We start from the raw sequence: 144,179 nt of genomic DNA, 5'->3' as shown, positions 1-144,179 counted from the left end.
TCTCACTCTCATTACACTCACACTCACTCTCTCACTCTCATTACACACACTCTCTCACTTTCATTACACTCACTCACTCTCATTACACACACTCACACTCTCTCATTACACACACTCACACTCACTCTCATTACACTCACACTCACTCTCTCACTCTCATTACACACACTCTCTCACTTTCATTACACTCACTCACTCTCATTACACACACTCACACTCTCTCACACACTCACACTCACTCTCATTACACACACTCACACTCACTCTCTCACTCTCATTACACACACTCTCACTTTCATTACACACACTCACACTCACTCACTCTCTCACACACTCACACTCACTCTCATTACACACACTCACACTCTCTCACTCTCACACACTCACAATCACTCTCTCACTCTCATTACACACTCTCACACAATCACTCTCACACTCACTCACTCTCATTACACACACTCACACACTTTCACACACTCACACTCACTTTCATTACACACACTCACACTCTCTCACACACTCACAATCACTCTCACACTCTCATTACTCACACTCACTCTCACTCTCATTACACACACTCACACTCTCTCACTCTCACACACTCACAATCACTCTCATTACACACACTCACACTCTCACTCACACACTCACTCTCACTCTCATTACACACACTCACTCTCTCACACACTCACAATCACTCACTCTCATTACACACACTCACACTCACTCTCTCACTCTCATTACACTCACACTCACTCTCACTCTCATTACACACACTCTCTCACACTCACACTCACTCTCACACTCTTTCACTCTCATTACACACACTCACACACACTCTCACACTCTCATTACACACACACTCACACTCACATTACACACACACTCTCATTACACACACTCACTCACTCTCATTACACACACACTCACTCTCACACACACTCACTCTCATTCAAACAATTACACACACTCACTCTCATGACACACATACTCACACTCTCAATTACTCACACTCACTCTCATTCAAACAATTACACGTTCACACTCTCACTCTCATTCAAATAATTACACACACACTCACTCTCTCACACACAAACTCACTCTCTCACACACACACACATTCACACACACTCACACATACATACACACTCTCTCACACACACTCAGACACACACATGGACAACAGTTTCTTCATGGGAGATCAGCCATTAGTAAGTCCAGTCAGGTGCCTGTGGAGTTTGCCCAGATGGAGCTGTGAACCTTCAGTGATGTGTGTCCCATGTTCTCCCGAGCTCAGCGGGGCTACACATGCCCTAAACATGATGAGGACCATATGATACACAGGAGAGGAACAGCAATGTCTCACACTTGAGTTATTCAGTCTCTTTTTAGGTCACTATGCTCAGATCTACTAAGAGCAACATCTGCATTGTTCGTACACAGTTCTCAAAAGTAAAAAGTATTTATTTTTGCATCACTTGGTTCCATCTTGAAGGATGAGTTGTGAGAAACCCTCTCTGCTTGTGTGGGAAAAGAGTGCATTTCAAATTCAAAACTGCCTTATTCATGATGATCTATAGCTCTGAATGATGTTGGTTGTTATATTTACATTTCCATGCCGGTGAAAATGAATGGATAATTACCCACATCATCAATCAATCGACTGGAAGGTCCCTGTATGAAATTAAAACATGTTCCCTGATACAAAATACAGGTTTCCCTTTCCATCTGCCAAGTGCAGTTTTATTTGAATCATTCGGCCAACTGCAGGGCTACCGTAATCAGGTAAACACATTCACACTGGGAGTCAGAGAAGTTAATCAAAGTTAAATCCAATTGGCCGAGTATATCTCCGTCTGTTAGTGTGTTGTGTGAAAGCGGCACACTATTGTGTATCTCAGAGTTTATATGTAGTTCAGACAATTTGAATTATAGGTTGAAAGCTATTTGAAAGCTGGGGTCTGTAGCCTGCAGGCCTCTGCTGTGTGTATCATATGGATATTGTGATATGTCCCCTAGTGTTTGTTACTCGAACTCATCTGAATTCTGACTGGACACGATGGAGTCCAGTTGTCTGTGGAGCGGAGTTCCTATCCCTTGTCCTAACCGGTTTTCTACTGTGTCTTCTGGCTGGTTTCCACTCCAGCCTCAGGGGTTGTCAGCTCCTCACCGGACCGATCTTCACTTATCAGAGAGTGAAGAACAGCTGAAAAACCCACATAAAGTGTCTCAGTATGGTGTTGGGCACCACAAGCCCCAGAACAGCTTCAATGCTCTTGGCACAGATTCTACGAGTCTCTGGGCTCTGCTGGAGGGATGAACACCATTCTTCCAAAAGATATTCCCTCATTTGGGGTTTTGATGATGGTGGTGGAGAGCGCTGTCTAACACGTCGGTCCACAGTCTCCCATAGGTGTTCAATTGGGTTGAGATCTGGTGACTGCGAAGTCCATAGAATATGAGTCACATCATTTTCATACTCATCACACCATTCACTGACCCTCGTGCCCTGTGGATGGGGCATTGTCATCCTGGATGAGACCACTCCCGCCTGGATAGAAATGTGTCACCATAGAATAAAGCTGATCACAATGATTTGCAGTGACCCTTTAGGGTCCTCTAAAGGGACAAGTGGACCCAAACCATGCCAGGAAAATGCCCCCCAGAGCATAATAGAGCCTCCGGACCCCCTCACTGTAGGGGTCCAGATGTCAGGCATGTCATGTTCTCTTGGTGTCCCACACATGCACTCGCCCACTTGTGGAGAATATGGTGAAGGATGACTCATCTGACCAGATCACTTTTCACTATGGTTTTGTGCTGTGAATACTTACGTGCTTTTTTTGTTTTTTATTTTTAATACATTTGCAAAGATTTCAAATAAACTTCTTTCACGTTGTCATTATGGGCTATTGTTTGTAGAATTTTGAGGAAAATAATTAATTTAATCCATTTTGGAATAAGGCTGTAACATAACAAAATGTGGAGAAAGTGAAGCGCTGTGAATACTTTCCGGATGCACTGTAAGCAAAGATATAGAAAGAATAAAGGATATTGAAACAAATTGCTGCATTTCTGATTCATTCTTGTTACATATACTTTAGTACAGTCAATACAGTAAAAAGGTGTTATTCTATAATGAAATACTGATTTATGTGAAAAATCATTAAAACTTCAAAGATAAAAGTCATTTATGTAATGCTCCCTGTTGTTAGTGTTTTTTAGGTCAGGGTGTTATGAGTGACAATGTATGCTTTCTGAGTGAGAATTGTTGCCAGTGTTATGGTCAAACAAGCTTATTTTGAGACATGTATGAAGTGTTTTGTTGGTTTCAGTGAGTTTGGATCTGAGATTAACTGTTTGGCCAAGATGCATGTTGGTAATGCAGACTGTATGAAGAGTTTTGAAAAAGTGGCTTCAGTATTGACTGATGCTTCTTAGCAATTGAAAAAAACCCTGTAATTGCTTAATTGTATCATGCAGTACACCTGTTTGGAGGCATCTGTATCTGCATGTTCCTCCGCTCATTTATTCAGGTTTTTCCTTTAATTTGTCATCTGTCTGTAATGACTAATGTAAAGTAAGACATCCACATGACACTGAGCAGTTTTAGGTTTTTCTTTTGGTGTGGTGGAGTTGGGGATGGAGGGAAGAGGAGGTCAGTCACAGAGACAAGGAAAGATTAGAAAAATCCAGGAATACCATCAACGAGTAGCCGCTCTAGAACTGTTCATTCAGCTGTTATTTCTTGGCATGAGAGAGATGATCACGTGTCACATACAGACTGTTAACTGCGAATGTATCGTGACAATACTGTGCCGGTCCTGCTTGGCAGAGGTACGTGGCATCAGGCACCGGCGTTAGATGCAGAGATGGTCACACAGGGCTGCACTCTGGTGTTGGTTGCTAGATTATTTACACTGGCTTGTCGGCTGGTTTACTGTCCATGGACTGAGCTGAGTTCTGAGTACTTTGTCAAGTGATTTAAAAACGTTCTACTACAGTAAATTGTGATGCCATGTGGGGTTTGACACAGTGTCTGGGGCCCTCAGGTGGGGTTTAGGAAACTATAGGCACGTGTGGGGGAGAAACAAGTGCTTTATTTTCCACAGAGTAAATGTTATTCTTTCCTAGGGAACCTGAACTCTGCAAGGTCCACAGGAGAGAGCGACAGGACGGCCGTTCCAGCCCGGGATCACAACACCAGGCATGTTGGTTGACAACAAAGACACACAGCTCTTTGAATAACAAGGGGAATGTAATGATGTAATTAAGAGAGGCAGTTTGAATTGAACTACCATGATCATGCCAGCCCCCCCCACACCCTTAATTATCGAGAGCTGTGTTTACAGGGCAACAAATGTCACTTTCCGTACTGCAGCAGGGTCTGTGGCAGCTCCTCTGAAAGTGGCCTCAACGTCGTTCATTAAAGCATACTTGAGAAGCTCCTCACCACCGGGGACACTTTCCACTCAGCTTCTGCAGCAGCGAACGTCAGGGGGACCTGGACTGATTTTCCTCTTGCAGCCGCAACTGCAGAATCTGTCATCGAAAATGGCTCTGCTTTGAATATGCATGGTTTCTGCTCTGATTGCGCTGTTATCACCTTTGTCTGTACGGATGAATTCATTGTCAGGAAATAATATAAAAAGGAGAGATCTGTGGTTTTGGCCTCAGAGTACTTTGGAGATTCCTTGCAGCCTGATTCCCTACAAGTTTCCCTTCATTGTCATTGTCCTACAGCCCGATGTTTGCTTCTGAATTTGGGTCCCTAGCAAAGCCGTGTACATCACTAAGACCAGGCCTTGCTCTGTCTCAATGGTGTGCTCTCTTCTTCAATATCTGTGGGAGTCAGGAGGTGCTGCTTGGCCATGGGATAAGGGATGATGGTTCTGGGCACCACACTTCACACTTCAGAGTCATTCCAGACTTATTCTAGGTCTGAAGGGAATGTCCTACTGAGAGACTGAGGAACTGAACCTTTTCACCCTGGAACAGAGGAGACTACGTGGGGACTTGATTCAAGTCTTCAAAATCATGAAAGGGATCGACCACATCAAACCAGAGGAGCTTTTCCAGATCAGCAGGGACACACGCACCCGGGGACACAAATGGAAATTGGGCTTCAAGGCATTCAAGACAGAAAACAGGAGACACTTCTTCACACAGAGAGGCGTCACAATCTGAACAAACTCCCCAGCGATGTGGCTGAAGAGACAATTTGGGAACATTCAAAAACAAGCTGGATAGGAACCTTGATCACTTAGTTATTAATGGACACCAAACGAGCACGATGGGGCGAATGGCCTCCTTTCGATTGGACATTTTCCTATGTTCTTAAGAAATCAGAGTCTGTGTGTCTGAGGGGTGTACAGGCAATCGGATGTTGTCATGTCTATAGGGTGGACAGATTTCATCCTTACAGCTGTTCTTTCTCAGACACAAGAGTGCCAGAGTGAAAATGAGAGTAAACACAAATTTTACTCCTCTGCATAGTTCAGTATGATGAGATCTGCAGAAATGTGTCAATTGGCCAATTTAAGGTGTGGATCCATTTAAAGTCCCATTCTTACCAACGCTGAGTACAACATCACTGGGAATCCGACCTCTCTTCGATGTGCTCTATTCTGTGTCGGATAAGACAAGGTTTCTCAAGGACAAGGATGGTTTGGGATGTTGTTTGTAATCTTAACAATAACTAATAAATTGCATAACATGCCATGCAACAATATCAACACTGCCTTGTATAAGTGTGGAGTGGTGAAAATAAGCTCAAATAAAAAATAACTAAATGATTACTGTTTGTCATAATCTCAACAGATACTAATTACAGATCAGGACGTAATTCTGGGTTTCGTATCCAAGCTGGGGACCAGGACGTGTTCAGATGAGTCTTGACCAACACAGGCCATGCCTCGGTGGAACTCACTTTGCCATTTCAAGTTTAATTGCAAGCCAGTCTGATCACAATCATTCAGAATACATTCATTTTGCACCTAAATGGGGCCCTGAATACAAATCAAACTCATTCCTTATCTTGCATTGCTACTCATGATTGTAGCATGACAATTTCATGTTGTTTTAATCTTTAATATATATACTTCGGAGCCGGACGTGTAGTCATGTCTCGTGGGCAATGACAGGTCCCTCTGTGCTAAAAAGGAAAGAGAAACACTATAATCCAATGGCTGTAATTGGTGGTTGCATGTTGGACAGGGCTGTAAGGCTGAGGAATAAGAGCAGACGTGTCTTGTTTATTCAGTGGCATCACCCAGGGAGCGCGGCTTTAAACATTGTGTTTAAAAAAGGGAAAAATAAATACATCTCACTGCGGTTTGAAACGCTCCTTTGAAGACGAGAAACAGCTGCAGGAGTCGGTTAATCAGCCCCCTGTGTGTGTGTGTGAGAGTGTGTTTGTGTGTGAAGAAATTAGGGAAACTGACTCACCTGGTGACAGACCAGCAGACAGAGAGAGGGGGAGCGAGACAGAGAGTGAGAGAAAGATCATAATTTCACCTCACCACATATTCAGGATGCAGTGCTACTGAATATATGTACCTCTATAGTGAACTATGTGAAAGGTTAAATATATATTTTATGATATAGAAAGGAAGTAAACAGATCTCTTACTACATGAAAAACTAGAGGTCAGTTCCACACGGTCTGTTATCGTCTGTCTGGCCGTGTGGGGGGGACAGGGCAGAAAGTGCTTCCTGAGACGACGCTGCTCCCAAACACAAACACACAGGTTCTCCTGGAGGCAGTGAAGCAGAGAAAGGTGTCTGGGGAGGGTCCGCCGTGCTACCAACTCAGACCATCACGCAGTGAAGCGTAACGCCTCCTCTCAGCCACTAGGGGGTGGCGCTTGACCACTCGGTGTAACTGTGAGAGACAGGGCTGGGGGGTGAATGGGAGACAGTGGAGACAGACTGCATTGCTGGATGGGACGCCCAAGGGGCTCGTCAGGAGCAGCTGCTACAGGGAGGCAGGGGACCCCAAGCAAATGGGGGGTTTATAATGCAAAGGACACATCGCCAGAGTCCCGGGGGTGAGATATCTACAACATTCAGCTTGATACCGCTGTGGAAGTCAGGTCTCTCTCTCACAAACTTGTGATCTCTGTATTTGCCTATTCCTCTTCCTCTGTCTCTATCAGTCTAACCCTCAAATGCTCCCTCTCTCTCATTCCCTCAATTCTATTCAAGGATGCTTTAATGGCAAGATGACTACATGACAAATGTTGCCAAAGCAGACATAGAGAGACAATGACACACAGAGAATAACCTAGGGCTCACCCCTCTCTTTCTCTCTCTCTCTATATTGTGTGTGTGTGTAAACTGACTTCTCATTCATCTTTGAAGTACAAGCTTTAGCTTTAGTGAGGACGATCGGTTCCCCTGGATTGGATCATGAACAGTGTCGAACAGAAGCCCAAACCAGCAGGCCGTGTTGGAAGACTTCCTCTTGTCTGAGGTCTGGACTTTGGTGGACCTTCATTGTAATTCACATCACATGCGGGTGGGGGGGGTGCAGATGGTGTTGGGTGGTAATTACGAAGACTTCATTCCACAGAGAATCTTCAAATGCAACTCTTTGGATATACATGGAGCCGCCCGTTTATTAGGTACACCTTCCCTTTCCCTGAAATAGATGGCAGTCAGTGAGGGCAGCATGTGTTCAGACTGTGCCGGTGGGCAGGTACCTGGGCACTGTGTGTGTGTGTGCGATGCAAAGGGAGAAGGGACAAGACAAACGATTTAAGCAAATTGGATAGTGGCACCAGATGAGCCCGTATTCCACCACCCAACAACATCATGCCAACGGTCCTGTGGTGGGAAATGGGACGGTCCAGGAGAGAGGCTGGGCCAGAGGCTGACACGACTCTAACACAGACAGCAAGACACAAAATAGAAACTCCATCTGCTGCTGGATGTTTTCAGCAGGACGGTGCCTCGCGACACAAGGCTAGGTTGGTCCAGTCACCACATCTCAATCCCACTGAGCGTCTGTGGGATGAGATGGTGAGAGATTCGAGATCCACCACCAGCCAACTGGACACAACTGTGGGGAGCACTGGACTGGACCTGGGCCGGCAGCCCTGTGGATTGCTTTCCACACCTTGTAGAGTCCATGATCTGATGGAGCGAAGCGGTTCTGAAGAATTGAGGGGGTGTATCGAATAAAATGGTAAAACTAAAAAGATAAAGTATTTTGCACCACAGCAACACTCCCTGTCTCCAGCAGAGGGCACTGGAGAGCTTGAATGGCCCTGAGGCGGGAGGTCTAGCCCGTCCACACCAGCGATCGCTTCCCTGCCGAGGACTCTGGGAGAACACTTTAATGAGGGCCGAGGCATGGAGGACACGCAGACTGTGTGACGCTTATCCTGATGTGAAGGAAAAAGAAACAAAGTAAATGAGACATCTTAATAAGCGAGTGTAACACATGTTCACTTGTAGTAGTATTATTAAGCACCCTGCTGTCACAGTCTGTCCCCCCGCCGGCATCAGCTTCGTCACTGGAACACCCCCAGACTGTACGACGTGCCTCAGAGGGGCGGCCGAGGGGAGGGGGGGTCTGCAGCTCTGACATGCAGGGGCGCGGGGGAGCCGTGGGGCCTGGTGTGGGTGACACGGGTGGCGCTCGGGGCTCGAGGACAGCGGGGACGTGGAGTCGAGACTTGTGGAAGCCGGGAGATGTATCCTCAACTGAACGAGGGGAACCTGCCCTCAGCTACCCACACACACACCCCCCCCCCACTGGGTCTGGGCAGCTGATTCCACAATCACTGAGGGACACAGACCATCAATGAGGAGAAACCCTGAGAAAAGCAGTTCACACAAGGATGCCCCTACACATGGGGTGCCAGACTCTGAGATGGGCTTATTTAAATTTGTATAGTCAATACCTTTACAATTTGTTGAGGACTCTAAACACTGAACATTTGGGAGAGAAGTCTGGAGAGAAGGGTTCAATTAATCCCATTAATTGTTTAATTAGACCAATTAAGGAACAAAGAGATGGGCTGGAACAAAACCCCCCAGGACTGGAGAGGACAGAGATGGGGAAGAACAGACTGTCTTTCATGCCAAGAAGAAAGGAAAGAATAAAAAACAGCATTTAAAAGGTAGGGTGCTTTTATTAAGTCATGGGACCTTTTATTAAAAGTAAAAAGAAAGAGAAAGAAAGGAGTATTTGAAAGGTGCGCTCGTCTTTTTTAAGTCATCTGACCTTTATTATTTTTGGAAACTCAACAGACAGGAACCGCCGGTTCCTCCGACGCAGACGTGACGCGTTGCCCAGTGTGCGTCTGCGAGGGAGCGCAGGCATCGCCGGCTGGAGACGAGAGCGAGGCGGCAAAACAACTCTGCTAAAGTAACTATAACTCAGATAGACCTGTATTCGTATGTATATCTATTTATATTTATATATATATGTACTTATATATATTTAAGCGTGCATGGAATCCGAAACTCTGGATGAAAATAAGACTACAGATCGTCCTCACACTGGGACTCGTACGCGGCTCTCCGCCCGGCTCTCCTGAAGCGTGTCGTCTGTACAGCTATTTACATGGGAGTGGCAGGAGCACGGACACGGCAACGTCATGCTGTCATTCAAAACATACACGGCTGGGGGGTTGCGACCTCCTTGATCACACAGCCCCCACAAGGCCAGACAACCCGCCCGCTTTACACACGCAGAGGGGAGAGGGAAGGGAACAGAGGGACCCCGGCGTGAGGAGACCGGGGGGTTGGGCACAGCGACGGGCATCACAAGTATATCGACCAGTAGATGACGTTGAAGAAGAGGAAGGAGAAGGGGAAGAGAGCCCGGGCGTACAGGTCGATGCGCTTGGCCTGGGACGGGATGACGGGCTTGGGCGGCGGCGGCTTCTTGTTGTTCTTGGCCGCCGCCTTGAGCGCGCTGCTCACCTCGATGGGCTTGCCGTAGCAGTCGTAGTTGGACAGCTCGAAGTCGCGTGGCAGGGAGCCCACGATGCTGAAGTCGTTGGAGCGCAGGTCGGACTTGGAGGTGCACACCTTCTTGCACCGCGTCTCGGCCACCTGCGGAGGGCGGGACAGGTGCGGAACAGGAGGGGGACAGAGCAGAACAAGCGGTCAGACACATGCACAAACACTGCGGCTGGCATCACACGGATACAGAGTGTGGCCGGTGCAGTCGTTCAGTCTTCAAACACTTTTCCTATCACCATCAAACCAGATTTCCATTTTCTACATTTTTGGGGATTATAAATCGATTATAATTAGGGGTGTAGCTGTTTTAATCGATTGACGCGAGCGCTGGAATACGGAGAGGGAGAATTCAGAGACTGTGCATAAGGAGGCAGCTGTGCATTCACTGTTAATATAAAACCGTTACTGCTGATGTCCTGGCTGGCAGAGCTAAAATAATCATTCAGTTATTGTCAAAAAATGTTACTCATTTGGAGACAAGAGTGTGAAGAGAAATATATCGGAAACGCTACCCGAATCGTGACATTATTATTGAAAGGCAAATCGAATAGAAAATGTGTGGAATCGTCACACCAGCAGTGGCACCCGAGAGCTTTTTGATTTTGTTTTTTTACACAGAAATGGCATCCTGGGGTTAGCAGCTTGGCCTACCGGCGAGCTTCTCGCTTGTGACCATTTTTCCCATTTCTATTGTATCGTATCACACACTGTATTAATTCACTCGTGGGAAATGGAGAGTTCGTGCTGCGCGACGCTCTCTCAGTTACAGCCCTTTGCCAATTCCTGTTTCACTGCCATCTCGGTGGACCTGGAATGTTCTGGAACAGTGGGCTCAAACAAGACTCTTTCATTTCCCCTTCCTCCAGAGCCACTCCTTCTCATCCCTGGCCCCTAAATGGTGGAACGACCTTCCCAGCGAAGTCAAAACAGCAGAGTCCTTGACCTCATTCCGGTGCTTACTCAAGACGCATCTTTACAGACTCTACTTGTAATTTAGTCATTTACTCTTGTGTAAAATAGCACTTTACAACCTTTATCATAATACTTGCCTTGTGTTATTAGTACTCGTATTGTTTGATTTCCCCTATGCTCCCTTTCCCTTTAGTATAAATACATGTTAATTTGGATTAATAAGTTGTTGTTTTTTTACTTTATGTGAATGAAAAGACATAAATTGGCTTGTTTTCTCAATGGAAAGAGGTAAAATTCAAAATATCACTGTCCTGGTCAGAAAAGCAAAGTTTGTAGGGAATAATAGCCATTTTCTATATTTTTGAGGCATAAGCAATTAGGAAATAACACTTACTACCCAGGAACAAAAAAAGTGTTACATAGTGTAATAAATCCTTAAACAAACTGGTTCTGTATCAGGAAAAAGTCTTGTCATGAAAACTCGTACATATTTGTGTCTCGGTTAGTAATCCGCTCCATCTCTCCCCCTGTTTTCTGTGGGAACAGTCCTTTGCGATACGACCTCATTCTAACAGCCCCTACAGTGTGGGGTTTACTTTGGGCAGCCATGATCATGAACAGCACCTTAAAACGGCACCTTAGTGGCACCATACGACAAGACAGGCCAACCCAAGACCTCTGGACTGTTTAAAAACACAGCATCTAACATACAAACCACACACACACGGCAGTCTGAACCCCTCACACCTGCGGGACGGAGCACACCTGCAGAGTGCTGACGTGCACCGGGGTCCCCCCCGTGCCGTTCACCGTGTTCTTCTTGGCCGGGGTCTTGCCCTCAGCCTGCTCCTTGCTCGCCATCTTGGCCTTCTCCGCCTCGATTCTCTTGGGGCTGTTGAGCATCACCTGCACCACGGCGTACTCCACCAGCGAGGCGAAGCCGAACAGCAGGCAGGCGATCAGCCAGATGTCGATGGCTTTGACGTAGGACACCTTGGGCAGCTCGGAGGCCAGGGACGTGCACTCGGAGGACAAACTCAGCACGGAGAAGATTCCTGGAGCAGCAGAGACAGAACTTAATACACGTGTGTCTATATGTACACACACACACACACACACGTTAATGTATTTTACTGTTAAGGATAATGGAGATGGTTACTAATAAAACAGGAGTTTATGGAGATCTCTGTTTCAGCTGTGCAAACTTACAGAAAAACACCCACACAGTCCAACATTCACCCACGCAGTCCAACACGGTCCAACACGGTCCAACACTCACTCAAACTCACCCACGCGGTCCCACACTCACCCACACGGTCCAACACTCACTCAAACTCACCCACGCGGTCCCACACTCACCCACATGGTCCAACACTCACTCAAACTCACCCACGCGGTCCCACACTCACCCACACGGTCCAACACTCACTCAAACTCACCCACGCGGTCCCACACTCACTCACATGGACCCACACGGTCCCACACGGTCCCACACTCACTCAAATTTACCCACATGATCACACACTCACTCACATGGTCTCATACGGTCCCACATTCACTCACATGATCCCACACTCACCCACGCGGTCCCACACTCATGCAAATGGTCCCACACTCACCCACATGGTCCCACACTCACTCACACACACGCACATGGTCCCACATGGTCCCACACTCACTCACATGGTTTCACACGGTCCCACACTCACCCACACAGGGTCACTCACCCACACTCACTCAAACTTACCCACATGATCACACACTCACTCACATGGTCTCATACGGTCCCACATTCACTCACATGATCCCACACTCACTCACACTCATGCAAATGGTCTCACACTCATGCAAATGGTCCCACACTCACCCACATGGTCCCACACTCACTCACACTCACGCACATGGTCCCACACGGTCCCACACTCACTCACATGGTTTCACACGGTCCCACACTCACATACACAGGGTCACACTCACTCACATGATCCCACACTCACCCACCCAGTCCCACACTCACTCAAACTCACCCACACGGCCCCACACTCACTCACACGGTCCCACACTCACTCAAACTTACCCACATGGGGTCACACGGTCCCACACTCACTCACATGGTCCCACACGATCCAACACGGTCCAACACTCACTCAAACTCACCCACGCGGTCCCACGTGGTCCCACACTCACTCACGCGGTCCCAAACTCACTCAAACTTACCCACATGGGGTCACACGTTCCCACACAGTCCCACACTCACCCACGCGGTCCCACACTCACCCACGAGGTCCCACACTCACCCACGAGGTCCCACACGGTGCCACACTCACTGACATGGTCTCACACGGTCCCACACTCACCCACACGGGTTCACAAAGCTCCACACTCACTCAAACTTACCCACATGGTCTCACGCAGCCCCACACTCACCCACACTCACCCACACACGAGGTCTCACACACGTGGACCCACACGGACAAAAAAGAGAGTCCCTGTGACTTGAGAGAGGGTGTGACTGACCTGAAAGCCAAACAACACAGCTCTGATGTCATGATATCCTCCCACCAGAGGACCGGTGACGTTGCGATGGGGCAGCAGGAGGTAGGACGGACATGTGAAGAGGTGAGGGGTGCTGGGGGGCGGGACAGCGATGGGGGGTGAGAATGGAGACACACACGCATCGCGGATGGCAGGGGATCCCTCCGTGTCCAGGCACGGCCGGGGCCCGAGGTTTCGGAGGGCTACCTAGGGGCACGCGGGCGGCGCTGGCGTCGGGGTTGATCCAGAAGGAGAGCCAGGACAGGACCACGATCAGCAGCGTGGGGGCGTAGACTCCCATCATGTAGAAGCCCACCTGCCGGCGCAGTGTGAAGATCACCTCCACGCAGGTGTAGTAGCCTGCAAGGAGACCAGGCAGCAAACACAAAGAACAGAGCAATTAACCGCGAGGAACTAGAACAACACAAATGTGCGAACACAGGACCGGCAGGGTGTGCTGCGTCTCAGAGCGCTGTAAACCCACGACGTCGGCCTGGCATCAATACTGCACTGTAACGCCTGTTACATTCCTCATGATCAGATTTAACTGACAGCTGCACTTCACTTGCACTCCTAGTGGCTGCTGAGCTGCGCCGGCCTCAGGACAGCAAGCGTTACAGTGGGATTGTGTGTGGCGCTGCTGGACTGCTGTTGTAATGTTCGCAAGGGTCTTTGTGACCCCATTGTTCCTCATCAATGTGACCCTAATGGAGGGGTGACCCCGGGGTCAGGACAGCAGGGGGATGAAATACAGAGGAGCCTGTTGTTCGATCCACGCAGGACAGGAAGCCGGTCTGTCCTGCTCTGGTTGCGTCCCTCTCAGAGACAGGGGTGTCTTTCAAAGCGTCCGGACACACGGGTAACATCCCCTCAACCCGAACCCCTGCCGCATGCGATCTCACCAGAGCCACCGTGCTCTTCTCACGCTCGGGAACAGATCGGCCCACTGTGGACGTCTCCTTCTCTCCGAGACAGAGTGCTTGAAAGGAGGGGAGAGGAGGGGCGATGTGAATGGGGAAACGTGCCGAGAAGAGAAGGCACAGTAATTGGCCGCGTGACAATGGGTGTCGGCGCTGCTGGAGTAATAGTGATGCAGTCTGATGTAATTTTCTTCGGCTGTCATCTGCCTGGATTATCGTTTAACTGTAATTTACTTTGTTCATTCTTCCTTTCTCACTCGCTCTCATTCTCTCTCTTCCTGCCCCCTCTGCGGCTCCTCCACACCGAGCCCCCAGCGAGGGACATACCGCTCAGCGATTCCTTCAACCCTTTCCCTTCGAGTCTGTCCTCCATGCTCCTCGTCTCCGGCACAGTGCCGATACTCGTGCCGAGCGATGGAGCTGGGCCATGCCCTCGATGGCAGCCGCTCGGGTCGCGTCACAGTCCGTGTAGCCATGGGGGCTGGCTGCGCAGGAGCAGTGCATCCTAACCTGGACAGCACCGAGCGCCTCCATTTCCAGCGCTTTGCATCCGAGTGAGAGAAATGGGCGGAGCTGCCCCTTTTTTTGCAGCCTCACTATTTGCCCACCGTTGTAATACCGATTTATGCCATAACCCCGTCCCTGTGTCCCTGACTGGGGACGAGGCCAGGGTCAATGGAGGACGTGGTTGTCTCTTAGTTACTGTTCCCCCCTGTGAAGCTGCTGTCAAACACAATCAAGAGATAAACGTGATCAACTCCACGTGGCACCAAAAAACGAAACGGCTTTACATGAACTCAGACTTGGGGGACACTGGGGGGGTTTTACTGCACAGGAGCTCAGTCCCTGAGCACCAAGGCATTTCCAGCATCGCCCCGTTCCTCAGCTCGCAGCGTTGGCACCGAGCCGCCAGAGAACAGGAACCAACACAACCCGATACGGGCGTGGCGTGAAGCGGGCTGAACTGGGTCGTCAAAGCCTGACATCATTAAACCTGACTGAGCACTGCGTTTGAAATTAAAACAAATATATACACTGACCTTGTAATGTATTATATACAGGCTACACACACACACAAAGAACAGCAAAACACCAGTAACACTGGAACAGTGAGAAGCAGGAATGTCCTCCTCGCCTCGCTGCTCGAGCTCAACGCACTCATCCCCTTCTGTAACTCCATGTGAAAGAGTTACAAAGTGAACAGATGGAGGCTAAATATACTGATGCAACTCTGCAGACTCAGCCTCCGCAGACCCACAAGGGCCAGGGCCACAGTGCCAGCTCAGTGAGGCCCCATCAACAGCAACTCAGAACTCAAAACTCATTTACGCAGGTTTAATATGATTGTCTGCCACACGAGTCAGTCTAATGCAGCGATCATGTCCTCAGTGTGTGTGCATGAAAGAAAAGAAGAGAACCTACCTGTCCCTTTGTAGTACTTTGTGCAGTTTCCATATTCAATGTCCTCTTGTTTAATATCGAACTGGGGCAGCGCGATCTCCTCCATCTGGACCGGGTCTCCCGACTGCCAGATGAACCTCAGGTCATCGGTGGTGTAGCCAACTACAGGAACACACACACAGACACACACAGTCAGAGTGACCGCGAGACGAACTATGTACTTGTCTATCAGTCACCCTGCTGACTACAGCCGAGGCCCAGGATGCGAAGCCGGTTCGCCTCTTCATACTCACAGCTTTCCAGCTGCATCTTGCAGCGCTGCGTATCCATGGGAAACAGAGTCAGGTCCAGGGGGCAGGAGAGCGTGACGGACAACCTGAACGTGGACAGAGAGACGACAGCAAAATCACACCAGCACGACCGGCCGTCTCTGCAGCTGTAACTTCACCACAGATGAAGTCACGCCTGAGCCGGCCGGCAAAAACACGGGTCACGGTTTTAAATGTCCTTATTTTTCAAACCTTCACGTCATAAAATACATATTTGCCCCTCGGCTGCTTCCTATGGCGTGAGAAAGACAGAGCTACAAAACTGCACTGGAGCAAAATTAAGAGCCATTCGTGTTAATCTGCTGCTTTCCCTAATTGTTGCCTGTCAGTCCTTCTGGTATTAGACAATACTTTCTGCGGTTTCAGACACAGACACAGACACACCGAGAGAGACAGACACAGACACACACGCGCAGACATAGACAGGCCCTCACCTCATGCTGAGGAGCACATCCCCATTGCGGTAGATGAACAGCAGGATGTTCTCCTGTGTCACGTCGTGGAAGTTGGCATTCTTCTCGTTGGCGAAGAACAGGTCGGGCTTCCACAGACACTTGAACATCTTGGGGTCGACGGTGAGGGCGTCGGACTTGAAGTCGGTGGGCAGCCGCAGCCGGGGGTCGTTCCAGCGCTGCCGCAGGAAAATGTTGACCCGGTAGTCCTGCGGGAGAGGAGGGGAGCAAACTGACTTACTGAGGGAGGAGAGAGCGGCTGTGCCACACAAGCTGCCCACGGGAGGTGGCCACGGCGAGAGGACAACAGGACAGACAGAATCAGTAACTGACATGCACCCAAAGACAGAAGCTTCGAGTGTGTGGGTCTGGGGATTGTACTGAAGATAGACATTATCATCAAGAAACATTGTTTAAAAACATAAAGGGATTCCCAACATGTCAAACCCTGGAGGCCGATCAGTAACGGCCGTCACAGGATTGTAAGTGTTTCTGCATTTCCCAGATGCAGAATGAGAATGGCGATCTCACACAGACCTGTTCTTCTGAAACGCAAGCTACACAAGCGCCTTTGTGTGGAGTCGCTCTGCACGGCTTTTAACACTAGAAGCGCAGAGCCGGTCAATTTGACCGATTTGGTTGTTAAAATTTGAATGACTCTGTGTTCCTAAATACACTGCACATACCCGTTCGTGACTTTTCCTAAATATATGTATTAAACATGACTACTGCGTTTTAGCTGCATAAACGCAAAAATAAACAAGTTATAAACACATTTACCTAAAATAGCCAAAATCGGGTTATTTTGACCGGTCATTATAATAGATAATAAATCAAATATAACGCATAATCCTGCCTGCCCTTTACAATACAGTCAGTCTGGTGCTCCAGTGGCGATCTCTACCTGTCTACAGTCTTACATGTGCGTGAGAAACACACACATTGTACAGCATTACAGGTGTTTTCTTACAACTGTAGTCTGATTTAACCGATAAAGTGATTACCCGCAAATACACATGGATTGGAAACAGAAATTGAAGAGAGCTGGTTTTGGACATGCCGTGTATATGAACATGACCGATTCAGGGGCATCAGTGATACTGTGAATGACAGATCATTCGTGGTTTGGTTCCAGTGCTGTGAAAACATTGCGAGTGAAACGCAGGTCCACATGGCACCGAGTGCTTTTACTCCACTGATCAATACGCGATGCTACTGCAGTACAGAGAGCAATAGCGCAGCACATCCACCAACATAATGATTCACGGACATTATCAGCGGAGGAGCATTTATTGCGATGCTATATATTCGTGGAGTAAAAGTGTCACCTGGCGAGGCTGTCAAAATGCAGTGTGAGGGACGAGCTCCTGCAGGGAAAGTGCAGAAACGTGTCCTGTGTGGACTGTCCCGAGCTGTCAGGTATGCAGAATAAATATATAGTGAATAGTCTATTGAAATACAAAGCTACAGTGAATAAAAGCAGTTGTAACAAAGTTTACACGATGTTGATTTACTTTAGTGCACAATTATGTTTTGATAAATGCAATAGTTATTTTTGAACTATAAAATATTGTTTTTGAGCATTATTCCAATATTTGTTTACACTTGTTTCATTCTCTTATTGTATGCCGGTTTTGAGCTTTTTGCTTATTGTAGGCGATATAGATATTCATGTTTTGACTGCAGTGTGTGTGTTTAGAAAAAAGTGTGTTGTTATTAATAGCAATAATATTAATGTTTTATGATCATATTTCAGTTTAAATACATTTGTGCTATGTAAATGTTGGATTTAGTTTTATACGATGGTTTGCCTTTGATTGTCGTATCACAGCTGTTAAAGAGCTGTCGGTTACAATGACCGGCTTTGGCGCTTGTAGGTAGTTCAAAATGTCGGCGCTTCTAGTGTTAAAGGAGGGGACGAATGTAATTAAAACTCTGCTGACGCTCTACTTGCTCGGCAGCGATGAGATTAAATTGGCGTAACGACACAATCCCCTTATGTCACAATTAGTAAACATATCATTGGCAACAGAAACCACAAGCCTGATGCTCATATCATAACATGTTGCTTTCTGCTTCGTTTCTAGTTTTAATTTCTGTATTATACTGTGGTTTTAACCTTCCTTCACATGTCTAAAACTGCCTGCCACGCACGCACACAAATAAGGACCATTTTGATTTCAACAACATTAGAAACCCATGAATCTCCTCCTGTGCGAATAGTCAGCTGCAGAGAATATGTAATAAGTACAAGTGGGGTGAGGGTTTGCATTGTCACTCAGATGCAGGGATGCATAGATACCCCAGTGTTGTCACAATACATTGTTTGGTTGATGCAAAAATCCTCAAACAAGCCTCCCTCCACCCCCCGGGTCAGGGGCGCTGAGGGGCGTCTAAACAGTCACTGTGCTCTCCGTGTCTCACACCTTCACCTGCACATTCAGGCTGTGCGCCAACACTGGATTAAGGATCCATGCAGAGTCCTCTACGGCATGATCATTATTCTTTACCAGTCCCACTCTGCGTTTGTGACCAGCAGGCCGGACGGGCACGTTGTGCATGATAGAGGAGCTCTGACTACAGCTTCCTGATATTGGAAACAAGCCACAACGATATCAGAATTAATCTTTGGTCAGCTGTTATATATCGTTTCATTTTTCTTAAAATATCACAAAACGTAAGCACAGGAAGGGGTTTTGTGCCCCACAGACACAACACACACATCCTGCACATACCAGAAACAGAGAAACCACCTGATGCCATGGTGTTCCGGGCAATATTCGATATTCACACACAGCTTTCAGACATCGTAGACACAGGGAGAATTAGTAATAACACCCTCAACGCATCTCAATATGCTGCGAGGGTCTCCGAGGGTCCGTGGTCTACAAGCGGACCTGCGATACGACAGTCAACCGAGTCTCCTGCGCGTTGTCGGAGCTGCCAAATTGACTTCATTCTTCTCTCAGAGGTTCATTATTATTATTATCATCTCAGACTGGAGACGCACAGACCCACACAGCCTGGAGAGACGCTGTTAACACACTTCACCGTCTAATTAGAGCAACTTGGGCTGGAACAAGAGGAGGCTGCAGACCCCCCAGGAACTGAGATTGCCCCCCTCCCCCACCTGCGGTCATCCAGCCTTAATTAGTCAGTGCTGGATGGGAGGTACAGACTTGAATACTTTCAGTTACTAATCACTCAGCACTTTTGTTCACTTTCCTTCCATTGAACATCACGTCCTGCTGCAGGTCATGACAGAGAGGCGACGGGGCGAGAACGAGGAGATGGAGAATGATGTCAACAGTTTTCAGACAGTCAGCCCCCTGCGTTTTATTTTTTGGAGGATCTTTAGGAAGGAGCTCTGCGAGATCTTTACGAAGATCAGCTACACACCGAAACTGATCCGTCTCTGGTTTAATAAAACCTCTTCTGGAGCTCACAGGCAGGCTTGTGGGCTCTCGTCCACCCATTTCACTCCTGACTTCTTTCGTTTCCCGTCGTGCGCATCGTTTCCTCCCGGTGCCGGAGCCAGCTGCACAGGAAGCCCTGGCTCTGGGGGGACGGACGGTGAACCGCGCGGTGACGGCACAGCGGCACGCTCCACCTCCCATCAGCAGAGAGGCTGTGAGCCGCACTTGAGAGCCAGCTCAGCTTTACGCTCCCGTACACAGGAGCGGGACGACGCGCTGCACCGAACACCGAGTTTCAGCTCTGCTCAAGATGAAGCACAAAGTTCATACCCCTGTGCACTGTGTCTAGAAGAAGGGCGCATCCCTGAGGTGCCTGGGATAGAAGTGAACTAATAGATATAATCGTGAGGTAAAAATAATCCCCAGCTGTCGATTACAAACGACCTGCTTTATTCTGCTTCATTCCTTCAGTGTCCTAGACTCAACTTATAGGACATAGATGTATGTTTGTAACAACTGGACCACAATGCATTCACTACAAGGAAATATGTCACCAAGAAATTCTGGGCCCTGAGTGGCTTGTTTCATGGGAAAGAGGTGCTTTATTCTCATTATTTTGCAGCTCTTGTTGTTGCTGCTTAAAATATGACATAATTGTGACCAGTTTAAATGAAAGGGTCCCCCATTAATCCACCTCTTGAGTGTCAATGGGCTCCAGCTCATTCCTGTACCGCGGGGGAGAGATGGTAAGAGCACGGCCGAGACGCAGTTCCTGTCACGCACAATATCCTCCTGATGACTTCCTGACGCAAAATCCCCTCGGCATGATGAACAGTACTTCTAACACAGAGAGAACATGCACAGGGATTCTGAGAACACGAGGGGGATTCGGAGAACAATACCAGTCAGATCGGGAGAGCCTGGTTTTATCCAGCACGTCAACTACTTCATTGACTCGATGGTTGGGCTTAATCAGTCACGTGCTGAAAGAGACCGGCCAACCCCACTGGAAGACGGCTCTCCAAGGACGAGGGTTGGCCACAGCACCAAAGACACACGCACACGCATGCTTACACAGCTACACCTGGCCAGATTGATAAGAAAAACACTTGCTCTTACCATAGTGGTTTCCTGAATCGAGCCGAAGCTGTTGATGAAAATGTTGACCTTGTCGTCCACCGGGATTCCTGGAAAAGGTCAGAACAGTCACCCACGTCAGGAACTCACGGCCATACATGTAGTCTCTCCACTGCCAACGCAAACTGCACTGGACTGGGGCAGTGCAACTGGAAGACACTGGTAAATAAACTTTGCACACACAAACTATATGAGCGTATACTGTGGAGAGCTGTCCATATGGGTTTAAGCAGTCTCTCGCTCCAGCCCTTATAAATTCACACGAAGGGTTTTAATCAGAACTCAACGGTTAAGCAGAGCTATTCTTTACAGCCTCCCACTGAATTACTTTTTAATGATGCCATAAATAACTGAGGAACGCCAAGGCCACAGGTATCATGTGTACAGATTCCCACACGGCCCACGGAGAACACGTTGTGTGTTCGTGCATCGCTCTCGGGGGCCTTGCTCTGGCAGGCTGGAAATCTGGAGAGTGGGCTTTCACAGACACACACACATTTTATTTTCCAGTGCGCTGATAACATAATGAAAGGAAACACAAAACAGATTAAATGCGAAACTGACCTTTGAAATTGGGCCGGATTCTGGGATCATAACTGACCAGCAACCTGTTCAAGATGTTGCTGGTGGAGTTCACAGGCACCCTGGCTAGATCTTCAGGGGACAGCTGTCTGAAAGATTAACACACACACCTCCAGATCATCATCATGATTATTTATTAGCAGACGCCTTAATGAGGCTGAGCCGGGAAATCAGAAAGGAGAGAGTCTCCGGTTTCCATTCCCACGTTGAAAGCGTCCCTCACATTTCTAGACCCTGGGAAAAGGTTATCTCTTAAGAGGACCTCGAGTGGTTTAGGATTTCCTAGCAGGCCAAGAGCAGCCAATCCTAGTGTGTTAATTAAACGGCCACAATGCGTGTCTGCCGGTCACAGTAACACTTGGCACAACAGCGAGCGAAAGTGTTCCACATGGGTGGCAGGGAAGAAACAACGCTCCCACCTCCCGGGTCCCGACAGGAAAAGCTTTCCCTTAAAAGTCCTGCCAGAGACTGAGAAGAAACACCTTGCTCTTATCAACCCCTCCAGCTCCGCCAGGCTCTTTGATGGCTCAAAGGCCAGCTGTATAAAGTCTCCGTCTCGCTGATCAAAGCCCTTCCCTTATACCTTTCAATGGATTTACCGGCCAGTAAACTTTTGAACAGCCTGACAACCTGAGAACATTAACTCTGGCCAGGAACCAGTATTCTTATTCCAGGACTGAGTTTGAAGGGAATGTCCTACTGAGAGACTGAGGGACTTGAACCTTTTCACCCTGGAACAGAGGAGACTACATGGGGACTTGATTCAAGTCTTCAAAATCATGAAAGGCATTGACCACATCAAACCAGAGGAGCTTTTCCAGATCAGCAGGGACACACGCACCCGGGACACAGATGGAAATTGGGCTTCAAGGCATTCAAGACAGAAAACAGGAGACACTTCTTCACACAGAGAGGCGTCACAATCTGAACAAACTCCCCAGCGATGTGGCTGAAGAGACAATTTGGGAACATTCAAAAACAGACTGGATAGGATCCTTGATCACTTAGTTATTAATGGACACCAAATGAGTGGGATGGGGCGAATGGGCTCCTCTTGATTGGACACTTTCTTATGTTCTCCTGGCTTGGCCTAGTCCGATATTAACACAAACAGAAACCTCGGATTCACAACTTGCATGAAGTCGTTTCGAAGCTCACAGATCGGCATGACAGCTGATGTCATGAGCTCAGCGTCTTATTCAGCAACTCGCCGCCTGTTACACTGACAACGCTTGTATCCCAGAAGACACTGAGACATCAAAACAGCCAAATACAGACATCGACAGACTATATAACCCAAAAGACCTACGATGGGCAGAGATGTTGCTTGCGTTTCCCTTTTCCCTTCTTGGACGACTTCTCTTTTGCCGAGCCGTCTTCCACCCACAGGGCGAGGAGCAGGAGCAGGACGGCGAACGCCAGCAGCCTCATCTTGGAGCAGGCCAGGCTGTGAGGCGGCTGCAACGACACGGGGAGACAGTGTTACACCAGGAACCGCTCTCTCCAAAGAGTCAGAGCAGCCATCTGAATTTAAGATAATTTATGGGGAGAGGGGGCTTTAGCAAACCATTGTGAGTGTGTGTGACAGTAACTAATAAACACGAGTGTGCCAGCCCCTCACTCACCAGTAAACACCTCGACAACTGTGGAAAATCCGGGCCAAATCACATGACAAACGACACAGCGCACCAGGGACCAATCCCAGGCTTTGGTTCATCACTGCAGCTCTTACAAATAAAGGTTTCCTATATTTTAATAATAATAATATTTACAGCACTTTTCTCACAAATGATCCCCATCAGAGGTTTTATATGGATCCTTTTCCCGGTGATTAAACTGCACAGGTGAATCACCCGACATCGCAGGTGCAGAGAGACAGGAGACCCACCCTGAACGCACGGGCCGATGACAGCAGGGGCGTCCTGATCAGTGCGTCCTGCCCTGTGGGACCCGACCACGAAGCATTGTAAATTTCTCACTCTGTTCCTCTGGGCAGCGCCTGCAGTGGCAAAGCAGAACCACCACCTTGGGAAGCAGCTCAGATTTCACACGGGGGAGAGGCCAGCGTGAGTAACTCAAACGACACTAAATAAGTGTTTCAGTCCTGGCCAGGGCAGAGCTCTTTAGTCTCTCTGTTTGAATATTCCCTTTCAGAGAGAGTAGAGAGAGCGAGATTGAAAGGCATTGATCGTTTCTGAAGGCAAAGACATTGAAAAGATCTACGTAGGCCTAATTTTCTTTAAAAGACACCTTTTGTCATCATTTTCTGCATCTGTGGTGTGTGGTTTGCACTCCACATTGATCTTTATTTATTTATTTATTTATTTATTTATTTACGATGTCATTACCTTCACGTGAACCTCCTCCACACACACCACACAGGGTCCTCAGCCTCGACCCCGCTAACAATGAGAAGCGCTTCTAAAGCCCCGTGCAGCCCAATAAACCAGGGACACACTCGGCCACAAGCATGGCTGTGAAGAAGCCACAAATGAGCCAGTGAGGAGTCTACGTGGACTCCTCACTTTCTCCATCCAAACAATGTGGGGAAGCAATAAAAAAGGCCAACACAATGCTAGGGTATATTGTCAAAAGTGTAGAATTAAGAACAAGGGCAGTGATGTTCAGACTGTACAATGCACTAGTTAGAGCTCATCTGGATACTGTGGACAGTTCTGGGCTCCACACTTCAAGAAAGATATCGCTGCTCTAGAGGCAGTTCAGAGGAGAGCAACCAGACTTATTCCAGGTCTGAAGGGAAAGTCCTACTGAGAGACTGAGGACCTGAACCTTTTCACCCTGGAACAGAAGAGACTACGTGGGGACTTGATCCAAGTCTTCAAAATCATGAAAGGCATCGACCACATCAAACCAGAGGAGCTTTTCCAGATCAGCAGGGACACACGCACCCGGGGACACAAATGGAAATTGGGCTTCAAGGCATTCAAGACAGAAAACAGGAGACACTTCTTCACACAGAGAGGCGTCACAATCTGAACAAACTCCCAGCGATGTGGCTGAAGAGACAATTTGGTATCATTCAAAAACAGACTGGATAGGATCCTTGATCACTTAGTTATTAATGGACACCAAACGAGCACGACGGGGCGGATGGCCTCCTCTCGACTGGACACTTTCTTATGTTCTAAAACAGCCTCTACAGCCACACAATGTCTCTGGTTGTATTGCTGGAATATGTAACACTGTGTCAGATGGTGGAATTTGGTTGTAGCTTCCCTCTTTCATTATGAATTCATTAAAACTCACAGGTGTCACCTTCACATTTACTGGCAGTGTGTGTATGCGTGTGCGCGTGTGAGGGATAGAGAGAATATATAGACTGTGAAACAAATACAAAGCTGCAAGAAGGAACACAACAAGCCAAAATAATAAGACGACCTCAGCTGAGAGCTAGGCTTGACTTCACATTCGCTGCATATGGTTTATTAACTCTGCCTTCAGACTTAGGGCCTCTAACGAGCACAGGAACCCTGTCAACACCGATCAGCACCCAGTCACATACCCACAATGCCACCGTTACCCCCTGCAACCACAGTGGCAGCACAGCGCACAATCACAATGCACACAGATCTGGACATGCCATGGCCCTGCATTCAGATGAACTGGGCTGGTGCTCTGGTATAGACTGCAGCCTCTGTGTCCTTGCACGGTTCGCAAAAGCTGGCAAAACAAAACCGTAAATTAAAGCAGCCATCTGCGCCTTGACAGCTGACAACGTCACCGACACACGTCACCAGCGACCCCCCACGGGTGGCACTTCCACCAGCGCGCACCTCGGCGTGTTTCTACTCGTGTGTGTTGGTGCAACAATGAGTACGGGCTCCTCACACAGACATAGAGCTATCACCGGCATTGCACAGATGTCCTGCTCAATCAACTGAACAGTCTGGGATCTCGTTTATTACGCACACGAATAGAGGGAATGGGGAGATAGGAAGATGGATGCATAGAGATGTTTATTTGAATGCATTAGTATTATCAATACAAATGGGGCTGGGGAAGGATGCATCGGTAGCATCGTCCATCATGCAGCGATTAGGGGACACAGGGGATGGGGGATGCAGACAACAAACCGTGCAAAGAAACAAGCACACACACACACACACACACGCACACACACACACACACACACACACACACACACACACACACACACACACACACCAGTGGGCGTGCTGCTCCGCTCACCAGGCACCGTGTCTTCCTGGCACCCAGGCAGATGGACAGTGAACGCCGCAGTACCGCTCAGGGGACACACCGCAGCGAGCCGGGCATCATCCGCGGCGCCGTGTCTGTCTCGGAGCTCCTAAGCGCGCTGTGTGCGGATCTGTCGCTGCATCCTCCGCCGTCAGCACCGTCGACACACAGGCAGCCCCGCAGCCGCACCGAGCCGCCGCAGGATGCGCAAGATGGCGTCTGAGAGCACCTGGCGCATGCGCAGTGGCTCCCGAGCAGCGAGATTGATGACAGCCTGCGCAGCGCAGCTCGCCTGATGGTTATATAAGACGGGCTGTGTGTCCTCTAGTGTTACAGCCCCCCGCTATAGCTTCCAGTTTCAACTGCACAGGGACGAGGAAATGCATGCATGTTGTGGTGTTTGTGTGTTAAGCTTGGTGTGAAATGCACATGCAATTATAGTTAATAAATGTGCAGGCAAGCTATGCTTTGTATGAATAGTGACTTGCCATTCCTGTGGCTTAGAGAGATCTTCTCATCCAGCCCTTACTGAATGTGTTGCAGGTTACATTTACATAATCCCAGCTGTTGTTTTTTTATATTATTTTTAGATATTAAAATATTATTTTCTGGTATTTATATGAAACAGCTTTTCTAGCCACATCAACAAACCGTGGAATGGTGTCTTGTTGTCAATAATGCAGTGAAATTAGACCCCAGGGTATTTTATCACACAAAACATTACATTTGTGCTCTAATGTGAAAGGAGATGTTATTTCTCAGTTGTTTACTTGTATAAATCACAGGAATTATATGATAATCTTTCACGCTTGGCTTCAGATCTAAATATGTGCATCTTGTATTGCTGCTGGTTTGTTCTCTCCACAGGCTGTATCTGTGCCTTTGCTTTTTGACACAATACTCACACCTGAACAACATACTGTCCCAGTACAGAGACAGAAGTGTTCAGGACTAAAGTGTCTATCTCTCATCCTTTCTTTAGTTAATCAGTTTTATACTCTGGTCAGTATATTGATGTGTACAGTGTCTGTTTTCTTTTTGTAAATAAATTATTCTCATGAGCTTGATATTGAATGAAGGTCCATGTTTTAATCACAGTGTCCTTGTTAAAAGGTTCCACACGTTTATTAAACTGTGAGTGTAAATTGCACTTCACTTGCTCTTTGTTTTCTCTTTCTTGCTGCCAGATGCGAGTTGGCGTTTGGTTTATTCATGCAGAGCCTGATAGTCTTTCTGCCAGCGTCCTTTGCCAGAATGTATTATTGTTGTTGTTGTTATTATTACTGCTGGCCGTGCCTTTGGAGCTCCATGTGAAATATGAATTATTTTGAAACTTGCACGGCCGCCATGTAGCATATCAATGAGACCTTGAGAATGTGAAGCGCGGATGAAACAACAGACAGAACCCACAGCGGTGCTGCTCGGCCGACACACACACAGCCGGTGGACGGCAGCCAGGCCTCCCAAGAGCCGGTTGCCCACAGATACAGGGATTTATCACTTATAGTCTTTAAAGTCTTTCGTGAAACTCAATATACGAGCAGCATGGGGTGACCCATGAGCTTTCACCACTGTAAAGCAAAACCCCAGAGACAGAAGCACTCCAGCACTTACCAGTCAGTCAGTCAATCAGTGTGTCCGTCGGTCAGTCAGTGTGTCAGTTAGACAGCGTGTCAGTCTCAGGATTTCCAGGGTTGTCCGTGCAGTCTGATCAGATGGGGGGTGCTGGAAGGTGATGTGAGACAGAATACGTACAGAACGCTGTTGCAGAGACGTGTCAGTTAAGAGTTTACCCAGCCTGTCTCAACTTGGTTCAATGGGCTGGATTACAGTTCTCACTCTGAATCAGTCTGTCCAGCCAATGCCTGAGAACATATCATAGTTACATGAGAAGAGTTGAGTGAACAGTATTTACAGTTTTTCTCAATCGCTTTGGCACAATCGTCGAATGACTATCACACTTTGTCAAACAGTGTGTGAAACACTCCACACCGTTAGGTCATTTGCTCACATGACTGTAGTCATTCCTCATTGCTTTCACACTAAATACTGATCAAAATAGTTTACCTTCAATTTCTGTAGAATGATATTACTCTCACATGCAATACATGTGTTCATTGTGTAAATCATTACATGCTAAATAGAACAACCGGCAGTCACAATTATTTGTCAAACATAAATTAGATAAAGAGCAGTTATGTGGTATTGTTGTAAGAGTTGACAGATGGATTGGCTTAGGCTAGATCCATCCAATTGCATATGCTGTCAAATTTAGCTTACAGATGCAACTCATAACCTCTCAGCTCTCAAACACAGTTATACTACCAGGGCAAGACTGAATTGTACAATATGGAATATGCAACAGGCAGGAGACAGACGGGGGCAGGAGGAAGGGCATTAGGGTGTGTGGTGAGGGGGAGAGGGGTACGGAGGACGAGGGACAGACAGTCTCTCTTATGCTGCCAACTTATGTTTTAGTCTGGGACAGCGTAGGTTGTCTCATGACCCATGAGACTGATGAACTTGCAGCATCTTTTCTTTTTTCTTTTCCATATGCTGTAGTTCCTAGTTTACATCATTGTGCTGTCATATATCTCTGTTCTGTGCTGTACAAGCTTGTTTATGTTCTGTTTGCTGTAAAGGGAGCTACATACAGTATTGAGAAATGTATAAATAAATGTTTTGTTGAAATTACAGTGTCTGCCATTAATTTGTGACAGCAGTATTATTCAGTTTGCTACATGGACAATGTTAGTAATTTGACTATTTTATAGTGTGCTACTATCACACTATGGAGTACACATGTACTCATGTACATATGTCTTGGCATTTTGACTGTCTTGGTTTGAGCAATGATAAAGGAATATTTTGATTTGGTGACAAAGATGTATTCATTGATGGATTTATTTACATTTGAAACACGAGCAAATTGTTTTGATTGAGGTATTGCCTTCTGCAGGTGAGAGAGAGTGCTGTGCTGGATGTACCACTTGACGTGAGGATTGTGCTTAGAGCTTTGAGAATGTTAAGTTTGTTTCAGAAAATGGGCCAGATCGATTGAGAAAAACTGTAATACACTAAATGAATGACAGAACAACAATCTTTCTTTTTGGAGAGGGTGTTGTGTGTGCAGGGGTCCTAAATCTCTCTAAGTCTCCCTGACTTCAGATGAGATGAGAACTCTTGTGACCTCTCGCAGATTGGCTTTATCCGTGTGTTCTATTGTGAGATTGGCGTGCACTGCCCCTCGGGGACCCAGCAGCATGAGGCTGTGGTGTCACTGTTGCACTGGAGCTGAACACCCCCAGATCCTTCGACAGTTCTCTGGACAATTGCAGTGACTGTCTCGCCTTCGGCTTTGGTGATCGTGTCCCGTGCACGGGCCTGTTGCCGTGTGTTGTTTCTTTCCGTGTTTGCGTCGCCTCTCTCTCTGCAGAACAAACTAAAGAACAAGGCGCTGCGTGACGCTACAAGTGCTGCCCTTATCGAGTTTCAGTTGCTCTGCGATGTGATACAACCCCCCCCACCCCGTGCTTCCCACAAGTACACGGCCCGTGTCTATTTATGTGTCATCCTGAGGTCCTGTTTTGCAAGCAGAGACATCGGCCTCTATACGCAAGGACCTTTTTTCTCTGTAGACTCTGAATCTCCGCAGAAACCGTCTGACTGAACAGTGACTGTGAAGCAGTTCTAAAAGAAGCTGCACACAATTTGATTAATTGCATTTAAACCTCACTCAGAGATCCGTTCCTCTTATGCAGGCGTCTGTAACAGTGAATTTGTGTCCAGTCCTCGAGTCTCCTCACTTGACTGGTAAAGCGAATGCAATCCGTGGGCAAATGTGTTACGTAAGATTATTACAACGCAGCCGACACACATCGGTGGGATCCGTTACACTCGGCCCGACTTCTATAATCTCCTAGTCTGTGGGCCGACCCTCTTGGATATCATGGCTGCTTTAGGAGTTGTGTTTTTCAGCAGTCGGAGCAAAGTGTTAGACACAACAGTGCGCCTTTTGTTGTGCTTTGAGCTGTAATCTCCAAACATTGAGTAACTCACACGCTTATCAGCGCAGAGACGGAGATAATATTTGCTTCTCAAACACAGAATTTGAACCCAAAATGGACACTCAATCAGCGTGGAAAATAAAGCTGGTAGTCTCACTTCAGCAGCCCTTGCTAGTCTTCTCCATCAACGCACAAAGCAGAGGGTGAAACAGGACAATGGCACTATTAGACCATTGTGTCCCCACTACAAACAGTCTTTTGGGTTTTAATTATTTGCCATTAATGCACTTAGAACCAGAAAAATATTTCAAAATGAACTTCAGTTAAAGCTTTATCAGCATTTTTTAATAAGCGTTTCTATGTAACAGTTAAGTGACGTGTGCCAAACAGTCATTAAGACTCTGAATGGGGGAAAACAGTCATTTCCACTGAGATAATGAAGCCCTTATTTTTCCCCTTGCAGAATAATAATGACACGTTTAAGATGCCTCATTTAAATCCCTCGTGCAAGTGTTAAAATCCAAACTGCCGACTGAGCTGAGTGTCTTTCAACAGCATTTTACACTCGCCAGGGATCAGATGGTACAGACAATAACTAACACATAAAAAACAGGATCGGTAATAACCTTGATTTTATACTCACAGCCTGGTCACCTGACCTTGATAACTCCCCCGTTACTCATTTGCTCTCAGGGCTGAGGAATTCACTGCGATGCAAAATGCTCTCCTGGCGTCCTCCTCCCTCTGACACACTGTGTCATACATGTATGAGTGTTATTGATCACTGATGCATAAGACGCAGACGAAATATTCCAGTACCAAAGTGTTGGCCAATCCGCCCTTAACTGGTTGTGATAGTTTGCTAGAATGTATCCCAGTTGTGTTGTCCTTACATAAGCTTTTGTGTTACATTATATAATATTGTCCGTCCTGTAGGGCTTTGGTTAACCCTGTAGGCTGCCTTGGATGAAAGTGTCAGCCTGATGAACTCTAGAAAAGGAAACTGACAGAAAGGAAGACAGAAAGAAACAAAGAAATTGGCCAAACTCTTTAAATATGTTTGTGTATTTTTGAACTCTGTATTGCGCTTATATTTTGTAAGTCACCCTGCATAAGGGCGTCTGCCAATAAATAAATAATAATAATAATAATAATAATAATGTATTTTTTTATATTAAATGAGAATGTTTCAATGTAAATTTAATGTGTATCAGGACGGGTGCAGTTGCTCTGGCCTGTAACTTCAAAGGGGTGAATTTCTCCGCAGACACAATAGGAGCAGGTCAAAGCACAGAGCACTCCTTTCACTGCCCAGGAACAGCTGCAGCTCAATAAATAATTCAGCGCCGGCTCGGCTGCACCCCCAGCACAGAGAAACACACAGGCTCGTTTCTAATGTATTCTACGCTCGTTCAGGGCTTTTACATGCACAATCTCCGCAGCACGATATATATACTGGATGAACAGACAACAACTAACATTATTGCTGATGGATGCAAGGCTCAGACCATCTTGACTGGAGACGTGGATGATCTTCGCAGATGCTTCTGAAGTCCCTTGTGCACAAACAGTTCCTCACAGTTCCCGTGTAACGCCTGTGCAAAAGCTTTTTATTGTTCACATTCCACAGATCTGACTCCTGACAGCTCATATCAATCCACTGCTGGATGAAGGACTTCCAGGGATGTTTCCACTTTTCAATCTATATCTTCCTTTGTCCATCTTCGCTGTGTCCTTCTCACAATGTGGCCCATCGCCATTGTACTGCCATTCTATCTCTTCTTGTTACACAGAGCATCCATCTTTCCAGGCTTCCTCTCAATTGTGGCTTTAATTTAATTGATGGATTTAATTTAACTTTAATTTGTCAAAGCTGTTGAACATGACTTTGGTTTTACTCAGGGTCATTTTCAATCCAGTTTCCTTGCTTCCTGGTCTTCAGGTCTTGAGATGTTTTTGCAAAGACTACACAGTCATCGGCAAACTGTAAGTTGTTCAAACAAGCTCTATTGAACTTGATTCCTTTTCTTCCCAGTATAAAGTCGTGGACACTTCTTTCAGAGCTGCTGTGAAGAGTTTGGGAGAGACTGTTTCTCCTCGACGTTCTCCTTCACAGGTCTGGATCTTGTTGCGTGGCGATGTGACATTGTTGCAGGTATATTGAATAAGAGTCAGACAGGTTTCCTCAAGGTTTCGATGTCTTACAGCCCTGATGACTGAGTTTGTATATTAAATCAAACGCTTTCTCCCAGTCAACGAAGCCCCGCACAGAGGAAGCTCCTATTCTCTGCATCTTTCCAAAACCTCTCTGACAACCTGTATGTGAGCCATCATGTTAAATCCACTTCTGATATAGATATGTATATAAATGCATTTCTGTATCCTACTCTCTGTAGTCCATTGTAAAAGAAATCAATAGAACAATTGAAAGACAGGACATGAGGGGCCAGCGACTTGCTGCTTTCCAAAGACGCTGTCATTACCCGTCTGGCAGGCTGACAGTACGCTCTTTGTCAGCCTCACAATGGCTGAATCAGGGAAACATGTCCTCCAGAGCGCTGTCAGAGAGGACGTGGAATTAGCCCATTTTGTGAAAACGTCAGCAGCCTGAATACATCACTCCAGTCACATCATCTCTAATACCTGAACGCCCGGACAGAAATGGACAGCACCTGGAAGAGCCTGAAGAGCAGCCTCTATGGATTTCCTGTTCTGAGCATGTTGCTTGTGGATATTTTACAAGTATTATGATATATAGTATATGTGTCCTGATCTCTTTAACTGGCCGTATCCAGAAGCCCCGGCGGCTCTGTTCCCTGGCCTGCTGTTCAGCACACTCCACCGCACCGCCTCAGAGCAGCGCCGCCCGAGGAGAGACGAGGGGCAACACGGGACACGTGTGCAGCTACACAGCTACACAAGAGCATGAGCATCTCACCTACATCAGCATAACAGCCCCAGCACCAGCACACCTGCAGCAGTGGTCATTGCTATTGTGTTTATTTATAATAATTATAAGAAGACAATGACAAAGAAGAGACTGAGGAACTGAACCTTTTCACCCTGGAACAGAGGAGACTACGTGGGGACTTGATCCAAGTCTTCAAAATCATGAAAGGCATCGACCACATCAAACCAGAGGAGCTTTTCCAGTCCAGCAGGGACAGACGCACCCGGGACACAAATGGAAACTGGGCTTCAAGGCATTCAAGACAGAAAACAGGAGACACTTCTTCACACAGAGAGGCGTCACAATCTGAACAAACTCCCCAGCGATGTGGCTGAAGAGACAATTTGGGAACATTAAAAAACAGACTGGATAGGATCCTTGATCACTTAGTTATTAATGGACACCAAACGAGCACGATGGGGCGAATGGGCTCCTCTTGATTGGACACTGTCTTATGTTTCTGTTATTTTTGTTATTATTAACAATAATAAAAAGAAGAAGATGATGATTGCAAATTGTTGAGGTGTCTGAATACCCAGAGAAGTGCAACGCAGTGGGTTCGTTGTTGGTTTGCCGATGTTTGATCCCAACACCGATGGAGAGTCTGTCAGGGCTGGTGTCCCACAGCACACACACTGGAGTCCAACCAGAGCCCAGAGCAATGTCCCAGGTCTGAGTCTGGGATGAACACGAGGATGACAACAAGTCAACAAGGCAGACAATGTTGCCCTTTTTAAATGATGAGCCGTATGCACACTGAGAAGAGAGGGGGCAATAATGCAGCGGCACGTCTCAGTGTAGCTGCAGAAGACTCCCTAATTATGCATCTCTCACAATGTTTCAAAAATGTAATCCTCTGACTGCCTGCATAATCCACACCTCAGACACATGAACCACAGACCCACATCACAGCTTAGAAAATGCCAAAGCACTCAAAGCAGGAGAACATTAACCCTATGCTGATCGCACCAACAACCTGTGTTGCACTTACAAAACATAACCACCAGGTGGCTCCAGGCGCTAAGTAAAAAACTGTTAAAAACTACAACATTGGTAAATTAGTTTATGAAAAGAAATGCTGGTGGAGTCCTGCTAGCTAACACGAGTATGTCTAGGATACATGGTGCTGTTATAGAAACACTCAATTCATTTTATTGTATTGAAACGGGAAGTCTGTGGCCTCATATCGTTTTTACACGTACTGGGAGATTCACAAAACAAATTATCAAATTTTTCTTCAAATACAGGCACATGTATTACGTTTTAAGAATGTAAAATCACCACTGGGTGTCACATCATCAAGTCCTACAGCGGCCCGTGGTGTTTTCTGGTTTGCTGCATGTACTAATGCACTGGGTTAATTAATAAACCAATTCACTGACTCATTAATTAATAACTGAAATGAGTTGATTTGCGAGACCACCGGGGAAAGCTCAGTGAGAAACACAAAGAAAAGACCATTTCAGATTGTGTGCGTTGTGAGCCCGCAGCAGGCCTCTCCGGCTCGAGAGAACTTCATTCACACAAGATCTAGCTCAGCAGACAGGGGGACACCCGAGAACATGACGTGGGTTTCTAAACCTACACACAGAGCAGGGGCTGGGGGGGCAGAAGGAAGAAAGACAAGAAACTGGCACTCAGTCCATATTATTTTAGGATGAATAACTCTCTCAGGATGCTGGTGCCTTGTTACTCTAATTTGCAGCTAATTGCTCTGTTTGTGTTTCATTAAGCTGGAGAAGTGGCCGTGCAGTTTGAACAGGGGTCTGGTGTCGGTTTCAGCTCAGTGATAATCCCATGAACTGCACTGACAGCCCTCTGTGTGACAGATCAGTGTTTATTAATTTGTTGTACATTTCAAACTATCTGGTGATGTATGTCTGTAGTATATAATAAGTCTATGTTTATTCAAGATACATTTTTTGTCTATCAGCAATATCTCTTCAGAGTGTGTTGGGCAAATATTCAGCCCTAGACAGAAGACTGTACAGAGAGCAGTTGACTGAGCCGAGTTAAACCCAGGGGTGTGTTGAGTAAACATATGGCCACAGACACTACACACACACACACACACACATGCTATCGGATACTGAAGGTTGGGGGGTTGAGAGAGAGGAGTCTAAAGCAATTCGGGCCCTGTGAGCTCCAAGAACTGTATTTCCTGTTGCGTCTCAATGACAATGACAATGACTGCCTTGTGATTTGCCGTTGGACGCGCAGGGGTCGGTTCTGTAAGAGGCCACCGCTGGTCCAGAAACCGTCCCGCTCGGGTCACTTGTGGCTCTCTACACAAGGAGGGGGGGAGGGGACAGCTACAGTGTGCTTGATTCTCTGAGCTGTGAGAGAACGTGTCACCCAGGCCGTCTGTGTTCAAAAAAGGCCCTGTTGTGCAAAATGCAGGCTTATAATCACTGCAAGACACTACAGTGCAGTCTGAAATCAATCAATCAATCAATCATTATTGTGTATACTGCACTTCAGGGTGACCACAGGGAACTTAAAAGACCTTTACCCAAAGTTTGTTAAGCGTGTTCTTTTAAATGGCAGATACTGTTTTGAAAACACACACACACACACACACACACACACACACACACAGACATACACACACAGACATACACTCTTAGAACAAATGTGTTAATTTAACACATTCTGTGTCTGTTCAAGGACAACATTTGTGTTACAATTGACCAAGTTACAACACAATATTGTGTCTTTTTAACACACTAATGTGTTTTTCCCACACAGAAAGTATTGCGTTGTAATCTGGTTAAGTTGTGTTGTCCTTGAACAAACACAGAATGTGTTACCATGCGTGTATATACCATATTTAAAGGGATCGCTTTAGGTTCGGCTTGTGCATATGTGTCATACGCATTTTTAAACACTATAAGTCATATGATGAAAATAACGAAATAAATAATTAAATGCAATACGTTAAACATTTAATTACAAAAGTTACGGAGGCCGGTGTTGCGCAGCGCGGCGCTCTGCTCGGTCCCGGTGCAGATGTCCAGTTTGCGCGATTCGGGGGCAGTGCTCTCACAACGCCTGTCCCGGGCTGAGCAGTTGTGTTTCTGCAGTGGGAGCAGGCGGGGCGGCGAGGCAATGGTTAAATACTTTCCCGGGGGAGTTTCCTGCTTTGGGAAGAAAGTTTTTTCCTCCTCTTATGTATAGCACCTGTTGTGTCGCCAGTTGGCAGTCTGCTGTCTCAAGACCCGGAGCCGGCCGCCTCGCAAACATCTGCTCTGTGCGGGACAGGGCTCTCAGCAGCAGCGAGCCTCTTCACATCCGAAACAGCATCAGCCGCACACATCTTCACCTTGCGCCGGGGCAGCAGCGCGGCGGGACCGTCCGACTTGTGGCTCAGCCTCGGACTGTTACACGGCTGACTGAGAAAGACCAGGAAAGCACCCGCAAACACCGGGGAAGTAAAGGAACCAGAAGACACATTCACAGAATTGCTATTATTTTGGGAGACATAGCTTTTCGGTCTGATCCAAACGTGGCACGCTTTGGTTTGGGTGGAAACGGATTACAGCCCCAGTGGGGGGGACGTGCTCCTGCAGGTGAAGAGCAGCGCACAGAGAAGCGCTCCTGAAGTGCCGGAGTTGCGCCGAGTTTGCGCAAAGCGGACAGGTGCGCCCGTGTCCCGCACACACGCGTCTCTGCGGGAGGACTCTCTCCTGGGTGCGAACGCAACTCGCCTGTTTCTCTGCACACTTGATTTTGATGTAGAGACACAGGCGTTTGATGGGACTATGCGGATACCATCCTGCGATTATCTGCCACAAATGTCTCCAGGTCAGGACCAGAGCCTCCTCGCAGCTGCAGGGCGTGCATGGTGAACTCAAACTCCCCCGAAGCGCATAAGCCAGTGCGGCGGACTCCACGTCCAAATGATCCTCCGGTCATCACTCTTCTTCCTTCTCATAGCGTCGGTCCAGCGGCATGGCACGGAGGCTCAGCCCGTCCTCGGCAACAAGTTTCAGGGCAGCGGTGTGAAGGAGCTCAACGGTAAGGACAGCCTGCCTCTGTGCGCGGTGTCTGGGGGTTATCTTGGGTTGGTGGCGGTGTGGGCAGTAGTCGGGCACATTAGCTCGTAGTGTGTTTGTAAACTTGGTTGGGGGGGACACGGTGCTCTCTCTCCGGAGCCCATGCCCGGCACACTGTGCAGTCCTGCGGGAAGCGGACGTGGGAGCAGCTTTGAAGTGTGTTTGGGAAACCTCTCCAATGCCCCGTCCCTGGGGAGCAGGTTGCCGTTTAAGCCTGAATGGTTTCTTTCATGGGGCAGGACGGCTCCAGGGTGTGCGATTTGCTTACCCTCTGAACCCTGCCCAATTTACACTGTTTATGCCCCTCACTCAGCCCGGCTGCGGCTCAGGGGCCGCTTGGATTAAAACCACGTTTCGGTGAATTTATGATTTAACAGCCCAATCGGATATGGGGTTAATATTTCACCCACCATTTCCCCTTCCAACGCTTTGAACTCCTGGCACAAGAAAATAGTAGCTTATTAGTGTTTTTATAGCGTATTTTTTCCACAGGGTCTTAATTCATGACTTCTAATTGCTGTATTTTTCGATGCTAAAAAAAAAAAAAAAAACGAAATGGGGAAAAAAGTTTGGCCCATCTGTTGATGCGCTCCTTGTGGCTGGATTAATTTAGCTTATTTAAAGAAAGTTTCATTTTTGATACGGAGAGTTAAGGTATGCCTTCATGCCCAACACGAGGGGCATCCATGAACATATTCCTGGTGGATTTATTGCCGGGAGTGTATATTTTACCAGCAACAATGGCACAATATGGTAATTCACTTCAAAAACAAACAAGGCCATAGTTTGTTACTTTAAAAGCTTCCAATACTAATAATTCTACTTCTACAAATATAATAATAAAATAAAATAAAATCAGTGGGGATGAGCCAGCATCGGATAAATGAACAATTTTTTGTGATTTTCACAATTGATGTGTAAAGTTGAATTGTTGTCCCAGGTCTATAATATGCATTATTGATGGATCTTTTAGCCCCGGGTTGAAATCGCTGCCGGCGGGTATTTTAGCTGCGCTTTCACCCAGAGTGACCCCGAGCGACGGGGCCGTCTGACGTCACACGGCGGCTCTGCGTCACACCCGCGTCCTACTAATTACAGAAACAAATGTATCTTTCCACTCAGCGCGGCCTCGGAGGAGCTGCCCGCACCTGCTGCCTGCACGGCCTGCCGATCAAAGGCTGCAGGGTGTGATCAGGGCGATGAAAAGACGCAAGAAAACAGCCAGAGTAGAATGGAAGTGTGACCTTTGACACGGGCACGCAGGGTCGCTTTGCAGTGGCCTGAAATCAGATGCCAGAGGTGCCGGGTGCTCATGCGTGGCGGCTGCATAAGTAAGGGCCTCCGGGTCGAGGAGTGCAGGCAGGACCACGTGACGACTCTATCAATGCGACCCCCCCACAAGCACTGCCATATACAACACCAGCAAACTCACCATCACTGGCAGCATGTCTCCTCTCTCCACCAGGAATAAACAAATCTGAAGACTAAGGGACTTGGCTGTGTCTGTAGGACGGGGTGCATTTTTACATTTACAACAACCATCCCGGTCCTAATTGCCTACAAAGCGTTTTTATTCCTTGTTACATATTTCCCTCCCCATCAAGAGTGAATTGCATCAGCCCATCTTTCCTTGTTCAAGAAGAAAAAAATGCTGAAAATATTTAGATCCACTTAATAGAAACAATATATATCTGGTACATGCATGACACGTGATAGATAGTAAATAATACCCACGAATTCAGATCAATGTTTTGATCTATACAAGATCTTCATCCTGGTACTTCTGGAGCAGATATATGTTTGTGGTATAATTTTATATCTGGTAACTTTATTTTTATCCAGCAGCTTATGAGTTTGGGATGTGGGTATGGGTTCTAATTTTTCAGCACATGCTCAGAATAACAGTTCAATTACAGATCTTAAATTGATCTCTCTATATATTTAAACACTGCAGTTGTTGTGTTTGCTGTGTGCATCCAGTGGCGTGCATGCTTGGGCCGAGGCGTGCTGAGAGACACGCATGAAGGTAAACGACACAGTGCCCCAAAATAAACCGTGCTTCTCCTGTTGTAACAGAGAGGCTCAGAGAGCAGCGGAGCGCGTCTGTGATTGAGACCCATTACTCACACACAACTCCCCTCCTCTCGCCGAGCCCACCCACCAGAGCACACTTACACAACGAGCTGCAGGCCCGTATTAGACACACATTGTGTCTTTGTGTTTCCCCTGCCTGTTCTCTCAGCACGCACTACTCACTGCCAGCAACGACCGTAGACAACCTGTGCCCGTCCCCTGTGCTCGTCCCCTGTGCCGTACCCAATGCCCACAGACATTGTTTCAAGGCATCTAGACGATGGCATTTTGTTTGATTGTACCGTAGTCTTACAGTGTGTCAAATTCCAATAGCGCTGGCAGGATGGCCAGCGCACTCTGTGTGCCGTGATCCCAACCAGGAACTGTCCTGGCTGTTTGACCATTTCTGTAACTAGCAAAACAATCCAATGGATTGTGTCACTGTTTTGTGTGTGTGTGTTACAAGTGTTAGAAAGTGTTTTAGTGTAAATATTCCATATTTTTCTTTCTTCTCCACTTCATTGATACCAGTTCAGTTCAATTCACACACACACACACACACACACCCACGCACTCTCTCTCACACACTCACACACGAATTTAAAGCAGCCTATGTTTGGGGCGGAAAATGGAGCCCCCTGGGAAAAACCCATGCAGCCCCGGGGAGAGCAGGCCCACTCCACACAGGGCGGCAGTCGAACCTGCATCCCCGGAGCTGTGAGGAAGCAGATTCAGAACCCCGCTCCGGATCCGCTCTCTCTCTGTCCTCACTCACATCACCGCGGTGTTTCATTGCGTGAGAGAGACCCTCAGGATCCCACAGAGGGGTCTCTGAAGACCACCAGTCCGCGTACAGGAAACTCCTCTCAGGCAGACTTGTCATTTATGGAAGTAAATGTGGGGTTTAGGGTTATGAGTTTGCATGAGAAATAACAGCTGCTCAGCACACAGATCCAATAGCTGTTTTTGTTTCTCTGGTCGAATCGTTTACACTGAAATATTAGACATATATAGAACTGGTTGTGATTATTTTCATAAACAGGACTGTGTGTCTTCTAACAACACAGACCGAATCCTCACACACACAGAGTGTCGAGCGCAGAGTGTCTGTTGAAATATTTATTCTTGTCATTATTTATGTACTTGTGCGCCAGCCGGCTCTGTTCGGAGTCGTCTGCCCTCGGTTGCGGTCTGCTTCCTGTCGCTTCCCTCGCATGTTTCTATGACGCGTGAGTGTGGATGTGCAGACAGTTCACAAAAGGCAGCAGTGCAACCAGCTTGTCAACGAGGAATGTGTTCACGGGAGCAACTGAGGTTAAATGGCAGTAAAATGGTATATTGTGTTTTGTAACGGATAATACGTTTTTCACATTAGCGGGGGCCTTGCGTGTCGGTTTCCTTTCTTTGCGAGACAGGTGAGAGATCTCGCTGTCACTCTGAGGGCCGAGGTAGTGAGAAAACCTCCCCCAGCCGGGGGGACGGACAGAAAGAGTTAAAAACGGGGCTCTGAGAAACCTTATACACTTGCACAGTTTAATTTGCTCGAAAGGGAGAGTTTTCTGGCATAAACAGGCAGGCTGATAGTATCTCATGGCAGTATTAAATTTAAACATTTCAGCTTCAGCAGACAAAAATAAACTGGTTCGAAGGAACATTAAATATTTGTGTCTTCCTAGATGAACAATAAAGGAAGTGTAATCTCTCCACTGCGTTCCCGTTCTGCAGAGTGTCTTCTGGGGTCCGGGTGTGTTGGTGGGCTGGGGTTTGTGTGCCAATGAGTTTTTTTCCCCCGTTGGACTCGCCGTCCTGATTGACGCTACCTTTGCGCTGACGCTGTGTGTCTATATCGGGAGCAGACCACCGGGTCAGCCTTGCTGGCAGCTGGAAGACTAATGATCTCCCTGGCTTTACTTCTTTCCAAATATTAGGGTTTGTGAATCTCGCACAAAGGCCCATGGCAGCGACTTGCGAAGGGTTGTGTTTTAATGAGTGGCCATGGTGGTCTGCAGGCACCTTGACAAACCCAAATACTGCTTCATGTTACACTAATTTAATACATCACGGTCATTAGGTGTGACGGGGTCTTTCTGTGCCCGGCTGCCGGTGCGGGGCGTGTGGATACGCCTTGATCGTTTGTACGCCGGGAGTCGATAACGATGTCAACTCGTTATGCTAACAGAGCCATCTCGTGTTACAGAGAAAGAGAGAGGGGATGCAGAAGACCCCGGTCCCAAATGCCATTCCTAAGGTTTAAGTTTCCATCTCTATGTCTCTGTCCAGAGCCGGCGCCAGTAGTCAGAGGGGCAAATGTGAAATGCCCCCAGCCTGGTTGTTACCTCCAGCAAACGGCAGGAATTGTGCCTGGCTATGGGCCCGTCGCAGACCCCTGAAATCCCTGGCTCTGGCACTGTGTCTATCTTCCCAACTATCTGTCTGTCTATCTCTCTCTCTCTATCTGTCTATCTATCTATCAATGTTTGTATGTAAATCTTATCTAAAGGGAGCATCTTTTGGCCACAGATGAGTTCACAACGCACAGCCGTGAGCTTTGTGTAAACTACCTCCATGGTTGGTTGGCTGATACAATCCGTGTGTGAAAGTGGGGATTCCCGGGAGAATATAAACAAAGGCTTTCAGACAACTGCTATCCTAACAAGCTCTCCCTGCGGGTGTTTTCTCTGCACCGAACCCGGAGAAATACAAATTGGAATGCTTTGATATCTATACCATTCAGCGCTTGCGAGGGATCGGGAGTTTTAACAAAGGGGATTTTGTGTTTTTCTGACAGAGCTGTTTATTAAGTGACTGATTGCGTTCGTACACAGTTTAACCCGGGGAAAGCGGCTCGTTGAACTAACAAAGCAAGAAGTTAATAAAGTCTTTATTGTAAACTTTAGTATATTGTGGCCAAACCACAGTAAAGGAAAGCTTGACATTGTGGTGAAGCACAGGCCAGTATAGTGAAGATGAATTGTATAGCTGATAAAATCAGGGGAAAAAAACACATTTATTGTGCAAATTGTACGGTAACTTTTCATAAGAGAGCCACAAGATGTAGTCAGCAGCCGTGTCCCACCTGGGATTTGAATCCAGGAGCCTCTGGTCACAAGTTCACTCTGTTGCCCCCCTAAGGTTATGGTCCCAAAACCGCAAGGAGATGTGTACTCGCCCCGGCGCTGATTCTGGCCCGGAACAGGCCCACTGTCCCATCTTCTGCTCGGTCACTTTGTGTGCAAAGCCTTGCAGATCAGGGATGCTAAATCCCACCTGCGATTGCTCCTCTTCCTTCCCACACAGGGCTCAGTGCTCGACAGTGAGATGCTGTGAAATCACAGGTTGCTGTTGATGAGCCGCTCTTAATTCGCTGGCTGTTGAATGAAAAGGCACGGCCCTGTTTTTACTCCTGGTAGCAGCTACTGTGCAGTTGAAGGTCCTAGGCATTAAAACATCAGTTACCCCATCATGTTTTACTGCATTTATCGCCGCTGCAGGGCGTTCCACGCATTCTGCACGTCAGTTTTATAGACATTGCTGTAAGGCCTTGGCTTCAGAAAAGGATTATCTTTGTAGAGGCTTTGAAGTACTATTAAAACTAATGTGTTAGTCATTCTCGCAAATGATGCATTTGTTTTATATACCTTCAGGGCGCGGGAATACAGTGGCCTACTTATCTCCGTGAATATAATACGCATTGATACGCAGCGTCATTAAAGGATGTAGCGCGTCTCTGGGAAGTTGAAGTAAAATAAACCCTGTGAAACTTCATAAATCACGCTGACACGGATCTTGTGCTTCTGTCACTGCATTAATCATGTGGCCGGCAGCGCACTCCGGCTCTCCTCCAGGACAGTGAGGTGCCATCTGTGAGCGCCACAGCGCAACTCAATAATTTAAGGAGTTTGGAATTGCAAAGTCTCGGCTCTCAGCTCCGCAATTTAATTTCAGTGTCTCAGAAATTACTCCTCATATTAATATGGTATAATGCAACAGTTGAGCCACCTCGAGTATTTTCGGTGTAATGTTCTTCCTTCTGGAAAAAGAAAAGATGAAAACAAGTTTTAATGATAAAAGAAACTGGCTACAGATGTTTGTTTTTGCAGGAGGCTTTGTTAGGGCATTAGCTGCCTTATTCTTCACTCCCCATGTTTAAATTGTGAACCGTACGACTGGGAGAGAGATTCGAACACAGCTATCCTCAGCCACATGGTGTCATGTTGAGTAGCACAGAAAGCACGTTCTGGTTTTACTGCAGTGAGGGTGACGCGCCGCAGCCTGGATCAGCTCGGTGTTACTCCGTGTACCTGCTATCGGACACGCTGGAAACGCCTCTGTTTGAGTAGCGATTTAGTCGATCTGAGGAAGAAAAGTGACCAAACGGTAGACAGGTTTCAGAGACGCACACATCTCCATCCACAGGCTACAGTAAGGAAATCGTCACCAAAGTTTTCTTTCTTTTTCTCCAAGTCACAGATCGCGTCCACTGCGATGGCAACCACAGTCTGCCTCTTTTGTACAGACAACCTGCTCTGAGCTGAACTGAAGACGGCAGCTCGTTGATTGCGTTGCTTTGTCCGAGGGAAGACCGATGCGATGCGACTTGCAGGGGCTGGACAGTGTGAAGCACAGGTTTCAGGACTAATAGCAGTAGGCGTTCGTCCAGTAGCCAGTGTGGTTGCAGGGGACAGATGGCCTCAGTGGCAGAACGATACCATCGCTGTCAGATTGTGGAGCCTGTCTCTGATCACACCGATCACTGCACTGCAGGGAGGGCAAGGAGAAAACAGTCAAAAACATGAGTAAGGGGTTTTTAAGTTTTTGCTGTCCTTCTCTTGTCTTACAGTTTGCCTGTCTGCTGTTCTGCTCTGAACCATCCAGAAACTAAAATTGACGCAAAACTCACACGTACACACACAATCTCACACACACGCAGTGACGGGCACAGCCTTGTTGGGGGGCAGTGGCTGAAATGAAAGAAGGGGTACTTCGGTCCAAGTTGCGAATTGCGGTTCATTGTGAATCATGACTGACTACAGTTTTGAACAATTAATCATTTTATATATAAATATAAATATATAAATATATATATAAAATTAAAAATGATTTTGTAGCCGCATTCTCACTTATTAGGAATTTAGACAGGAGGCCATGTTTATGTTTTTCATAATCTCTCAGAGGAAAATAAGAAGCTCTCAGGCCTGCAGCAAGAAGCTGACATTTATCAACGGAGATGTAACTGGAGACTTTGTGTCCACGATCACATCACCCATTTTTACAAACTTTGCAGTGGTACGCATTCATGCTTTCGTGTGTGTTTTTTCTTGCCTTGCTTGTGGTTATTGTGTTTGTGGCTCTGGAGGCTTGGAAAACCCCATCAAGACTTGGCAGCGAAACAGACATGTTGGCAGCTCGATCCCTTCAAGAGTAACTGGAGTTAAAACCGTGTAGGCGAGAGCCTGCAGGTTTGAGTTCACTGTATAGTCCGATGAACTTCCCAATTGACCCCGAGCGCATGGGCACAATACAGGTGTTGTCCTGCCTATAGTGAGGTTTGAGGGAGTGAATGGCAGGAGTGTCCGAGCCGTGTCTCAGAGCAGATTAGGACAGAAACAGCGTGCCGATCCTGAGACCCAGGTGCTGGGATATAATGGCAGATCAGGGTTCATTTAGCGCTTGTAGGCATGGCTATAGCTGGAGCAATCAAGTATTTCTTTCTCTCTTGTTTTTCTTTTGCAGCAATCTCTACAGCGAGGGTTTTTATTCTGATACAAGTGCTCTGGTAACTCTGAGAGGCGACACCTCATGGAAGGGATTTTATTTCTCTGTTCAGCCCAGAATGGATGGCCGTTTCCCCTCCTCGAGAGTAAAGGCTGCTCACGCTCACCGCAGTGCACTTGCATCGCAATCTCTCCTGGGCGTTTCTCCATCATGAGATATCTTACCGGTGCTTTGCCCTTGATTGTGTATACTGGTTTACTATACTCTATGACTATATGTGCTATACTTTATCTGTGCTTTTCAAAGCTGCTGCAGTTTAACCGTGGCACCCAACACTCGGCATGAATAATGGGGCACTCTCCTGTTTACAGGGTCTCTCGGCACCAGTTAAGCACGTACTTCCAGGACTCTGCTCTCTGAACCGCCGTACCTGAGCAGGTCGTACTGTGACACTGATTGGATAAGCAGGCACTGATCCACACAGCGGCCCGGCACAGACCCGCGCATTGACACAAGCATCGCTGCCTCTGTCGGCTCCACGTCTCCCCCGCCATGCGGTTCTGGCAGTGGCTCAGACTGACGAGTTGAGCTCCATCTCTGTCCCTACAAGCTGCAGCACACCTGCATTCCTCCACATTTCATCAGCCGCTTGACAACTAAATCTCTCAAAAGCTTCCTATTGCGGCTTAATATATATATGTGTGTGTGTGTGTGTGTGTGTGTGTGTACATATGTATGTGTATATTTATGAGCTTCCCTTGACAGGCACTCTTATGTCAGACCGCACTGCACACAAGGCTCGGAGACTCGCGTCGGCGTGTTGCCACTGACGGACAGACAGGCGTCCCGGCGTGTAACTGCAGGTAACAATGTGAACTCATACGTGCTGCCCTTTTCGGGAATGTGGGCCTTTTGTGTCAGTCTGAAGAAAGGAATAAAGCAAGCAGGCCAGATAGAAGAAACCCCCCTCTCCTCCCCCCCAACTCAATTAGAGACACGTCTCCTCAAACGGGGGGAGTGTGTGTGGAGTGGCACAGCTTTGGAAACATCGCTCATAACTCCCTGGCTCAGATTATAAGTACATAAGAACATAAGACAGTGTCCAAACGAGAGGAAGCCATTCACCCATTTGTGTTTTTGCTGTTTTTTACAGCTGGAGGGGTTAGGGTTATAAATTCTTATGATGTTATGAATGAACAAGAATTGACGGTGAACATTTATTTTCCCATTCCCATTCCTCTTTGTTGTGCTTGACAGGGCTTAATTTGTGGTACCTCCGAATTTACCTGTTTTGGGGGATCCCCAGTGCATTTGTGGCGGATCCTGCCGGATCTCGGATTTTGATCGTCTGTGTTCCGGTACCTATTTACGCTGATTCTGTACCTAATGTGGCAGCAATCGCCACCCCCCGGTCTCATGCTTCTTGACCACCCGCCACCTGCTCTCAGGGTTTTGACCGTTGACACCCCCCCCTTCCCGGGTTGCCGCCACCCGCTCGCACAAATTGCACTGTTCCGGGACCAGCGCCTGCCTCGTCACCCATCCGCTGTCATTTACACTTTGCGTTCCAGCACCTTCTGATTTACAAATTAAGCACTGGTGCTTGACATGAGCATCTTGACAAAACCAAGACCCTGGGGGAGAGGTCTAGTCAAGTTCAAATTTCTGTGCAATCAGCTTTAATTTAGTAGCTTTTTAAAAATGCTCTTTGTTTCATCATCAATTGCACAACCCTATGAAGTCTGCAAAGGTTCAGATGCCCAGTAGCCTCAGACAACCAAGATAATCACGGTCAACAGATCGGGGGTCTTTCTAACAGGGAGTCAGCAGGCATATTGAAGACACACAGCTGACCTTAATGAAGAATTCCTCGGGCACCGTAAGTCCCGTCCTTTCTCGGACACGCACCTGACACGGGTTGTTCTTGAAATAGCAATGAATTTGATAAAACCCATAATTAGCCTTGGATCTGTATAAGCTCAAGATATACATGTGTACACACACACACACACACACACACACACACGAAAAGTGTAGACACAATATTCAACCGCTAAGTGAAAGCAGGCGTCGTCAGTGTCTCCAGTGCCACATAAAGTAACCAGAGTGTTTAATGCGTGGGTAATGGATCGGTCTGCAATGGAAACAAGCAGAATGTTTCACTTGCTCAAGCTTGTTTCTGGTCGAGCTGGGTGATGGGGACATTAGCTGACAGGGTCCCTCCCGGCCCAGCCAGAGCGGGACCCCCAGCTGTGTGGGAATTCGGCTCAGCACCGGCAGATCGATGGTGCAAAGAGTTGGAAAGTTCCCTGTGTTTTCGGTGCTTCTTGGAGAAACTTTGGTGGGGCACACTTCCCAGTTATCACCAACCTGGTTAAATACATACTGACCAGTATCTATGTGCTGCTGACAATTGTGTTTTTTTAATGTTATTATTATTTTACTTGCAGGGGCGTTTCAGTGCCCACTTGTGTTGTGTGGTTTTTTTTTTACTTCACACAAGTCAACACAACGTTCTTCAGTGTGTTGCTGCAGATCACAGAACACACATTGTTTTCCCAGGATTTTAAGGATATTGAGCAGCGCCGGGCAGCCGGGACCCGCAGAGCAGAAGAGCCTTCTGGGTTTTGTTTAATCCAAATCCTTAAACTGCTTAATTGAGCCAATTGTGGGGCTTAATTATTCAAGGCTTCCATGTGTTCGAGGTGTCTGGTGGCTGACGATGTAGAGGCCTGTGAAACCTGCAGGGTTGTGGCTCTGCAGGAGTGACTGTGTGGAAGATGATCAATGCGTGCCAAGACTGACACCAGAGGAACATGAGAGAACTGCAGGGAGGCTGTGGTGAAGATGAGAGGAGATAACAGTCTCAACCTGCCTATTAGAGCTGGACTCACAGCTGGCCAGCACTAGACAGAGTCTGTGGACATCCTAGAGCCCTAGAGATCCTTGGTCTCCTGCATCCTCTTCTTAAAAAAATGGCACTTGATGGTTAATGATCAACAAAGTTACTCATTGAACGACGGGATGTCTGGTCCTTGAGGGCTGAAGAATATTGGGCTGCTTGTTCTCTGAATGACTGAACACTGCCAGCACCATTAACAGTGAAATGATTCTGTCTTTATAAATGAACAGTTTGAACTGAAGACCTGGAGATAGATGCTCTTGTCCTACAGGATCAGGAGGAATACAACAAGGTGGGTGAATCCAGCGATGGGATACTGTGAGTCGCAGAAAAAGGCTTTTCCTTAATAATAGTCCTAACTTGCCGCTGTCTTGGCCAAAATGCCAACCTGCAGGAATTGTTTCTTATTTTTTCAGCCATCGTTAGTTGTTGTGTATCTTCTAGCATGAAAACAGACCTGCCTACGAGGCCAAAGTGTGCTCAGAGTTTTGTGAAATGCCAGTGCATTCACACACTTCCCCTGACAGGCATGTCTCCCAAACAGGGACGGCTTTGGATGGGCTCCTCCTGTGAGCTCGGCTGCATCTCTGTATGTTCAGGTTACCGCCCAGTGTATTGCCTTCATCTCCTGTTAAAAACACCACAGTCCCGTTGATGGCGCCAGTTACCTGACGTGCTGAGTCAACAGCCTTCCCCTGTTTTGGGCTTCACACCAACACATTTCTCCCTGACCACTGACTCAGCAGAATCAGGCTTTTTAAAGGAGAGCACTTTAGAAAATAAGTACCTAAGTGAAGTATGTTAAGTAAAGTAAATAAGTGACACACACTTTTCAGCGCAGAAAAATAGGTGGAATAAAAAATGCAGAGTGAAAGTAATTGGGGTTGCACCACATTGAACTGAGCTGTGTACAGAGCTCTCTTAAATGCCACAACATCATTAAACGCACACCACATATGGGACCCGTTATAGACCTAGTAAAAGCGTGAGCAGGGGCTGTGTAGACGGGCTGTGTAGCGCACTGTGCATTGGGGCGTAATGAGAGCCCACATTCAGAGCGAGGGAGTCGAGCCTCCATTTATTAAAAGAGCTGAACTGTTGCCATGCCTGTTGGCTGTTTGTTGCTCTTCGGAGCCGCCCACAGTTCTGAGTGCTGCTGGGGGTTGAAATGGCTACAAAGCTTTGTGATGCTTTGCGCTGTAGTCACTGAATAAAACTCGTGTTGTTGCCGTCCAGGTACTGAACTAGTGCATCTGAAAGTAATGTCGTAACAAGAGCAGTAAGAAACACGAGTATTTGCCGGAAATCATGTCACTATCCCGGTCTGGGTAGTTCTGCTGGCTTTCAAGGAAAATTGACTCGCTGCAGTTCTTCGCTCGAGGGAATAATCCTCACAGTTGCAGGACATGAGCAAAGGAGGTTAAAAAGGGCTTAATGCAGAAAGCGGCACCATGACACCTGCTTGGTCATAATCAAAAGCTCTGTTTCTGAGTTAAGAAACAAATACCTGAGTACAAAAGTGTCCGAAAATCTGAGCTTCATCATTGGCGGAGAAACGCCAAGCATTCCTGCAGGTTCAAACGTCTCGTACCTGAAGCAGTAGAACCCCCTCTGGGCCTTTTAACAACTGGAATAATCGTTGGGCTGTTTTGTAAGGCAAACCTTTACAGCTTTACATAATACAACATTGGTTTTAATAGTTTGGACCTCTCCCTGCGTTTCACTTCCCAGAATGTTCTGCAGATGTAGTTTATATCCCGCGATGATTGATCTCCTCTCTCCGCGGGCCGACTGTGAAGTGTTTTGACAATCAGACGAGTCCAATGAAGAGAGAGGGCCTGGCACGCTCTCAAAGTCAGCGGGGCGAAGCGGGTCCAAAAAGACCCGAGCTCTTTTGAAGCTCAGTACAAATGTGACTCACAGGTTTATTACGAGGCTGCTAATAATCTTTTCACCTGGGTATAAATCTGTCAGACGGGGTGATGGATGGGACTCGGCAGACAATAGGAGCACAGATGGGGACAGGACTTTGGGCTTCATAAGCTGTTGGACATATTTTCGAGACAATAAAATGTGTTGGTGGCATGATGTGTTAAAATCCTTTACGGCTGCGCACGAGGGACTGCTCAAGAACCATCTCTGACCCGTTGTTGTGTCCGGTCTGTGTCCAGTGTCCACACGAGAAGGCAGTGGGGAGGAACAGCGTTTATAGCGCAGGGTGAGACTATTGTAAGGGCTCAACGGCATCAAGAGAAAACCTCCTTCACTGTATTTGTGCCTGAGATACTCCAGAGGCCGGTATCCTGTGAATGACTGTGCCCAGGAGCTGTTTATACTAGCAGTGTTTTTTTTCTTCCTTCCCTGTCTCTCACCCCCTTCTAGCGAGAGCTCTCACCCCCTTCCCACAGGCCGCGTCTCTCGGCTTCTCAGCTGCATATGTGCTGACAGTTCAAAAGAAACAGTCTGAGCACATTCCCACAGGACTGCCTCACAGCTGCCAGGCGAGAGAGAGAGAGAGCGAGAGAGACACAGAGAGAGAGGGAGAAGAAAGTCATATCTCAATGGTTTCATTTGAATCAAGGACTCACAGCTTAATCCCCAGGCCTCTTGACAACAATGCGGTCTGCAGCGCGCCACCTGGTGTTGAATAGAAGGGTTTCTGTTCGATTAATTCCATTGCTTGATTAAAATGCCACAAAGACCCAACAAAACCGAGAGACCCTGAAGAGCTGCCTTCTGTCCGGGAGCATTCAGCGACGTTCTCGTCCTCATGGAGTGAAAAAAAAAAACTTCGAGGGAAGGCACTGATTTAGAAACAGCCGAATGACATTTTTCATTTCCGTATCCCTTTTCTCTCCATATACATTCCAACAACCCCCCCTTTCTGCTCTCTCTCTAATTGCATTTAGTGAAAAATGTAATTGTGAGCTATGGGCCTCCGCCGACGATAGCCCTGAACAGAGGACGTCAGTTTCCATCGAGCTCCCAATCCGTTTCCCGGGACTCATTAATAATCTCGGTCTTTACAGGAAACTTGATGGAGTAACGAGTCGGGCGCGGGGGGTGCGGCGTTGCGGCTCCAGATGGCTGCCCTCCGTCTCTGCAGACTCTGCGTGCAGATGCGCTGCTTCTCATTTCAAATAATTAGCCGTGGGATTATGCAATTTCAAATTCCGTTACCCATAATCAGGAGAGATACTGTACATGCCGACTGGCCCATTACGAGTTATTAGATTACAGTTTTAGTGGCAGATCTGTTTCGGGCTCCAGTGCGGCACACTGATAATTTTGTCTGAGAATCACGTCTCAGTAGATGAGTTGTACAAAACACATGTTTATTTAGCGCACAAGTTGCGTTTCCTCTGACATGGAAAGTAATTGACTGATGCTCTTTCATTTCGGAGGGCAGCATTTGAATAAACAGCTCTGCGGTTGCGAGGGCTGGGCGGTTTCCCTTCTCTTTCATTCCTCTCCGCCGGTTCATTAAGGTCAGGAAAGCTGAAACTCCGGAAAGTGCAGTACTTGGAGTTCGAATTAATTAAAGAACGAGGTAGCTCTGACAGATCAAACGGGCTCGGGTAAACAACCCCGAGACCAAAGCGCAGTGTAAAGTTGGCGCTTTAATTGCCCGAGTCGGAGTCTGGAGGAACGCCGGTGTGTCCTTTCGCCTGGCAAGGGTTAGTCCTGTAATTGTCGGCAGCAGAAAATCACATTACAGGGAGGACTGACCTCGGGAAAACCAGTCAGAGAGGGCCCTCGGAAAGTGACGCGCAGCTCGGCTTGGAAGCTTTCCTGTGTTCGCCTGTCATGTGATGTCAGTTCATTTTTTTTAATTAGCATGCAGATATAGAATAGGCTAAATCCATGGGCCGGGTTTCTAAAATAGGAAGAGTTCAGGAGAGAATTGCATGTGTGACAGAGGGAGAGAAAGTGTGTGTGTGAGAGAGAGTGTGTGTGACAGAGGGAGAGAGAGTGTGTGTGTGTGTGAGAGAGAGAGAGTGTGTGAGTGTGTGTGTGTTGGGGAGGGATATGTACATTTAAAAACACGAAGAGTGCCTCCAGGGATGCAGAGTTGTCATTTTTACTCCTCCAGTCTCAAGACTGACACAATGGACGGTGTTAGAAATGTGTTTGGCTGCTGCGGCCATGACTGTGGCAATTGTGCGAGAGGCAACCTAAGACGGTGCCCAGCTCCTCTATTTACAACAGGGAGCGTCGCCCGTTCAGCCGAAGCTCATACACACGAGCCTTTCCGCCTGCGTCCCCCCGGAACACCCCCGTGAGCAGCACACCCATTCACACAGTCAAGCTGGAGAGCGGTGTCCGTTTCCACGATCTCTTTGCACGACCGATCCCGAGTGGCTTTCCCAAAAAAGGAGATTCTTCCTTTCCAGACGTTGGGAGGCATTACAGTGTCCTTGTTTCCCAGTGTGATGTGTGCAGCATCAGTCATCGGTGAAACTCTATCCCCGGGTCTCTCGTTATTCGCTCTTAATAATGGTATCTTGATCTTGCAATGCGAGACTCTGCCAGGGCGGCTGGGGCTGCATATCACGGTAATTCACTCCCCGCTCCAGCTGCCAGCGTCTGACAGATGTGTCTACAAAGGCCACCGAGCCCCTCCACTGTAAGACCCCACAGCTGGGAAGGATATTACTCGGTCATTTCTGAGGATCTGTGACGTGTCTGTTGGTGTGGGCGACTGGGGAGATGCCAGCTAGAGCCTGGCTGTGTTGTGTCTTGGATGATGTCTTCTTGTAGTGCCTGTTTTCATAGAGTGTGTGTGTGTGTGTGTGTGTAGGTGTGTTAACTAAGTTATTCAATTAACTCTCCAGAACGAAGAATGCATCATGTGCTTTATTTCCTTACATTGATTTCTGACCTCTGTGTCTCTCCTCTGTGATGGATTGAACATCGAGCCCTGGATTATTGATGGTTTTCTGAAAGCCTGTTCTTTCTTCAAGTGGTTTTAGTAAATTCAGAATAGAATACGTTTGCAGAGCGACGGCTGATTTGTCGCAAATGCCTATAGTGTTTGATGTCAAACTCTAGAGTAAAATGATACACTCAGATACAGACATAAAAACTGGGAGTAAATAATCTTATAAATGCCCCACATTAACTCCGGACTTCATCTCATCAAAGGAGAAACGCTGAGTGAAAACAACAAACTGCCGAACAGATATCTGAGTGTTCGGTGTTCTCGCTTCTGAGTTGTGATTTATTTTATATTATTCCTTGCGGTTCTCCATTCCTGGGAATGTTATGGATACCGAGATCTCAGATGCCATAGATGGTGCCATGTCACATCACAGTCATAGTGGAGTCGGAGTCAGAGTGAGGACGATGGGAAGCGAATGCTAATGGGTTCAGAGACGGCCATCTGAAGGACAGGAAATTAAACCGCAGTGAGACGCACAACTGCCCGTGCTCTCCATGGCTGTTGTTTTCTGTACGTGTTTCTCTATTGAGTCCCGTTAGGAGCAGAACTAGGTGGCTTACGTGTTTACTGTGTGTCTGAAACAATGGATAGCCCACCAAGCAAGGCAGTTGTCAGTTGGGAGGCAGATGTGGTGGCATCAGTGACAGTGACAGTGAAGTGGACTGTCGTGCTCAACAGCGGATACACACACAGAGGGCTGTAGAGCTGCTGATGTAGGGACATGGACGGTCAGGCCCTCAGCACACTCGTCTTGCAGCGTCGACAGGCAGACCGCAGTGGGGATGGGTCCTTTAGTCATGCTTGAGTCAGAGCAATCTGGCACACCTGGCGAGAGGTGGGATCATTTGTCCTCTCAGCCCTAGACCCCACCACAGCTGGAGCAGCATGTCAGACACAGCCTCTGTCAGGACACAATGACAAACTGCGCCTCCTCTTCGCTCCCTGCGCTGCGTTTAGGACACATCTGTACATTTCCAAACAGCTACAGGAGGGTAAAGAAGAGTTTCACTCTGGTATGATACCTGAAGAGAGGGCTTGTGATTATGCACACATCCCAGCATGCATTGCAGAATTTGCCAGACTCTTAAAAGGTTTGTTTTGAATTACCCAGGAACCACAAAAGCTGTTTGCTAACACATGATATATTGATGAAATATTCCCCAAGTGCCTACGAATCTACTGCGGTTCATCTGCTTTCCCCAGAACAGTAAAGAAATTGATGCTTTCACAAGATGACTGAGTTTCTGTGAGCTCCGAGTTCAGCCCGTTCTCTCTGAGAGCCCGGAGTCGCTCTGTCCAGCGTGTCCTTGTGCTCACACTGATATTGACTTGGATCGACTCGCGAGAAAGCAAACATGGGACCGCCGGCACTTGCGTAATTGCATCATTTTCAAATGTGAGAGTCAGACTTCTAGGTCACATTGAACAATACTGAGGGAACTGGAGTCTTTCTCTCTGCAGAGCCTCACTGACTACCATGGAAAATTAGCAGAACAAGGAGAACATAACAATTTATAAAAGCTCCCAGGAAGAGGGGACACTATTTACCCCGCACTCCCCAGCCCCCCCGACACTCCTGACAGCCACTCACTATGCTTTGGGTTTCTTGGCCAGACATTTCTTGGCCCAAAAGAAAGAACAAGTTATTACAGAGAGCGTGGCTGCGCTGTTTCTCAGCCGTCACGTTAGTGATGCCGTACACTGGAGACACATTGAGGACTGGCATTCAGAGGACTGGCGCGCGATACCAGGGACCGGCTCTGTTCGGTTTCCGTTCAGCCAAGACCATGTTAATTTTCTCGTCTCTTCACCCCCAAGTGACAGGTTCAGTCAGCGCCGCTGAGATGAGGCGAGATAACGAGATGGGAAAAGTTCCCGACGAGGAATAGAGTGGACCTGCACTTGTACACTTTCACAACCCACTTGAGCAGCCATTCATTATAAACAATGGGCTTCACCCGGGCTCCTTCACTGGGATTCATCAAGGCTGTGCTTTATTTTGTGTGTGTCTGTGTCTCTCTGTGTGTCTTATGTATTTGTCTGTGTCTGTGTGTGTGTGTGTGTGTGTGTGTGTGTGTGTGTTTGTGTCTCTCTGTGTGTCTGTGTGTCTCGTGTGTTAGTCTGTGTTTGTGTGTGCATGCGTGTCTGTGTGTGTGTTTGTGTCTCTCTGTGTGTCTGTGTGTCTCGTTTGTTTGTATATCTGTGTGTGCATGCGTGTCTGTGTGTCTGTTTGTGTCTCTCTGTGTGTGCATGTGTGTCTGTGTTTACCGTGTGTGTCTCTGTCTCTGTGTGTCTCTATTTTCCACAGTTGTGGAGTCTTTTTTCCTCTTTCGCCAATAACTATAATGCGATTATTTGTGACTGGAGCCATAGATCAATCAATAAACAAGACAGGAGACAAAATGTTTTTCTGTGAACGTTACACTGTAGGTAAGAGTTTTAAAGGAGCGGAACAAACCTCCGCAGGAATGTGTGCGGCCCTGTGCCCTGCCCGTGTCCGTCCACTTTCACACGGCAAATTAAAGCACCATCAGACAACATCAGCCCTGGCTGCCCTGCCGGCCGGTGTAAAGTTACAGCGCCAGGGAAGGGAGTCAGTCTAAGAGGAGACTAATTACAGCTGTGCGGCGGACATTGATACCGACCACAGCAGCTGGGAATCGTCCCCCACAGCCGCCTTTCATGTGGCACAAGAAAGCAAGTGAACATCGCAGATCCATGGTTATTGCTTCTTGCATTCGGTTGATGATCTTTAACCAGACCAAGGGCTGTACGGCTACTTCTTTACAGGCACGTTATTTATCCGTCTGATTAAGCTTCAATATTTGAACCATTTACAGGTATCTAATTAAGTTGCTTTTAAAATATATCTCTAAATGATTTGCACATGTCTAAAAAATATATAAATATATCTCTTAATCATTTAAAGATATCTCTAAATGTACTTTTAAGTAAGATACAGACGGGTGACAAATTAAAGGAAAAACCTGAATAAATGAGTGGAGGAACATAACGAATGCAGACGCCTCCAAACAGGTTCACTGCATGATACAATTAAGCAATTAACATCCTATCATGCTCTGTGGCATGTATACAAATGCTGAGCAGGCCCAGATTACCTCGATTTTGGATCAAGACGGCAAGAGGAAAGGATCTGCATTGAGATCTATGGGAAGGACATCAGTAAAGAGGGTTGGACATTGTGGTGGAAAGCGCACATTCGATGACCGTGATGCTCGTGCATTACTGTGATATGTAAGGACAAACAGAAGAGCAGCTCTTTCCCAGGTGACTGAGAATGTCAAAGCAGGACGTGATCCGACTGTCAGCAGGAACAGTCTGTGGTGAACGACACAGAGAGGATATTATAGCAGGGCTGCAGTGCATGAACCCCTCATTACAAAGACAAATGCACACCTGAGAGTTTAGTGGTGCAAAAACCATAGGCACTGGTCTACACAGATGTGGAGAAAAGGAATCATCCTTCACCATATTCTCCACAAGTGGCCGAGTGCGGAGGCTCTATTATGCTGTGGGGGGCATTTTCCTGGCATGGTTTGGGTCCACTTGTCCCCTTAGAGGGAAGGGTCACTTCAAACCAGAGGAGCTTTTCCAGATCAGCAGGGACACACGCACCCAGGGACACAAATGGAAATTGGGCTTCAAGGCATTCAAGACAGAAAACAGGAGACACTTCTTCACACAGAGAGGCATCACAATCTGAACAAACTCCCCAGCGATGTGGCTGAAGAGACAATTTGGGAACATATCCAGACTGGATAGGATCCTTGATCACTTAGTTATTAATGGACACCAAACGAACACGATGGGGCGAATGGCCTCCTCTCGATTGGACAGTTTCTTATGTTCTTATGTTCTAAATCATGACACAGTTATTCTGAGTGATCACCTTTATTCTGTGGTGACACATTTCTCTCCTGATGGGAGTGGTCTCTTCCAGGATGACAATGCCCCCATCCACAGGGCACGAGGGTCACTGAATGGTTGATGAGTGTGAAAATGATGTGACTCATATTCTATGGACTTCGCAGTCACCAGATCTCAACCCAATTGAACACCTATGGGAGATTCTGGACCGACGTGTTAGACAGCGCTCTCCACCACCATCATCAAAACCCCAAATGAGGGAATATGTTTTGGAAGAATGGTGTTCATCCCTCCAGTAGAGTCCAGAGACTCGTAGAATTTGTGCCAAGAGCATTGAAGCTGCTCTGGGGCTCGTGGTGCTCAACACCTACTGAGACACTGTATGTTGTTTTTTCCTTTAATTTGTCACCTGTGTGTATCTCTAAATGATTTGCAGATATCTTTAACTTATTTAGAGATATCTTGAAATATTTGAAGGGAAGCTGGGGTGAAATTGCCACTCTGTGTAGATATACGTTGATAAGATCTGCATGACGTGTTTAGCGGACGACTGTCAGGCCAGAACCATATCAAGCTTTGGCGCAAACGCTGCGTTGTAAATCCTGAGTTCGATTGAGTTTATAACGTGCGCCACCAGCATCTGCACAACACATTCGTTGATGACGGACGAGGTTCTCGTAAAGCCGCGTTATTCTCGAAAGGTATGAAACATTCCCAAGCGCCGCCCGGCATCTTCACTGACAGACTGTAAACCCAAAAGTCATAAATAGTTGAGACTGCGCTTGGAATTTACTGCACCTGTAGTAACCACTGCAAAAAACATTAATATGCAACAGATGCTGAAACGGTCACAGAGACTGAGAATCAAACTTCCCTGGATCTAGAAGAGAAACTATCAGACCTCTTTTCATTGCAGGCCTTTCCCGTGTGGTATTAGAATTGCATTCCCCCTTCCAGCCCCAGATTGAAGAGAGACGATACAGCACGACCTGCAGCTGAAGATCATTACAGACCTAAATTAGAGCATTTTATAAGCTCTCTGAAGCAGCTACTGCAGAGGACAGAGTGTTTGTGTTTTCTTTATGGAATAACGTACAATTTATAACAGTGATTGAATTTTAACTTGAACAAATACAAAGCAGCAGGAGAATATCTTAAAAAAAACATCCAGTAGGTGCCACACACCTCGAAGAACCAAACTGTGATTGGGAATTGCGGGATTATGTTAATTTCTCACTGTGGGAGAAAGAAAACAATGGACAGTGTTTGAATATATAGTGCAAATGTAAATGAAGGGAAGCAAATGTTAAAATTACACCCCAGAGTGGCAGGACCCCTCTGAGAGCATTGTGTGCGATTGCGGTCCATGGGCCACGGGTGGGAGTGGGTTCACAAGAGTCCGGGATCGAAACAGGGTCGGAGACGTGTCTTTGGCTTCCTCACAGAAACACTATGACTTAACAGCCGCTGTTGAGCTACTGTGGAGGATCATTAACTTCTCCCGATCGTGCTGCTGCCAAGAAGAAAATAATTAACATAATTACTGGCAAATCTCTTTGAAAAAGAAATTGATTGCGTTGCAAGAACAGGGAGAAAAGTTTGCTCAGGTGTCTTTCATGTATGGAAACAAAGGATGCTTCTGTTTTCTCTTCGCTTTTATTCTGGTAAAAGACAGGGAAAATTAGACAGGGAACTAGAAACTACAAGCCACAGAAACAGAGCTGGTTTTATTGCTTTATTGGTTAATAATCTTTTACTCAACGTGCTTCATGTTGTGTTTTTGGTTCAGCATATTCTAAATTTTTTATAGAAACATTCTAGAAACGTGCCTTTTCCTCAGTGTTGTTACACTTTACAAAGTTGCCTACAAAGACGAAGTACTAACAGCCATTTTGAGAAGCAGTCCTCTCTGTAAGGACTCAAGTCTGTACCGCACTCTTTGCAATTGTGTTTTTAGAAACCGAAGGCGCTGCTACTGTGTGAAATCATTTCCACTCGCTTCTGCTATCAACTTGGCAGATGAATGAAACCAAAAACCGTCCCTGCATGCCCAGAGTAATGAACGCACATTACTTTTCTACTCCCTCTCTACACAATACAAGGGCTTAGCCTATTGAGATGTGAAAGTGCTCTCGATCGCTGCACTGCCGCGAATTTCGCCAACTGAAATTGAATGGATTATTTTTCTTCCTAATGGCTTCCTGCAAATAACCGCTTATCCTAACAATGCTGTTGGAGACATTGATTAAACAGTAAAAGATGTAATTACACGGTGGTCCCCTCGATTGACTTGCAGCTATGAGTCTGTATTTAGACTCACGGACCCGGGGATTAGGCGGACCATGTTTATTTATTTCTTGGACTGTCCTTTTTCTTAGTGGTATAAATTATACTCGAGTGTTGTGTGAATATCGCACTCTGTGTGTGTTGGATGTAAGAAGCCCCTTTGCATTCTGGGCCATGTGAAGGTTAATCATTGCCATTAGTTTCTTGCTCGGGGGGATTTTCTTGCTAATAAGTAACAGAGTACAATGGCTGCACTGTCCTTGTTTTTGAAGGATACTTAGCTTTCTAAACACAGGACTGGCAGGAAAATTATGTGAAGGAAGAGTCTTTTAACGTAACACTTTAAACACAGTCGGGTCTTCTCTACTTCCATCCTCATAAACACACACAGATGGCAGGGTGTGAGGAAGCCACCCAGTAATACACAACGCTCCGCACGATGAGGTAGACACAGCGAGGATCGGGGGCTTGAGTTACAGACTCTGTGTGATGGAGTGCATGGGGCCAATAGAACCGTGTTTATTTCATGTTTGTCTGCGGTTCATTGTGACAACAAACATAACCCATAATGAGTTTAGAAAAGGATCTCACAAACTCTATCTTGGGTCCTGTTTCCTTATTTATTTATATTTAATTATGACATCTGTGAGACAGTTAGTGCGTGTGCGTGTGCATGCGTGTGTGTGTGTGTGTGTGTGTGTGTGTGTGTGTTGTCCAGGGAAGGAGACGGGGGAGGACTCCTTATCCAGTGTTTGTTATTAAGAGGAATAAAATGTGCAGTATGAAGTCAAGGCTCTGCTCTGGCTTAATAAATTGCCGAGTGATTTGTCACAGTGTAAGAGATTTGCCTTTGATCCCTCTCTGTCTGAGGAGCCCCCCACCTCTCCGGGACCCGGGCGGTCTCTTACAATCTGTCTTCCTCGCCAGCTGTCTGGCCGGCGGTGCGGGCAGCGTGTCCCCTTGAACGCCACGGTTTTAATCAGGTGTACGTCGGCCCCTTCTGAAATAAATGTGTGTCTCATCAATCTCTTCAGCTCCTCTCTGGATGTGGCACTGAGAAAAATATTTAAACTGTGCTCCTCTTTGATTGCCAGGCTATGGGATGGGGGGGCTGCGTCGACTTCATCAAGACCATGTGTCCCCGGGGGGCTCCGCGCAGATCAGATGTCCACACATCTAAAAAAGCATATTTACATGAATCATGATGTTCTTTATGAGCAGGGCCGTGTCTCGGGTGTAATTCGGAGGTAATGAGAAACAGGACAGTGGCGGTCGGTGCAGCTGGTCCTGTGGTCGAGCGCCTCGCTCTGCTCCCGGTCGGCCCAGCACTCTGAACTCTCCAGTGCTGGCAAACGCGGCACAGGGAGGGGGGCAATTTGAAGCCACTGTTATAACTTGAGGTTGAAAAGCACCGTCAAGCTCTCGCCCGAAAACCATCAACACATTCTTGGCTGGAGCTGCGAAAACACAGGCTTTTATATAACGCACTGGAGACGTTTGTTCTTCTCTGAGTGCCGGGGGTGTGAATTGGGTATGTAGCAATCACTTCAATGGCTGCCTGGGGGATTCGGGGGGATTTGCAGCCAGGTTGCGCACAATGTTCGTTGACAGTCTGCGGCGTGCAAGAGCCGTCTTGCCAAGGCCTTCCCCGTCCAGACCACGGTGCCAGTCCCCGTCCCCAGGCGCTATATTTTATTAACTGCGCTCCAGCTGGGATCTGCCAACAATGTGCGAACTGTGTGAACGCGACTCTGTTCGATTTGAAACAAGGATGAAAATGTGTCAGCCTCTGCATCCTAATGTCTTAAATATACTCTCCTGCAGTGAAAAACACTTCATTCTCTAGGTTGTGTTTAGGAAATTTTCTATTATCTCTGTTTGCCCATGCCATTGATAGCTACCCACTAATTAATAAAACCCTGGAGACCGCATCAGTGTGTGACTTTTGTATCGAAGCCAACGTGCCACTACAGTTCATGGGATGAGAAGTTAAAACAGTCGTCCTCACTAGCAAAGGTGACGGCTCTCCTCTGAAGCAACGCTGGACCGGGCCGCGGTCCTCTGAACACGCCGGGTTTCATCAGGTTGCACTGAATGGATGATTGAATGCCAGCCAGAGAGGTCAGCCTAGGTGGAGACCATCGGGACCAGCGTCAGGCAGGCAGGGCTTAGCGTTGACCTGGGGGGCTTCGTTTGAAAAGCAAAGATGGACCACTTTGTTTGTAAACGGCTTTAAAGGCACTAAATATCTTTAATGGATTCACACACTTGCGCTGAACTTGACGCTCTGGTGGACGGGAACACCGTTTGTCTTAATAACACCTTGCGTTGCGTCAGCGGTGATCAGCGGAGATCTCGCTCTCACGCCGAGAGCTGGCAGCCCCCCGAGGCCCCGCAGAGGAGGGTCCAGGGCAGAGATCAACAGGGCTTCATTAACAACCTGTCCGCGCCCCCGTCACAATATAGCACAGGAACCTGTTAAAAAAACACCGCGCTGGGATTAATAAACCCTCCCGTGTGCAGCAGCTCTTCCGCAGCGTCTTCAGTGAGAGCAGGACGCGTGAATCAGCGCCGGCTGGAGATCAGTCTGAGTAAACAACCCTGTCGGGCAGAGAAGTGTTCTGCTGAGAAAGGCCTCTGATAGGAAAGACAAGTAGGAAGCTGGGCTGCAGGTAAGACAGTTACCCGGTGTGGCAGAGCTGTGAATACTGCCAGGAAACAGTCAACACCAGCTACAGAGGGAGAATTAAACAGATACACAACCTGGTCTTGTGTCTCCGTGAAGCCAGCAATGGTAATGTTTATGGCGATCACAGGCCCTGGATGACTTTCCCACTGTTACACGCTGTGCAGAAATAATATCAGTTATATATGTAGCTGTTCAAGGACACTTTTGTATCTAACCAAAAAACGAATAAATAAATAAAACGCTAAGATCAAAATTCACAGTACTTTTTTTCTGTAACCAAAATTCAAATTCCATTCTCACCATCAGCACTAAAACTAAAGCGATGATTGTATGCAGTCAGTGCAATGACTCGTGTATATTTGTCAAGTGTGACACTGGGGCCATGGGGTCGGTGGTTTATTATTGTCTGTTTGAAGAGGGAGGGAAGACAAGATCAGCAAGAGAAAACTCGACCTTCTTTCGGAGCCCACCTTGCATAGATGCATATTCGTGGTATTGGATGTGAAGCAGTTGGAGCCACTACACAACATGGACACGGCACAACTCTCGGCCTCAAAGTGTGTCCAAACTCCGGCTTTGACATTAGCGTAGAGGGCAGATGCTTCCTTTAATGTGAAGCATGAAGCAGCTGGCCGTACGATCTGGGCAATTGCGTCTGCGGTGCATATGCTTATTGGTGACATGATATTTCAGTGCTGCCAAAAGTCCGATCATGTTCTCTGTTTCTTTCTGCGAAAGAGAGAGCAAGAGAGATATTACACTAACTTCCCCTCCTAGAACTATTGTGTAAGAAACAAGATACAATGCTAAAGCTTATCTAGTCTGTTTTGTCTTTATCGATATGTTCCTTTCTTTCTCTTTTTCTGAAGGAGTACAGGATTCCCAGCATGAGAAGGTCATGATGGTGTCCGGAGACGGAGTGGTGCAGAGCCCTGAGTTCCCCCATGCCTATCCCAGGAACAAGGTGCTGGTCTGGAGGCTGGTGGCGGCCGGAGACGACGTGCAGATCCAGCTGGTGTTTGATGAAAGATTTGGGCTGGAGGATCCAGAAGACGGTATATGCAAGTAAGCAGACCTTTGACAGAAATATGAGCCGGTTGAAAGGGAGGGTTTGTCTCCACCGGCTGGGATGGGAACCTGGGGTTCTGTGTGTGTCATTGTTCAGGTTTCTACAGTTGTTCTTGAGGGGTGGGGAGGGCAAATTATATTTGTTATTGATGGCAGATGAATTCACTTTATATTTGAAAGGTCAGCGGTCAGATCTAAAGTATTTGGAGAGGAAACCCAGCGCTGCGTCACTGTTAGCTCGTTGAAAATGTGCGTAAGTCTCCACACGCAGCTCGATCAGGGCAGGGGAGTCAGATATTGCAATATCACTTTTTCCGACGGGATGCTGTGATGTCTGTGGATTCCTGACACTTGACTCAACTTGCTGCGCTGGATTCTAAATCCATTACCTTAATGATGTTGTAATGAGCTTTGGGTCGAGGCATTTGCCAGCAGATAATAATTACGGGGACTGAAAGAAGCATTGCGGCTGAAGCCTCTTTCAGCGTGTAAGTAGCATGTGTGTGTACTGAGGATGTGCATCCCTTCTGTGTCACGGAACACACATGTCAATGTTGATTCTGTATACAAAATGTGTCCTATACATCGAAATTGATCGAAATGATAATTAAAAGTCACATTGCTGGAGATCTTTGGGCCTGCTTTTAATTCTGTTTCAGCCGTGTCTAAATAAATTAGAGCACTATTGATGCAGTGCATGATCAGAACCAGCTGGACTCGCACGGTGCCAGAGCGGGGTGACAGAACACCGACCCTGTTGGTTTTTGTTCCAACCGAGCTCTCAATTACTTAATTGAAAACTCAATTGAAGTAATAATTTCCTAAATCAGTGCCTTTACATTTTTTTTTACAGTAGGAGATTTAAGTTAAGTATAAATTTGTATAAGGAAATTATTATCTTATTAAGGAACCAACTTTTTATCAGTTACACAATTTAAAGATTCAAATGTAATCAATTAAATTCAAAGGGTTCAATTGAGTAATTGAGAGTTCAGTTGGAACAAAAACCAGCAGGGTCAGAATTACGCCAGGACCGGGATTGAGAACCACTGCGCTAGAGGCTCGGCTGCTGTGCGGTTCTTGGGTCGGCTCCAAAGCTGCGCACATTGCACCAGCATTACATCATGAACATGTACACAAACCCCTGACAAGTCCCGCCCGTTTCCGGTCCTCAATGTTAGATGTTGAGCCTTTCATTTCCATTGCTGTCTGTGGGGGTGTGTGAAGCTGCTGATCAGTGTGGAGAGGGGGAGACTGAGTGCCCCGCGCCGGTGCCCTGCCATGTCTCTGCCAGTAGTCACACATATAGACTTCCTTCACAGTGAGTTTGATGGAGAGCAGAGCACAAAGTGCGTTTTATTCATTAAATTACATCTTAACACTCGCAAGTTCCGGATGGGAGCAATACCATTGTGTGGAAAAGTCATGTGTGAGAGCACATCAAACTGATCACACACTAGCATGTAGCGGACATGGCAGCTTGAAATACGCCTCAGACAAGTGCTGCCTTCTGCTGTAATGGGGGATTTTCAGTGTTTTGGACTCAAACTGTGACCGTGCTTTTGGCCACCGGAGACACCTTCACTTTGTGTAAAGCTTGTGTGAGAGGAGGTCGATACTATAGCATCTCGGCGCTGCGATGTCACACCCTCAGCCTGTCAGTTTGGTCGTCAAAAGCTCCTTCCACCTGGGCGGTCTGCAGAAGCAAATCTATGATTTCATGGGTCCCCATAGGGAGGAATAATAAGTATCATGCTATTAGGAGGCCATAGAAGAAGATATCCCGAGCTGTCCTTCATCACTGAACCAGGGTCAGGACAGCGCCGACTCAGGCCAGGCAGCAGTGTTACATCAGAGTTCAAGCTGCTTGTGTTTCACCCCCCGAGGGGCTTCGTCTCAGCACAACAGCTCAGTGTCCCGGTGGCGGCGGACTGGATGTCATCAGAGAAGATCGCGCCATCAGGATTTGTGGATCTGGGAATCATGACCAGCGCTCCAGGCCAAGAGGCTAACATTGACAGGTGAAAGCTACAGCCTTGAAGAATCCTCCCTGCAGGATCCCCGCTTCCCAGTTTATGTTTTTAATTTTTTTGGCACAGACTGGCTGGCGCAGCTTTCTCACTGGTGTCAGCGATGGGATAACGTGCCCTCTCAGTCCATTTCTTGTTCTGAGTGATTGTTCTTTCCCCCGTTTTATTTTATTTCATTTATTTACAGACACCTTGGCTCAGGGTGACCTACAGTTGTCATAATAAAACACTTTCCAAACCATTACAAAATGTAGAAAACACAATTAATGCAAGAATAACAATATGTGCAAAAACAGTAATGTGCACGACTGCAATTCCCCTTTTGTTAGCTAGCGTTGGTCCCAACAGGCCACATGTAACAGACTGACTGACGGCTCATAATTGGCAATTATCCGCCATGTACTGCTGCACCAAGGACTGCGCAGAGTACTGATGTACTGGGCATGGCCAGCAGCCAAGAGGGTTATTTCAGCTCTTCACTGAAACGTCGCCCTGCTCGTGAATGCAGATTTCCATGGATGTGTAGGCGTGGATACATATAAATATATCCTTAAAGTAGTAATACAAATTCAATCCGCTCCCCCTGGTGTGAAGCGAAATGAAGCGCAGTCTGCTTTTCCACTGACTGTTTCAGACGACATACCGAATGCAAGTGAGAAAAACAACAAGACCGGAGCTACGGCCAATACTGAATACTGAAAACTGAATACAGTTGTCAAACAGCATTTTATAACCCCGTAATTGAAAACAAGTGGCATGGAAACGTGCCAAAAAGGCTTAAATTGTCTGACTACTTGACTCGTAACTAGGGCCGTTACTGCGGACCGAGCCAAGTTTGCTACACTGATGCTTTGGTGTTTTCTGCGAATCCATTTCTCTTCCTCTTGTCTGGGGTTCTCAGGGTTATGCAGAGTAGCAAATTCTTCTCCTTGAAAGAGGTCTGATTGTCCTGTGACCCCCCTGGCTTTTATTCCACCGTAAAATACGTATTTTTCCCCGTCACTGTTTTACTTTTGAGATGTTATTATCATTATTATTTTAATCAGGGCCTTTTAGGTCTCTTACACATTTACAATAAAAACCAAGCGGCGCTGCTGGCAGAGCTGACGAACCTGACTGCCGAAGGTGTTCATTAATCGCAGTGCAAAGTGCAAGGTGTTGCATCACCGACTCGCTGCTCCTCAGAGCTGAGGCTGCATGAATATATATAACGCTGCCGTCTGCTGAAGCCAAGTAAACAGGCCTAAAAAAATACACACATTTTTAAAAATCATCACAGCACACCGTAGATCAAAAGGCTCCAGGAAGTGATACATGTATCTCCTGATAGCTTTGATCCCTGTTCACTGACTGGAAACGCAGCGGGGACTGTTGTGTGTTGTGTGCAGCGCTGCCTGGCTCAAAGTCAAGACCCCACTATAACGCACTATATACAGCCAGGTAAACCCCAAATAAGGGAAGCTTACCCTGGTAAATTTATCAGATACAATAAATAAATCAGATACATTCATTACCTGCATTCCACGAGACTGACTGACTATTCAGTGCGGTTTCTTTGACTGCGTCAGATGTGGAGAAGGGGGATTTCGCGAGGATCCTGTGCAACGCACAGTTTTCCAGCTCCAGTAGAGAGACCCTGAACAGATCCAGGGCCGTCAGATTACAGCAGACCCTTTTTTCGACTGTTAGAAAGGCAGAGATAGAAAAGTGTCAGTGCCAGGGCATTTGTGGACATGTTTAGCTTGCTGTACAGTGAGAGCTTTTCTTCCTCACAGTTATTTATACTCAAACCAGTCAGGACTAAAACCTCAGGCTCCTCCAAGGCCAAGTATCTGTATTGGCACTACTGTTTAAAGAGCAAGTCCGCATGTCAACAGCACTCGGAGGATTCGTTCCAGTCTTGGCAAAACTCTCACAAACAGCCCTACGTTGAACCCTCCAGGATCAAGGGGGATCATGCAGGCAGAACTAAAATGGCACCCATCCAGCTACAGTTATTTTAGGAGGAATGAGAGGTAGGTTCATTTTAAGACAAATCATCTCCAGTCAAAGAAGCACAGGGGAGGCATTACAGGTTTGGCAAGAAACTATCTGTAAGAAAGTTGAGAGGCATTTTAGCAGTGTTATATTAAAGGGAAGGAATCAGAGGGGAAGGGAGAAACAAATGCAGCAAGTCTGTGAATCGGAGAGAGCAGCCGCATCGAAATCACACTTCAGTCAGGCTGGCCCACGATAGGGTCGGGAGAAATGTACTTTCCAAAACTACAGGAAGTGCAAGGGTCATTACAGATACAGATACTTAATGCTCTTTGTTGACAGATCCTGTAAGATTGAAGGGTATAGATGGGTTTGTGCCGTGCTGTAGCATTAGCAACGTTCTGCTCTTCTCCCAGTTTCCACAAAAACAAACATCCACACAAAACATCTGTGTAAATTAATGTGAAACCGAAATGCTTGAGAACAACTGTGTTGTAATAATGTGTATGTAGTCCTACAGCCATGTCTCATCAATTAAAATACATACATGTGCCCTTTCTTTAATGCAAACAATACAGTGCAGTGAATATTGATATTAACAACTGTCTTGGTGATGTGGGCTGTGAAGTTCATACAGGGGCTCTGATGTAAATTTTCTGCTTGGAGCTGAATTCACGAAGCTGCCACACAATGTGCGTTTATTGTATTTGTGATGAAATTATGACCCCTGAGTTTAATCAGGAGAATTAAGTACATGTTTAAGATGGCTTTAATTGAGAAATGCAGCGACACACTAATGGAGCAGAGTTTCAACTCAAAACAGTTGACTGACACCACTAATAATAATAATAATAATAATAATAATAATAATATACTTTTTACCCGAGAAGATGCATTCAGTCCATTTAAAAACTCTTTGATCATGAGACAAAGGGCTTCCCTGGCAACCCGCCTGCCACTCAGCCTCTACTCTTTGAAGATTTTAACTAGAAGGATTTAAACAGAGGAAGGAAGAGGAGACATTACATTTCCGCAGACAAATCCCAGCTTTACTGGTGTCGCTGTACTGCACTGCACAGCTTTCGGCACAAGGCATTGTGGGTAGAGATACGTGTTTATTCAGATATGTGTTTATTCTGCTGGAATTCTGTTACAATGTATATATGTTCTTTAGAGCTGTGTGTCTGATGAGGAGATCTCAAACTTCAGCCCGTGAGGCCCAGTCTTCTGGTCTGGGGTCCAGGCACGGTCAGCCGCACTGCCTTCACTCGGACCCCTGTCTCCTTCGTCCCTTCCAGGTACGACTTTGTGGAGATCGAGGACCCCTCCGATGGCGTGATTCTGGGTCGCTGGTGCGGCTCTCAGCCCCTCCCGGGAAAGCAGGTGTCCAAGGGGAGCCAGATCCGGATTCGCTTCGTGTCGGACGAGTACTTCCCCTCGGAGCCGGGCTTCTCCATTCATTACTCTCTCCTCCACACGGTAAGACACATCTCTCTCCATCTCCTCTGTGAAAACAGCAAAGGTTCGGAAGATTGCTTTGTACAGGGCTGTTCTGTTCACCGGAAAGTGCCGACCCATTTAGACTTCTGTCCAGTACCGGTCCCATGTGTTTTCTTTCAAGTCCTCTGAAGCTCAGTCTGTTCAGCTGTTTTATTCTTGTTTTCACTGTAGAAATGACAGTGTCCGTCTCAGAAATCTCCCTCTGCATTCTGGTGGCCCGTCTTTGCTATTTTAGTAAATTCCATCACATGGTCCTTCTGGATTTCTGCCTCTGGTCAGAATAGTGTGTTTATTTACTAATTTGTTTTGTACGTGAATCTCAGAGTTTTGCAAAATGGTCGTTTCAAATCCGTTCTGACTAAGGGATGACGTCACATTGTTTGGTATTGATTATGATTCTGTTCTCTGGGATCTGATGTTATCGAAAGGCTTAAAGAACACAGATCCGTAATACCCACATGTATAGAACGGGTCTTTCTCAGTTCCTGTGAAGTTATTGTTTGCATTGTGATGTATATAAACGCATTCCAGCACATGCTTTTATTCATAACTGTATAAACAGAAATGCCGTCTAACATGTCCGTAGGGGTTACGGATTTATTTTCTCTAATTGTATGAATTCGTCTTTTGAGTCCAGCCACTCCTGTTTCAGCGCTTCATTAAAAGCCCAGGGAAAGAAGAAGAAAATGCTCCGATTGTGAGTGTTTTGGCAAGCACGGAAGATTTGAAGTTCTACTGACACGATTAGACAAACACGACAAAATGCCTGTTGGCTTCCTGACCAAGGATGAACTAATTCCCTGATTCATTATTGCAGCTGGAAATGAAGAAAGGATAAAAAGGATTCCACTGAAGGTTGGCCAGGCGAGCTGGAATAGAGCACTTAAAAAGCGTCTTCTTGTTGTCTGTCGTCTCATGTTAGACCACACACAGAGTGGAGCAGCAACCCTGACAGCCCCCCATGCTCTAAAAAGATCTGCTGCTCTGAGATGCGCTGAATGTGTGTGTGTGTGTGTGTGTGTACAGCGCCTATAGAAAGTCTGGATAAGTGTCCACCCCCATAATAGCAATAGCTCCGGTGTGAGCAATTGCCTTCAAAATCACACACCAAGTTAAATGTCCTCCATCAGTGTTAAATTGTAGTGATTCATATGATTTCAGGATAAATCCAGCACTTCCTGTAGGGTCCCTCTGTTGGGTAGCACTTTTCAAAGCAAAGACTCAACCATGAACACCAAGGAGTTTTCAGAAGAACTCCAGGACAGAGTTGTTGAAAGGCACAGATCAGGGGATGGGTATAAAAAAGATAAAAGGCCTTGAATATCCCTTGGTCAAGATGATTATTAAAAAGTGGCAGCACTAAGATCCTGCCTAGATCAGGCCGTCCCTCCAAACTAGATGACTGAGCAAAAAGGAGATGAACAGAGAGGCGAGCAAGAGGTCAATGGCAACTTTGAAGGAGCTACAGGCTTTAATGGCCAAGACTGGTCAATGTATGTGACAACAATATACCAGTACTCCACAAACCTGGCCTGTATGGTTCTCAAGAAAGCTCACCTTGAGTCCTGTTTGAAGTGTGCAAGAAACACGCAGGAGATTCTGTAGCCATGTGGCATCACCCAAAGAAGACCATCCCTACTGTGAAGCACAGTGGGGCAGCATCATGTCATGGGGATGCTTGTCATGGGCAGGACTGGGGCACTTGTCAGGATATACGGAGAAAATCTTCCACGGCACACCCGAAATGAGAGAATTTGACAGTGCACTGCAATTAGGCTGGTAACGCCCTGATGTGACACAGAGGGGTGTCGGCTCAGGACTCTTCTGTTGACACTGTATTGACAGTGCAGCCGGTAACGCACTGATGTTTACATACTGGTCCCGGCTGGGATTAGGGTTAGACCATTAAACTTCATCATTCATTAAGGTCAAGGCTGTGTCTACTTCAATCAGTCGTGTAGTTTTGGGGCCTAGCTTGTTTTTTTGGTGTTGGCTAGGGTTGACAGTCATAAGAACATAAGAACATAAGACAGTGTCCAATCGAGAGGAGGCCATTTTCCCCATCATGCTCGTTTGGTGTCCATTAATAACTAAGTGATCAAAGGATCCTATCCAGTCTGAGTTTAAGTGTGATTTCAACAGTTCTGTGGTGCTCTGATGTGCCACAGGCTGCTGGTTGGGAAACACTGACTCTGTTGGAGGGAACTGTGCCGTCGCCATCCCTCCAGTCTGAGCATATTTCACTCCCAATAGTAGATCCAACCCCGCCAGCTTGGGAGGATGTGAACGCAGACAGTTCTCTCACTGCCATACTGCTTATTTAAATCCTGGGTGGTATGGGCTGTCCATGGACACTCTTACCCAAACTTTGCAGAGTTAGAGAGCCCTATCCCCAATCCCCTCTCTCTCTGAGCAATGTTCTCACTGTGCTTAATGGGAAACAAATTTGTGAGCAAAAGAGAGAAAAAAAAGTGCTGTAATGGGCTTATGATGTTTAAACAGTTTATACATACCACATGTATAAGTAGTTTAAACAGTTTCACCCTCACCGGGGCTTCAGGGAGGTTTAAAAGACTTGTCTAGACGGCCGCTCAGACGAGTGATGTGCAGAGCCGTGAGAGGAGGGCAGTGTGGATGGCTGAGCACTCACAGCTGCTCCTCCGCGCGAAGAATTGGGCGTCTGTCTCACGGGGCGCAGGGGTCTTCTCTTCAGGGGGGATAGGCAAATAAGTCAATAAATAAATACAAATAAAGCATCAAACAGAAACACTGGGAGCCGCTGCTGCGTGGTTCCCATTGATGTGCCGATGACGCAGGGGTTGTTTTACAGTGGGAGAGGAATGAGCGGAGAAGGGAAGACTCTCTCTCAAAGCATGGAAAGTGATTGCTTCCGATGTGATCACACGCCAGGGTTGGTGTGGGAAGCAGCCGCTACAGCTGGATACGCAGTGGGGGGGGCTCTTGTGCTGCAGTTATGGCAGACAAGCTAAACCGGCACCACAGTGATGTTACGTCCAGCGTGTTACCAGGCGGTACTGATAACAAGCTTGTGTTCATTTAGACAGATCTACCTGAATTTTTCAAATTTGTGACTTTAAAAAAATGACATTATTTGAGAACAAGTATGAGAATGCAAAAAACAGGGGGTGGGACAACACTGACATTATTTGACCGAGACACAGCGACACCAGGAATGTTTTCGTATTCTCCCAATCTCTACTGTTGCTTCATTAATAATTATACAAAAGAAGATTGCAGTTGCACTGTAATTAGGACGTATCTCACAAAGTGCAGAAAGAAGAAATACATTTTCACAGCCCCAGCCTGATGACAGGCTCTCCTGTCCTTCGTCCCCCACTAACTGGACTGGACTGTCCAGGTCGCTCTGGGTCTCTCTGCTGATTTTGAAGTTGAAAGTCTGAAACTGCGCTATGCGTCTCCCTCTGTCCCGACTGTCTCCAGCCTCCCTCATGTATTGGACCAGATTACAGGTATCTCTCAGGATAATTAATGGCCAATCATCTGTGTTAAGTATATATTTTTGTCCTTTGACAGCAATCAAGTGAAACACAGATTGTTTGGTTGCTGTTGTTGTTGTTTCTCATTGGTCTATTCGATTCTGACGAGCAGACTAACAGGACTGTGGTCATTCGCTCCCCTTTACTACATATTATCGATGGCACCTTTTCAGATGAGCCCAATTACATGGTTTAATAGCTACAATTTTCTCTGATGTGCAATGCTTACATTCGACCTCCTCCCCTGGAGAATATGAACTTCACACGCGACTGAGCATCGCCGCGGCCGGAGACGAGCCGTATTATTACCGCCGCCAAGGAACAGAGGTGAAGTTTGTCTTTCCTCACAACCACAGGCTTTCACAACACGTCTCTGGTGCGCACGCTTCTTTACTGTACGTTTATATGAAGGGTTTTATATAAAAACACTGTTGTGGGTTGAATCAATACGGGAGAAAATGTAGCACTGCGTCTTTGAACTTGAATTAATGGCTTTTTTTGGTAGCTATGTTCACTGTGGCAGCGACCCAAAGTAAAGTTCCACTAAGTGATGGTGTCGATTAGTGTTGGAAATAAAAGCAGCGCTGCTGCCAGCGCCCTGCCGATGATATACTTGCGTTGGTCACCGTCCGCTTGTCAAGCTCCGCTGAGAAAAAAACAGCGCTCACTCTGGGAATGGCTGGACTTCACACGTTGACACTGACTTTTTTTCTTCACCTGCATTGGGGAAGGGGAGGTATGACCCATCATTGGGGGGCTGGGAGTGGGTGGGGGGCGAATGCACAAAACCAGATTAACCCCTCGGACACTGACATGGTCTACTGTGATCACCAGAGTGTCCAGGCAAAAACAGCACTACACTCATTCATGTTTTAATCGTTTTTGTTTCTTTCATTTTGCTGAATAGTTGGAAGTGTAGGCAGGTGTTTGTGTGTGTGTGTGTTTGAAAGGGTGTGTGTGTGTGGGGGGGGTTGTTGTGGATTGTCTCAGATGCACTTTATCTTTATCTAGAAGCCAATCATTCATTCACTTTTTCTATAGTGCAATGAATATCGCCTGCACTGCTCTTTGATTTTGTCAACACCTACTGTTGCTACAGGTCTCTGAATGTGTCGTTTCAGCCAGCATATTCTAAAATGCACACTCTTAGGTCTTTCTTTTGTGAGCGTGTGTGCGATTGTTCGCTCTCTCTGACTTGTGTTTGTTTCAGCGCTCTCTTGGTCTGATCTTGAACGAAAAAAATGACTTGAAAAGGAGTTTTTAACTGAAGTTCGGGAGGACAGCCCATGCCCTGTGCCTGACTTCCCCATTCCCAACCATAAGTATCCAGAAGGAAGCACATTTTCCCAGCATGCATCGCTTTGCATCCCCCTCAAACACCACTTTGCTGCAGCTCCATGGCTCAGTCCTAGTGGGGTAACCATTGTCCTCAACCGACCTATCGCCCAAGTCATTGATCTCTTAGTCAAGCACGTCTTGTCCAAAACAAACTATTTTCCTTCTATTATGTACTATTGAGGTAGTCCAAACTGCTGAGACCACGTGATGTCACTTTCATAAGTGACATTTTCATAAATCTCTCACGAATACCTGTCTTGTGTTAATTAATATATTTTCATTTTATTTTGGGGATGTAGTTTTAAGGAGCTGTGAAAAATGATTGAGTTGTGCTAAAATGGTATCTTAATTCCTCAAATTCCCTAATCGTTCCCCTCTGTGCAGGATCTTCCTCTGTTTATATGGGAACTCCTGCAGGACGGCATTCCCGCTCCAGACACAGTGAGCTCTGGATGCGGGTCGTTTATTTTTCCAGTTAGGATCGGTAGCTCTGTACTTTATTAAGGAAAGGCTGAACAAATGACCGCGGCCGGGCCCTGGGTCCCACTGTGTGTTGTTCTTAGAGATCTGCTCCTGTGATAGCCGTGACAGGAGGCGCGTTTTCCCAGCGGTCGGGCTCCGGCACATCAAGAGGAATGCAGCCGCTCTCTATTTTTAGACCCGCTGCAGAAAGCGTCTGTGTAAGCTATAATTTACTGCGGCTCAGACCTGCACCCATCGACACACACTCCTGTTCCCGGTAAACGTCTTTTCTTTGTTATGTTTTAAGTGTTTTCTTTTGCTTCTGTTTCTCTTTCTTCTTCTGCTTATTGTTTTTCTTCCTCTGCTCCTTTTGCTCTGTCTGCCTCTTTTTCTTTGTACTGGCAGCTTAATGAGAAGCGTACCGTTTGCTAGACTGATACACAAACCCTCACTACAGATGAAGGCAACCGACTTAATCCTGATCTGAAAGCCCACCTGACGCAGATATCTGTTGTCTTGTCAACACAAAGAGCTCTGCAGCATATTATTTTAAAAGCGGCCGATTGATTGAATGGCTGGATACTTTGCTGTGTGTGTCAGAGTTTGTAATTTATCTTGGCACCCATTCAGTGTTTTTTTCTTTCCTGAACCCAGGCAACTTTCTATCCGCTTGCCAAATTCAGGATTTTTTTAAAGGTCAGCAACTGTCTTTACTCAGGGAGAAAAATGTCTTTCCCTGGAGGCCGACAGCAGAGGCAAGCTTCAGGGATATGGACCTCTCTGTGGCAGAAGCGCATTGAGCTCAGAATGTGGTTCAAACACTGCAGCTTGAGTCGCTGACATTGTCCACATAGTGTGTGTTGTAAATGTGACAGAACTCAAAGTGTATGAGCTCGTTATGGTGATGTAATCCCTCTCTCCCCACAGAGTGTAAACCCCCCATGCCAGGTGTTTATTCCTCCTTCACCCTGTTCTTCTCAATCTCAGTGTCATCATTGTAACTTGATTAATAGCTTGAATTACTTGCATGAAAACCAGGCGACTCTCTCATCCAGTTTTCCCTTTGAATGTTACACAACCCTAATTAGTGAGGCCTAAATCTGTTGACATTATGAAGCCTCTCGCTGATGTGTCCTGTGCGTGTTTTCCTCTTTTTAAAAAGCAATGTTTTAGAGCCGGGCTGAGCAGCTCTGTCTCGTGTCTCGTGTCTGTGGGTTTGCTGCTCTCTAGGAACGTGGCTTGGGCTGCACAGCCCCGGAGACATGCTGCCGCCCGCCTGGCCCGCTCCGATTCTCACCGGGCTGCAAGGGAACAGGGTGAAAACAGAATCCAACATCTCAGAGTCAGCATCCCTGTGGAGAAACCACACACTGCCCCACATCAGCGCTGGTGTCGAGGTGTACGTTCTCTGGCGTCCAACTCCAATATCCTGTAAAAAAGCTGTAACGAGGAAGACAGTTGTCTGTTTCAAAATCATTCTCTATAAATACTCTGCTCCACAAGGAAAGAAAGACTCTGACTAGGATATGCCCAGGGGTTGGCAGCACTGTTAAACTCTGGCATGTAAATGAAGGATCCTCAAAACCATCTCACGAGAACATGGAAACAAAAAAGAAAAAGGAAAGGCAAACAACACAAACAGCTGTGTCACCAATTTGCCACAGAAACAGAATTTCCTATTTTTGACTTACGAGACGCCCCCCAAACTTCGAGTGGGCTCGAGCCTTGAGGTCGCTCTTTTCCCCGGTAGCAGAGCCCCAGCAGTCGAGGGACAGGGGTACTGAAGACCCCCTGTTCCCCTGATCCTGTGTCCGATCAGCCCGAGCGTGGCACACTGTCCTCCCTGTGTCGGCAGCTCGCCAACGTCCACATAAAAGCAGAGAGAAGCCAGATCGCAGCAGCCCTGTCTTTTTTTTGTTGCCTTTGCGAACATTCCTCAATCCCGGAAGCCGGTGCAAAACAGCAGCCCTTTGTCTCCCTGCGGTAAACCAAAACTGCTGCAGCCTTGGGCCTTGGGGCAGCAGAGAGTTTATATTTAAACTGCAATAATTCCCTTTTACCACTTCCATGAAAGGAAAAAATAACGGCAGCTGTGTTCTTTAAGGAAGAGATTTGGGATATGCCAGGGCCAGGCAAAAGGTTGTTCAAACACATCGCACAGAAGAAAGATTGACTCTGAAAGTCTGAGGTAAAATTGTCTTTCAGGGTTTTTTTGCTTCTTCAAGTAAACCTGTTCTTTGAAATCCTTTCAGCCTGGGCTTGATTTCCCCCATTGAACTGAGAGCCATTGTATTCAGGCACACAGACCTGTACTGGCCAAACTGTGAGTGGGAAAATCCAGACATGGGAAAACAGTGTTTATGTCGTTTTATACGGAGAGGTGGCATGGAGAGGTCTGGTGGCACAGAGAGGTCTAGAGAGCAGTGATCGTCGTCTCTGTCGTCTCTCTCAGGTCTCTGAGTTAACGGCTTAGTGTGGCTGTATTGACTGTCCATTTCTCAGTTTTCCGGCATGAGCAGTAAATGATGGAAACCAATTTCCGGCCAACAGCTTACTTAGAAACAGTCTCTTCCCTCACATAGTATTTGCCTTCAGATTGTTAGCCTTCTTGGTGCTCACATCCCAGACTAAACATTATATAAGAATAAAGGGAGGCAATTTGTAGGCACTTTTCAGAAACAGTTGTTAGCTTAACCTCTTCAAAAAGAATGATATAAGAGCATCTTAGAAAATGAATAGTGTGTTGTATTGTGTTTGGCTTCCTATTCTTTGTTGCTGTCAAACTTGCAAGGCAACCAAAACAATAGCAAGGACAGCAGCAGCAACCAGAATCCTCCCCGCTGACAATGAGAGAAACAAAAGGGTTCACCGTCCACCAGAGACCCTGGAATCCAACTTCACCATCTATCAGAAACCACAGAGACCCCCAGAATCAAACTTCACCATCTATCAGAATCCACAGAGACCCCAGCATCAAAAACTACCATCCCCCAGAAACCAAAGAGAGCCAGGAATCAAACTTCACCATCCTATGAAACCACAGAGACCCAGGTATCAAACTTCACCATCCTATGAAACCACAGAGACCCCAAAATCAAACTTCACCACCACCCAGAAACCAAGGAGACCCCGGGACCAAGCACAAGCAGCAGCTCCATTCACTCTTTGTATAATTTCTAGAAACCAATATTTGACGTCTACCTGAAAAGGAAAGACAAGCTGAGATTTGTTGTTCTCGTATTTTTCTTTCCCCTCCTCTGGAATGCTGGGTGTGTCCGGAGGCAGCGCTCGTCAGCAAACCAAACATGGAGGAAAAAAAAAGGGAAATGGCTTTAAATAAAACAAACACATGAGAGCATGAACAAGCAGGATGAGGAAACGTGAAAGAGCCTTTGTCACTCCTCTCACTTATCTCGACAACTTCGGATCTATTCCAAGAACAGAGAGGTCAGTCTGGCTCACCAAAGTTTAAAAGAGTAACTGCTGGATTTACCACAAATCCCTCCCCACATGTTTCCACAGCTGTTTCACCAGCATACCTGTAATTTTGTCATCCATACTCGACGTCTTGACAACCTTTTCTCTTCTTCCTGTTATTCTAAAGCGAAAGATTGAAGACTGTCTTTCTCTGTTGTTAAGCTGTCTCTTGTCGTGCTTTATGTCTCTGCGGTGGGGAGGAGGTGGGAGTGTCTCTTCTCTTGACACTCTTGCGGGAGATGGATTGGAAAGGACTCACGTTTCACCGGCTCTTGTGGACAATTAGAAGTGAAGAGACGACCGTAGATGGACACAGGCAGCTGCCCTTGCATGGTGGAGAGCAGAGCTGATGTCAGTCTTGTTAGCAATCAAAAGTGTCTTCTGGTTTTCCTCTCAGTTGCTTACTTAACCCAGATATTTTACCGGTTAGACAAAGGCTGTTGCTGGTCTTTTACAGGCGATGGCTGAGAAGAATCCCTTGGTTGAATGTGTCTCTACCTGTAACATTGTCTGCAGCACGGGGAGAGCTATTTAATTCCACCAGGTTTTTCAACTGGGAGCTGGGTGGGCGGGTGAGTGGGCTAGGGCAAAGAAGACACTGCGTTTGAAACCCCTGGACTTCAGCTCGACTAGCCCTGGTATCTCTTAAAAGTGTCCACACACAGCTGGGCTTTCACGTGAAGCAACGGCACCCCCTGACTTCCCACGCCACAGAGATCGAAGGCCGTCCAAACGCCCCACCCAGGCTGCCGAAAACGCTGAGGAGGTTAAAGGCCACAAATAAATTCATCTAATTATCATTCATCCATCTTTGATCTTTTCATGTCATTTCCCCTCAGGTGTCTCGCTGGTCTGAGTGTTTATCTCGGCTCCACACCTGCTCACAGATTCCCCCCCAACCTGTCAGCCCTCACTGTCCTCAAATGAGTTCATCAAAAAATGCTCACAACTGGTATTGTTCCAGATATTTAATGTATTCTGCCTTTGGTCACCCGTTCTAATAAAAAAAAGGGGATAAAAACATTAAACCTGTTGTCACCCCCTCTGCCGATACGACCTTGAGCAGATCTGGTGTTTGGTTTGGTTTGGTACTATAATTGCGATGCTAGGTCCGTTGGCGCTTTCGTATTTTTCTTTTGACATATTCCTCCTCTTCCAGAGAGCAGATAACTCCCCCCGCGCGACGCCACCGTGGGCTGCTCTGCTCCAGATGTAAACCCACACAGCGTCCATTGTCAGCTGTTCCTGGCAAGCCTGTGCGTCTGCATGCCCGTCTGCTCTCTAAGCCGTTTCCCCCATGAATGATTGACACGGCCTGCAACCGATTTGAAACACCTTTTAGTCAGGGCCGCTGCACACAATGGACGTTATTCTTTAGGTACAAGATAAAGTCTTTTATGGGTTTCTTCTTGTTCCATACCTTTGGAAAGGGATTTTTTCGGGCATTTAATTCCTCTCTATGAAGTACTGCAACTCATCCTATCAGCTTGTGAAGAAAGAAGGAGCGGCGAAGGGAGATTTAAAGAGTAGAGACGCAGTCAGAGATTGGCACAGCTGAGTGGTGTGGGCCGGGCGGTGATCCCTGGGTGAGAAGTCAGAAATTGCTGGATTGTGTCCTTGCAGAGCAGTGGTGTGTGTTAGTACTACAGTATCAGTATCAGCACTGTTACAAGTACCAATACACACTGTTACACACTGTTACATACCAGTAATGGTGGCCGATCACAGGTCAGCACATCTCTTTGGTTAGTGCTCTTCCTCAAGCCTGATTGAAAGGTAATGATGCTTCACTAAGTACAAACTGATTCCCCTTAAGCTAAATGCATCAACAATACATTATTATTATTATTATTATTATTATTATTATTATTGTTGTTGTTGTAGTAGTGTAGTAGTAGTAGTTGTGTTTTAGCTTGAATCCAGCTGGTGCACTCTAGAATTTCAATTAGTTTTTAAATAAGATTTTTTTTTTTCAAATAGTCTGTAAGGACATGGAGGCACATGTGTAATAAAATACACATATAGCTTTTTTTATCCTTCATTAAGTGTGTGAAGAAGTGTCCTGAATGCACCTACCTTAAGTCAGTAGTCTTGGACAGGTTGTCTGGAGCAGGAGGGAGGGAGAGAGAGAGAGGAGAGACAGACAGAGAAAGAGAGAGAGAGAGACACTCCCCTGCCTCACTTATGGACGGTGACCAACTGACCCCTTTCTAAATAACCAGCTTGAAGAGATTCTGGGATCGTTAGGAGACCCACAAGAGAGAGACGGGCCACATGACCGCAGTTCGTCTCGGTCGAAACCTTTCTCGTGTTGGATGTGTCAGATCTGTTTTATTCCCGCCCAGCCTGCGTGACTAGAGTCTCTATCTGCTGCAACACATCAGACAGCAGACCAACTGTCGCCTTCCAGCTGGCTCCTGGAACTGCAGGTTTTGCATCCAGGACATAAAATACTGAGCTTGTTCAAAGATACAGCAAGCATATGCGAAACATATCTCATCTATCCCCACTTGACACTTGTGACCCTTCAGATGACCCTCAGTATTCAGATCGACGGCACCTTGACCCCACATCTCCCCCGCCCCCCCGAGCCATTGATCTCAAACAGACGCCCGCTCTTAACAAACACCAAGATCGATGTCTCACGCACGGCTGGCCACTGCTCTGTGAACGTCTGGATCGCCTGTAAAAGGCACGGCTGTCCTCTCCACCTCTACCCCGATGGCAGCTTCTGTGAGGGAGACTGTCCATGCAAGAGAAATGTTGCTTTCATCCTGTCATCCTCAACAGCCTTCAGGTGGTGGCGATATGAAGGAAACTGTAGCTCAGCAGGGCAGAGAGAGCCATCTCGACACACCGTGAGCCTGTTCAGTGACAGGAAGCACTGATGAGAAATTGTTGCTCCTCTTTTCTCTCTCACTCTGAGTCTTGGATTCAATGTCGAGACTCAAGAGGCCAAGTTTGGGGCCGGGAGCCGTTTAGGGCAAGCTGGTCAAGGTCACTGATAAGAACATTTTAAAGGTAAAGGTCAGTCATGCAGTTTATCAAGTGGGTTAGATGTAGACAGTTTTAATCTCATTTGTACAACTGTAAAATAGCTCTTCTCCACCATGTAAAGTACAGTAAATGTCTTTACTCCATCAGAGTAGAAACCTCAGGAAATTGAATGTTGACCAGACAGACATATATCCAGACCCACACTGCTCACAAGATAACAGAGAAACATCCGTCTCCCGTTCTTGCCCTGGATGCTCGCAGTTAAGCAATAGTTGTAATGCTTGCATGTGTTGTAGCAAAATCAAACATGAAAATAGCTAATCAATGCAAAATATTGGGTAGATTCCTAACAATACTTTAGATTACTGTAAAAAAATACTCCAGCTAAAATAATCAATAAGAGTAACATTTGGCATTTCATTCCCATTTCTCTCATAAATAATGGCATTTAATAATTGGACTATATCCAAATTCAACAATATTGAATGTGATCAATTATTTGTCCAATATTGTACACAGCTGTGTAAACGAATAATATTACATTGGCTTTGTATTATTAGATTTACGATACTTGCATTGCTATACAACATTTATTATTATGGTCAGGAAATGGAATCGTATGGTGTCTCATTACTCATCACTAGTAGTACTGTAGTTATTGTAATTGTCTGACACTTGCTCTTACTAGCACTACAGTTACTGTATATTGTAATTTATTGTATTTCATACCTTGCAATCATTTTATTCTTTATGCATATTTTGTATTTAATTGTAAGTCACCCTGGACACGGTAATCTGTTTATAAATAAATTACAATCATTGTTGGATTAACGATACTTTTATAAAGGAGACAAACAGCTCCGTTGTGACTGTCGGATTAGATATATACATTATAATCGGGAAGACAAAATTATTAGACTTACGAACAGAAGACCAAATACACTATATGTGTGTTTCAATTGGCTTCAACTATATGTATCTATAAACATTTGAGTAGGCTATATATTCTGTTGAATGAACACTAGAACCGCTGATCACCGCCATACACTAATACAAAAACAATTGGCATTCATGATCAAACAGTGACTGATCAAGGCATTGATCCCGAGACCTGGGCTTGCAATGAGATCAAGAGTGAAGTCCACAGGACAGTTAGAAACTTGCTGAGCCGGTCAGGACAGACAGGCGAGAGCTAGATCAGGTGCAAATCTTCTAATAAAACAAATAAGTTATTAATTTTGAGGAGTTTACAACTGAAATGCCGTATATGTATTTAACTTAAATATTTAGTAATGTATTAGAACGGATATATGGGAGAAATTCACAGACGCAGACATTTTTTGAATTGCAAAAGAAGAGCTGCACACAAAGTGGCTATGGCAGTTCTAGTGTTAAAAAGACTTTTCCAATTTATTTTCAGAAATATCAGATATTTAAATGATATGCTCAGGTTTTGGTGGACAAATCGTCTGTAAACTAAAACATCCCTGTTATATTAGGATCTCCACACGTCAGAATCGTTTAGCAAAGTGCACTATTCCAGTCAAATGTGAATGTAGGGAACATCTGGATTTGTATTCATTTAAGTCATTAATATAAAGAGGGTTATGATCAATTACTTGCTTAGTAAATGCACTGTCCATTTCGTCTGCACGATCTCCTACACATGGCCCTCCATTTGCTGGCTTCGATGCAGCAATGTGAAAATGCATTTTTAAACATTTGTGATTGCCTTTTTCCACAAACAAGAAATTGCAAACAAGTGAGATAACTTGTGTCTGTGACTACAGTGTGGTATTTCCAGGCCGGGAACACAGTTACAGCTGACTGTAGCACAAATAAAACGAGTAAATCGACTGGCCTCGAGGACCCAAGGCTGCTCTGAGATGTACGAAGATATCACTGATCTCTCACCCAGGCCTCCGTCTGTCTCTCTCTGTCCTGTTTAAAGATTCTGGTCTTTTTTTTTACACGTTTCAACAAGATGAATTTCTTGATCTCTTTTAATCAATCACATCCCAGAAGTGCTATTAATCAATTAAACATAAATCAAATGAAAGCCCTGGTGTGCACACTCTCACAATCAATGAGCATCTATCATATTAAATATATGTGACATTACTTTTCTGAAACCATAAACGTCTGGATATTTTAGCAACAGGACGTCACACACACAAAGTTATCTGACGTAAACCAGGTGCTGGGAGGCCTGTCTAATATAGATAGATCGATAGAGAGATAGATGGATAGATTTGTCTCCAATGACAGGCCTGCGTGTGTTTCTGGCGATGAAAGTCTTTTCTTGGTTCACGTTTAGGATCAGATGTTTGACTCTAAAGGAGCTCCTAATGCCTCCGTATCAATGGAGTTAAATGACTGTTTTCGTGTTGAGGTCTGTGATGAATGGAGGCGATTGAGTTCAGAAGTTCAGTAGGGGGAAAGCGGAGCGTGAGCCCCTGAGAGCCGCGCGGGACAGAGCAGCCCCCCGTCTGCCAGCTTTCTTTAAGGCTGAAGTTTCCACTCATACAAAGAGCTGCTGAAAGAGCTGGAGAGATCTCCGCAGTGTGGATCGGTGCACATGGCCTTCGGGAAACAAATAAACACAAAATGAGCCTCATCATTAGATGCATTTTCTTGTTCTTGTCTTCAATATACTTTGGATGAAATGAGAAAATAATAAACAATAATTCAGCCGCTATGTCCTCGGGAAATGCTGACAGAGAATCCAAATAAGAAGAAAGTTAATCTTTTGAAAGTGTTTCGCCAGCATTTGCTGTATTTACTGAGATAATATGATCTATCCTGCAACACCACATGTTTTGAACCTAAATCCAACACTAACACTGGTATTTAACAGCGGATCAATGTAAGAGAGTGCGAGATCATCAATGTTATCCAAAGCAGCACATTTTTAACATTCCCCAGTTTTATTTTTAGAGAAGCCTCCGGAATAATGTAGCAATGATTACAATTTTAGAACATTTGAGGTACCAGCAAACAAACCCTTGTTGATAGGAGCATAACTTACAAACGAGAATACGCCTCCGGCCCTGTCTAACTCGTCTGCATACGTGCGGATAATGAACGCTTCTTTCTGGTGCGTCTGTCTGTCTGCTCCCACTCAACTAGCTCTTTAAAAGGCTACACTTACTAGAATTCCCCATAACTTAACACACTAGTACATTATTACTATACAGTCACTCTGCGTGCAGAGTTTACACCCCTATGTGTAAGTCGCATTTAAGATGATTAATATGTTCCATTTGTCTCATGTCTATTTTGAACAGTAGAAGTTTTTTACCCCTGTTCTTTCCAGGTCAGACCGGCTACATTTACTGCGGCACAGAGATATGCCTTCCACACATTACTCACACCTACCCAGTCACAGCCGACGCGCCTTGAACGCAGCCATTCACGGCACTGTTTACATTGAAATGAAAACGAAGCCTCGGAACGTGAACTTGTGTTCAGGAGCCGTGCACGTCCCAGAGTGCAGGGGTACAGAGGAGTCAGGAAATGCTTGGTGCAAACTACAGTGCATTACATATTTATATGGCGTTTGAAGTTAGCACAGTGTCTCACGTTGAGCAGGAAACAAAATATTAATTCTCATAGAGAACATCAGCTAGAATCTGCCTTTTGCTTCTGGTCCATCAGGGTCTTCTCATCAGGGTGTCCTGAGCAGCACAGGGGTGTTTCCATATGAGCAAGAATTCTGTCCACTCCTGTTAAAGTTCATCACTTCCTCATCAAAGATGCTGTCCTGAATCAACGCTGTGGTGCCCAGGACAGTTGTTCACAATTCCTCAGCTGGTAATCAACATGTATGTCCTCTGGAATTCTGCAGCTGGTGGGTTTTGTGAACTTGGAAAATGTCTCAGCCAATTTTTAACTTTAATAATCAATTTTGTAGTAGGCAGAGGCATTAGTGTCAAGGCCATTTGAGGTAATTATTTACTCTTTGGATGTTCCGCTGCTCTGTTGCAATTTATATTCTCTTGCATGCAAATAAAATGTTTTTGTTTTTTTATATTATTATTATAACAACAAAGAAAACACACTTCAATCAACTGCCATCCCTGAAGGTTGTCTTTAGGCAGAATCGGTGGTCAATATTATTTTTATTTATTTCTTGGCAGACAAATAAAAATAATATTGACCACGGATTCTGCCTAAAGGCACAGATATGTTCTGCAGATATGTCACTGATACAATAAGCATCCTCTAGTTTAATTAGCAATGTTAAATTCACTAAATTAATCACAGAATTACATTGTTGCAGACGATGGGTGTGGCTAACATGGTCTACAGCTCTGTGCCTTTGGAGTTCGGTGGGAATCTATAATGTGTTCTTCAGTGTGTCTATAATGTGTTCTTCAGTGTGTCTATAATGTGTTCTTCAGGATGTCTGTAACATGTTCTACAGGGTGTCTATAATGTGATCATCTGTAACATGTTCTTCAGGGTGTCTGTAACATGTTCTACAGGGTCTCTATAACGTATTCATCTGTAACGTGTTCTTCAGGGTGTCTATAACATGTTCAACAGGGTGTCTGTAACATGTTCTTCAGGGTGTCTGTAACGTGTTCATCTGCAACATATTCTTCAGGGTGTCAGTAATGTGTTCATCTGTAACGTGTTCTTCAATGCATCTGTAACATGTTCTTCACGGTGTCTGTAACGTGTTCTTCAAAGGTGTCAGTAACGTGTTCTTCAGGGTATCTGTAAGATGTTCTTCAGGGTATCTGTAACATGTTCTACAGGGTGTCTGTAACGTGTTCTTCAGGGTGTCTGTAACGTGTTCTTCACAGTGTCTGTAACGTGTTCTTCAGAGTGTCAGTAACGTGTTCTTCAGGGTATCTGTAACATGTTCTTCAGGGTATCTGTAACATGTTCTACAGAGTGTCAGTGACGTGTTCTTCAGGGTGTCTGTAACATGTTCATCTGCAACATGTTCTTTGGGTGTCAGTAATGTGTTAGTCTGTAACGTGTTCTTCAGGGTGTGTAGAACGTGTTCTTCTCTGTGTCTATAATGTGTTCCTCAGGGTGTCTGTAACATGTTCTACAGGGTGTCTGTAACATGTTCTTCAGAGTGTCAGTGACGTGTTCTTCAGGGTGTCTGTAACATGTTCATCTGCAACATGTTCTTTGGGTGTCAGTAATGTGTTAGTCTGTAACATGTTCTTCAGGGTGTGTAGAACGTGTTCTTCTATGTGTCTATAATGTGTTCCTCAGGGTGTCTGTAACATGTTCTACAGGGTGTCTGTAACATGTTCTTCAGGGTATCTGTAACATGTTCATCTGAAACATATTCTTCAGGGTGTCAGTAATGTGTTCATCTGTAATGTGTTCTTCAGTGCATCTGTAACATGTTTTTCAGGGTATCTGTAACATGTTCTACAGGGTGTCTGTAACATGTTCTTCACGGTGTCTGTAACGTGTTCTTCAGAGTGTCAGTAATGTGTTCTTCAGGGTATCTGTAACATGTTCTTCAGGGTATCTGTAACATGTTCTACAGGGTGTCTGTAATGTGTTCTTCAGGGTGTCTGTAACGTGTTCTTCACGGTGTCAGTAACGTGTTCTTCAGGGTGTCTGTAACATGTTCTACAGGGTGTCTGTAATGTGTTCTTCAGGGTGTCTGTAACGTGTTCTTCACGGTGTCAGTAACGTGTTCTTCAGGGTGTCTGTAACATGTTCTTCTCTGTGTCTATAATGTGTTCCTCAGGGTTTCTGTAAGGAGTTCTTCAGGGTGTCTGTAATACGTTCTCCAGCGTATGTAGAATGTGTTCTCCAGGGTGTGTATAACGTGTTCTTCAGGGTGTCTATTACGTGTTCTTCACTCTGTCTGTAACATGTTCCTCAGGGTGTCTTCGGGGTGCACTATGGTTAATGAACTCATAAGAACGAACTTGATGCATGCAGTTCCATCTGCACACTTAACTTTGAACCCAGAGCCAGAACCAGGGCTTTGTGGATTGAGTCCACACGACAACGCAATAAGGGTCTCATTATAATTTTTTATTATTACATAAATAATGGCTATTAAATAGAACTATTGACATTTTGGGTTATTATTCATGCTCTGTGGAACATTTATTGTATTTCAGACTTTCTTTTTCTGAAATGATAACAATGATATATATGATTGTGAAGCAGGTACACTGTAAAGCGTCCAAACCTTGCATGAAGTGGGAACATGATCAGTGTTTAGTACAGCTCTTGTACAGGGGGAGGTCGTGTACTGTGGAGCTGAAACTTGCATCTCCGCTGAAATCGTATATACACGTTCATGTGTTCCATTAGTTTAATGCATTGCAAATCATTTCAAATCTATGAAACTACATTCAAAGCAAGAAATAAAATAAAGCCTAAAACTCTGATTCAGAACATTCACTTATTTTAAGATGATAGAAATAATTTGAACAAATGCAAAGCATTAATCGAGTTCCAGTGGTAACCACACAGCAAACTTTCCTAGTTAGTTTGTTTGTCTTTGAAATGTAATATCTTGTGGATCCACCCTGTGACTTAATTACTTCAGTGATCTGGCTTTGATGAGACAGCTGTTCAGTTGTTAGACCATAAGAACATGAGACAATTTCCAGTCGAGAGGAGGCCATTCGCCCCATCGTGCTCGTTTGGTGTCCATTAATAACTAAGTGATCCAAGGATCCTATCCAGTCTGTTTTTGAATGTTCCTAAATTGTCTCTTCAGCCACATCGCTGGGGAGTTTGTTCAGATTGTGACTCTCTGTGTGAAGAAGTGTCTCCTGTTTTCTGTCTTGAATGCCTTGAAGCCCAGTTTGTTTTTTGTTGATAGTTGTTCAGTGTAATTTGCTCTCAGTTCATGGAACTAAATATTGATGATAGATTTAATTGGCGTCTGCCTTGTTCTCTGAAGCTGAGCACCCATCGTCTCCCAGCAGTGGGATCAGTCTGGGCTTTTCCCTTGTCATGCTGGACAGTAGATTAACTTGCTCTGCAACTACTGTTAGACGACTTTGGATCTGTGCAGCTGAGCCCAAGACTGACTCATTATCTTGACACAGACATCAGGGTTGCAGGTGTTCATATTTGGCCACACAGGGGACTATAAGGGCATGCAGAAACTCACTGTCTGGGGTTGTTATCCTTTGCCAAATACAACAGTCTGCTGCCTGTGCGGAGGACGACTGGTCACTGAAACGACCAAATGCTTATCAGGAGGAAATCCGTTGTGACCCACACCCTGTAATTAAAGATCACAGCCTGTCTTTCATCTGGAAATGGCCGGTGTTGTGCCATGAGAGATTAGAAGGCCTGCGTTCAGGGGATCCTCACCTCCCATGTCTTTTACAATAAAGTCAACCTACAGATATCACTTAAAAGGAGGTCAGACTTGTCGGTGAAGTGTCAACAGGCAAACAAGATGCGCCGCTTCCCCTTTCATTTGAATGCAGGCTCATCAGGCAAAATCCACAACATGTTTCTAATCATGACAAACACAGAATCCTGTTTCAATTCACCAGGCACAGACACCGCAACAGCGCAGATCGATTCAGTGGAGTGATATCAGTGGGTCCAAGTTTCCAAGGTTCGACAGTCCCCTGAGTGTGGGCCATGTTAACGGGCAGGGCACCATGCTGGTAATGGTCATTGTGGAGTAGATCCCTGTGCATTGAGGCTCTGAGACTCTCGTACCACCGCTGTGCCAAAAGATGCAGCTCTGTTGACGTGCTGCAGCCGCCTGGTTTTCCTCAGCGTGCCAATGGTCACATTGCCACCCAGCCTGCTGTGTGCAGGAGCTTCCTCCAGCAGGCTTTCCAGTGCCTGTTCTGGCCGCATTTCCATGGCTATATTAGGATATAAATGACCATATGTAGCCAGGACCCCCCCACCCCTCCTCCCACTGACAGCACTGAGCCCTGTCAGCAGTCCCCCTGAAGCATGTGTCAAATGAAGGAGAAGCGGAGAGGAGAAATGGTGCAGACGAAGTGTTCACTTCCTGTCTGGAACCCTTACCATTAACCACATGACCAGTGAGTCCAGTAAACACGGAAGTTACAGAACTTCTTGGTTAAGTGACCCCCCCAAATAAACCCATTTGTCTTTCCTGTGTATCTTGCCTTTTGCTCGTATGGAGCCCCGTTCACCACCAGGCTTCAGTTATCTGAGTATGAAACGAAAAGGAGCTCCATATAAGATCAAATTCTTTCCATCTGTCTTGGATTGAGAGCCGTGACTTATTATTGAATTAGGGCAATTGAGCCGAGTCAGTCCTGTTCATCCGGTGAAGTCATGCACTGTGTCCCTGTAGCGGGAGACGGGAGGGCGAGGAGAAACAGGAGATGCTGTGAATATATGAACAGTGAGTCTGGAGCAGGTATGGACTGGGATTACACATTGGCCCTAGACTTTAGCCCAGACTGGCACTCCACATCTGGCCTGTGAATACTTCACCGACCTGGCAATGCCAACATACACGCGTTCTCACACCTGATCCACCACTGAGCTGCAGCACAGCGACCACAGAACGCCTTCTCTCACCCCCGGAGCCAGCAGCAACCAAACGATTAGCTAGATCGCCCCTTCGAAGGGTATCTCTTCAGTTCAGTGTTTATCGAGCTCAGCTCACACTTACCCCTCCGGCCCACAACACTGACAGTCAGTGGGAAACCTGAGCTTGTCCTGAGTTGTGTAATTGTGATATTTATTTATTTATCTGTGTATTTAAGGTGTGTTGTTTTCCTAAATGTCATGGCACAGCCAGAGCTAGAAAATATGACAGTGGTAAGTTTTAATGAGGGGCAGATACCCTACCAGATCAGCAGGGACACACGCACCCGGGGACACAAATGGAAATTGGGCTTCAAGGCATTCAAGACAGAAAACAGGAGACACTTCTTCACACAGAGAGGCGTCACAATCTGAACAAACTCCCCAGCGATGTGGCTGAAGAGACAATTTGGGAACATTCAAAAACAGACTGGATAGGATCCTTGATCACTTAGATATTAATGGACACCAAACGAGCACAATGGAGTGAATGGGCTCCTCTCGATTGGACACTTTCTGATGATCTTATGTTCTTATGTTCTACTGACGTGACAAAAGGTGCACTGGTGTATAGTAAAGGGTCTCTAATTCTTTACGCGGCAGTATATGTACTCTGTTTACGGCACCGTAGCCTCAAAGGCCTGTTTTTAAAGCTGGCACTATTTAAAAAACCTGTTTCTCCTGCTTCTCCCCCAGAGCCTCCCTGAGCCGCAGACCCCCGCCCTGCTGCCCCCTCCCCCGCCCAGCGGGGACACCCTGATGCAAGCCGTCTCCGCCCTGAGCACCGTGGAGGAGGTCATGAAGTACCTGGAGCCGGACCGGTGGCAGCTGGACCTGGAGGACCTGTACAAGCCCCCTAAGCACATGCTGGGGAAGTCTTTCAACCCCAGGAAATCTAGAGGTGAAGCTGCTCGCCCCGTCTTGCTCTGGTTCATCATTGTTTTGGTTTCTGAGCTCCAGTCTCCCGGAGTCCCTTCCTCCCACGGACCGTGGAGGCAATGATAAACCGTGTCCCTGTATATTCGAGCACTTGAGCCCGCCGCAGATGACTTAACTCATCTCCGCAAAGTAAAAACACGTCCGACTGTTTAATTACAGACTGGCTCTCAACCATGGCTTTGCTTTGCCGAGGGCACAATGAGGAAACAAATAAAAAAACGTTTCCAGTTAACCCTCCTCATTCCAAGTCCCTGTGCTTATGGCCAGTTTTCACTCTTGAATGGTTTTGCTCCAGTGTATAGCGCTTTCTTTCTCTCTCTTCCTCTCCCTCTCTCTCTCTCTGTCTCTCTGTATGTATATTTAGGTTCTTTTGGTATCATGGGAAAAATGACTTAGACATCTGTTTGTATTTCTGTCATACAACCAAGAATGATATATTTATATGTGGGCTGAAAATACAGTCTCTATTCTCCTACATGTAGTAAGAATTGCACAGTTCTGTGGACATGCCGTTTGAACTGACTCCACGGCTCTACCAAACTACACAACAAAATGCTGTCCGTGGTCAACCAAGACTGATCACATCAAATGGAGCCAATTTGAACTGAGTCACTTTCAATACATTTCCTTTGGGAGGTGATTGAGGACGTGGTCATCATTGAGCTCTACGTATCCTTTCAAGTGTTTACACAACAGGAAGTTTTCCTGACTGAACAACATCGCAGTAATTGCACTGAGCCACCGCAGCGGCAAACCCCATTGGTGAATCAGCACCAGGCCGGCACAGACAGCACACGGACAGACAGCACACAAACACTGCCCTTTCCGTCAGTAACACACTGACCACGCAGAAAAGACCTACCGCTGAACCAGAGATCTACACCGACTGGGAACACATGTACAGGATAAACACACAGTATATAAACACATACATTAATACATAACAGCAAAATAAAGACAGAGAAGACTACACCTTATAATTCTGATACTACTACTACTACTACTACTACTACTACTACTACTACTACTACTATACTTCTTCAACTTCTTCTTCTGTATCCTTTGCAATCAGAGTCCAGTTCGGGAACTGGAATTGGAATTAATAAAATAGCAGTTACAGAATAGATTGGAATTGACTACACAGAACTGAGGTGGAATCAAACGTAAATGATTGACTCTAGCTCTGAATGCAGCACACTGGTGCAGTTTGTACCTCTTTGGTCTGACATAATGGCAAGGTTTGGCGTTTGGCTGTTGTTCCAGCCAGGAGGTCGTTTCCAGAGTGTTCAATAAGACTCTGCTGAGCATGTCTCCGATGACATTGTGTTGTTTTGTGTGAAAGCAAGCAGAGCTGAACTTTGCCAGGACGGTTATGATGTGAGGCGCCTCACGTGTGATTGGCCCGCGTTTCGGCTTGTTCGTGTTTGTGAGGCGGACACGTACGGCCCGTGTGATTAAAGTATGTATGCTGTGAATTAATCAAAGGCATCTGTTTCATTCTGCGTCAGCAGGGCCAGATCTCAACCTGTTGAGAGAAGAAGTCAGGCTGTACAGCTGCACGCCGCGCAACTTCTCCGTGTCCCTCCGCGAGGAGCTCAAGCGCACCGATGCTATCTTCTGGCCCAACTGCCTGCTGGTGAAGCGCTGCGGGGGGAACTGCGCCTGCTGCCAACACAGCTGCCACGACTGTCTGTGCGTCCCGGTCAGAGTCACCAAGAAATACCACGAGGTACAGCGGAGCTTTCTTTACCTCGAGCGCGAGAGAGCACTGAGCTGCGCTTGTAAAGATATGACAACTTTGTCTTTCATCTCTGTGTTGCCATCCGTTTATTTTCTGTTTGAATTGGTGTAGTTCTGCACAGGGTCCAGGTGGCAGGCAGGGAGGGATGTAGTAAAGTAAAGACCCACCAAACCCGGCAGGACTAGGTACCAGGGATGGCTCTCTGCTGCTCTACAGCACAAGAGTTCACTTCCCTTCATCCCTGTTTTTACTGCAGTAGATTTGAAAGACCCCTAGATATATATATATACAGTGAGGGAAAAAGTATTCGATCCCCTGCTGATTTTGTACATTTGCCCACTGACAAAGAAATGATCAGTCTATAATTGTAACGGTAGGTGTATTTTAACAGTGAGAGACAGAATAACAGCAAAATAATCCAGAAAAACGCATTTCAAAAAAGTTATAAATTGATTTGCATGTTAATGAGGGAAATAAGTATTTGATCCCCTATCAATCAGCAAGATTTCTGGCTGCCAGGTGTCTTTTATACAGGTAACGAGCTGAGACTCTCTTAAAGGGAGTGCTCCTAATCTCAGCTCGTTACCTGTATAAAAGACACCTGTCCACAGAAGCAATCAATCAATCAGATTCTAAACTCTCCACCATGACCAAGACCAAAGAGCTATCCAAGGATGTCAGGGACAAGTTTGTAGACCTACACAAGGCTGGAATGGGCTACAAGACCATCGCCAAGCAGCTTGGTGAGAAGGTGACAACAGTTGGTGTGATTATTCGCAAATGGAAGAAACACAAAATAACTGTCAGTCTCCCTCAGTCTGGGGCTCCATGCAAGATCTCACCTCGTGGAGTTTCAGTGATCATGAGAACGGTGAGGAATCAGCCCAGAACTACACGGGAGGATCTTGTTAATGATCTCAAGGCAGCTGGGACCATAGTCACCAAGAAAACAATTGGTAACACACTACGCCGTGAAGGACTGAAATCCTGCAGCGCCCGCAAGGCCCCCTGCTCAAGAAAGCACATGTACAGGCCCGTCTGAAGTTTGCCAATGAACATCTGAATGATTCAGAGAACTGGGTGAAAGAGTTGTGGTCAGATGAGACCAAAATCGAGCTCTTTGGCATCAACCCAACTCGCCGTGTTTGGAGGAGGCGGAATGCTACCTATGACCCCAAGAACACCATCCCCACCGTCAAACATGGAGGTGGAAACATTATGCTTTGGGGATGTTTTTCTGCTAAGGGGACAGGACAACTGCACCGCATCAAAGGGACGATGGACGGGGACATGTACCGTCAAATCTTGGGTGAGAACCTCCTTCCCTCAGCCAGGGCATTGAAAATGGGTCGTGGATGGGTATTCCAGCATGACAATGACCCAAAACACACAGCCAAGGCAACAAAGGAGTGGCTCAAGAAGAAGCACATTAAGGTCCTGGAGTGGCCTAGCCAGTCTCCAGACCTTAATCTCATAGAAAATCTGTGGAGGGAGCTGAAGGTTCGAGTGGCCAAACGTCAGCCTCGAAACCTTAATGACTTGGAGAGGATCTGCAAAGAGGAGTGGGACAAAATCCCTCCTGAGATGTGTGCAAACCTGGTGGCCAACTACAAGAAACGTCTGACCTCTGTGATTGCCAACAAGGGTTTTGCCACCAAATACTAAGTCAAAGGGGTCAAATACTTATTTCCCTCATTAACATGCAAATCAATTTATAACTTTTTTGAAATGCGTTTTTCTGGATTTTTTTGTTGTTATTCTGTCTCTCACTGTTAAAATACACCTACCATTAAAATTATAGACTGATCATTTCTTTGTCAGTGGGCAAACGTACAAAATCAGCAGGGGATCAAATACTTTTTACCCTCACTGTATTGTAACACTTTGGGGGTTTTCAGGTCACGGTGAGATGGGGACTCAAACCCCGGTCTCCTGCGCCACAATGCAATGATCTCACTGCATCACTAAAAGGCCCAGGCCTCCTAGCGAGGCTCGAGATTGCTACACTACTCCCCCCTGTCATTACAGAGCACCCTCGCTCTGCTCTTCCATCTCTTCATTGAGAATGGCCTGACACAGGCTCATTTCACACACTTCCGACACCAATGTAACACTTTGTGGGTGTTCGGGTCATGGCGAGGTGGGGAATCAAACCCCTGTCTCTCACGCCACAATGCAGTGATTTTACTGCTGCATTGTGGCGTGGGAGAACAGGGTTCAAGTCCCTGTTGTGGCTGAAACCCCCGAGTTGTTACACTGTCTCATCACTAACTGAGACAGAGCTGAGAGGATGACAGACTGGTGAAGTGGTAGGCAGAGTCCAGTAGCTGGCAGTCAGTGGACCTCGAGCAGCCAGCGCACATCCAGGAAAATGTTGCCCTACTTTTGAATGTTTGACCTTTTATTCAATAGTACTTCTGATAACCCACAGTTTTATGATTGTTGTTATTATTGTTCTTCTGATTTAAAATCAGCACCTGCTTGTGGGTGAGAACTGCGTGAAACCCCAGATCACCTGGTCGCTCCGCAGGTCTCAGACACCTTGTCCGTCTATTTCAGGTCCTGCAGCTGAGGCACCGCAGCGGGGGCAAAGGGTGGCAGAAGACCATGACGGACGTGCCCCTGGAGCACCACGAGGAGTGCGGCTGCGTGTGCAGGGGCGACGCAGAGGGGTAGGAGGCGCGGGCGGTGTGCTGGAGTCAATGCACACTCGCGTCTGTGAAGGGGACCCGGCCGCAAACCTGACTTTCAGGTGTCGCCAGAGCAAACTTAGCGGATAATTATAGAGGAGGAGGTGGAGGAGGAGGAGTAGGGGGAGGAGGGGGTGTGGTGACTCCAGCTGTCCAGTCCAGATCGACAAACTGAAACCAGCGGGATTTTCTGCTACCAGGGGAGGGTTGTTGATGTCTTTTGCCCGGCTCGGAGTTTGTTATGAACAGAAATTAAACAGACTGGCGTCGTTTACTGGAAAGACGGGGCTGCCAATCACCTGCCCTGCTGTGTCACTGAAAAGGCAGCTGCCAGGCGCTGGAGAGAAGAATGGGCAGCGAGCTGAACTCTTGGATGAGCGGATTTATTCTGGGAGGTTTCCTTGGCAGCTGTTGCTCCGGCTTTCCCTGCACATGTCCTCGCTCAAGAACGTCCCGAACTCCTGGGCAGTTTGGGAGCGCTGTGTTTTTTATTTTCTGTGGTTTTTAACATTCATGCACTGCTATGTGTGTTAGAAATGTCTTCCCCCTGGCACTCCTTCTGGGACTTCACTGCGCCCGTCCTGAACGGCCCAGACTGCCTCCGTTCTCCTCCAGCTGATTGAATGACTGTATTCGAGGAGTCCTTTAACACGGATCCTCATCACGTTACACGTGGAACGCATAGCTGATGTTTTTTTTTTTACATGTATAAGTCTGAATGTCTTCCTCTGTCTAGTTTTTTTAGCAGACCGTTTGTCTTTTTATAATCCTTTTCAGTACCGTTGCATATATATATTTTTACCAAAGGTATTTAACATTTACTTGTTTTCTCTCTATTGCCAGCGTTACCTTGTCTTCTGTTTTCTTTTTTGTTGTGATGTTTTTGTCATTTTTGTAATCGTTTGCGTGTAACAGACATATTCAGACTGTAGTGATGGCAAGGATTATGGGACATCATAGAGATCAAAATTCCTCTTTTTACAGTGATACATGTAAACCTCAGGCCATCCAGCTCCTTTGTCTGTCTAGTCTCACAGCAGAAGCCTGAGTTTTTGTCTTGTTTGTTAATTTGTTTTTAACAGAAGTGAAATACACAGTCAGTGTAACTGTTTGCACTGAGCGCGGTCCACATCCAACTGGACTCGGTTTCAATAAAGCCTGTCTGTTTAGATTAATGCACCCTGAAGGAAACTAGACCGAAATAATAATAAAACACAATAAATAAAAACAAGAAAAGATCCTGAATATCATTAGCATATTTGATGTTGGATGTCTTAACCGTGGGTAGCTACTGGAGACAGGGAGAGAGAGATGGTCCAAATGCTGACTGCAGTGTTGAGCTACGTTTATGTCTGAATATGTTTCTGTCTCTCGCAATGTGTGTGTCATTTGCCTAGCACTCCTACAGTGGCACTTATTCGCAGCAGTGACTTTCTACTGAGTTTGCAACACCTCGGCAGGCAACAATCAAATGCTGTTGTGTGTTTCAGTAACACAAACTGAACATTTATAAACAGTTAGACACCGAGAAATGAACATGCATCTCGTAACACATTCGCATTAATTACACTGCTATCGTTAGCACTTCCGCACTGCTTCTTAATGACCGTGGGAACATCTTTCCATGTTCATATGTCACTGAGCCCATGAACACGTAGTGGATTTCAGTGTGTCCTTCCGCACAATACTTAGCCGGTTGATTTTAAGCTGTCTGACTTCCCAGTAAGAAACATAGTCGTCTGTATTTCTGTAAGGATCTCACCCTTCGTGCCTGACAGCAGTTACAACATATATAACAGGATCTGTCACTGCATCATTATGCGTAAATAAAGTATGATTGAATACATACTTAGATGAGGTCACATGTTACACATTTCTACAGTTGTGCACCAATGCTGGAGAGGTTTTCTTCAATGGTCTCACGAAGATCGTGTAAATAAAAAGCTTTGTTTTCAACCTGCCATGTCTGTAGATTTTCTTCAACGCACTCATAGAGACTGATATTATATATTAGGTCTTCATGATATGTGTATTTATTTATTTACGCCACATAAATGCTTGGCTACATCAGCACTCCAACTCACTGGGCTGTGAAACATTAACCATGTCCTGGCATACGTGTTAAAGGCTTATTTGAAATAATATAACTCATCTGCTCGGTGAAGAGCTCCAATCGAGCTGCCATAACATACAATAGCTAAACAATTAGCGGATTTGTTTCTGTTCAGACAGCTTGTCCGAACATTAAAGCCCAGCTGTAACGCTGAACCGAGGAAATCTAATTAGAAGCAGCCCAGCCTACTCTTTGACCAAGTTAGGAAAAGCTAGCCTAATTCTTCTGGGATTTCCTCACAAATTGGTGGTTTACCATGTGTTTAACTGTTGCAATTCATTTTCTCCCAATTTAGGAGCTGTGCTGAGGGCTTAGGCCAGGCTCAATCAAAGACCGCCCCCCCCCATTCCAGTACACAAGGCTGCCCTGGAAGAAGCCCTGGTCACGGTTTCATTAATAGATTAGGGAGCTGTTCCATAATTAGGGATCTGGCTGTTCGGGGACGGAACAGAAAAGCCTATTATAATTATCCCTATTATTATTATTATTATTATTATTATTATTTATTGGCAGACACCCTTCCCCAGAGTGACTGACAGTTGTCGTAAGATATACACATTTCTCGAGGAGAGAACGGTAACAGCAAGAAAACACAATGTAGTCTGTTCATCCTCACGCTTTACACGGCTGAGGCCTGAGTTCAGAACGAGGACCAACGGAGAGGCAATGGGGTCCCTCTTCACGTGTCACAGAAGGTAGGGCCCCACCCAGACGGCACTCAATGTCTACTGTCAATACGAAGATGCTGGAATGACAACAGCTTGGGCTGCGTACGATTAATCTCACAGGTGTTTCTCACAATGTGCCCACAGACCTAAGCGTGGGAGCAGAAGCGCAGTCTATTGCCCTTATCATGAGGTAAGGTGAGAAAGTAGCAGCTTGGATACCTGAAAGAATTAAGGGAATTTAGGAGGATAATTAAACGTATTACTGGTTGATGTGACAAAATAATTCGAACTTCTAGAATGATCAATAGTGTGATTTTGTCACATCTCCTCTGAGAAAGCGGTCTTCATTACGAAGGACATATTACCAGCAATCACTCTTTGGTGAATCTATCTTTAAAGAATCTCGAGGCACATATTTATTCCCTGGCTCTTCTTAGCAAACTCATGGCCCGACAGGATCAAGTGTGAAATCGGTTGTTTCTGGGCTGTAAAGGATACGTTGGAATAGCAGAAACTGATCCCAGTGCAGTTGTGTTTAACACCCCGAGTGGCCATCTGGATTGTGTTGGCTTACGTCCTCTGACAGATGAGGGGAGGGGGCTGAGAAATTATTCACACACTGACGCGAGGAGGTACTGCGAAAGAAAGGGAAAACGCTGGGGAGCATCTGGACACACACAACGCTAAATTCTTAACTCGTTCTGCTCCTTGCAGGATTGATTACACAGATGTCACGAAATTAAGAAAGAACTGGTGCTTATTGCCAAGGCTGTAATATGAGGTACATATTATACAGTAGAACCACACAAGACCCTGTCAGTACGTCTCTATGCATGCCCCTGATTTATTTGAAAAGAATTTTAAGAAATGAATTCCACTTTTCATGCAATACTGAGGACAGGGAAAAAATGTTCTTGATCTTGCACTGTCCGCAAATAATTTCATGGTAGATCCGTAGCCAGTGAACACAGTAACATCATCAACACATTTTACAACCTTGCTGCAAGCTTGTGATTTCTAATATAATTCTTACAATGTTTACACATCGCTGGTGATTTATTTGTGAAGATGAAGAGAAGTTGCACTGTCATAAATATCATCCGTGAACACCAAAACGCAGAAATGTTGCGGTTATGTTGCAACAATATTGTTTTCCTTCTCACAATGCTCAACATGGCATTTTATTATCTCAGTGTATAAATGTATGTTGTGCAAACAAGATTGTCGTGACAGAATAGTCATATCACCTGTTCCTGAAGTACAGTCCGTGTCTAATGGTGTTCAGCCTAAAATTACAGTAATAATTTATTGTTGTGATTCAGTTATTTCAAGAGTGGGATAATGCAAGTTGCAAGTCAAATTGTGTGCATCACTTCATATTAACTATTTAATAGCTGAAAAAAAAACTACAGAAGTGAAGGTTGTGGGGAAATTAGTAGTTTAATTAATCTTGTCATTAGCAAACAGAACCAGTACAGAGCCAGGAGTGAAAAAATTATAGATGAAGAATGAGATACAGACCAGTATATTGATGTGCTTCTTGGTGACATCTAGACGACAGGCTAACCCACGTACAGGACAGTGATGTGGAAAAGGTATTCTTCATTTTAGTGTTTTTCTCCAGAAAGGTTGTGACTGTGACTATTGTGTATCTGTGTGCAGCAACCGACAACACAGTGATGTCAGCAGGGATTACGTGGACCTCACTGTCCTCTGAGGGAGAGTTTATGTCATTGTAAATATGTCCCTAGTTATCATTTTCCTGTGAAGCACATCATCATTGGCAGTTTACACACTTGGTTGCTGTTGAAGAAAATGTATTTCTCTGACGTTGAGGGATATTATTTATCACTTTTTGGGTGTGTGTGTTTGTTTTCAGAGGTTTTTATTGGCTCTTAAAGGGCGTACTGTATTTGTCTTAAAACTTCTACATAACCAAGACAACTTAAAAATCCTTTGCATGCCCCATTTACGACTGAAAGCGCACCATGGGAAAAACATGTCTGGAAAAAGACTTGAGGAGAATCATTTCACTAGACCGAGATGAAAACTAACTCAATTAGGAGAAAAAGCGATTCCTAGCCCAGGACTCCCACTATGGGCGAACATGGCAGCTTTCTTCAATTCTGTTTTATTTTTCCTAGGCCAAACTTTAAATACATAAATAAACATTAAAAGGCATGTCTCAAAAGCATCTTGGCTATTTGTCTTTATTTAATCCAAATAAATAAACATGCTTGTATTTCAGATTTTCTTGGGTGGGAAGCTTGTTTTAGTTTGAAATCAAGACATTCAGGGTCGTTCTGCACAGTGATTACAGCGGTTTATGGACTGGATGTGAGTAGACTGCATTAATTTAGCCCTGAGCCCAGGGGTCAATTGTGTTTCTTTGGTCCAACTGGGTCTCTCCATTACTGAAATGATCTGACTGTTTAATAAGAAGCACAAGATATACAACACTGAATCCTTCAGTGGCAGCTCTGCTCCTCTGCTTGGCTCTGGTGGTGACAACGTGTCTCTGGTTTGGAGCTGAATTGAACATGAGCAATGATACATTGTAGGCCACAGTTTAAGTCATGCCGTTGCACTCCAAGATCCCTCACTCAGGAACATGTTCCCCAGTGAGCGAACATGTTCATGTACACCTTCATTTTAAGGTCCATTGCACGTTGGGGGTGCTTATAAAGCTATTTTTGTTCAAGGTGCTACTACCTGTAACCTCGTTTGCAACCTGCAGAGAAGTATGGAATTCCAACAGTCGATGAGCTAATCAGACCAATTGCTGACTTGGTGCTGGCTTGCATAGTGCAGCCCAGAAAACACTATGGCTCTCCTCGGATCAATTTGAGATTCGTTTGATAGTGTGTGACTACTGTGTGACTACACCAGTTAGTGTGTGACTACTGTGTGACTACACTAAGGTTTTCGGTCCCCACTGTGCCTTCTAATTTTTACTCTAACCAAACTCTCAGATGTGTAGCTTTTAATTAAACAATTTTCATAATTAGCTCCTTTGTTTGTGGTCCTGCTTGTTTCAGAAATGACCTGTTATAGGTAGTGCTGTCTGCAGAGACAGATTTCTGAAACAACTGGTCTTTTGTCACCCTGACCGAACAGCGAGGCATCCACTGTGTCAGACGTTCCCGACAGAAGCATTGCCGATTCTGTAAGGGGCTCATCTGGACAGACTCCAGACACCTGGCACTGACCCAGCTCTGCCTCAAGGAGAGCAGTCCTGAAACCCATGCCTGGGTAAAGCATGGCGTTAATGCCATTTTCCCATGTAGAGTTATCTTGTTAGGAGCTGGAATTCATTTTAGAAACCGCTCTTACCAGGCAAAGAGATCCAGTGAAAGGGTTTAATCAAGAGCTCACGGAGAAGAAAGACACAGTTGTCCTTCTGCACCAGGACTGGGGAGTCCTGTGATGCCACACCGTGACGGGTGAAAGCAGTCAAAGGTAATCTACACATTGATGGGTTTGTATGCCTCTCTTCGAGTGATGGCCCGACGCAGTCCTTTCCTCCAGCGCAGCCTGGAAGCAGATCCGGACAGTTCCTCTGATTTGTAATCTTCGGCTGTCTGCCGAATCCAATTACAATGATTTTCATGTAAACCCTGGTAAAGAGTTGACATCACCACCAGATGGCTACTGCACAATTCTGAAGAATCCCGTTGTGGTCCTTATAATTTCAACCAGACCGTAATCATCATCGAAGAGGAAACCTCCCTGAACCGGCATGTAGCATGAAACAGCAGACAATGTGAAATCAGTTCCCTTGTGGGCTGGGCGGCTTCCCAGTGTTTACAATATACATCCATAACCTTACCGCCCTCTCATTCAGCACCTTCTGAAGACCTGGACTCCGCGAGGCTGGTGCGCTCAGCAGGTGCTCAGCAGTGAGTCATTGGGAGACCATTTGGCGCAAACACTTCCAACCATTGAGTACCCTTCAGCCCTCGAAGACCTGAGTGTCCTTCACTGAAGTGCACCCAGTGAATCAACCTTGCTTAAATGATCAATATCTAGCACGTGTTTCCAGTCTTTCACAATCTGCTGAGGAACTGTGGTGATGAACTGTGGTGATGAACTGATCTGTATGCTGGACTTTCTTCAGGGTGTCCATTGAGCACCAGAGGTTCAGAATCCCACTACTGACACCAATGTAACATACTGGGGGGTTCGGGGCCACGGCGGGATTTGAACCGTGGTCTCCCCTGCCACACTGCAACAATCTTACCCCATCATTAACAAGGCCCAGGCTCTTAGTGAGGCTTCAGAATCACTACAATAATAATGCCCTGCAATAGACTGGCAATCCTGTGCCGACCGGGCGAGAGAAAACTCTGTCTCTGCCAAACCGCAATGCAGTCATGCAATCACCGGCCACAGAGTCTGAGAAACTGCATTTACATCAGAAGCCTCAAAACTGTCCATCAGGGAAAGCAGCTGTGACTCAAACAGATGCAGCCCCTCCCCGCATGCCACGGCCCTCTTTAATGAACTACCGGGCCATGATGTGGTTCTCCAGACCGAGGCCCGGGCCGGGACCTAGGGGATCTGTGGCCAGCTGCAGTAAAGCACTACAACAGGTGGGACGACTGGCTCACACGCAATCTGTCTCATATTATTTATCTGTTTATACACTTTTATACACTCACCTCTCCTAGGTGTCGGCCATATTTCCAAACATCCATGTAATTCCCATTTTATGAAATTTAGCCACAGCAAATCTGTACGACTGATTGGCAGTTTTTTCCGAGAAATTCGCCATGGTCTGCACCTGGCCTGGTCAACTTCCACATCCTGTTTCACTACCCTGCACTGCACCTCTCCCTGTGTCACCTTATTTGCCCTTCCTACACTTGACTGTCTTTTATTGCATGGCGTACGTCTTTAAGACACAACAGAATGTATTTCATGCCTGTGGGTTAGTAGATATAAAGTACATACCGAAAACACCACAGGTACAAGCAAGGAACTAAGGTAATGTATTTTATTGGCATTTTTTCTCTGCACTAAAACAGCTATTTAATGTTTTTATATCCGGTGAATGAACAGACAGATGACAGATGTTTGCCATATGCCTTCGCTGTTTTGTTTAGTTTTTTTTTTTTTTTTTTACATTTTTGTACTATTATTGTTATAGTGGACAACTACATTGCAAATGTCTAATTAGCAGCGCATTTAATTACAGCACTGGCGATCGCAGGAGTAAACATAAAATCACATCCATAAAAACACAGAAGCCACATGCGCGAGTGTGGGAACGAGGAGGGCATGGCTGCAGCAGGGATTAAAAAGGCCAGGGATTAAACCCAATACTTGGAAACATCTGTACCGGCCCTGTAATGATACAAATCTATAATTAAAGTGGCAAAATAAATAGCTGAATAAATAAATGAGGAAGATTAAAGTCTGAAGACTCTGGGCGCTCACTGCGGACACGGATTTCAATTTTATTCGCGGTTTATCCTGCTGATTGGCGCGTACTGCTCACTACACTACACTGCAGTACTACACACTACACCAAGTGGTCCGCACTTCTTTACCAAACAACAGGAAACAGCTCGGATGTTTTCTGTGGCTCTGAAATGATAACTTTTACCCTCAACTGTACTCGCCCTAGCTGTGCCCAGGGTCACGTCAAAGGCTTTTCAAATTGCCCGTGTGGTTTATTTTTGACTCATGGCTAATTCAGTTTCTCAGATGCGCCCCCACACTGGCGTCAAAAAAAGCCCCTTCTATCACAACTTTCAGAGACCACCTCACTTCCCTCCTCGCTATAGAGTCACATCGGGCCTCCGACCGCTGGAACACAAATGTTGATTCAAAGTCCTATTCGTGACTCTAAAAGGACATCTCCCTTCGTCTCCAAACCAAGTCATAATTAGTCCGAACCGTTGCCACCCATAACTCGGCTGCTTCTGTGTATGTTCTTTTAACTTTCTTAAACTCACTGGCAACAGAAGGGGCAAGACAAGCCCTCAGTCATATTCAGTTCTGGGAACCAAGACAGAGTCATTTCCTTTACGAACACAGTTACATAATTTGTCTATTTAAAAAACAAACATTTCTCAATCCTCAGTGTCCTGTCTTTGATCGAGCTTACCGTTTTTGTTAGGATGTCTGTGTTAGGAAGTTAGAAACATTTATTTCTGTGTGTGCGTCTGTGTGTGTGTGTGTGTGTGTATGTGTGCATCTATTTTTTCTCAGTTCATTTGCCTTCTCTTCCTCTGCCGCTTGAGTGTACGTCTCGGGCTGGACAAACCGAAACTCTCTCCCACTCCTGAATCTCAAAGCGCAATTTTAATATTGATAGCTTTTCTTTTGAATGGATGGTGGACACTTTCTTCTACCCACTGCGGCATCAAGCATTACGATTTTAAATTTTCTGTGTACATATTAAACTAATAAATGAATTAACACATAAGTACATACATACATACATAAGTAATAAAGAAAAATAAAGAATAGAGTGTATATATATACTACTATGGACATATTAAAGAAAGAAAAATAAATAAATACTGAGGAATAATAGAAACAAAAGTACAGACAAATAGTTCCCACAGAGCATGAAAACAGAGCATATTTTTTAGGATTTGCTTAAACAAATTGAGACAAGCCAGGGGTCAGAAAGAACTGGCAACTTTCCATTTGGCAAACGAACACTGAAAGTTACCCGGTTAAATGCCAAAGACCCTGCAAGCAGATTCAATTTTAATAAGGACAATGATGAGTCAATGTAGAAATATTTCTATACAATTCTTGGAAAAGAGAGAGAGAGAGAGAGACGCTTGCATGATTGCATGGGCCTACTGGAGCTGGAGGTGAAATCTTTAAGACAGCAGGTATATATTTCACAGACTTAAAACAGAAACAAACGATATAGCTCTCTCTTGTGGTTGTCACGTGGACATGACATCCCTACACTAATCACATTAAAGACAAACAGTCCTCTCAGACTCAATCTACCAGAGACTTTCAAACCGTGAAACCACAACTGGGAAGATCCCGCACTCGCATGAAACCAATTAAAAAACACGCTCTGATTTATGATTATTATGAGCGAGGCTGAAATCGTTGCCTCCCTCTTCAATCCACGGCGAGGATCTCAGAAGAGGCCCTCGGCAGGCACTTGCACAATAGATTAATCCTGTGCGCACTTCCCATCGCTTCAGTGGGTGGTGTCACCAGCAAGCCCATTTGACAGTGGCAGCTTCGTTCAGCCCGTGCAATTCTGCCGGGCTCAGATCCTACATTGGCAAACTTTAGGACAAGGCTGGAGACCACTTCCCCTGCTTCGTGGATCACATCTATCCAACAAACAACACAATTACAGAACAGGCGACATTGCAGACACCAGGAAGACATTTGCACTTGTCTTGATGGTCGTGTTTCCCAGCACGGCTTCTCCTCTAATCTTCCCATCTTCTTCTCTGTCGTTTTTCATCTCTTGGGATCCGTTCTGCAGCGGCTTCAGTCCAGTGTCTGGCCCACTGCCAGCATAACATCTTTATTCCTTCAATGATGTCACACGCTCTTGTTTGTTCTCAGATCTATGGATTTGTTTCTCTGTCCCTCCTTGTTATTCCCAGCATGCATCTCTTTTTGTGTTGTTTGGAGTTTTTGTTATTTCCGCATTTAATGACCAGCTACTTATACTTTTCTCTTAAGGCGAATATGTTTAGATACTGCAGTGTGTTCTATTATAATGACAGGGCTAGAATAAGACGAGTTCTGGTGATTTTTGAGGCTGAATCTGAAGACAGTAATGTCCATCTGCTGTTTGACCTGCTGTGTCCACTGTGGCCAGCTGGTCCCCTGGTCTACAGGAGCAAGACACTCAGCCATTTGCCACCCACTGAGAGTCTCCACAGTCAAAACGGACATGTGGGTCAACGAAAACATGAACGGAAGAGCCTCGAGGAGAGCAGCACTTTGCACCTTGAGAGATCTATCTGCGACCAGCAAGGGAAATCATCACTCGGCTCTGGACCTTCTTCACAGTGTAGTAGAAATGCTGAAATCCACAGCTTGTTTCCTTGTTGATACACAAGAATGACAATACGAGATTGATTCTGCAGCACACGCACTGCTGGACTCCATCGAGTGATCCAGCCTAATGAAGGATGTAAAGATACGCTCACAGGGGTGTGACATGAGGTTTGGAAGATTGCTACCCAGTCACCAATAAATACATACATCAATTCAGATTCACTCACAATTAGTGTCATTTCTGTGAGATCACAATAGCTCGCTCTATACAATTATTACTTAGAAATTAAATTCAATATATTCTTGATAATGCAAGTAAACCCTCTATACCTATTCATACAGCACTTTGCTTCACAGACATCCCATTCATTGACCACTGCAAGGAAAGGGGAAACTCTGACACAATAGTGATGCTCGATCATTCAGAGGTATAATTACAGACTCTTGTGTAATTATGTAAATGGAGACGCTCAGCACAGCGCAAAAACAGACCTGCTTCCCAGACCTGCACAGTGTTCAGTGTTCATGTCACCTCTCTCCAGCCTCGACAGTGTGAGATGGCATGCATGCATAATGAGAAAAAACCCGACACCAGAGCGTGGACTCTCTCTGAATGTGTTGAGCCACGCTGATGGACTGTGACACTCCTGTTCTCGTTGCAGACATGACTCATGAGTGCAAACCCTCTGGACCTCGAATTCCAGTTTTAAGGACAGTGGGTTCAAGGGTCACCGAAGCCTGCTGCTTCTTATTAATTTTCAGAGTTCATTATGCACCCACACCCTAACTAAGCACGGTCTACACAGAATGCGTCTCTGCAGATGATATCTCAGTCAAAGCAATTTAATGAACACCCCAGTGCTTTTGCCATTTATAGAAATAAACAAACAAACAAATAAACCATCCCTTCACACTCTCATAGAATCCATCTGCTGTGTAAAAAACACTGTGCTCCCTCCCTCCCTCTCTCTCTCTCTCTCTCTCTCTCTCTCTCTCGCTCTCTCGATCTGTCTCTTTCTCTCATCTAATTAAATTAGAAGCACATAGAAGCAATGTCTGTAAAGCCCCACGGGGGTCTCTGCGCTTATTTATATCCCCGTAACAGAAGAGCTGCGGCCGTAAACATCGCAGCCTTGGGGTTAGGATGCTGCTCCGCTCCCTGGCTGGAGTCGCTCAAGATTAATCTCTAAAAGTGGCTGTTAAGGGTAGAGGACAGTGGGGGTGCTGCCGAGTATAATGAAGACAGGTTATCCTGCTTGTTGGGAATATCACCAAGGGGACCAATTATTTAATTTGACCGATAAAACATCGAGCTGCAGAAAAGTGTATCACTGGGCAATAGCTGAAGCTGCTGACCTCAGAGATGCACCTTTCAGACGGGGGACTGTGTGAACGGTGGCTGCGGGGAGCTGGGGGGCTACAGTAGGTGGGCTGCAGTGCTTCCTTTTCTGTGGTGGTAGCTTGCCCCTAGTGGTGAGATTGAAAACCCCTGCTGGATTATTTATTTGATTAATGTATTTATTTATCTATTTGTGCATTTCATTTCTCAATGCTTTTTTTTCTGAAAGCATGCTGGGAAATTCCTGTCGTTGCCAACTCTGCTGCAGCTGTGATCTCGTCCTTCGTAAGAGCGCGAGGCGCGTTCGTCACGCTGTCGTGGCAGGCTGGAGCAGAATTAAGAGGATGTGATCGGCGCTGGCCTGGGATGGAGGCAGAGACACGTCTGTATCTCTGTGCAAATAGAGAGAAAAACACACACCATATGTAAATCATGTTTGCATGCTTTAATAATTGTCATATTGAGGGCAAGTGTGTTTATTTTCTGTTTACTGTGCAGTACATTTGCATAACTGGACAAGGAGCTCGGTTTCAAAGCTCAGTTAAAGGCAATATTTATGGTACATAATTTTCTGAAGCCCCTCTTGTACAGGAGCAGAAAATTTGCATGAATAAACATTAGTTTCATTGCTTTTGTTATAACCCCTCGTAAAGTATCAGCACAAACAGACTAGCAAATAAAATATTTCCTCTCAAAGCGTTCTGGGTTTTATGGACATTTTGCATTTGATATGCATAACGATTGTTATTTAGGCACTAAAAAAATTACATCACAGACAATATCAGGAGATAAAATGCTGTTAAAAGAATAAACTATCATGGATCTTGTCAAATCAAAATTTGCAGGCAACAGAAATTTGGCAATTGCTGGTTTCGGGTTTATCGAATCTTTTAACCGATACTTTATAAAGTGTGTCATGTTCATAAGAGTTCCTTATAGAACATGACACACAGTGGGGTCCTCTGTCAGCAATTCAGATGTATAGGGCAGCATTATTACATTTCAAGTTGGTTTTTATTTTAATTGCTACTCACATGGCACAGCATTCTTCAGCCAAATTCAATATATATGACTTCTATAGACACACGTTGTATCAGGTCTTAGTATTGGTGACGGATATACCAAAGAAATAAATGATTAACAGTGCGAACAACTCAATGAAAATCAATGAAGTTTGAGTTAATGAAGCACTGGCACTGTTTACAGCACAGACATGGCATTCACAGCAGTTCAGAGACGTCCACAAACGTTCCCAAACCAACACTTAGTGTTGGCTTTCTGTGGGGAAGAAGCCAGACATCTCTGAACAACTGGAACCTGCAGCACTGACCCACAGTGAGGTGAGAAGGTGGGCTCAGGATGTCACTGAATCTGAACCCCCAAACCACACATATTGTGTAGCCAGATCCAATGTCTGAAGGCTGAATTTGAAGCTGCTGTAAATAAACGCGCTCCACAGTTCGCTATCTGTATCTTTTGCTCCAGGAAATAAAATAAATTACCGTTATTAAGTGTAATTTCCAATCTTAACTTCAGGGAGTGGTAACAATGATCCACTATGATCCCCCCCTCATCTGCTTCCTCTCCGCGGTGTGTTGGTCGGTCTTTCAGGGATCCTTTCTCCTCCTTTCCTCGCTGAAGCCGCCGCAGCCTCTCACAGGTAGCAGATGCACAGCCCAGATGGCAGTGGCCAATGGAGGTCACCGCATCCGCAGGCTGGTTGGAGTAATCGTTCACAGAGGTTCCCCCGGGGACGGGTTTCATGCGATTCAGCGACTGAGACAGATGCACCTCGAAATATTTTCTGACAGACGAGGGATTATCAAATTCCGTTTTCCTGTACAAATACGTGTATTAATCCGGCCCGGCTGCTCAGCATGTTACACACTCAATTACTCATTTACAACATTTTAATTTAGTTTTACTCACATGCCTGTTTAATATGACATGCCAATATATATTTATAGATGCAATCAAAAAACAATAATTTAAAGTGCTTATCTTTAATTTATTCATCGTTTCATTACGCTCTGTCTTATAGACATACGAATAACCAATTTAGTTTCCAAGGGACCATTATGTGCCTGAAACACAGTCTGTCTAGCTTTAATTAAAATACAATAATACCTATAATTTAAAATGAGCTATGGAGCTTTATATCCCACTGTCTACTCAAAATGTCACCACAATAGAGGGAACGCACTTACTGGGGGTTACTGGGCTCGGTTTATGGGGAGTTGGTTGGTTCTCAGGTTGCAATTGCTTCTCAATGAACGCCACCAACATTCATGATTTGAAGTAGAAACAAAGTATTTTAACCAAACAATCCAAAGCCTTTAGGTTACATTGCCATTGCACTTTGTGGAAGTGAGCCAAGCCGATTGGCTGTAGCTGATTACAAAGTGTGTGAGAGAAAAATATATTGGTTAATAAATTAATAAATATATAGCATTAAGAGAAAATATCAAAATCAGTTAATTTGAATCGAATCTTTGACCTTCAAACTCGCAGTCCCTACACGGCCAGTTTTAAATTTGTGTTTATTATTCTCATTCCTCCCCAGACTGGCCTGAATGTAACATTTCCAATGGTTCACTCCTCATTAGTCACATGGGTGTCCAGGCCCACTTTATGAATCTGCTCCTTCAGCGCCAGTTCAGAGCGGAGTCACTGACCACATGTAAGACTCAGCAACGGGCGAGTCAGCAGTCCACAAACTGCGGCATCCATATCAAAGCGCCGCTGGCCGAGGGTCTGTATTTTGCTTTGCGGTTACTGGTCAAATGGGTCTGGTTACCCGTTAATGTGCAGAGCACAGCCATTCCGGAAACCAGCCCCTCAACAGGGATCATGACATATTTTAAACTGGGTGACAGTAGGAAAGTTTCCAGGAGTTGGAAAATAAGTTTCTGGGAAGTTTCAAACTGATGTTGATCATGCTATCAGTAGTTTATATGAAGTTAGCGGCTCCACAGCAAGGCTTTTGGATATGTAATTAAAGTCCTGCACCCCCCGGCCACATTGCTGTCCAATTATGAGTTAAAACTCTTTGTCAGCATCACAGCAAGACCTGCTGACTTCTGAGGCTTGTTTATCAGCAGCTCTGGAGTTACAGACACAACAAGCAATTAAGCAATCATCCACAGTGAATGATTTTGTTTAAGCCAACCTGTACACATGTTTATTGTGCTATCAGTATAGCTGGTGGGTGGGTGGGTGGCTAATCTGTTTCAGTGTAATAGATTTCAATTACTGCTCAATTAAATGCACCCTCAGTCCCACACATCACATGGACTTGTGTAGTAGAACTGGCAGAAGGATATGTAAAATGAATAAAATAAGAATTATAATTAATCTTTGCTTTGTTTCTCTTGAAGACTCTTGAAATCCTTTCTAGCTAAATATGTTAAATGACTGTGTGCCCCCCGACACCACCAGGGGATTTTTTTTTATGGAGCACGGTGAATCGAAATCCCTCTTATGTGTCTGACCCTCGACCGTGTCCTGCAGCTTCCATGAAATCATCCTTCACAGATTCAGACTGCTCTTCCCACAGCTGTTCTAAACGTGCTATCTGTCCACCTTCCTGTGTCGTCTATTGGGCGCTTGTTGATGATGTCACTGTTGCGCTTCTGTTAAAGTTGGGTCAATAACTTGACCGTTTTATATTAAAAAGATAGCATCTTATACAGATGTGTTAGAGGCTACCTTAGTCAGACATGCAAAACAAGGCTTTATTTTAATAGAAATGTGATCAGAAGTCAACCTGGGAATTTTTGTCAGCTGAGAACAGTTGTATATTATGACAGCGACCCCTACAGCACAGTGTCCCGTCTCAGTGTGCTGGACGATGTGTTTTCATACCCAGGGGGAACACTGCCCCCTACTGGTCCACCAACACCACTATTAACTGCAATTTGTCTCTCCGTAGAGGGTCTCCTATATGGACCAGGTCCAGCCCTGCTTGCTTTCTGAGACCTGACTAATTCATGCTTCAAAGCACTGAACTGCTACTGGTTGGCTAATCTTAAACATCAAAGATAGTTGAAGTAGTTTTGAGGCTGCCCTTCTCCCAGACTGTCGGGAGGGCCGGACACAAATTCATTACATAAAGTGACTGGATAAAAACCACGACTATGCACAAAAAACGTTGCCTCCTATTATGTGATTAGTTCTGAACTATAGAAATTAAATCAATGGAGTATAATTATGGTACTTCATTCTACCCACTGCAATTACGTCACATACATCAAGGTAATGGCTGCCTCGTTCTCTCGCACCGCTACCCTCTTTACACGGCAACAGCAATGAGACGGAAGGGTGTGGAGATTAAAAAGGCTAGCAGGAGAAATGGGGGAGCAGTCACTGCCTATTAGAAGTATAAGGGGAAAGAAAAGTACACTTCACATCAGCCAGCGTCTTTCCTGTGGTGTCTAAACACAAAGATGCTTCTGTACATTTGATTGTGTATCTGTTCTCTGAAACAGCACCAGGTATATGCTGCCCCCATGACAGTGTTAGTACCCTGTTCCACATCCCATCGGCCACGGCTCACTGCGTACAATTTAATACATATAGCTTAAAAGAAAAACTACAAAGACACACAGAATGGTGTCCATTAAACCAAACAGTAACACTATCACTGTGATTGCAGATGGGTCTGTCTGACTGCCTGTGTTTCGGTGATAGCCTGCCTCTTTGTTTAGTCAATATAATTTTCCAAGTCAACACACAGTTTTTCAAATGTTAACATACACAATATGACGTGTACTTAACCTTCCAGGAATAAACATCACTATGAAAGAAACAATAAAGCATCCATGCATTGCAAGGAACAACTCTGAGGATTTTGAGATAATAAACAATATCCTAATTCACAACCTGAAAACAGAGCGTTGGTCGGTCTTATCACCCATTGTGTGTCAATAATTGTGTTGTGTGGACAAATGTATCTGTGCCATGTTTATCTCAGATGTTGGATATTTAACCGGTTCCACCACATTTAAAATCATGAAAGGCATCGACCACATCAAACCAGAGGAGCTTTTCCAGATCAGCAGGGACACACGCACCCGGGGACACAAATGGAAATTAGGCATTCAAAACGGAAAACAGGAGACACTTCTTTACACAGAGAGTAGTCACAATCTGGAATAAACTACCCAGCGATGTGGTTGAAGCTGAAAGTTTGGGAACATTTAAAAATAGTCTGGATAGGATCCTTGGATCACTTAGATATTAATGAACACCAAACGAGCACGATGGGTCGAATGGCCTCCTCTCGTTTGTAAACATTCTTATGTTCTTATGTAAATCAGTACTCTCTGTCTCTCACTGCCTGGTGATATACCCTTTGCAGAGTTACAACAGGTACACGATACGACGACAGTTACACAATTCCCAAGCAACGAAATGACTTCCAGTCATGTAACTCTCAACCAACACCACCCAGCTCAGGATATTTTTGATCTCAGTTACTAAACTACTGCTGGCAGTGGCGTCCTCAGACACGGAGGTCTTTGATGTAGATGATAAACAGGCTTTGTCTCCGGAGTGTGATCAGGAACACCCATCTAAGTTTGCGCTGCCTAAATAAACTTTAAAAAAAGTAAATGTTTGGTGCTCAGATAAGGCTTTGAATTTGTTTTGCAAATGAGATTTTCCCCAATCAGAAGAATGATGGTAGGCATACAACACAGAACCACGCTCACCACACATCTCACAGCTGTTAATATTACAAACAGACAAGAGAAGAGCGCAGTGGGGTTTTATACACTCCCAGAGCTGCTCTGAACAAGTGTTTACGAGCATTTTTGCGGATTCTGCAGATTACACACATCCGAGAGTAAACACAGGCCCCCAGATCCCTCTTTAATATAAGTTTGCATAAAAGGGTTGGGCATCTTAATTGATTTTACACAGCATCCTTTGAGAAGTAGCCTGACATCTCCTGTGCTGTGGTTCATTGCCCCCGGAAGCTCCTAAAGCAGTGCATCGCTGAGACACAGGGCTGGATGTGCTGAAGGATTGTTCATGTTTTAGGAGTTGTAAATGAGTCAAAGTGTCAGGTGCCAAACAAGCACAGAGACTGTTGCATGGTTTAAAGAACTGTTTTGTGGAAATCATGCAGGTCTTATAGGCACTGTTCAATTGGCAACTGATTCAGATCTGAAATCAACAGCTGGTCTTACTTCTTATCCTCATAACGACTCCAGGGAGAATGAATCCCAGAATCCCCTGTGTCTCTGGAGGACGGGAATTGCCCTGCTCTGATCTAAGAGACAATTTGTCTGCTGTTGGACATAAGCCGGTGCATTCGAAGCGTCCACAGCAATAGTTCTTGTTATTGCTTCGCTCATGTAAAAGAATAAGAGGGAGAAATCCCAGAGGACTGTGTTATTCCCAACACATGTCGCTACAGTGGTGCGGTAGCTGCTGTAGGATTTGGAGGTCATCTGGGGGAAGTCTACCCAAAAGTGTGCCTACGAAAAACACACAGAGACATATTAAATCCATCCACATCATCCTGTAATTAGAGAAAATGTAGCAAAACATCAGTCGGGACAAAGCAAAGTACAAACACAATGGCACCATTACAACGAGCAGCCCGTCCGGACGATTGCGGTGGGGTCTGGGATGCACACGGTGCAAATGCCACAACAATATTGTGTCTGTTGAGGGCAATTCTCGCCCGTGAATAAAGAGGAGAGAGCAGAGCGTCGCTGCTGCACGTCGTTCCCAGCGCACCGTGATGCACTTGTTGTGTGAGTTGTCAACGTCAATGAGCTGAGATGTCTTTACTCCTGCGTCTCCCCAAGGACGGCGTTCAGAGGGAGTATTCACCAATTTATTGAACTTTGCTATTTGTAGTAAACAAGACTGTCTGGAAATTCAAGGAACGAATGTGCAAAACTGATTTATTAATTATCCAGATCTCATTTATTATAATGCCAAATGAAACACGGCAATAATCAGTCACTTTACGGCCCATCTGGCTGTGAAAATTAATAATTGTGAAACCTACTACACAATCAGGGGAATTAGAGACTCAATGTGGTTCATTTGCAGTTCAGGGTTCAGCAAAATGGTTTACAGTGAGAGAAAAAAGTATTTGATCTCCTGCTGATTTTGTACGTTTGCCCACTGACAAAGAAATGATCAGTCTATAATTTTAATGGTAGGTGTATTTTAACAGTGAGAGACAGAATAACAACAAAAAAATCCAGAAAAACGCATTTCAAAAAAGTTATAAATTGATTTGCATGTTAATGAGGGAAATAAGTATTTGATCCCCTATCAATCAGCAAGATTTCTGGCTCCCAGGTGTCTTTTATACAGGTAACGAGCTGAGACTCTCTTAAAGGGAGTGCTCCTAATCTCAGCTCATTACCTGTATGAAAGACACCTGTCCACAGAAGCAATCAATCAATCAGATTCCAAACTCTCCAACATGGCCAAGACCAAAGAGCTGTCCAAGGATGTCAGGGACAAGTTTGTAGACCTACACAAGGTTGGAATGGGCTACAAGGCCATCGCCAAGCAGCTTGGTGAGAAGGTGACAACAGTTGGTGCGATTATTCGCAAATGGAAGAAACACAAAATAACTGTCAGTCTCCCTCGGTCTGGGGCTCCATGCAAGATCTCACCTCGTGGAGTTTCAATGATCATGAGAACGGTGAGGAATCAGCCCAGAACTACACGGGAGGATCTTGTTAATGATCTCAAGGCAGCTGGGACCATAGTCACCAAGAAAACAATTGGTAACACACTACGCCGTGAAGGACTGAAATCCTGAAGCGCCCGCAAGGTTCCCCTGCTCAAGAAAGCACATGTACAGGCCCGTCTGAAGTTTGCCAACATCTGAATGATTCAGAGGAGAAATGGGTGAAAGTGTTTGGTCAGATGAGACCAAAATCGAGCTCTTTGGCATCAACTCAACTCGCCCTGTTTGGAGGAGGAGGAATGACCCCAAGAACACCATCCCCACCGTCAAACATGGAGGTGGAAACATTATGCTTTGGGGGTGTTTTTCTGCTAAGGGGACAGGACAACTGCACCGCATCAAAGGGACGATGGACGGGGCCATGTACCGTCAAATCTTGGGTGAGAACCTCCTTCCCTCAGCCAGGGCATTGAAAATGGGTCGTGGATGGGTATTCCAGCATGACAATGACCCAAAACACACGGTCAAGGCAACAAAGGAGTGGCTCAAGAAGAAGCACATTGAGGTCCTGGAGTGGCCTAGCCAGTCTCCAGACCTTAATCCTATAGAAAATCTGTGGAGGGAGCTGAAGGTTCGAGTGGCCAAACGTCAGCCTCGAAACCTTAATGACTTGGAGAGGATCTGCAAAGAGGAGTGGGACAAAATCCCTCCTGAGATGTGTGCAAACCTGGTGGCCAACTACAAGAAACGTCTGACCTCTGTGATTGCCAACAAGGGTTTTGCCACCAAATACTAAGTCGAAGGGGTCAAATACTTATTTCCCTCATTAACATGCACATCAATTTATAACTTTTTTGAAATGCGTTTTTCTGGATTTTTTTGTTGTTATTCTGTCTCTCACTGTTAAAATACACCTACCATTAAAATTATAGACTGATCATTTCTTTGTCAGTGGGCAAATGTACAAAATCAGCAGGGGATCAAATACTTTTTTCCCTCACTGTATATTATCATTTCAAATGTGTTATGATAAGATTTCTGTACGGCCAGCACTCCTGAGCAGAACGAGAGATAAGGAGTCCTGATCTGAACTCTTATATCGGCAGTTCCTTGACTCATGTGTTGCCACAGAATCAGGTCCTGCATCGATCGATCAGTAATCAGGATTTTTATAACATATCATCCAGTCAATGGCTCTGTTCCACCTTTACCCCTCTGCTGTGTTGGTAGAGTGCAGAGCCCTTTTGATTGTTTTCAATGGCTTGCCCTTGTAATTCTGCTCTCCATGCTTCATAAAATATATTTCTCTTTTGAAGTTTCTCAGATCTGCAAGATCAAACGCTTGCAATATAAAATGTAATGGAGTTACAAAACACTTACAAGTATAAAAGTTATTCACTGCGCTGTTTGATGTCCACCTCTAAAGCGCTGGCTATCTCAGGGGATTGTTTATGTTATCAGCATATCATATGATTACTGGATCTGCAATATATTTGCTTTGGTGTCCTGAGCTTTATACGGCTGTCTGTGAAAACATTCCTGTGCAGATTACGCTGTCAACAAAGCCAAGCTCGCTGTGAGCTAAACGCAGGATTTATCTCCAGAAAGGGCATTTGAAACCTTCCACTTCTCTTTGTTATTCTTGCTTCAAGACTCTGCTCTCGACCCAGCAGGATTTGTTTTATTTCAATTCTCCATAACCGGTGGGCAAAACATCTCTAAGTCATTTACAGAGGTGCTTTACATGTTTGTTTGTTGTTTTTTTCATTTGCAAAACCAACACCGTCAGTGCGAGAGGCGTATTCCACGCGGCAGGGGATATCTGCAGGAAGTGCACTTGTTTAACTGGAGGGTCGGGGGCCACTGTGGTCTGTCCATAACTCTGCCTGGGCACTGGGGGTGTGAAGTAGCCGTCAGTCCAGAGCTCTGACAGTGACATCATCGCTCTGGTAGAGAGTTTTTATGAACTGCTTTAAAATGTCTTTCTGCATGTCCCTTTTTTGCCAAAGCCAAGTGTGCATTGGAAATTAAACAATCACGTTTGTCAACCCCTGTGGTAAACTGTGTTCCTCCCCAGAGCCACTCTGCATGAAAATGGTGTGTTTTTGCCTCCTTTGAAGTGAAGGGCCCTTCACGCATTGCTATTATCATTATTCATTATTATTCAAACTAGTGAACATCAGAATGGGTGAAAAATGATTATTCTCTTTCCAGAGAATTCATAAAGCAAAAATATTCCAGAGAAAATGTTCATGTTTAATGCTTTCCATCCAGAGGCAACATCACACTATCGCAGGCGTCACACTGGCACTATTAATTTATGTCAAGCTTTCGCCCACGATGGCCTTCAGAGATCTGAGATTTGTGGTGCAGGTTTCTCCTCATCGCTTTGCATTATATATTAATGCCACAGATCAAAGCATAAGTTTTTAAATAAATGTTTTATTTCTCCTATTATTTTGTTGTTGTAATATTTCAAGATCCCCCAGCAGCAGCTGACAGGTTGAGGCAGTGCAGTGCAGTTCAGTCTAGCGTGAGAGCTGTGCAGATCAGGCGCTCTGAGCTGTGCCTGAGATGGTGGTTTGAACAGCGCAGGGGCCCCACTGCTCACTGGGGGCCAAACTGCATGTGTAGCTTTAGAGAAGGTTGTGTTCTAATGTCCTCATTACTGAGGAGCTGTTGATACTGTTTGCGACTTTGTTTGGGCAAGAAGTGAAGTCCTGACTCCCACCGAGCTAAACCTGGCAGTGTGGGCAACACCTGGAAAGTCAAGACAGCCTTGCATCCTTGACCTGCTACAGGTGTGATTGAATCATGACGTGAACTGGAGAGGCATCTCTACGCCAAGAGTCTGTAAATTATCCCAAGAAAGATGTTGTGTAATTAACTCACACCAAGTCTGTGGTTAGTTTTATTTGTGATTGATCATGCTCACTATTTATTTATTTGGTTGCCATTAGGAGAGAAACCCATTTGTAAAAGCAATCGGTACCCAATGGATCTGTACTTTTTTTTAAAGGATGAGCTAATTAAAGTATCATGATTTATTACACTCTTAGGTATTCATCCCCGAGAATACAATGGCACTGTATGGGACGGGGATGAAATATGTGACAAGACACAGAGCCTCATTCATCAGTTCATGTGAGCTGGGGAAACACTGGCGAGAAATATGAAGAACAGGACTCTGCGGCTCACAGAGAACTGTAGTTCGAGCATCAGTCGATGAGGAAGGATACAGGTGCCTAAAAGAACGAGGGAGGAGATGCAGAGCAACCAGACCTATGAGGAGCACAGCAATCTTTTCTTCAATATATTCAGTGTTAATTTTATCAGCAGTAAACCAGTAAACCAGTGTGGCTCAAAAAGTGCCACTGGAAACTGAAATGAAAACAGACTCTTCTCTGGGACCTGAATAAATCATGTGGCTCAACTAGATGGTCCGACTCAATCCATACATTAAAGTATAGTCACACCATGATGCCAGCAGGACATAGCAGGACAGTGGGAAATGTACTTCTGAAACGGAGAGCAAACGCAGAGCAGGTTTCAGAGGGAAAGTGTTAAACAGCTCATTTATTGGGGGGGGTGGGTGGGACTGCAGGAGCAGACGTGATCATTCGGACAAGTGAGATAATCTGAGCATGAAGCAGATCGGTATAAAATATAAAAGCCATGAGGGAGCAGCTGAACAGATGTTGTGCTGAAGTGGAAGATAAATCGTTTTTACACACGATCTCGCGATCACAGGAACCACCGACGCTGGCAGAAACAGGAGATTGCCTTCTTCATATTATACCCATCAAGCTGCAGAATCAGTGTTTTATTCTGTTTTGATAATAAGATTAAACAGCTATGAACAAGTGCCTCTCAGATGTGTTTTCCCCCGACTGCATTCTGTTGGGAATTAAGTAAAAAGAAATACAAATAAAAACTATAAAACATCTAAATAACACCCCTAATCTCAATACATATGAATGAAATTATATAAAATTAACTACATTAATAACAACATAACCCTGGGTGGTATAAACCTGAAATAATTTCCCAGAATTCCTATAACCCTTCATTAGCGCTCTGGGAAACTATGAGAGTTATAAGAATGTGTGCTTGGCTGCAACGCCTCTTTAAACTCCTCTCAGATGTGCAAGTGCAGTTTCCTCAGATCTGTAGTTGACAGAGATGCATGAGGGACTGGATACACATCTGTTTCTGCAGTCCAATTGATTGTTAGTATAACAATGGGGGTAATGCATTGGGAGAGCGTATGTGCAGTGAAATTGAGAATCATTTAAACTAGGGACCAGGGGGGCAGGGAGCTCTGACAATGGGAGATGTTCCTCTAAGGAAAGAAAACCAAGGGAAACTGTTGGTATGTTTGTACCTCAATGCCAGGAGTATAAGGAACAAGATGTTAGCCTTGGAAGCCACAGTGCTGGTGGGTGACTATGATGTTGTAGGAGTGACAGAAACATGGCTTACAGAAAATGTTGGGGATGAATACAAGTTGGAAGGATACACACAGTTTAGGAGAGACAGGCAAAATCAAAGAGGGGGTGGGGTAGCATTATATGTGAAAAATGACATTGAGGCAGAAGAACTTGTATTAGATCCCAGTAACAGGACAGAATCTTTGTGGGTGAAACTTTTGAATAAAAGATCCGGAGGATTAGCGGTAGGAGTGTGTTACAGGCCACCAAACTCAGATATTCAGAAAGATGCTGCATTGTACAGTGTAATCAGGACTGCATGTAGCAAGGATGTGGCTGTTATAATGGGGGATTTCAATTTCCCAAACATAGACTGGGAAAGCCCAATGGGGACTACAGAAGCAGAAATAGAAATGGTTGAGATGGTAAATGACTGCTTTCTAACTCAGTTTGTCAGGGAACCAAGCAGAGAGAGCGCATGTATTGACTTGATCTTTTCAAATGACCAAGATAGAGTCAGAGGGACACTAGTTAGAGAACCAATGGCAAACTGTGATCACAATATGGTTAGCTTTGAGGCATTCTTTCAAAAAACAAGGACCAAGTCTAAAACAATGGTCTACAATTTTAGAAAAGCAAACCTTGAAGGTATGAGGCGGCACTTAGAAGAGGTAGACTGGAGCACACTGGATACAGAGTCAGTCGAAAATGGATGGGTATATTTTAAGAATATACTACTTGAGGCTCAGGAGAAATTTGTACCAAAACTTAGCAAATTGAGGACCAAAAAACACTGGCCAAAATGGTTTAATAGAGGTATGCAAAAAAATATAAAGAGAAAGAAAATGTTGTATAGCGCATACAAAGGGGACAGAGATGAAACAAAATACATAGAATATGTTGTGCTGCAAAGAGATCTTAAGACAGGGATCAGGAAACCAAAGAGGGAAATAGATAGAAACATAGCTCTTGGAGCTAAAACTAATGCAAAGAGCTTTTTTTCAATATTACAACAGCAAGCAGTCAATAAAGGAGGAGGTGAAACAGATAAAGGGCAAAAATTGAGGTATCTTGGAAAACGAACAAGATGTGGCAAATGTTCTAAATGAGTATTTCACAGAGGTTTTCACAAAAGAAAAGACAGATGACATGCCACAGGTTAACAATCAGTCCAGTCAAAGCCTAAATCAGGATAAATGAGGAGGAGGAACTAAAGGGACTAGCAGAATTAAAAACAAACAAATCACCTGGGCCAGATGGGATATTTCCAACAGTACTTATTTAGAAGTTATTATTAGAAGAAATTATTTATAGGCCTCTAACTCAAATATTCCAAATGACACTTAGAACAGGGGATGTGCCAACTGACTGGAAGACAGCAAATGTCAAACCAATCCAGAAGAAAGGGGACAAAACTGAGCCAGGAAATTACAGACCAATCAGTCTCACCTGCATCACCTGTAAAATGTTGGAACAAATGATTAGACAGAAAATAGAGGAGCATCTCAATGAAAACCATATTCTTGGAGATAGTCAACATGGGTTTAGATCATGTCTTACTACTTTAATAAAGTTTTTTGAACATGCAACTGCAGCTGTAGATCATGTGAAAGCATATGATATGATATACTTAGATTTCCAAAAAGCTTTTGATAAGGTTCCACACCAAAGACTGATCCTCAAATTGGAAGCTGTAGGCATTCAGGGTAATGTAAGTAGATGGATTATGAACTGGTTTATGTCTAGGAAACAGAGGGTGTCAATTAGAGGAGTCGCTTCTAACTGGATTGAGGTTGTTAGTGGAGTTCCACAGGGATCAGTATTAGGGCCTTTGCTTTTTCTAATCTATATTAATGATCTGGACTCTGGGATAGTTAGCAAACTTGTCAAATTTGCAGATGATACTGAAATAGGTGGCTCAGCAGATACAATCTTGGCAGCACAGGCTATTCAGAGGGACTTAGATAATATTCAGTTGTGGGCGACACCTGGCAGATGAAATTCAATGTGGACAAGTGCAAGGTATTACATGCAGGTAACAAAAATGTCCACTATAATTACACAATGGGAGGAATAGAACTAGATGAAGTAATGCATGAGAAAGACCTAGGAGTCTATGTGGACTCATCACTTTCTCCATCCAAACAATGTGGGGAAGCAATAAAAAAGGCAAACACAATGCTAGGGTATATTGTCAAAAGTGTAGAATTGAGAACAAGGGCAGTGATGTTCAGACTAGTGCATTGTACAGTTAGAGCTCATCTGGATACTGTGGACAGTTCTGGGCTCCACACTTCAAGAAAGATATCGCTGCTCTAGAGGCAGTTCAGAGTAGAGCAACCAGACTCAATCCAGGTCTGAAGGGAATCATGAAGGGCATCGACCACATCAAACCAGAGGAGCTTTTCCAGATCAGCAGGGACACATGCACCCGGGGACACAAATGGAAATTGGGCTTCAAGGCATTCAAGACAGAAAACAGGAGACACTTCTTCACACAGAGAGGCATCACAATCTGAACAAACTCAGCGATGTGGCTGAAGAGACAATTTGGGAACATTCAGAAACAGACTGGATAGGATCCTTGATCACTTAGTTATTAATGGACACCAAACGAGCACAATGGGTTGAATGGCCTCCTCTCGATTGGACACTGTCTCATGTTATTATGTTCTTAAAATATACTGTAGTGTTAATTGGTATATTTACTGTGTTTGTATGGGTTCTGTTGTGCTTGCTTGATTGGTATTCCTGATTAAGATGGATTGGTTGAGTCTGGATGGGACAAAGGAAAGGCATTTTGTTTGTTGTTTAAGGAACTTTTAATGCAAAGACTTCACATGTGAAACCATCACTTTAGACCCTCATTTCGGTTTATTTACATTAATAACAATAAAAACAATCTTCAGTGAGATGGGATAATGAATCAGTATTCTTCTACACAAGTGAAAAAATTGAATCAATGTCACGGTTTTGCAGTTCCAATACTGTGGAATTGTATTCTAACACACCCGGACACATCGTTTATTAAGCTTGGTACACTGTAAACTCTTACAACAGAAATCACTTTTTCAAACACATCTTACCGGCTTCCACCTAAACATATGCCTGTGGCCGAGTGTCTTTGATGCTCATCTCCAGCAAGGCTGTGCTCGGCTCTGCTGGGCCAACGTCAAGACCTTAATCCATAAATCAGTTCGCCCCCCACCCCAGTTGACCTCGCCTGGGATCCAGCGAAGGGCTCTGCCTCATTGTGTCCCACATGGCACGGCAGCACAATACATATAAACACACATGCATACATACAAAGCCATCACTGAGTTTGGGTTTGTAAGTTCCCATTAGCAGGGTCTTGGTTTTGCTCCAACAGTATTGTACACGCAGCCAAAATGAGGCTGTCCAGTGGAGAGACCCCGGCTGCACCAATGCGCTGTTTCTTGCACAGTTGCCTGGGTTTCTCTTAGAGGTATGCTACCACAAGCTGTTGCACCTGCATAGGGTATCGAGTGAGACATGCAGGTTACAGGAGGGCCCCCGTGTAAATCCGTCTTGTACAGAACAAAGCAAGCAAGGTAGACTTGATAGACAGCTTGGCCGTCCATAATTGCAGCCTTAAATGTAAGAACGTAAGAACATAAGAAAGTGTCCAATCGAGAGGAGCCCATTCGCCACATCGCTCTCGTTTGGTGTCCATTAATAACTGAGTGATCCAAGGATCCTATCCAGTCTGTTTTTGAATGTTCCCAAATTGTCTCTTCAGCCACATCGCTGGGGAGTTTGTTCAGATTGTGACGCCTCTCTGTGTGAAGAAGTGTCTCCTGTTTTCTGTCTTGAATGCCTTGAAGCCCAATTTCCATTTGTGTCCCCGGGTGCGTGTGTCCCTGCTGATCTGGAAAAGCTCCTCTGGTTTTATGTGGTCGATGCCTTTCATGATTTTGAAGACTTGGATCAAGTCCCCACGTAGTCTCCTCTGTTCCAGGGTGAAAAGGTTCAGTTCCTCAGTCTCTCAGTAGGACATTCCCTTTAGACCTGGAATAAGTCTGGTTGCTCTCCTCTGAACTGCCTCTAGAGCAGCGATATCCTTCTTGAAGTGTGGAGTCCAGAACTGTCCACAGTATCCAGATGAGCTCTAACTAGTGCATTGTACAGTCTGAACATCACTGCCCTTGTTCTCAACTCTACACTTTTGACAATATACCCTAGCATTGTGTTTGCCTTTTTTATTGCTTCCCCACATTGTTTGGATGAGGAAAGTGATAACTCCTAGGTCCTGTCCACCTCTCTCTGCCATTTCATGCTCCACACGGGCTTCCTGTTTGTTGCCAGCATTACATAATAGACCGCTGTCCTTCTCCAAGCTGCGTCTTCCTGCCCCCAGTCTCTTGTGTCTCCCTCTCGCCCTCTCTGTTCCTGTCCTGTGTGTCTCACTCCATCTCCTCATCTTCTCTCATCCCTTGGTGGTGGAGTGAGTGATCGCTGCGTGAGCATCAGGACATCAAGGTCTCGTCACCCGTCCGCAGCTCCTTCAGAAGCACCTGTTCTTCACTCTTAATTTAAACACTACAGTTTGTGGGTGATTTCTTTATAGTAATAGAGCTAAGTTTGCTATGTCGTGTCTATGTGTCAGTGATTCGTAAACCATGGCATTTGATAACAATGTCTTCTAAGTAACTGAAGAAGAAGGAGAAGTAGAAGGAGAAGGAGAAAGGGCTAAAGTTACAGATAATTGGGAATTTAAATGACCAAACAATGAGTAGGAGTGCATTGCATTCCACAGAAAGAGGCCCGAGGCTCCAGTCCAGTGGAACAAAATAAAACTAATAAAACCAAAGGCCTCCCACCCCTCCTACTTCCCACTCAGAGTCTCGACGATAACTGTGGCAGCAGGAATGTGTAAACCTGCAGAAAACAGTCAGTGGATTTCGGTTCTGACCTCATTCCAGTGAGGTTAAGAAAACGCCCTCCAGTCACAAAAGACACCCTGAGTACAAAAAAAGAAAATACCCGCCTCCTTCACTGCAGCTGTTTGTTGCCTCCCTGTCTGTTATTGCAGGATCACCTGATGGCAAAAGTACGGCAAATAGAAAGACTAAAAAATGATTTGAATGCATGTATTTAGTTTGTTTGTTTCCTTAAAGGCACAATAAACGCCATTCAGCGATTACCTACTTTTAGATATTTGGAAGGATGCAATTTTCAGTGAAACATTAGTCACAATCCCGATGTCATTAGGATCGTGGCTTGATTATAGGTTAATGCTGTTTATTGTTTAGTTTATTTTTATTGCTTCTTCAGTACTCGGAGCTCCGCGAGGCACAACGCAGAGGCTGAAATTGTGCCATTTAAAATTGCTGCGGTTCTGGCATCCCTTTCAACTCTTTAAAATGTTAGGGCTGGTTTGTAAACAATTTAACCAAATATACACAGTAGTTTCCTCAGATTTCCTCCAGCCTATTAATAAAGGTTGGAAAGTGATGTTATTCCACATGTGTTTTCGATCGCTCTAAAAATGTGTTTCTGTAAAGCAAAACAGCAGTTATTTATTTAGTATTTTATCCCCCCATTTTTCTTTACCAGCTGTGTAGCATCTATATGGCAATGCCTTCCTTGCATGTGATAAAGGTATGTTTGGAAATCAATCCACTGGCACAGAATTACATATTTGTAAAGGGTAAACCAGTCCAATTGACTAATACCATGTGGGTAGTCATTAGTGGATGTCAATTAGTATATGTTAATATGATTCTATTGATACTTTATTAATGTGTTACAAACTAAAAAAATAAAATTATTTAAAATTATCAAAAATTGTGCCATAATTATCAAACGTAACACTGTTATATATTAAGGAGTTAAACTTCACAAAACCCTGCAAGAAATGCATTGAAATGTACTTCTTGTATAAGTATTCAGCCCCCTAAGTCAGTACGTGTTAGAAGCTCCTTTGGCAGCCATTTCTGCTGTGAGTCTTTTCGGATGGGTTGCTGTGTTGCTGTGCAAAATCGCTCCAGTTCTGACAAGTTTGTTGGGGATCGTTGATAGACTGCAATCTTCTCGCCATTAAGTTCCATTGGATTCAAGTTTGGACTTTGACTTTGGACACTGAAAGACATTCACTTTCTTCATTTTCAACCATTCCAGTGTGGCTTTGTACTGGTACCACCTGCACTGACATAGGGCTGCTGTAGCAAAGGCATTGAATACTTACGCAATTGAGAGTCTTCTAATTGTCTTTGTAAATGTCACTTATTTACATAATATTATTATTGTCAAGCTTAATCAGTTTGGAGTAGATTGTGTAGATTGTAAATATAAAGTCTTGTTTGAAAGATTCAGGATTGCAAACTCAGACGGCAAACATTTTTAGAAATGTTGAAGGGGGTGAATACTTCTACAAGACTGTGTATGTCTGCAGCCCCTGATCCAAAGGGTTGTCATACATTGAATTTTTTGTTGCTGAAATATCCCAGAGGTTGCTCTTAAGCAGTGAAAATGGTGGCTAATTAGAAACAAGAAAGAGAATTACAATTACTATAAGAATGTATCAGGGGTAACCCCCCTCCAAAGATGCCTCCAGACAAAGTGTTCAGGTGATGCTTCTTGGTTTCCTTTAGGGACTGTGGTTCATTCCACCTCAGGTCATTGTAGGATGTTGTACAGTTCCAGCACAAGCTGAAATGCCTGGCTTCAGGACTCAGCGGACGGTGATATCCGAGCTGAGTGGAGAAACGGACACTTGAAACGCGGTTTTAAGTTGTCTCTCCTGTACTGCACAATCTCTTTATGACTGGTTTGTGTTTCCCAGTTCAGGCCCTTGGCCAGCTGTGCGGTTTCTGTAGACACTCTTTTCAGACACTATGTGCACTGTGTTTGAATCCCTGTAGGGTCACACAGCTTGGCAGAAAAATGCATCCCGTTTGCATTAATAAGAAGCTGAAATTAGCACAGACATCAAATGTGAAATCTTCCTTTCATAAGGATTTCCAGTCAATTCTACTCAACATTTCAGGTAAATAACAATGTGTCATAACCACAATCATAGAAAAGTGTGACTCAACAGAGAGCGGATTTGTAATTCACTTTTAGGCAAAGGGGATTTTTGTAGGTGCTTTGAAACATTAAGTTTATGTTATTTTTGTCTTCCTTTCTACATTTTTCCCCAGTGGATTAACTAGTTATTCAAATAAATACTGTTTTGTGTGGAAGAACGTTGTCTGTTGTCTTGCTCCATTCTGTCTGATGCTTTGCAATGTTGTGTTTACTGTGATGGATTAATAAAGAATGATGAATACTTTTAATTATCTTCTAATGGGGGAGAAACAATGATTGTCTACTTTTTTTAAACACATGATCCATATTGTGTACAGGTGGGGGATAGGACACATGAGAATCAGTTCTGAGAGACTTCTTCTTGCCGATCTAAAGATTCGGACCAAATCAAAACTTTGACCCACCTGCCGATAGCAAATTCAGACTCAGTATTGATGGAGCAGTTTTGACTTCTGTCTTCCTGAAGCAATCCATTGGGCTTGTAACCTGAGCCACTTAGTGGTCCTGTGGAAATGACTACATTTCCTCAACACAGGAATCTTGGAGAGAGTGTTATTCAGACATCGTCAAATAAGCTGAATTGCCCAGCCAGGTTTGCCAAACTGTGTTTCATTTCACCCTTTCCAGTTTGACACACTGGTGGCAGGGTGCTAGTAAAGGGAAAATCATCTTTAACACTCAAGTCAATCAGTGCTCAACTAACCAGATATATATAGGGTCCAGGGCCTGGGGGCGGGTGGGAGATAACTGATAACAAAAATAGAATTTATCCAATTCATTATCGAATTATCATTTATATACTAACGTCTGTGTCTTATAACAGCTATAAATTATAATCCCTCAAGTTATTGGGAAGCCCTGTTTTATTAAGGGTAAAAGTGTCCTCCAATTGGCATCGCATAATCAGGACTTCTTTTCCTTATAATAATTAAGAGCTAAAACAGTGATCTTCCACACACCGGTGTGTTCGCTCAGCCTGAGCGCACTTGACATTCGCACGGTGCTGATGAACACAATAATGAGTTTTATCTGCCCCGCAGGAGGTGTCTGTCATATCGAAACGGAGAGGAACCAAAGCCAAACAAACACACAGACGAAGCCAAACATGAACGTTCACCCCAGCCTTCCCTGCTGTGAATGAGAAGCAGGACTCCTCCCCGACAGGAGACACCGCAATCCGCGTTGATTGGCCCCGGCAGAATCTCTCCTGCGCTCCTCTCTGATCAACGGCAGCCAAAGCCAGAGCAACATATCCTTCCCGTCCTGTGAACCTCTCGTTAGTGACCATTTTAAACACGTTGTTTCTGAGTTTACCTCATTGATGTCAGACTACAGAAAACAGAGTCGAGATTCTGTAGAAATGTCTACAATAATTCAAAAATTATAATAAAGTCTTCATTATTATAAATATTATTCTTATTCCTTTTCTTCTTCACAATAATAATATATATACAACATTTAAAAGATTGCATCAAGCACTGAATCTACCAAGGCAAACCTGAAACATAAACCGTACTGCTAAGGAAAATATTAATTAGTCGTGTGAATATGGAAAGGTGAAATGTCTGCAGGATTTGGCTGCTTCCCAGGAAAATATGATATGTTGTTTTGGGACCTGAATTCATGATTTTCAATGCACACTTTTAAAATTTCCTCTCTGGGATGACACAATTCTCCATCTCTGGAGTGACTCATTTGTGTAGCGCTGGGCGACCCACACAATAAAACAGAAATGAAAGTGAGATACGACCAAAGGAATCCAACTGTCTCTGGTTTCACAAACAATAATGCAACAACACTAATCTTGTTACAATTCAATTACCAAAGGTTAAAAATTGTTTAGGGAGGCTCAATAATTCTGTCATAGATTATTTATCATAGGGCGCGAGGATCATGCAATTTTAATCATCCTCTCAACCATTAGCTATTTTAAGTAAGACCCAAAATTCAATAACAGGAAGACAAGAAGTCTACCAAATTGGAAACAGAGACTCTCAGAATAGCAGACCTTGATATTCCAATACCGATGATGCAGCAGTTACCGAGATTACCTCTGAACAGGGTTTAGTGAGGTCGTTTATTATCCTGTTGGGGTTTGTGGGTTTTCTATTTTAAAAGAATAAAGCATAAACAATACAGCTAAAGCTTGACAAATATCGATGAGTAATAGGTGAGCTTCTGATACCGACTAGACAGTCTAGGCTTACAGTCAGAAACATTCATAGCCATTCCATATTTACCAACCCTTTCTGTTTAGATGAAACCCAATAAACAAACATACAAATAAATAAATTGTTTTACATGGAACATCCCTGCTTCTTTGAATCTTTCTTTCCATTATGAAAAAGAGATTTTGTATCAAAATGGTCTTTAAAACCATAAAGTAGGAGCCAGAAACATTTTACTGGGGTTAATATTGTTTTATTCTGCATGGTCTACAACTATAAAAGTCATGTGTTGTTTTTATTTAAAATGGGGAATCTCAGCCCCAGACCCAACCACGATTTTGGCCACTCTCTCCAACTGGAAATCACATCACCTTTAGTCTTTGACACAATTTGTTCCCTCTACCTATTTGTAAACCCATCGTCTGTTACAGTGTTTTAGCGGGGGTGTCAAAGCTTTGAAAGCTGTGAAAAAATAATGACATCCCACTGAAACTGCTGAAGGAAATGAAAGTGAGGCATTTGCTGTGCAAAGTGTACGCAGTTGAGATGCAACACAACGTTCCTGTCTGTTCAAAAGCCTTTTTTGGTAAAATCCGCTTCCATTGATCTGTCCTGTCCTGATTTTCAAATGACATTATACATATGAGCACCAGCCGTCTCCTAAACAGCACGTGTGCTCAAAGAGACTGGCGTCGAGATGAGAGGACCCGGGAGGTTTCTGGGCGTCATCTTGTCCTGCATGACCTTCTGTGAGCTGTAAGGTGTGCTGGCCTGTGTCTCAGTCAGTGTCCATACGGGATTACAGGCCAGCAGTGGGACTCAACTGGCCATGCAGCTTTAAAATGATGGAGAGAGCAGTACTGCCCCCGTCCCATTGGACATCTCATGAGGAAATCTGCTGCTTGGCTGCTGTATCTAAACTCAAGGTCATCTCTGGCCGATAGATGCTGCCCTTGACATCTTTACATCTGTGTCTGCAGAGCTGGTCCCAGAGATAGAGAGAGGCGTGCTGAGCCGAGAGCAGAAGATGCTTTTTGTGAAACGATTAGGTTACTGGACATCAGTACAGTGAACATCTCCATTTAGTTTTTCCATCCTTTTCTCCTCTTTTGTGTGATTTGCACTGAAACGGGCAACTCCTGCACCTCTGGGGACACGTCCCTCACTGAGCACTGACAGACACAGACAAGCTCACTCACAGGAGCTGCTGTAGATATAATAAGACTGACATGCTTAGGAAATGCCAGTGTTTTGCATTGGTTGTATTTTTGGATTAATGTTCAGTTTGGAAAAACCCTATCTTACCCAGCACTTATGTCGCCACATGTTATTTTTCTTATTGGTTCCCATAAAACGAAATGACCGGAAAAAAGCAATGATCATTAAAGCGAGAGTGTGCCAAACCATGGGGCACCGCGCACAGGCTGGGCTGCCGGCGCACGTGACGCACAGAAAGCAGCTGCAGATGAAAATGACCGCCCACCACATCTCCGCAAGACGAACAGACATCCAGTACAGAGTCCCGGGCAATGCCTACAATCACACCAGATCACAAGGGGTCCTAACTCTGCCCATGTGCAGCACCTCGCTCTGTGAGAGGAAACATGAACGGTCTCTGCATCGTGTTAAATGCATGTCACGAAAGAATGAAAGAAGCTCCTGTGGCTGGTGCAAGGGCAGTAAGATTGTCTGTGCTTTCATGGAGAAGATGAAGACTCCTGGGTGCAGGAGGACCGTGGCGGCAGGAGGCTGGAGTCCAGGGTGTCAGTGGGACGCTGGTCAGTGGGACACAGCCAGGCACTGGTCCCTCAGTCTTCTCCCCGCTGGCAGCTGTAGGGCCTCTCAAAAGCACAAGACCAGCAGAGTGTTTCTCTCCAAAACCATCTCTCTGGGCTCATAGGGACCCAGCCCCTTTGTAGTCATATTTTATTTGTTAAATGAAAATGGATAATCATTTTAGTTGAATCTGAAGTTACCCCTGACTTCATGTAATGAAGTTTGAGCTGATTATCAGTTCTGAAGGGCTGATGTGTGACACTAGCAGTTTACTGACTTAAACACAGACACGTAATTTAAAGTTGTTATGAAAATTATGGGGATGGGGGGGGGGGCTGTTCATTTCTCCACAAATGGAAAAAAGTGTTTTGAAAAGAGAAATTTAACAGCAGTCTTTGTTCAATTAACTGGCACTCCAAATATCACAGCACTTTAATTTCCACCTGGTGAGTTAATCCCACTTTCATCATTTGACTTTTTATGAATCCAGAACACATTGCTGAAAATGCCTGTTTTACCATTCCTCTTTCTTTAAATCAACACGAATGGATACATCTCTTTCTCAGTGCGAGGTGTGACTACAAATAAGCTGTTCCATGTGTGAAACGGCAGCCCGACACCCAAGTGGCTATATCCCATTAGGCAGAAGACATCAAATTAATCAATTAGGGACTTAATTTGCTGTGATGAAATGTGGATCAACGTGCTCTAGCAGTACAACTGAACCAGAATGATAATTAAATCTAAGATGATGTGTAGTAGTCCATCTCAATCAGACCTCTCTATATATTAATTTAAAATAATTATAATAATATGTTGTAAATCATTGAAATTCTGGACTGTAATTGTCTTCTGACTGAATCACCCCCCAGAGAATAAATAAAACGTGTCGCGACTGCCGATTCAGAAGCCCAGGAGCATCCCCGGGAAGCTGCACTGACTCCAGCAGCGCACCCTCTCTCGATGGGGAGGCCCTGCTGCTGCTTTTCTGTCGGCTCCTCGTCCAGAACCCATCCAAAACCTGCCGCCATGGCGACCGAGGTCTGGCTCCAGCTGCATCGGGGGGGGCGGTCTCTCCCGGACCGTCAGCCGAGCGGAGGAGCCTCCGCCACCAGTGTTGCACCCACTCTTGTGACCCCCGGTCCTCTTGGGACTCCCCGTGGAGGCCGGCCACCCTCTTATCCCTTTGTCTAGACGGCAGATTTCGCGATACCGTTATGTAATCGCAGTGGAGCCGCCGGGAAGGTCTGTGGGGGATTTCACAAACAATCAGAAACTAGAAATGAAGGCAGGCAGGGAGAGGGGGGTATTTCAGTATTGAGTTCTAGTGTTGGACTTCTGCTACGTTCAGCGTGGCGAAGTCCAACACTAAAACTCAATACTGAAATACTCTTATTACAATTTAATGAAAAGGAATTCCTTGTTGTGTCTGTCTCTTGAACACTAGCTCGCCCGAGTCAATGAGCCACCGGAGTGAACGTCCCTCTCCGAGACACAGTGCCGCATCCGTTGCCAAGGCAGCAGGCATTGCGGGCCCACTCTCGTCACACACTCCGTCTGTGAAGAGGACAAGACCTCTCGCCGGAGCCCAAGAGAGACTAATAGGTGTACAATACAACGAGCCACGGAAGCTGCCGAGATGAAATCAGCTTTTTCCTCGTCCCGTGGGGGATTGAGTGCACTGTACTACACTATAGTATTGTCATATACAAGTCAATCAAAATGCTGTTAATCATTATTTACAATGAAGCCACCTCCGAATCAGGAAGAACATGCCTATTGTACACAAAGGTTGAGCAGCCTGGACTCTGATTAGGATCTCACTTCACTGAAGATCTGTATGTGAACTTCTGCACCCCCCTGTGGCTCTTTCACAGTGAGTAGGGGCTTCGCACATCTCCTCTTGACATGAGGATGAAACCATGCTTCACAGAAGGTTGCTTTACAGTCTGCACATAGCACGCTCTACCTTTTGATAAAACACAATATAAGAAAGTGTCCAATCGAGAGGAGCCCATTCGCCCCATCATGCTCGTTTGGTGTCCATTAATAACTAAGTGATCAAGGATCCTATCCAGTCTGTTTTTGAATGTTCCCACATTGTCTCTTCAGCCACATCGCTGGGGAGTTTGTTCAGATTGTGACGCCTCTCTGTGTGAAGAAGTGTCTCCTGTTTTCTGTCTTGAATGCCTTGAAGCCCAATTTCCATTTGTGTCCCCGGGTGCGTGTGTCCCTGCTGATCTGGAAAAGCTCCTCTGGTTTGATGTGGTCGATGCCTTTCATGATTTTGAAGACTTGGATCAAGTCCCCACGTAGTCTCCTCTGTTCCAGGGTGAAAAGGTTCAGTTCCTCAGTCTCTCAGTAGGACTTTCCCTGCACTTTTGACAATATACCCTAACATTGTGTTTGCCTTTTTTATTGCTTCCCCACATTGTTTGGATGGAGAAAGTGAGGAGTCCACATAGACTCCTAGGTCTTTCTCATGCGTTACTTCATCTAGTTCTATTCCTCCCATAGTGTCATTATAGTGGACATTTTTGCTTCCCCACATTGTTTGGATGGGTTTACTTGAAAACAATAAACCAGCCCTAGCTGTGACCTGTTGAGTAACTCAGGACTGCGCTCCGTACAGAGACATGAAGAAGCAGAATTCATCTTGGCATCACGAGAAGAACCAGAGATCATGGATCATAACATGAATAACTGAGAGATTATATGGCCAAATGGCAAAATGGTTCTGGCCTCACAAGCTAGCGTTGAGAGCGGTACAAGATTACTGTCACGTTGCGCCACGTTTGGCAACAGAAGTGGAGCTGCTAGGCGTTGATTGTCAGTAATTAAGAAATCCTACATGCACCACAACATTGTCTGGAATGCATGGCTTCTCCTGATCTGTCCTGCTTCCAAGAGCCATGGCTAAACTCGTAGCGATTACTATCAGAGAAGCAGACATTTCAGGATTAACCGCCACAGTCTTGGCACCCCCAACACCATGCCTGAAAGTAATTATGATCCTTTGTATCCCTGATGAAGTGATAATAAAGAACACATTGGTTTTGTTTAATTTTTGGTTTTTACTTTTATGGTAAAATAAATCCTTATCAAGATAGACAGAGTATCTTATTTTAGGGAAATGATTCATATTGTGAAGGCAGAATGATTTTTCATCATGTGCCTGAGACTTGAACAGAACCCCTCCTAGCAGAAATCTAGTTTTAAGAGGTTGATGCAAAAATATTTATTATAACAAAATGATGGTGACTAAACATTAGGTAGTTAAACATGTTTTAATAATGAAAGAAATATCTTGGATTTATCTTTGGATCTTTACTTGTACTCTAATGGGTGTCCAATCGATTAAAAAACGTAAATGCAAATACATTATCATCATAACCTATTCGTATTAAGTCAGAGTTTGTCGGTTCACCAGGGCACGCCTGGCCCTTTAACTGGAACGATGCGAGGCGTGTGACAGACTGCAGAGAATGAGGAAACTCTGAAATGAATCTCCACGATGGATTTAAACCCCTCCGATTATTATAAATCCTGCAATGCAGTATGAGGCCGTTTTTAATCAAGTCTGCCTGCAGTTGCTCACATATTGATAAGACTGCGATGATTTTCTTTTCTGTTGTGCCACAGGAATAGAATCAGCTGAAACCATCAATTATAATCGTATAGATCTGCTTGTGGTTAAGGCTAAAAGGTCACCTGCAAACTGAAACACACACAGGCACACAAGGCCAGATATTTACCAGGCAAATCAAACACTTTTGCTTCAAGCGAACCTGTTCAAATAGTACTCTTATACACCACTCTCTCGCATGCCAACGCACATGGCTTTATCCTCAGCCTGCGAATTGTGGCACATGTCCTTTGCCTTTGGTTGCCTTTGTGTACGTTTGATATGACAACGCTGTGTGTTTCCCTGGGACTTAACCCCACGAGCACTGCCGACTCCCAAGTTATCCCCAAAAATCCTCAACCCAAACCGGAGTTCTTATACTGTGAAAGAAAATGTTAACAAGCAGCGTTAATGAATACATTTCCTTGAAAATATGGTCAGCAGTTTTAAACATAAATAAATGTCTTGCTTATTTTAGAATGCAATGCTGCTACAGAAAGAACGAAACAATAATGTAGATCTGACACCTCATGGCTTTTTGTCAATTAAGGACCAATTGTTTTGAGACATGATCCCACTATAGTTACCTAATATATATTTTGTTGCTGCTGCCCTCCTGATTTGTACACATATTTACAATACTGTATGTGTATGTGTGTGTATCGTGTAGTGTGTGCACACACACACATCTATATCTGTAACTATTTATCGTTATAATATCATGTGTTGTTCTGACAGGGATATTGTAACGCATCTTGTCCTGACAGGGATATTGTAACCCACTTTATCCTGACAGGGATATTGTCGCCCACTTTGTCCTGACAGGGATATTGTTATATGTTTGTGTTTCTGTATTCTGTTTATTTGGTCCAACTCTTTTTAATTTATTTGATCCTCGTATCATTAAGTTATTGGTGGACACCAATGAACAAACAATAGGTCCATAGGTCTTATGTTTCTAATTTTAACTTTACTCTGACTTGTATGTCACATGGGTTTTTTAAATTAATTTTAATTTCAGTATTAAAGCAGTAATATTCGATGTAGTTTAATGAAGGATGATACACAAAGTGTATGTTGGTGTGTGTGATCATGCTAGTGATTTTAGCATGATTACACATGTATATAATGAACTACTGTTGTCTAAGCTGCAGTTTATAATCCTCGTCTAATGATGCAGCAGAGTCAGCAAACATTTCAAACAGAAGGAGATTCGGCAGCCAATAGCAGGGAGGGAATGAGAGCCAATCGGAATTCAGTTCCTCCTGGCCAATCAGAGTGAGTGAAGTTGAGGCCTGGAGGGACAGTCCCGAGGGACATTTCATGGCACCTTTCTTATGCGAGCCCCGTGTCTTCTCGGCCCAGTCTTGGCTGCGGCTCAAAACACGCTTGTCTCCCTCAAGTCGTGTCCCTGTGAATTAACACTGCGTAACAGATGACCCCAGTCTGGGCGGATCCGCCCACTTCGACTTCAGAACTAACAGAAAATAAATGAGTATCAATGTGTTATCGTATGTAAACCAGTAACTCCCCGCCCCGGCCCCACATCGCCTACCGCTTCGGCCCTGACTGCCGTCTCCTTCTGCTCCCGATGAACCCGGGCTGCAGCATCCTCTTCGGCATCAGCGAGTCGGTTAACTCCTCCATGATGCTTTGCTCTTGCCGCTTAGCTGCGTGTTTTACTCAGTGTTAAATCCATGATTTTTCACACGGAGGACCGTGCGCAGGCCGCGCCGCTGTGTCTGAGGGAGGGGCGGAGCTCCGCGCTGCAGCCAGTCCTGTGTCACTCGGGGAGTTTGCATGTTCGTGCTATAGCCATTAAAGACCCGGATGATCTCTCTGCGGTAACACCGGGCTGCGTCCCATACCGCACCCTCGCTCCTACACCCTGCGACAAGTGTACACTTTGCATGACATTGTGCACTTGATTGAGGAGGGTGTAGGTGTAGGGTGAAGCTAAAAGCGCTCAATGGGACACACTGCAGCGCCAGCATTCAGCGTCTTTGCCTTTGACAGTTCTGGGACTTCAGCGCTAAAACACTTCCGCACAGTGCGCTCTTTTGTTCACTCCACCAAAGGGAGCATGGAAGGGACAAACAGCTCGATTAGGCTCCTTCACTCGCTCCCTAAGGGATTGGGACACCCCTTAAGATGGCCACCCTAGTACATCTGCCCCGCAAGGGAAGTGTGTGATTTGGGACGTAGCCCCGGTACCAGGCCGGCCCAGTGTAAAAGTGGCCTAGCCCACGGATACAAATAATAATAATAAATAAATTGGTTTTTTTTTGTTTGTTTGTTTTTTTCCTTAAAAAACATACAAAAAACAAAATTGCCCCCCGGACCACCAGGAACTCTCCCGATGCTCCAATGGCCAGTCCGCTACGGCACTCAAATACACTGACAAACAGGCACGCCTACAGAAACACAAACACACTCATTTCGGTCTGGGCTAGGGTTAGTGTTGGGGCACCGAGTAAAGTCGAGACTCGAGGTCATGTTTCTACTGGGTTAACACACACGTATAGGTGCAGCGTCACACTGAGCGGTGCTGGCAGGGGTGGGTGTGGTGCTGGTTGTGTCCGTGGGGGCGTGCAGCGTGTTTGCTTGCAGGTGTGCTACAGGAGAGAGGTCAACATTCTCCATCTCCAACACCATCCAAAATATTTTGTGCAGCTCGAAATGATGAACTGATGGAAACCGGAGCTGCCCGGGCAGATGGTCCTCACGGCAAATCACTCAGGGAAGACGGGGAAATATGTAAACAAGATGTTCCACAAGTGACTCAGACATGAAGCATTTCTTTAAAAACATACAAAAGCACTGAAGAGGTGGAATACTCACAATATCAGATTTGATATTTTGGAGTCTTTAAAGTATAATAAAATATAGTTATTTATTACAATACAGTGAAGGAAGTGAAAGGAAAGGCCCCACTAGTTCTGAAATCAGAATGCATGTCTTTGTGTTGTTGTAGTGTGTTAGTAAGACTCTACCAGATCGAGTCTATCGTAGAAGCAATTTAAAAAATGTACGAAATAATGGCGGATGTCAAACTTAAGTGCTTCTGCTCTATCAGTTCATTCAGATGTTGTGTCACAGCTTCCTGGATAATATTATTATTATTATTATTATTATTATTATTATTATTATTATTATTATTATTATTATTATTATTATTATTATCATTTATTTCTTAGCAGACACCCTTGTCCAGGGCAAAAAATAGGAAAACTATGGACTCTAACTCACCAGATTTGTCTTCCCCCTCCGGCAACTATTACCCATACAGCTGTGCTTTAGCATCATGGTCTTCCTCCTTCCCAGTCATTATAGTTTCCATGAACACTGTGTTTGTGCGCACGGATGCGTGGAGACCAAATAAGACTGAGGAATGAATGCTACTTGATTGTATTATTTATACTTGAGTTGAGATGCTTGACTGTTTGAAACTGGGGCTGATCTTTTCTTTTCCTGGTCCAGTTGTCCTTGCTACCAGGTCAGGTGTTGGGTCTGTTTGCCCCCCACAGGTTTGCTAGTAGCTGCAATATTAATATATATATAATAAGCGCTGCTTCCCTAACAAAACAATCATAATTCAAAACTGCTGTAGACCTCAACTTCCCCCTGTCTGCTTTCTCATTTCTTTAATTTAAAATAATATTTTGACAACATGGCACTTCTATACACAAAGTAAACGCTCAGACAGGCAAAGACAAGAGCATGTATGTGTGTAATAATATGAGGAACAGTTCATTGCAGTAATACTATTTTATAACTAGCATGTAAAGATACTTTGTCTGCATGTGATAGTACATCTGGCATGATTAGTGGATCTGTATTATTCTCATGGTTGCATGGAGGTCAATATCAATGACTTTGAAATCATAGTAGTAGAAATTAGGACAGGAGTTAGTATTTGTCAGTTATAGTATGTAAAAGTAAATAGTTTAGGTGCTGTAGTGTAATAACAGGTCTGTTTATGTTCATGAAAGTATGTGAGTTACTGTGAGTTCAAGTAAGTTACAACCAGACTGACTGCCCCTCCCCTAAAACATATTATTTTATTTGTAAAAAACAGCAACAAAAATTGTAATTATTATAATAATGGACCCCGAAATGTGCCGGAAGTGAATGTTTTTTGGGGGGAATTTTTAATGAAGCAAGAGAGTGAAATATATGCTTACGGTTACCAGACTGGGACAACTGTACAGCGTCCCGTGCCTGCGCTGGTATACATTGTGCCTCATGCACAGAGCACTGCCAAGGTCTCTGAAGAGATTTCATTCATAAGAAAAAGACTTTAACAACAGCTCATCTTCACCAAACTTTACACATCAAGTTCAATTGACGCTCCCTTCTTTAAAAACTAGACTCACATCGGCTCTGCCACACCTCCCCCATTTCTATGCATTTCCCTCTTTTGCAAGGTTTGTTAACTGATTGTGAGTTAATGGTTTCACAAATACAACCCTTCATTTATTAATGCAAGAGGGAGAAAATGCCCCATTGCTTGTATTAGCATTCTAAGTCAATGATACTGCTCGATCCTGTGAGGTGGCAGCTGTGCGGGGCCTTGCGGTGGCCGCTGTGTGGGTGAAGGCCGTGCTGCGTGCAGTGAGGCTGTGACAGCTGCTGCCAGGCCTGCGAAGCGTGTTTAAAACAATGGGGCAGGTTGCATGGCAACCTCATGGGGAGCATCTGGCGGCCGCTTTGTTTTGCATACCAGAGCGCTCTGCGAGTCTTCACGAGGGGCGTCCGTTACTGTGGGCTCCTCTTTCAGCAGATCACCTCAGGGTTCTGTTTAAATACCTTTTAATAACTGGACTAACAAGCAATGACCATGAATCGTGTGGCGTTTACAAATACAACAAATGCGTTACTGTTATGATTAGTTTGTTGCAACCAATGTCTGAACACACCTCCCTGCCAGCTCTGTCTCCCTGAAACTGCCACGTTAGCACACAAGACACTCTATACTACTGCCTACATGTCTAAATGAACACTGGCATGTAAGTATAAATGCATCACTTGACAATGACAGAGATTTCCAGGAAACAAATCTGTTAGTGATGGGACATACTTGTTCATTGGAATCATAACTGCAGTACAGATTGTATAAACTGTCCTTCCATTAGTCCTGGGATGAGCGCTGAGGGACCAAGCTCCCATGGGAAAATGCAGTTCAGACGTGACTATGCGACTAGAAATCCCTCGTGGTGGGTTTTTAAAAGCAGACGCCGTTACACATAACTCTGGGATATAAATATCTGGTGCTCACTGCTGATATTCTCGGCAGTGCGCTGCTGTCCTCCTCATTAAAAACAACACACCTCCCAGACAAATGCCTCTGGTTTATCAAGATGCTCGGCCTTTGTTTCCAGGGAGACGGGAAACTTGTAATTTGGTATTTTAGTGTCCTCTCCATATGTTCTGGGTTTACTAGCGATAACAGAGTCTGGGATATACTTTTAAATGGGGAGGAAGAACCCAAAACAGATTCCTGCGGTTCTCCAGAGATGACCTCAGCCCAGCTGGCCGTCTCACACATTTACCAGCACTCAGTCCACACATAGAGTGGGGGAAAAAGTATTTGATCCCCTGATGATTTTGTACATTTGCCCACTGACAAAGAAATGATCAGTCTATAATTTTAATGGTAGGTGTATTTTAACATTGAGAGACAGAATAACCACACAAAAATCCAGAAAAACGCATTTCAAAAAAGTTATACATTGATTTGCATGTTAATGAGTGAAATAAGTATTTGATCCCCTATCAATCAGCAAGATTTCTGGCTCCCAGGTGTCTTTTATACAGGTAACGAGCTGAGACTCTCTTAAAGGGAGTGCTCCTAATCTCAGCTCGTTACCTGTATAAAAGACACCTGTCCACAGAAGCAATCAATCAATCAGATTCCAAACTCTCCAACATGGCCAAGACCAAAGAGCTGTCCAAGGATGTCAGGGACAAGATTGTAGACCTACACAAGGCTGGAATGGGCTACAAGACCATCGCCAAGCAGCTTGGTGAGAAGGTGACAACGAGGTGGAAGAAACACAAAATAACTGTCAGTCTCCCTCGGTCTGGGGCTCCATGCAAGATCTCACCTCGTGGAGTTTCAATGATCATGAGAACAGTGAGGAATCAGCCCAGAACTACACGGGAGGATCTTGTTAACGATCTCAAGGCAGCTGGGACCAGAGTCACCAAGAAAACAATTGGTAACACACTACGCCGTGAAGGACTGAAATCCTGCAGCGCCCACAAGGTCCCCCTGCTCAAGAAAGCACATGTACAGGCCCGTCTGAAGTTTGCCAATGAACATCTGAATGATTCTGAGGAGAACTGGGTGAAAGTGTTGTGGTCAGATGAGACCAAAATCGAGCTCTTTGGCATCAACTCAACTCACCCTGTTTGGAGGAGGAGGAATGACCCCAAGAACACCATCCCCACTGTCAAACATGGAGGTGGAAACATTATGTTTTGGGGGTGTTTTTCTGCTACTTTGACAGGACAACTGCACCGCATCAAAGGGACGATGGATGGGGCGAAGTACCGTCAAATCTTGGGTGAGAACCTCCTTCCCTCAGCCAGGGCATTGAAAATGGGTCGTGGATGGGTATTCCAGCATGACAATGACCCAAAACACACAGCCAAGGCAACAAAGGAGTGGCTCAAGAAGAAGCACATTAAGGTCCTGGAGTGGCCTAGCCAGTCTCCAGACCTTAATCCCATAGAAAATCTGTGGAGGGAGCTGAAGGTTCGAGTTGCCAAACGTCAGCCTCGAAACCTTAATGACTTGGAGAGGATCTGCAAAAAGGAGTGGGACAAAATGCCTCCTGAGATGTGTGCAAACCTGGTGGCCAACTACAAGAAACGTCTGACCTCTGTGATTGCCAACAAGGGTTTTGCCACCAAGTACTAAGTCGAAGGGGTCAAATACTTATTTCCCTCATTAACATGCAAATCAATTTATAACTTTTTTGAAATGCGTTTTTCTGGATTTTTTTTTTGTTATTCTGTCTCTCACTGTTAAAATACACCTACCATTAAAATTATAGACTGATCATTTCTTTGTCAGTGAGCAAACGTACAAAATCAGCAGGGGAAAAAAAACTTTTTTCCCTCACTGTACCTGACCTCGGGTTCCTGTAAACTTCCATGGGATCATTCAACTTTTCATATTTGACCAAAAATGGGCTTGTGACAGTGCTGCAGAGGGGAGCCAGCACCGACACTAACCCAACTCACAACTGAAACAACAACAACAATCATACTAATAATAATGACTCACAACTGTGTTCTGCGCCGCACAGAAAATGACGGTTAAATTGCTCTGTGGGGTTCCTCTCATTACCTGGCGGTTTCAACAGATGGGAAACACTGACCTCTGGACCGGGGCGATCGAGTCCTAGTGTGCGAATCAAACAGTCTGTCCCCTGTCCTGCTACACCACAGACACTGCTCTGCTCACATGCCACGGCAGTTTCTCATTTTCATTCAAACTATAATTGTTGTAATATTCACAAATCACGCTGCTAGGTTTGGTTTAAAGGGGAATTTGTATGGTTTGCCTTACCATTTAAAACATCTTGCAATGCCCACAATATTCCGGTAAAGGTTAAGTCAAGTAAAAAACGAATGCGCTGCCTTGAGCTGCCATGTTGTTGTGAATCACCATGGAAATGCAAATTATACACGACACATCTGGCTCGATCATCATTCCAGTCCGTCAGTATCTCCTCATCCTCACATAAATATTTTACAGTATCAGTGCAGGAATGAGGGGAGTAATTGGAATATTTTACAGGCTAAAGAATCGCCTTCCTTGTCTTCTGAGACTCACCTGTAGCAGGAAAACAGCCCAATTAAGCTCCTTTGCTTCTGCCGCTTCGGACGACTGCTTTCTCTGAAGATCTGTATTGGCTGAGAGTCTTGGCAGCAACGATAATTAATCCTTCTTCGGCATGTTGGATATGGAAGGTTATGGGATCGGGCTGCCTATCAAGGACATATCTGTAGGACTTACTTCTTACTTACTCTTCTTCTGGTTTTGGTGCAGACGACCCCAACTGTCCCTATATCTTCCTATGGGAACTTATACCATATGGGTGCAAACGTTTTTTCGGCGATGGTGGTATGTTGTTTTGCCAGCTCCGTCTGACATTTGGAGAATTTAATTAGATTTCAACTAGAAGGAAAATGTATTTAATCTCATTTCTTATCCCTCAGCGACTTGACAGTAAACCTTTCTGCATGACAAGAGGGGTTGTACGGGCAGATGGGACCAGACTTGCTTGTGGTTCGTGTTTATCTCCTCATGTAACTGTTCTGATATTGATATTTTTACAGAATTGGATTGTAGGTCTCTCTCTTACACACACACACACACTCACACTGAAGGGGAATATCTTTTTCCCTTTAAGAGAGCTGTCAGTCGGCTGTGAGTAAAGGCTGATTAGAGACTGCTCAAGTGAAGTTCAGAAAATCCCTTCGCTGTCTATAAAGAGAGGCCGGACTGATCTGTTTCCAAATCGCTAAAGGCCCCTTTCCATAACAAATCTGCTCTTCCAGCTGGCACATCTCCCATCACTCCCTGTCCCAACCCTTCCTCTTGCTGCTGCTCATGCTCTCTCAACTTCACTCAGCCCACCTCGGTGACTCTCTGCCTCTCTCTGTGTGTCCTAAGAAAGAAAACAGTGACTCTTGGCTTAAAGACCAAGATGTCATGTCACACAAAGAGTTGTCACAATCTGAACAAACTCCCCAGCGATGTGGCTGAAGAAACAATTTGGGAACATTCAAAAACAGACTGGATAGAATCCTTGGATCACTTAGTTATTAATGGACACCAAACGAGCATGATGGGGCAAATGGCCTCCTCTTGATTGGACACTTTCTCATGTTCTTATGTTTCGGAGCTGCTCTCTCCACAGACCCAACATCACACACTCTGGAGGAGCGCGAGGCGATGCAGGCTGCCTCTGTGGGCGAGTTGGGCTGATATTGAGATATTGTTTGTATGCCTGGCGTTCCCTATTGTGTGAAGTGAGATCCCTGGGATCCCACGCTATTCTGAGTCAGTCCCAATGTCCAACAGGCTGTGCCCTTCTTCAGGCTGGCACTGCGGGTGAAGGGCACGTCTGCAGCTCCTGCTTGCGGTTTCGTCTTCACTGGCTAAATTAATAGATAATTCATTAATAAAGTCCACAAACATGGCTCCACCTCTCACAGTGATGTACAGCTGTCTGAGCTGCCTTTGCCTAATTGAAATCCATAAATACAATTTCGGGATTAGACAACTATCACTTCCATCCAATATAGTATAAATACCCCGTCCCTATCACACACCCAGTGTTCGTTGTTTTCACCTCCCACCTGCCAGTAATTTTTTTTGTGAAGATTCGTTATTAATCTCAGAATAAATCGGTAGTCCCTGATGCACTGTGCTTGTGAGATACCTTCCTCGTCGTCCTATAAAATTGTCACTGTGAGTTGCTGTTTCTGAATGAGTAAAGCATAAGCCGTCCATATTACTCATATGGAAAGATTGTGTATTTATAATTGATCTATATATACCATGCCTACAGGAAATATGCATCCCTTACATACTTTTTCATATTTTGTTGTGTTACAACCTGATATTCTGACGCATTTAAATTTATTGTTTTCCCATTGACTAACACAACCTACTCCACACTTTGAAGAGGCAAGAGAATGTTTAATTGTGAACAAGAGTTAATGAAATATTAAATACCTGAAATGTCTTGGTTAGAGAAGTATTCATCCCCCTAAGTCAATTGGTGGAACCACCTTTGGCAGCAATTACAGCTGTGAGTCTTTTGGTTTAAGTCTCTACCAGGTTTGCACATCTGGATTGTGCAATATTCGCCCATTCTTCTGGGCAAAATTGTTTCAGCTCCGTCAAGTTGGATGTGGATCGTTGGTGGACAGCGATCTTCAAGTCTTGTCACAGACTCTCAATTGGGTTCATGTCTGGGCTTTGACTGGGACATTCAATACTACAACATCAAGAGGTCAATAAAGGAGGAAGTGAAACAGATAAAGGGCAAAAATGGAGGTATCTTGGAAAACGAACAAGATGTGGCAAATGTTCTAAATGAGTATTTCACAGAGGTTTTTACAAATGAAAAAACAGATGACATGCCACAGGTTAACAATCAGTCCAGTCAAACCCTAAGACAGATCAGGATAAATGAGGAGGAGGTACTAAAGGGACTAGCAGAATTAAAAACAAACAAATCACCTGGGCCAGATGGGATATTTCCAACAGTACTTAAAGAAATTAGGGAAATTATTTATAGGCCGCTAACTCAAATATTCCAAATGACACTTAGAACAGGGGATGTGCCAACTGACTGGAAGACAGCAAATGTCATACCAATCCACAAGAAAGGGGACAAAACTGAGCCAGAAATTACAGACTAATCATTCTCACCTGCATCACCTGTAAAATGTTGGAAAAAATGATTAGACAGAAAATAGAGGAGCATCTCAATGAAAACCATATTCTTGGAGATAGTCAACATGGGTTTAGACGAGGCAGATCATGTCTTACTAATTTATTAGAGTTTTTTTAACATGCAGCTGTAGCTGTAGATCACGTGAAAGCATATGATATGATATACTTAGATTTCCAAAAAGCTTTTGATAAGGTTCCACACCAAAGACTGATCCTCAAACTGGAAGCTGTAGGCATTCAGGGTAATGTAAGTAGATGGATTATGAACTGGTTGATGTAGAGGAAACAGAGGGTGTTGATTAGAGGAGTCACTTCTAACTGGAGTGAGGTTGTTAGTGGAGTTCCACAGGGATCAGTACTAGGGCCTTTGCTTTTTCTAATCTATATTAATGATCTGGACTCTGGGATAGTTAGCAAACTTGTCACATTTGCAGATGATACTAAAATAGGTGGCTCAGCAGATACAATCTCGGCAGCACAGGCTATTCAGAGGGACTTAGATAATATTCAGTTGTGGGCCGACACCTGGCAGATGAAATTCAATGTGGACAAGTGCAAGGTAATACATGCAGGTAACAAAAATGTCCACTATCATTACACTATGGGAGGAATAGAACTAGAACTCAACAGGTCACAGCTAGGGCTGGTTTATTGTTTTCAAGTGAACCCATCCAAACAATGTGGGGAAGCAAAAATGTCCACTATAATGACACTATGGGAGGTACAGATCTAGATGAAATAACGCATGAGAAAGACCTAGGAGTCTATGTGGACTCCTCACTTTCTCCATCCAAACAATGTGGGGAAGCAATAAAAAAGACAAACACAATGTTAGGGTATATTGTCAAAAGTGTAGAGTTGAGAACAAGGGCAGTGATGTTCAGACTGTACAATGCACTAGTTAGAGCTCATCTGGATACTGTGGACAGTTCTGGGCTCCACACTTCAAGAAAAATATCGCTGCTCTAGAGGCAGTTCAGAGGAGAGCAACCAGACTTATTGCAGGTCTGAAGGGAATGTCCTACTGAGAGACTGAGGGACCTGAACCTTTTCACCCTGGAACAGAGGAGACTACGTGGGGACTTGATCCAAGTCTTCAAAATCATGAAAGGCATCGACCACATCAAAACAGAGGAGCTTTTCCAGATCAGCAGGGACACACGCACCCGGGGACACAAATGGAAATTGGGCTTCAAGGCATTCAA

The 144,179-nt window shown here is 45.2% G+C and overlaps 2 protein-coding genes across 4 annotated transcripts; one reads left to right on the top strand and one right to left on the bottom strand.

Moving 5' to 3' along the window:
• Positions 1-9,119: 9,119 nt before the first annotated feature.
• glrbb (glycine receptor, beta b) lies at positions 9,120-26,162 on the bottom strand. 3 transcript variants are annotated; one of them, XM_066718002.1, is made up of 10 exons: positions 25,847-26,162; positions 22,971-23,119; positions 21,644-21,750; positions 21,062-21,129; positions 16,509-16,735; positions 16,039-16,121; positions 15,767-15,907; positions 13,632-13,784; positions 11,637-11,944; positions 9,120-10,067 (listed from the first exon to the last, which is right to left on the bottom strand). In XM_066718002.1, the coding sequence occupies exons 2-10, from the start codon at positions 23,090-23,092 to the stop codon at positions 9,774-9,776; spliced, it is 1,503 nt and encodes a 500-aa protein (XP_066574099.1). In that variant the 5' UTR covers positions 23,093-23,119; positions 25,847-26,162; the 3' UTR covers positions 9,120-9,773. The 3 variants fall into 3 exon arrangements, with proteins under 3 accessions (XP_066574099.1, XP_066574097.1, XP_066574100.1); XM_066718000.1 differs by having other exon boundaries at positions 25,871-26,161; XM_066718003.1 differs by having other exon boundaries at positions 11,655-11,944; positions 25,871-26,161.
• A 9,749-nt stretch (positions 26,163-35,911) lies between these two features.
• On the top strand, positions 35,912-95,614 carry pdgfc (platelet derived growth factor c). The gene is made up of 6 exons (XM_066717999.1): positions 35,912-36,853; positions 62,256-62,451; positions 67,760-67,940; positions 88,985-89,189; positions 90,739-90,956; positions 93,528-95,614. The coding sequence occupies exons 1-6, from the start codon at positions 36,736-36,738 to the stop codon at positions 93,642-93,644; spliced, it is 1,035 nt and encodes a 344-aa protein (XP_066574096.1). The 5' UTR covers positions 35,912-36,735; the 3' UTR covers positions 93,645-95,614.
• The last annotated feature ends 48,565 nt before the right edge of the window (positions 95,615-144,179 follow it).

The sequence above is a fragment of the Amia ocellicauda genome, chromosome 12, assembly GCF_036373705.1.
Source record: "Amia ocellicauda isolate fAmiCal2 chromosome 12, fAmiCal2.hap1, whole genome shotgun sequence".
Classification (NCBI taxonomy): domain Eukaryota; kingdom Metazoa; phylum Chordata; class Actinopteri; order Amiiformes; family Amiidae; genus Amia; species Amia ocellicauda.
Note: the sequence above shows the minus strand (reverse complement) of the source record. Positions and strands in the feature narration are given on the sequence as shown.

Bases quoted from the DNA above. Each gene is read 5' to 3' on its own strand.
- glrbb (XM_066718002.1), bottom strand. From the start codon at position 23,092: ATGAGGCTGCTGGCGTTCGCCGTCCTGCTCCTGCTCCTCGCCCTGTGG. The intron at 16,122-16,508 runs GTGAGGGCCTGT...GTCCACGTTCAG, and splicing joins GATGTGCTCCTCAGCATGAG to GTTGTCCGTCACGCTCTCCT. The intron at 11,945-13,631 runs GTAGCCCTCCGA...CTGCTGCTCCAG, and splicing joins CGCCGCCCGCGTGCCCCTAG to GAATCTTCTCCGTGCTGAGT.
- pdgfc (XM_066717999.1), top strand. From the start codon at position 36,736: ATGATCCTCCGGTCATCACTCTTCTTCCTTCTCATAGCGTCGGTCCAG. The intron at 62,452-67,759 runs GTAAGCAGACCT...CGTCCCTTCCAG, and splicing joins CCAGAAGACGGTATATGCAA to GTACGACTTTGTGGAGATCG. The intron at 67,941-88,984 runs GTAAGACACATC...CTTCTCCCCCAG, and splicing joins ATTACTCTCTCCTCCACACG to AGCCTCCCTGAGCCGCAGAC.